At 46.6% G+C, this 144,179-nt stretch overlaps 1 protein-coding gene across 1 annotated transcript; it reads right to left on the bottom strand.

Moving 5' to 3' along the window:
- Nucleotides 1-25,975: 25,975 nt before the first annotated feature.
- Nucleotides 25,976-103,217, bottom strand: DPYSL2 (dihydropyrimidinase like 2). The gene is made up of 14 exons (XM_082616075.1): nt 102,872-103,217; nt 99,194-99,282; nt 97,312-97,496; nt 59,321-59,485; nt 57,059-57,120; nt 56,477-56,557; nt 55,649-55,717; nt 49,247-49,367; nt 39,193-39,349; nt 38,583-38,724; nt 36,386-36,556; nt 31,457-31,636; nt 30,471-30,636; nt 25,976-28,536 (listed from the first exon to the last, which is right to left on the bottom strand). Exons 1-14 carry the CDS (start codon nt 102,908-102,910, stop codon nt 28,445-28,447), a joined length of 1,719 nt encoding a protein of 572 aa, XP_082472201.1. The 5' UTR covers nt 102,911-103,217; the 3' UTR covers nt 25,976-28,444.
- Between the last annotated feature and the right edge of the window lie 40,962 nt (nt 103,218-144,179).

Here is a 144,179-nt window from a genome sequence, read left to right as displayed (position 1 = left end):
ACAGAATCAATGGGCAACCTACTAACAGAGATCTTGGTCCATATAAAAGGAAAAACTCCAGATCCCGTGATCAGAAACCTGACTTGATTCACTGCAATGAACAACCTTTACTTTAGTTTCTACACTCAAGCAATTTCACAAACCCTTGATTGAAGAGGAGACTAGGTCACCTTAAGGAAGGACCCTGCAACATGGTCACAGTTATATACTCCTCCAAGCCTCCTCCCAAAGGACATGTGACCCTAATAGATGGTGACTGTGCACTGGGAGAGGAGGATCCCTGGACTTCGGGGATTATAAGACGTGAGTTCAGAATAGGTGCTTATTTCTAAGGACTTAAAACCTCTCTGGGATCCACTAATCAAAGTGGAGGGGGAGGTTATTTATAAAAGTCAGTAGACAGGGGAAGTCTTAGCTCCAATCTACATCACAGTGGGCCCAGGAGGTCCAAGGACTATCCTTGGGGTTGTTTCTCCATTTCCTGACTGTATAATTAGAACAGCTCACTCAGCAACTGCAAGAATCCTTATATTGGCTCCTGACCCCTGGGATGAGAGCTACTGTGGTCAGAAGAGCCCCTGAAATCTCCCCTCTCTGTTAGGATACAAAACCTAAAGCTATACTCCATCCTGAGAGGAACGTGCAGAAACAAGGCCACGATCAGACTCAAAAGAAGGAGGAGTGGTGATGCTCATTCTTGTTTAACAGAACTGGTTGGTCTGTCGGGAGAAGGAGAGATCTCGGAGGATGTTGATTATTGTAAATTTAAGCAGGTGCTGGATTCTATCACAGCTGCTGCTCCAGGTGCAGAAACTTAATCTGGAGCAAATTGAATAATTCATAGCTTACATGGCAGATGTTTGGTTTTCTCTCCACCACGGACCATAGGAAGCAATCTGCTTTCACTGGCAGAGGCAACAGAACACCTTCAAATGTTGCCAGAGGGTAGAAATATTGATGGTCCTGATGCCCCATAGATATCATACTGGTCTACGATATTGACCTTATGCAGATCGGCCCTGATGCACAAGAAATAGCAACTAAGATGCCTTAATAAGAAAACAGACGCAAGCCAGAGGCTGAGAGATGAGCCCTGTGGTCTCAACAGAGCTGGGATGTCCCTTCCAAAGTGAAAACAAGATGCTGCTCCTCTCACCTCTTACCACAGAAAAAGACGTGATAATGCTTGGTGTGTCTTTTTTTATTTTAGAGGAAACATATTGCATTATATATGCTATTCTGATGCATCAGGCTTCGGATTTTGAGTGGGGCCCAGAGGCCAAAAGGCTACCTGTAGCAGGCCCAGTCCCCAGAGCTAGCTGCTCTGTCATTTGGGCCTTATGACCCAGAATATCCATGATGCATGAGGTTTCTATGGAAACTAACAATGCGGTATGAAGCCTCTGAGAAGCTTCAGTAGGGGAATCATAGAGCAGAGCCTTAAGGTTTAGGAGCAAAGCCTTGCCCTCATCCACAGACAATTATTCTCCTTTTGAGAAATGACTCCTGGCTTTCTACTGGGCCTGATAGGCACTGAATACTTAGCTATGGGATATCACAGGGTCATGGGACCTGAGTGTCCCGTTACAAACCGGTGTTACCTGATACCTTGCGTCATAATGTTAGGGATGCTCGAGATCAGAGATGCACATTTCCAGGTAGAAATGGTACAATCAGGCTCAAGCAGGTTCAGAAGGCACAGGTAAATTGCATAAGCAGGTGTCTCAGACTCCCTGACATCTCTTCTCATTCAGTCCACGTGTACAGTCTTGTGGGGAGTCGCTTAGGACTCACTGACTGAGGAGAGAAAAGCCCCCACCCTTGTCTCAGATGGTCCTGCAGGAGACATGAAGTGGAAATGGCCTACTGCTTACCAACCCAATCAGGAGTGCCCCTGAAAGGCAGCAGGAAGACCTCCAGTAAGAACTCTGTTGTTCTCTTTGGAGAGGGAACCAGAGGCACAGGTCTACACTGATTCCTGGGGAGGGGCTGATGGTTTGGCAGGTGGTCAGGGACGTAGAGAGAACAGGATTGGAAAACTGGTGATTAGAGTGGTCTGGTGCTAAAGAAGTATATGGATGGACCTCTGAGAATAAGCATGGGGTATGGAGATATATGTGCCTGGTATGAATGCTAAGCATAGGGTGTCACTGCAGTGGAGGCTCTTAATAACTGGGTGAGAGTGAGCCAGCCTCTCTCCCAGTGACCCAGCTCTCTCTCTCTATGTACCTGTGCAAGGGTTTCTGGTGCTCAGACTGGAAGCTTTCTTAGTGCAGTCTGCTATAACAAAATGCCATACATGGGGTGGCTTAAACAACAGACATTTATTTTTCACAGTTCTGGAGACTGGAAACTCCAAGATCAAGGTGCTGGCAGATTTTGTGTCTGGTGAGGGACCTCTTGCAAGTTGCAGATGTTCACCTTCTTGCTGTGTCCTCACATGGCAGAGAGAGTTATCTCTGTGGCCTTTTCTTAGAAAGGCACTAATCTCATTCAGGAGGGCTCCACCTTCATGACCTGATTATCTCCCAAAGGCCTCAACTCCCAATACAATCACATTGGAAATTAGATTTTTTTTTAATTTTTTAATCTTTTGGCCATGTTGCGCAGCATGTGGGATCTTAGTTCCCTGACCAGGGATCAAACCCTTGCCCCCTGCATTGGAAGCGCAGAGTCTTAACCACTGGACTGCCAGGGAAGTCCGAGAGGGGATTAGATTTTAAACATATGAATTTGGGGGGGAACACAAACATTCAGTCCATAATATGGACTATGCATGAACCCACTAACATGGGCTTCTCTCCACCAAGGCCAATCTAGGTATTGCCACCACCTCATCTGTCAATTATGAAGACGAACACTGGGCCCGCATTATGGCATCCTTGCCCTGGGAAGACGAAGCAGCTGGCTGGTAGTGGTTGAAGATACTTGACCCCTCCCATAAGGGGGAGGCACAAACTCATCCCCATTGAATGGACATGCATTTGCCTTCCTGCACAAAAATGTTTCTGCTGGTACAATTATCTGTGGATTCACAAAACACCGTATTCACCTTCATTTTACACAGTATTGCCTTGGACTAAGGAACTTATTTTACAGCAAAATGAGTAAAACAATGGGCTCACGGTCGTGATATTTACTTATCTTAACAAGTACCACATCCCTAGAATGGACAGGCCCGGCAGAATGTGGTGGCCCAGTGGAATGGTCTCCTGAAGGCTCGTTGGATGTCAGTTAAAAGACAATATCCTGGGCTTCCCTGGTGGCGCGGTGGTTGAGAGTCTGCCTGCCGATGCAGGGGACACGGGTTCATGCCCTGGTCCGGGAAGATCCCACATGCCGCAGAGCGGCTGGGCCCGTGAGCCATGGCCGCTGAGCCTGCGCGTCCGGAGCCTGTGCTCCGCAACAGGAGAGGCCACAACAGTGAGAGGCCCGTGTACCGCAAAAAAAAAAAAAAAAAAAAAAGACAACATCCTGAAAAACTGGGCTTGTACCTTAGAAGAAATAGTATGTATGTTGAATCTGCAACTCATATACTGATGCTTTTTTCCCTCATTATCAGAATACCTGAGTCCCAGAATCTATGGGTGAAAATGAGAGTAACTGTCTTTACTCACACCCAACAGTACCCTTGCAGAATTTCTGTTTTCCATCTTTGCCACTGTAAGCTTTGCTGGTTTGAAGGCATGGGTTCTCAGGAAAGGCACACTTCCTCCAGAGACATATACAATGGTCTCATTATGACTATGTTGGGATCTTCCTGCCTCTGAACCAACAGCAAAAAGGGCACTCCTGAACCAGCTAGGGTTGCTTCCAAGTAAGTGGTCCACCTCTACACAGCAGAGAAAAGAGGACATTTCTGGAACCCCGTGGTTCCAATGGATTCTCTAAGATTCTCTTCATATTTCCCTGCCCAACAATAATAGTTAATGGAAAACTATGGCAACTAAACCAAGACAAGACCACTGAGGATTCAGATCCTTCAGTGTAAATGGACTCATTTACACTTTGGGTTATAATTCAATACTACCTTATATTTTGTAGCTCCAATTGTTCCATTCTGGCTGTAGGGAACTCTTTCAGATTGGCTCCTATGTCCCTTTGACATACCCTCATCTTTGGGGGTTTTGATCACTTCCTTACTTTCTGGCACTACAAGATGCTCCAGGCTTACCTTATATTTTCCCTGACTTAGACCTAAAATCAGCCATTCCTTCAAAGAATTCTGCTTCTTTTTATTGGAGAATAGTATGTAGAAATCAAGATCTGGGTACTGGGTGTGCTCATTGCTACTGGGGTTTCACTGCTTCTAGGCACTCTCAGTGGACAAACCCTAGTGATGTGTATGTATACTAACCCATGTGTATACACACATCACAATCGTTTTAGTATCCATATGTCTGTTTACAAATATTTAGTGAACCTGAGTTCTTACTGATGTCCCCAATTCTAATCCAGTACAACAGAATTTATTCTAGCCTTTCATCCCTTTGCTTAACTGTAGCTTTGGGGAAAAAAAGGTTTAAACATTAACTACAGCTTTATAAACAAATGAAAACACAAATACTCTAGGAGCTTATGCACATTTTCCCTTTCTTGTGCTTTGTATGTGTGGTGTATATTGACTGGTTTTTCTTTCTCTCTTACTTTCCCCTTTATATTTCATATAAGGATTGTTGGTAGTGGTTAACCACTGGTGTGTCACTTAGGTGACCAAATATTCCAGGGGGCCTTTAACTGAACTTGGGAGTAATAAACATCACCCAGAGATGAATGCCATGACTGACTCCTAGAGAGAGCTACTTCTGAGGTTTTATGTCTCCTTTTCGAGGGGAGAGTCAGAGCCTCATCTATTTCATTTATGTGAAATATAGTCGCACCTGATCGGGTGGAAGCATAAAGTTGTTACGACTGTCCTTTAGCCGTTGGGATGTGTGTAGAAAGCTGTGTATGTGAAGGCTGAGTACCAAAGAGGTGAACTCTAATATTACGCTCTGATCTCTCAGCTCCGAATTCATACTTCTGTGCTCTGCTCTGTGAGGCTAGGACTGGAATTCTAGCCTCAGCAGGCTTCCTGTTAGGTTCTGCCAACAGGGGGCAGTAGCGGGAGATGAGAAGGCTGTAGGAGGAAGAGGGCCATACTCCCTCCTGTGTGCTGTCTGTTCCTTCCAGCAGCAGCAGTGGAAGCAGCAGAGGCTTTGTTTCCAGCCTCTCTCTGAGTTTCTAGAACCAGCCTCCTGGGCCACCTCAGAGCCTCGGAGATCTGAGTCCCAGCTCCCCAGAGACCTCCGCCCTCCAAGATGACCCTGTGTTCTGATCATCTCACCCCCTTCCCTTCCCTGCCCCACTCCCCTAAGGAGTGGTAGCTGTTCCCCACAGCTCCTGTCTCTGTGTTGCCTCAGTTTCCCCTTTTTGCTTTGTCAATTCTCCAACTCCTGTTTAGCCAATTCTCTATATTAAAGTTTCTCTGTGAAAACAATTTCGTTCCTGCTTTCCTGCCTGGATCCTCCCAGATATTGAACAAAATATATAAGCATGAGGCTGAGAAACCACAAGCCACAGGCAAGGTGAAAAGAGTTGTTTCCATGTGCTGAGCTCATGGGTGCTTCTGTATCTTTCTCCAAATATTTCTAAATTCCTGGTATGATTTGGTTTTGTAACTGTGCCCTTTCCAGAGGACAGCCTGTATCCTATGTACCAGGGCGAGCTACTCCTATGCATAATGATAGGTAAGGAAACCAATTTATGTAACTCACTGGTCATCGCCAGATAGGAGGGGACAGAAAGCAAGTGCTTGGAGAAAAAGCAAACAGAATACTGACAGGGATGCGACCTAACAGAGAAAAAGTGCTTTCCGGGAACAGGAAAACAACCCCAGAGTTCAAAAGGAGACCTTTGTTTTGTTACATTAAAAGTTGTCTCTCGGGCTTCCCTGGTGGCGCAGTGGTTGAGAGTCCGCCTGCCGATGCAGGGGACACGGGTTCGTGCCCCGGTCCGGGAAGATCCCACATGCCGTGGAGCGGCTGGGCCCGTGAGCCATGGCCGCTGAGCCTGCGCATCCGGAGCCTGTGCTCCGCAATGGGAGAGGCCACAACAGTGAGAGGTCTGCGTACTGAAAAAAAAAAAAAAAAAAGTTGTCTCTCTGCAAGAAGGAAGAGATATGGGAACATATGTATATGTATAACTGATTCACTTTGTTATAAAGCAAAAACTAACACACCCTTGTAAAGCAATTATATTCCAATAAAGATATTAAAAAAAAAAAGTTGTCTGTCTTTTTCTTTCCCCGCCATTTAGAAGGAGATGGGGTAACAAGTGAACTGGGGTACTCCCAGGAGAAACAAGCTGTGTTTCTGGAAGCATTCTTCAAGGGAGGCTGACCATCTGGCTGGCCCTATCCTGTGAGCTGGACTTCAAGCATTAGCACCCTCTGCTGGACAGGACTCTGGGGATGAGTGGATAGCACCCTGCATGTTAGGGACTGAATTGTGCCCCTCTCAAAATTCATAGGCTGAAGTCCTAACCCCAGTACCTCAGAATATGATTTTATTTGTAGATGGGACCTTTAAAGAGGTAATTACGGTTACATGAGGTTGTTAGGGTGGGTCCTCATCCAACCTGACCATTGTCCTAAGAGATTAGGACACAGACACATACAGAGGGAAGACCATGTGAGGACACAGGGAGAAGACAGCTTTCTACAAGCCAAGGAGAGAGAGACCTCGGGAGAAGCCTTGACACCTTGACCTTGGATTTCTTGTCTCCAGAACTGTGAAAAAATAAACATCTGTTGTGTAAGACACCAACCTGTGTGCTTTATTATGGCAGCCCTTAAACGAGTATACTGGGTCCTTTATTACCTTGGCCACAGCGCCTCTGCTTTGATCCCACTCCAGAAAAATGCATATTTTTTTCCTAGATAGGACTGTGGTCCCAAACCCTTATCAAGTCTCCTTCACTGGTGAATTGGGCTGGACAGTGAATGGCAAGGGCTCATCACTGTCTCAAGGCCAAGATGCACCACACTTCTATCCAAGAATAAGGAATATCAGGCCATGCGGCATAGTGGGAAGAGCCCCAGCTCTGGAGTCAGGTAGATCTGGTTTCAATCACGACACTCATTGCATGAAAAAGCAAATCAATTCCTTACAGATTCCTTCTCTGTAGAATAAGGATAAAGATTTTTACCCCATTGTTATGGACTGAATGTTGGTGTACTCCAGATTCATATGTTGAAGCCCTAACTTCCAGTGTGGCTGTATTTGGAGATGGGGCCACTAAAGAAGTAATTAAGGTGGGGCCCTGATCCACTGAATTAGCATCCTTGTAAGAAGAGACACTCTCCCTGTGCACACACGCTGAGAAAGGGCCATGTGAAGGCATAGCAAGAAGGCAGCCATCTAAAAGCCGGGAAGAGAACTCTCACCAGAAACCGAACTAGGCAGATCTTGACCTTGGACTTATAACCTCCTGAACTGCGAGAAGATAAATTTCTGTTTTTAAGTCACCCAGGCTATGACACTTCGTTATGGCAGCCGAGTTATCTAATACACCCATAGAGATGCTTTAGGGGATAAAATAAAAGAACACCTAACCAGCTCCCAGTGTTCAATAAATACTGGCAGTGATCATTAAAAATCTGAGACCAGTGGATAGAAATGAAAGGTGAGCACCCAACATGGAAGGGGATGCCTTGGCAGGTATAACAGCCACCATGAAGAAATTCAAGCATAGGCCAGAGTCCCTTTGGGGAGTGTTGTCACAGAGATAATTCACACATCAAAAAGTGGTTGGAGAACATGTCTTTTCAGGTCCTTTCCAATCCCAAGAGTTTTAGAAAGTTTGCACTAGGATTTTAAAGTCCCTGCAAGCTGCCTTAGTATTCACTTTCTCTGGGTAATATATTCCCAAACCTATAACGTGATGGTAAATGCCATAAAAAATAATCAGAAAAAGTGCCCCTGTTGAGCTGTACTCTTTTGTGTGTGTGCATGTGTACATGGTAGGTGCCATGTGTATACATGTGTGTGTGCTTGTAGTATTGAAAATTCCTGCTTTCATGCTTCTCTGACATCAGTGTAGCAGCTTTTTCACAGACCACCTGCCGGGTGACAATATAGTCATGTACACACACACAGAGAGGAAAAAGCCAACAGAACAGTTCATCTGTGGCTTCTTCAACTACGTGCAACACGGCAGGGCAGCCCTAACAAATCCCTCCCTGTTTGGCTTATCAAGGAAACGTCTTCCCCACCTGAGTCACTGCATGGGCAGTAAGAGCTGATTTTATTAATTGGCAACTCAGGGTTCTTAGTCAAAGGACCCACTCTTGGCTACAAATGTGTCCCAACATTTTCCTCCTGAAGAGAGATCACTCCCTGGTCTGCCAGCATCACATCACACCGGCCTGGTGTGTGCCTGTGAGGCGTCCAGCTTGGGCTCTGGTCCTGGGACCCCCCTCACAGGACCCCAGAGTCATCACGGTGGCTCAGACAACTCTGCCCTTCTCCACTGGTTTCCTCTCCTTGAGAAAAGCCACAAACAGGACACTACAACGAGCAGAACTCCATCTGTGTTAGTATTTGGAAGTAACAATTCCTTTGTCTGTGCTTTGAACACCTTTGAGTTTTGTCAAAGATGGACAGCTGGGTGAGGCTGGCTACTGTCATCGGTAGATGATGGCACAGACCCAATGTGTTAAAACCACGATGCTGAGAATCGTGAATTCGGGGATTGTGCTGGCAGCGCCCTCTGGTGGACAAAGAGAATGCTGCCGCTTGGTCTCCGCAAAACTACTAAAAAATTGTATTAAACTGTAAAATCCATCTGATAAAGTTAATAAAGTCAAGCATATTTTCCTGTTTTCCAAAATTAACTGGTAAGTTTATTTAATGTTATTGAAGTAGCACAGTGGCTAGGAGTGTAGGATTTTTTTTTTTTTTTTTTTTTTTTTTTGCGGTACGCGGGCCTCTCACTGCTGTGGCCTCTCCCGTTGCGGAGCACAGGCTCCGGACGCGCAGGCTCAGCGGCCATGGCTCACGGGCCCAGCCGCTCCGCGGCATGTGGGATCTTCCCGGACGGAGGCACGAACCTGTGTCTCTTACATCGGCAGGCGGACTCTCAACCACTGCGCCACTAGGGAAGCTCCAAGCCAGTGTTTCTTAAACATGCATATGCACACAAATCTCCTGGGAGCTTGTTTACATGCAGGGTCTGACTCAGTGGGTTGGGGGGATGGGGCAATGTGGCCTGAGATTCTGCATTTCTGCACACTCCTAAGGCTTACCCATATTTCTGGTCTGAAAACCATACTTTAGGTAGCAAGGTAGTGATTCTCAACCTTGACCATGTCAGAATCTGGGGAGCTTTTAAAACTTCCACGGTCCAGGCTATACCCTCAAACCAATTAAATCAGAATGCTGATTTCCAGGGCCCAGGCATCCGAATTTGTGTAGCTTCCCAGGTGATTCCAAGGTCCAGCCAAGATGGAGAACCACTTCTGTTGTTGAATTCCCACTACCCAAAGTGTGATGGAATTGGGGAAAAGACAATTCCTCCACCTGTACCTGCACCATGTCGCCCCTACCAGGCATCTTTGACACCAGGTGGCACTCAGAGTGGCAGCCAGTGACACTGCATTCATGTGGCAGTGCCAGAAACAAAGGCATGGGACCTCTACCAGAGACAGAGAGGATGTGGGGAAACACAGGGGACTCCCCGAAATAACTGGGGGAGAATTTAAGGAAGCTTAAGTTTCAGTCAGACCAGCACGTGGGAGATACGAAGTTAGAAAAGTCTGGTGTCCGTTTTAAAGTGACCACTTTCGGGCTTCCCTGGTGGCGCAGTGGTTGAGAGTCTGCCTGCTGATGCAGGGGATGTGGGTTCATGCCCCGGTCCGGGAAGATCCCACATGCCGCGGAGCGGCTGGGCCCGTGAGCCATGGCCGCTGAGCCTGCGCATCCGGAGCCTGTGCACCGCAACGGGAGAGGCCACAACAGTGAGAGGCCCGCGTACTGCAAAATAAATAAATAAAGTGACCACGTTCACACCACAAGTTTGGTGAAATGCAGGTATGAAATTCAGCTTACAGAGGTTCAAAGACCAGAGCAATCAACGAGGCGAGTGGAGCTATCATCAGAGGCAAAAAACAGCCTAAAAACCTGCACAGCATCAGGAGGCGGGAAACTGGTCACCAGGCACAGGCCTGCCTGTTATTCTGCAAAGTGACTTAAAGGTATGAAGCGGGCTTCCCTGGTGGCGCAATGGTTGGGAGTCCGCTTGCCGATGCAAGGGACACGGGTTCGTGCCCCGGTCCGGGAAGATCCCACATGCCGTGGAGCGGCTGGGCCCGTGAGCCATGGCCACTGAGCCTGCGCGTCCGGAGCCTGTGCTCCGCAAAGGGAGAGGCCACAGCAGTGAGAGGCCCGCGTACCACGAAAAAAAAAAAGGTACGAAGCAAGGCAGCCTGGTCTGGACTCACGCAAACACTGGCCTGACTGCACACAGCTATCTCCTGTGTCTAGGGAAAGCATTTCTTTTTCTTAGTGCATTTGGGCCAATGTACAGGACATCTGAACGCTCCCCATATGCATGTACTTTCAGAATAAAGAAGAGGCTTAATTTATAGCAAACAAAAGATCCTATACTAAGTTGACAGATTTTAGAGGGAAACCGAATTTTCTCCATATTCCAATGGTCTAAATACAACTGGGTCACCCTGGGGGCTGGAGGGATGAGGGTCTGCCTGTCTGAGGTGCTCCGCGTGGAACATCTTCAACCTGAACTAGGCCGCTCAATCCAGACTCCCTGGTCTCAGTCTGCCTTCCTCCTGTGCTGTGCTCCCTCCACCCTGGAATCTGCAGGATGCTAAGCAAGTAGGCGAAGCAGCACGAAGGAGGAGGAACTGCCCTGTACTTCTGCTACAATGATGGCCTTTAAAGTTTCCTTCTCTCTCCTTGTTCAAGTTTTGATATTGGAAGCCCTCTGCTCACCCTCAACGTGGGGGCCATGTAAAGAACATTCTACAGGGATCTGTGTTATTCTTCCTGTAAGTGGTCACTCTGTACTATAGGATGCACTGCATGATCGCTGATCATGGAGGACAGGACCAGGGTGGGCCCTGGAGCACCTTTACCATGCTAGGCCAGTTAAAGCCCTGACCTCCGTGTTTGGAATCCAGGACACGTAGAGTCAGACCCTTGATCTGCAGGGAATCAAACTGTCAGATCATGAAGGTTAGGTCTGTGTCAAGCCAAAGCCACCTGCAAAGCGAAGTGTACAGGGAAGTCAGCGAGGAAATTCGTCCCCATGGGCCGAAAGCAGCAGACGCAGAGACGTGGGATTGCTGAGAGCAGGAGGGTAGCCAAGTTCACATGAAGCCCAGCGGCATCTCATTTCCTCGCCTCAAAGTCCCATGAGAATAGGAGCTTTAAACTCGGCTTCCTTAGAGAAAGGGATTCCCAGGACTAGTGGAGCTGCTGGCCTGGAGGGCGGTGCTAGTGAATTTCTCCTCCCTCCAGGTTCATGGTTCAATTACCAAATACACAGAGCGGACCCTAAGAAAGAGGCAACGGGAATTGATTTGCCCATGAAGAAGAGCATTTTGACGTCGGGTGATGACACGGTACTACCTTGACATTGATAACTGGGAACTATAGGCACCTGGGCCTGGGCTGTACCTGCTCTGTACCTGCTGTCTCTGAGACGGTGAGACCCTTGCTTAGTGGAATGCTCTGTTCCCATCAACCCCTCTCAGGTTCACTCACTTTGGGCCAGTGTCAAGTTATCCAGTCCTGACTGAGAAGAGCTTAAACACCATCGTTTCTTCTGTTGCTGGTAAAGATATAGCCAGGGGCCTCTGTTCTAGTCAACATACAGTTTACACCTTTTATGTAAAGCCTTAGCTTCCTGAAAAAGGGAAACCCTAAGTCAAATAACACAGAGGGAGCCCATCTTTTCTTGGAATGGATGTCAAGGGGCTCTATTACTTTAAGGAGGCTTCTTCAATACATCAAGCATTTAATAATCCCCCAGTCTTTACGTACAAAAGGAAAAGCAAATCACATTCCCTTAATTGCGTACATTTATAACCTAGTTATAGGTTCTAAGCACAGACAGTTTTGGGTTTTTTTTTTTTGCGGTACGCGGGCCTCTCACTGTTGTGGCCTCTCCCACTGCGGAGCACAGGCTCTGGACGCGCAGGCTCAGCGGCCATGGCTCATGGGCCCAGCCGCTCCGCGGCATGTGGGATCCTCCCGGACCGGGGCACGAACCCGTGTCCCCTGCATCGGCAGGCGGACTCTCAACCACTGAGCCACCAGGGAAGTCCAGCACAGACAGTTTTATGGGCAAGTCTTCTTGAACTTTCAAAAAACAGACAATTCTTATGCTATGTAAACTATTCTGTAGCACAGAAACAAAAGGAAACAATCCCAATTAGTCGAAGAAGATATCATAGCCCTAAAGCCAAAATCTGACCAAATTAGCATATACATAAAAAATAGACCAATCTCAATTACAAAAATGTACCCAAAAAGTCTAAATAAAATTCTAACAAATCGATATCAGTTTTCTGATAAAAAATAATATGCCTGAGTTAATTTGATTTGTCACTTTAATAGATCAAAAAGGAAAAATCACATCATCATCCCAATAGTATTAGTTACAGTTTGGCATCTGTTCTTTATAAAAAAGAGAATTCTTTCTAAAATAGGCTTTAAAAAATACTTTCCTAACGTGATAAAGGATAACTATGTGAACACAATAGCCGTATTTGGTATTTCTTAAAATGTGTTCTAAATAATTTTAGTACTGAGGGATTTTATAAGTGTAGAAATGGTGCTGTGGTCAAATAAACTTGAGAAATGACTAACCAAATTAAACAGGCTTTTATGTGCTTATGTGTATTCTAACTGTCCAACTGTCCCATAACCTTTTGACCCTATAGGACATTGTTTGCACAGAGCATCTCATCAGACTAGTATTTTATAAGAAGTCACTTTGGAAAATGTTATAGTGATGGTTTCTCAATAATGTGGAAAACAAAATAAGAATGTTACTGGCTCCACTTTAATGTTGTTCTACAATTTCAGATCAAATTGTTCTCAGCTAACATACTGGGATGAGTTAATGTACGAAGTAGACAGATAATCACTGTGGACATTAGGAGATTTGAATGATTCTATCAGCCAACTTGACCTACTGACATTTACAGAACACTTCATCCCCCAACAGCAGAAAATCCATTCATCTCAAGTGTGCTTGGAACATTTTCCAAGATGGACCACATTTAGGCCCATAAAACAATTCTCAATAAATTTAAAGTTATTTAAGTCACATAAAATATGTTCTTTAACTACAATTAAGTTAACATAGAAATGAATAACAGAAAGATCTCTAGATAATCTCCAAATGTTTAGAAACTAACCTACATCTCAATAACTCATGGATAAAAGAAGAAAGTAAAACAGTAACTAGGGTTAAGATTTATGGCGCTAAATGCCTATATTAGAAAACAAGAAATAGTTCAGATCCACTGTGGGAAACTAGGAAAAGAAGGGCAAATTAAACCCAAAGCAAATAAAAGAAAGGAAATTATATGGGACTTCCCTCATGGCGCAGTGGTTAAGAATCTGCCTGCCGGGCTTCCCTGGTGGCGCAGTGGTTGAGAGTCCGCCTGCCGATGCAGGGAACGCGGGTTTGCGCCCCGGTCCGGGAAGATCCCACATGCCGCGGAGCAGCTGGGCCCGTGAGCTGTGGCCACTGAGCCTGCGCGTCCGGAGCCTGTGCTCTGCAACGGTAGAGGCCACAACAGTGAGAGGCCCGCATGCAGCAAAAAAAAGAAAAAAAAGAATCTGCCTGCCAATGCAGGGAACATGGGTTCGAGCCCTGGTCCGGGAAGATCCCACATGCGCAGAGCAACTAAGCCCGTGCGCCACAATTACTGAAGCCCGAGTGCCTAGATCCCGTGCTCCGCAACACGAGAAACCACCGCAATGAGAAGCTTGTGCACGGCAGTGAAGAGTAGCCCCTGCTCACCACAACTAGAGAAAGCCCACGCACAGCAACAAAGACCAAGGGCAGCCAAAAATTAACTAATTAATTTTAAAAAAATTTTTTTAAATAAGGCACCAAGATTAGAAAGAAAGAAGTAAAATTGTTTTTATTTGCAGACTACCTGATTGTCTAGGTAGAAAATCAAATAGGACCTACAAAAAGCTACTGGGACATATAAGCAAGATTATCAAGATTGCAAGATTGATATACAAAGATAATTGTATTTCTAAACACTAACAATGAAAAATTGGAATTTAGAATCTATGAAACAATCCCATATAAAATAACATCAAAAATACAAAGTACTTAGGGATAAATCTGACAAACATGAAAGATCTGTACACTAAAAATCTACATGCTCTGCCCTTAAAGAAGTGGAGCATAACTCTCCACTCCTTAAGTGCGAAATGTGTATACAGTTAAGTCCCTTCCATACTAACGAGTTCCGTTCGGAGAGCGTGTTTGTAAGTCTAATTTGTTCGTTAAATCCAATAAAGTTAGCACAGGTACCCAACTAACACAATCAGCTATATAGTACTGTAGTGTGATAGGTTTATAATACTTTTCACACAAATAATACATAAAAAGAAACAAAAAAATAAAGAAAACGTTTTTAATCTTACAGTACAGTACCGTGGAAAGTACAGTAGTACAGAACAACAGGTGGCATCCAGGGGCTGGCGTGGAGTGAACAGGCAAGAAGAGTTACTGACTGGAGGAGGGAGAGGAGGTGGGAGATGGTAGAGCTGAAGGATCATCAGCAATAGGAGACGGGAGGCCAGCTGCAATGTCACTCACACCTGAGATTGATGGCACAGGTTCTGGTTCCTTGTTGGATTTAATTCTATCTACCCTCTTGAAAAAACAATCCATTTTTTTCAAACGATCCAGTTTTGTATCTTTGAAAGTTCGCAACTTGAAGGTTCGTACGTAGGGAACTTACTGTCATGACTGCCTTCCAAAGGGGACAGTAAGTAATGAAAGGAAAAAAGGGTAACTTCACAGAAGAGAAACCTGAAAAACACTGCCTCAATCTGGAGACCAAGATTTACATCAGTAGTAATAAGTTATGTCGATAGTATATACCCTTGATATGATGTGATGAGAGACAATTTGACACTTTACCTTTGCGGTCATCCTCCAAAAACCAATAACCCCAGTCTAATCATGAGAAAAACATCAGACAAATCCCTATTGAGGGGCATTTTTCAAAACGCCTGGCCAGTACTCCTCAAAACTATCAAGATCAGCAAACACAAGGGAAATCTGAGAAACTGCACAGCCAAGAGGAGCCTGAGGAGACATGACGACAAATAATATGGTGTCCTGGGTGGGATCCTGGACCAGAAAGAGGACATCAGGTAGAAACTAAGGATACACGAGCAAAGTATGGACTTTAGTTATTAATAGCATATCAATATTGGTTCACTAAATTTGACAAATGTGCCACACTTACATAAGATGTTAATATTAGGGGAAATTGGGTGTGGAGTACATGGGAAATCTCTGTACTATCTTCACAATTTTTCTGTAACTCCAAAACTATTATAAAGAAAAACTATATATAATTTAAAAATATATATAATTAAAATAAAAATGTATATGCTGATAGAAATTCTATAAAGACCTTAATAAATGGAGAGATGTACCATGTTTACAGGTCAGAAAATTCAATATTGTTAAAATGTTAATTCTCCCCCAAATTGATCTATCCAGCCAACACAATTCCAATCAGGCTTTTTCTGTAAAAACTGACAAACTGATTCTAAAATTCATACAGAAGTTCCGGAATAGCCCAAACAACTTTGAAAAAGGAGAACTAAGTTTGAGAACTAAAACTAACTGATTTCAAGACTGGTTATCAAGACAGTGGGACACTGGTGTCAAGAGAGAAAAATGGGTCAACGCCACAGACTATAAAGTTCAGAAATAGGTCCACACAGAGACGGACATCTGTTTTTTAATATAAGTACAAAGGCAATGCAGTGGAGAATGAAAAGGCAATCCATAAATTGGGAAAGAATACCTAAGAACTTGAATCCAGAATATTTTTAAATGCTTAAATATCAATAATAGTAAGTGCCAGAGAAGATAGACAGACAGCAAATAAGCATATGCATCATTGAGGAAACGCAATTTAAATATTAAAAAGACAGACCATACTGTGTATTAGTTAGGGGAGGAAGCAACTGGAACTCTCATCTGCTGGTGGAAATGTAAAGTGGTGCAACCACTTGGAAGTAGCTGGGCAATTTCCTTTAAAAAGTCAAATGTGCCGTGTGACCTAGCCATTCCACGCCTAGGTATCTACATATGAACACATATGTCCAACTGTACAAGCAAGTCCATAACAGTTTTTATGTTATAGCCATAAACTGGAAATAATCCAAATGTCTATTAACAAGCGAATGAATAAACAACCCGTCTCTGTGATGTAATACTACCCAGTGATGAAAAAGAAATGAACTCTTGAGATACGCAACAACATGGATGAAAATAAAAGGAATTATACTGAGAGAATGAAGCCAGACAAAGAGAAAGAAGCCAGGTAAAATGAATCATCCTTACCACATGATTCCATTTACATAAAAATTCTAGAAAATCCAAATTAATTGATAGTGACAGAAAGCAGATTAATGGTTGCCTGGGGATAGGGATAGGAGGCAGAGAGGGGAGAGAGAGAAGAATTGCATGGGTTCAGTGAAACTTTCAGGGTAACTGAAATGTTCATTATCTTTTTGGTCATTACCTTTATCAGTATATGTCAATTATACTTCAATAAAGCTATTTTAAAATTAAAATTAACACTTATTTTGGGCTTCCCTGGTGGCACAGTGGTTAAGAATCCACCTGCCAATGCAGAGGACACAGGTTTGAGCCCTGGTCCGGGAAGAACCCACCTGCCACGGAGCAACTAAGTCCATGCGCCACAACTACTGAGACTGAGCTCTAGAGCCCATGTGCCACAAATACTGAAGCCCGCGCACCACAACTACTGAAGCCCATGTGCCTAGAGCCCATGCTCCACAACGAGAGAAGCCACCACAATGAGAAGCCCGTGCACCACAACAAAGAGTAGCCCTCACTCACCGCAACTAGAGAAAGCCCGCACGCAGCAACGAAGACCCAGTGCAGCCAAAATTAAAATAAAATAAATAAATAAATGTTTTAAAAATTAACACTTATTTTAACTTCAAAAAAGCAAGTGACGGGACTTCCCTGGTGGTCCAGTGGTTAAGACTCCACGCTTCCACTGCAGGAGGCACCAGTTCAATCCCTGGCTGGAGAACTAGGATCCCACGTGCCACTTGGTGCCACCAAAACAGAAAAAAAAAAAAAAAGTAAATATTGGAGAAAATATTTGTAAATACATTACAGGAAAAGGGTAAATATAATTCACATACAAAGAGTTTATACAAATCAATGAGAAAAAAATCACTATAAATTTTAAATGGACAAATGACATGAATATACAGTTCACAAAGAATAAGTATGAATGGTTAATAAAGATAAGAAACAGTAACAGAAACATAAATAACACAAAAAATAGAATACCCTCAACTATCAATTTGGCAATACTATTTTAAAAGTTATATTCAGTGTTAGAGAGGACATGAGGGCTCATATACACTTTCTCAAGGTCACTTTGATGATGCTTATCAACATCTCAAAATGGGCATACCTTTTGACTAAAGAATTCAGCTTCTAGCAATTTGTACTAAGGCTATAATCATGAATGAATACAAATATTTATCTGCAAGTATGTTCATGAAAGAATGAATTATAATAGAAAAAATGAAAACTAACATAACTACCCAAGAATAGGGGATTAAACACATTATACTTCCTTAGAATCGAGAACTAGTCAGTCATTGAAAATGTTATTACTAAAAACTATGTCTGTACAGTATACACAGAATGATATCAGTTTGGCAGTGGGGGGGAATATATGAATATACATACCAAAATGTATTTCCTCCTTTTTGTTTTTTTTTACATTTAACATGTATTACTATACTGTTTTTTAAAAGCTTACTTGTCATATTCCATTCATTTAGGGTGCTAAGCCTTAATTAGTACAGATAAATGAATTTGCATCAGTGGTATATAAGCAGCTAATATATTACCTATCCCAGTTTTCGTAACACCTTGACTCACTTAAAATATAAATGTAAAGAGAACACCTCTCCAACAAATGACTCTCTAATGGAAAGCCCATGTCTCCCAGGATATGCTAAATGGCAATGTGTACCTTCATACCCCTGTACATCAAGCAGTAGGACAGCCAAACATGGGCATGGGGAGTGGGAACCGGGATGGGAAGGAATAAGATGAAGTATGGAGAGAGAGAGAGAGAGAGAGAGAGAGAGAAACTGAGTCTGACTACAGGACATCAACATGAAACACCAAAACAGCCTACGAGAAGAAATGAAGAGCCCAATCCTATTGTATCTGGTTAGCTAGTTGACAACTTGGCTGTAAACTATTAGAAAACAGGCCACCTCTAACAGGAAGACCATCTTATTAATGGGGGACTTTGAGACTTTGACCCCTAGTAGTCAACTGTTTTAGTGATTCGTAAAATCTACACACCCACTTTGCATTAATACATAAAACTCTCCAAACTCGGAGCCATCCCTCGGTCTCTTCATGGACAGAACGTAGCCCATGCATCAGGGAGCTCGCTGGGTGCTTGTTTAAGAATGGGTCATTCACTGACTTTCTCTGTTCATGCTGTTTCAAGGGTTGGGGAACTGGTGTTTGCACAGCTCATGCACTGCTGCCATCTACTGGAAAACCTGTGCAACTGCCAGAGCTAAGTTTTTTTATTTGTTTATTTTGGGCTGCGTTGGGTCTTTGTTGCTGTGCGCGGGCTTTCTCTAGTTGTGGCGAGCAGGGGCTGCTCTTCATTGTGTTGTGTGGGCTTCTCATTGCAGTGGCTTCTCTTGTGGCGGAGCACGGGCTCTAGGCGAGTGGGCTCAGGAGTTGTGGCGCACAGGCTTAGTTGCTCCGGGGCATGTGGGATCTTCCCAGAGCAGGGCTCGAACCCATGTCCCCTACATTGGCAGATGGATTCTTTTTGTTTTGTTTTGTTTTGGGGTTTTTTTGTTTGTTTGCTTTGTTTTGTTTTGCGGTACGCAGGCCTCTCACTGTTGTGGCCTCTCCCGTTGTGGAGCACAGGCTCCGGACGTGCAGGCTCAGCGGCCATGGCTCACGGGCCCAGCCACTCCGCGGCATGTGGGATATTCCCGGACCGGGGCACGAACCCGCGTCCCCTGCATCGGCAGGAGGACTCTCAACCACTGCGCCACCAGGGAAGCCTGGCAGAAGGATTCTTAACCACTGTGCCACCAGAGAAGCCCCAGAGCTAAGTTTTTAATAGGCTTCCTTCCAAATTCCTCAACAAACGTTTTGTCAACCGAGCCTATCCTCTTGTCATAGCCCTGCCATCCAGGAGGGAAAGGACACAGCAGGAGCAGAGAGGACCCTTATTAAAGTGGAATTAAGCCTTTAAAGGCCATCAGGTGAAGGACCATTCTAAGTAAGAACCTGAAGAAGAGGATGCCCACTCAAATGGGTAGAAGTGGAGTGGCCAAGTGGGGTGTGGAGGAGAAGCTGAGAACTGGCAATGAGGAAGAGACAGAGACATAATAATCCCAGTGAAGTAACCCTTTATGAACATTACAGCATTTCAGTAAGTGGCCCAATATCAGATTTGCAAATGAGTCACTGAGAACGGATAGAAAATTCTTGAGGAATTAAAAACAGGACCAGAGAAACAGGACTTCTGGTCACCTTGGTCCTGAACTAAAACAGTTTACATAAAAAGAGAGATGTTGAAGAAGTCTCTACTTGCTGGGTTACACCTTCCTTGTGAAGTGAGAGGCAAGAACTCCTCCTGGGGAGGACATGGGGGAAAGAGGGACCGAGATTTGAGATACAGAATGTAGGGCAGCAGGATCGTAGGATTCCTGAGAAGTAGTCAGTGCTCAGTGTAAGCTGGGGTTAGGGCCACAATGTTCTCAGGATAGCCACCTGCCTAGTTGTGCAATTTCCTCTAATGTAACTCTGGGGTTCGTGCCCAAGCGAGAGAGGAGAATGGTTGGGTTCATTTAGGTTTAAATTTTGACAAAGAAGAAGCAATGAGAGGACAAAGGTCAAGGGATTTGGTTGTTGGCCAGAGAAGGAATGAAATGATGTATCTAAGTAGGATAGGGAGGGGAGGCAGGAGGAAGCCGGTGGAGGGAGAAGACAGATGGAATGATGGACAGGAGGGCCTGGTGCAGCCAGAAAACGGGAGCAGTGGTGGTATTTGACCAAGTCAACCAAAAGGACCAGAGGATTGGTCAGAGAAGGGATGCCATTGCATCAAGTAGAGCAATTCGGGGAAATGCAACGGCCTGGGGAGTAGATAGTAGCTAAGGCAGAGCGGGGAATGGATCACAAAATTGAAAGTCTAGGACACTGGATGGGTCATCTACATGGACGTTGAAGTAACTCCTTCTGTTTGGTGGGAGCAAAACTGTGACATGGTTTGACACCAAATGTCTCCAAATCTGGAGACAACAGCAAGAAGCACGGGCGGGGGCAGCGCAGCCAGATGGCCGAGCGTGGAAGAGGTATTGAGGCTCGAGCAGCAAGGTCATCCACCCCCCACCACCTGAAGAATATGGGGAGTTAGACGCAGAGGAAGCTCCACCTAAAAAGACTAAGGACAAAACATTGTCCTCAGAAAGGGGGACCAGGTTTTCTTCTAAGACAAAGATATAGGGAAGAATGTTCCGTGAAGATGGGTGTTTATGGAATCATGTCAGTAAGTTCGTTGATCATGAAGCATATAGAGAGAGAGAGCTTGGCAGTGGTCAAGCGGAAGACGCACAGAAGAGAACAGAGGCCCAGAAGGACAATATGTAGGTGAAAACGGAGAAAAGAAAGGAAGATGAGGTACGAGGAACTGGCTTTCCCTAGTCCTGTAAAAAATTAACAAATGGAAATCTCAATTAAATAGAGCTGTGCCACCAGAAGGGGGAGCTCTCACGTCCTGAGATGACCACAGGGCCCAACAGGAAGAAGAAAAGACTCTTCTTCCCTGGCAAGCGTTCAGCCAATGAAAGCCACCGACTGTTTGTTTACTAGATCCTCCCAACTTCATTTTCCTCTATTTAAATTTTTTTTAAAAAGTGTTCTCCTTCCCTTGCCCCACGGGAACTTGCACATGGCTCACCGTGGTCACAGACGGTTGAGGGCAATTCTCCGCAGATTCCAAAGAAACCCATCTTTGCTGGAGAAGTATCTGGCCGTCTGTGTCAGGTCAACAGTCCCGTGTTGCACAGTAGCACTTGGGCCTCCCAGAACTCAGCCGTGGCCTGGAAGGAGGCCAGGCAGTTGGGGGGTGGTCACGAATTCACATTCCTCAGGACCTGGCACACGGTGTGGATTGCCAGGGAGGAATTAAGCAACAGGCAGGGAGTCCGTCACCTCGGTGGGGCTGCGTCTGCCCTTTGAAGCTGGTGCGCTGCATCGACATAGCAGTGCAGGGGCTGCTGGCTGGCAGGGCTGCTATGCTTGGGGACCCAGAGCCAGAGTTTGTTCAACGGGAACAGTGGGAGGACATTAAGGGAGCTAGTAGGAGAGTGAAAACACCCACCACGGGGCACCAGTGGGATGCTAGGTGTAGGCTAACAGCTGGAGGACAACCAAGTCACAAGGCTGAAGGTGTATGACCTCAAAGAGTGGGTGGTCCGGGCTTCCCTGGTGGCGCAGTGGTTGAGAATCCGCCTGCCGATGCAGGGGACGCGGGTTCGTGCCCCGGTCCAGGAGGATCCCACATGCCGCGGAGCGGCTGGGCCCGTGAGCCATGGCCGCTGAGCCTGCGCGTCCGGAGCCTGTGCTCCGCAACGGGAGAGGCCACAACAGTGAGAGGCCCGCGTACCGCAAAAACAAAAAGTGGGTGGTCAAAAAGAGAGTGGAAGTTAAAGCTGGGAGCCCGCTTCCCTGCTGGCCCCCCAGAGTATCCCAGCAGGTGGCCGGCCCGTCTCCTTCTTGCTCCCTTGCGAGACAAAGCGGTCCCTGACCACATTCTGTGCTTTCTCACCTAACACTTAAACATGTAGGAAAAGATAAAAGATGTGTGTCTCCAGCTGCGGGAGAGCAACACCACAGTAAGCTGACCTCTTTTACTAGGCATATTCAGGAGGTCCCCAGAGGCCCCCTGAATTGCTGGGGGATGGAAACAGCAAATCTTTGGAGTGACAGAAACCCTCAAGGGGAATAACCATCAGACATGGAAGCTCTGTGAAGTCCCTGCACATCCGGTCTTTCCTGAGGAGGGATGGACCGTAAGGACCTGTGAACAGCCAGATGGGAAGTTCTCCCCTCCTGCTGCCTTATTCCCTGAGGGGTCCACCCTCGGGTGCTATCCAGGGTTCCTGGTGTCCCCAGATCCCAAGATGAAGCTGAAGGTCATCACTGGAGGAGGTCAGGACACTTCTCTCTGACACCCCCCTCCCCCCAGCCCCGTTCCCATCACACACACCAGGTTCTGGGCTGCAGGATGACGTTTATTAGGATGTGGACCATTTGTGTGACTACAGCACGGACAAGGCTTAGCTGCCAAAACTAATCACATAAATAATCTCAATGTAATAAACTATTTGAACCATACAACTTTATCTGGCATACTGCTTGACCTTCGACCCTCCCAGTGTTCCTTCCAAGGGCCCCTCAGCTCATGTCCAGCCCCGTAAAGCCCAAAGCCCTGAGCAGAGGTTACGCTCCTTGCTGCTAAGGGTGGGGGTGGTACCTGCCTGCCCCAGCCGACTGCAACATCCCTCTCCTGACATCAGTCTTCAGAAAACGACAATGCACTCCCACGTCTAGGTCCCTTTGCTCCTCTTCAAGTATTTTCTTTTTCTTTTTTTTTTTTTAAGATTTATTTTTATTTATTTATTTATTTTGGCTTTGTCAGGTCTTAGTTGAGACACATGGGATCTTTAGTTGCAGCATGCAGGTGGGATCTTGTTCCCCAACCAAGGATCGAACCCAGGCCCCCTGCGTTGGGAGCACAAGTCTCACCCACTGGACCGCCATGGAAGTCCCCAAAGTATTTTCAATAGACACTATTTTATTCATTCTTTTGAGATCCTTATAAAAATTATACACATATGTTCATCTCTGCATAAACACACATTTGTAATTTTTCACCAAATCAACACAATTTCCCCACATCTGGTATATAAAACATAATGCCCTCAAATTATTGTTTCCCCTTACCCTTTTTGCCCTTTTCTAAGCTCTTTTTTCCCTGGCTTTCTGTGTGTTTTCTAGGCCTCTCATTTCTTCTTACCTAAAGGCCACATAGCTCCAAATCTGTGTTGGGCTTCGTGAGATCATTGTTCTTTTCTGCAAACCTCGTGTTTGTCCACAATTCTCCTCCATGAGTCTCCCTCACTACCTGCACGGTCATATTCTCTGGCACTTTCCATCTCTCTTTTCCCACCCTCTTCTAAGCAGGAGATTTCTCGTAAGAGAGAGTGGAATCACCATGAGTCTAAACCTGGCCACTGGCCCCAGACTGAACGGGGGCCAAAGCCTGGTTCTGAGCAAGTCACTAACGCTCTGTGCTTCCGTACCCTCATCTGTGTGATGGCATAAGTCATAGTACCTTCTTCTGGGTTGCTGCAAAGACTGAGTTAATGTGTGAAACACCCTTTAGAGCAGGGCCTGGCACATAATAACCTCTGCTATTATCAGCGTGACTTCAACCAACAGATTTTTTAATTTAACGACTGACACCAGCTCTGATGTCTCCTCGTTCTGAGATCTCTGCAGTCAACTAAAGACCTCTGCAGTCATCAGTCTTCATCAGCTAATCTCTTCTCTTTCAGGAGAGACACTTAGGACACCCTTCCTGACAGCTTCCTGTTCCTATACTCTGCACCGTATCTGATTTATGGCTTGTCCATTATGGGAGTTAGGTTGGGTAGATAACATCACCTCTGTCTCACAGAGAGGGGAAATAAGGCCCATAGATGTGAAACAGCTTTCCCAAACATACATACCCTCAAAACTTAACCCCATCTCAGTTCATAGGAAAGGAGATCTGCCTTTTCTTGCCTTCCTTCTTTTTTCTTTTTGTTTTTGTTCGTTCAATACTGAATTTGATAATTTTCTTTTTAGATCTGCCTTTTCTTACAGGACGTGTACTGCAGAAACTTGCCAGACAGTATAACCTTCAACTCCCATCAATTCAACACAAAAACACTTCCTGAAGGATATGCGCTCCACTTAACTTATTCTAGATGCTCTAACATCTATCTTTGGATTAAATTATACCACCAGAGTTATATACCTGGCCCCATTGTTCAGCCACCTGGCACCCATGGGACTCCCCGCTTTAGAGTACCTGCTCTCTGGCCACCTGCCTTCAATTCCCTCCTCAGATGGACACAAGCCTCTTCCCAGCATCTTCATAGGCCTCTCCGTCAGAGGGCGAGCCTCACAGCACGTGTGGACGGCCCTTGGACTGGCTGCTTGCTAGAGGCTGGGCCAGACTTGGACACATGGGCGGAGCGTCCAGAGGCCTGAGCGCGAGGACTGTCTTGGAGTGGGGTGAAGCCAGGTGGGGACCAGGGGGAGGTTGGGCTCTGGGCCTGGGGTTTCCACCTCAACTCTTACCAGGGGTCCCATGTCAGGGGGAGCCTCTTTGCCCTTCTCTCCTGGACAGGCTCTATTTTCCTAGATCTCGGTGTTCTATCATCAGCCTACAGTGAAGGCAGGACGAGCTCCAGCCCTAGACACGAAACACTGTCATTCTTGGGGGGGGAACCAGGACCTGCCCTCAGGGCTGAGGACCAGGAATCTCTGTATTCTTTTGGAAGGACGAATTCCTCTTCGGGTCACTATAGAGGTTAGACAGTCTTCTGGCTATGTTTCTCTTTTTTTCTATTTGTTGCTAGAACACTCAGCGTTCCCTCACAAATTTACCACCTCATGGCAGTGTGTTGTACCAACCAAACGCAGACCTTATTTTTCCTGCTCTTATTTTTCCCTTAACTCAAACACCCTGTTCATCAAAGCTTGGTAGAGTGTGCATAGTTTTGTAAACCATCTTCTATCCTGTTTGCATAGGGCTGGATAGAAAACAAGAGAAAAGAGTAAAAGACTTCATCCACCATATGATGGGCCAGGGGAGCCCCCAAGCACACGCCCTCTTCATGTAGTGTTTTGTGAACCAATAATACCGATGCCAGTTAACAAGGTAACTATGGGAACCAAGCACCCGGTAGGCAGGGGTGGGCATGGTTCACTCTCCCCCCATGACGTGCATTCTTGGCACTTGCCTGGAGGGTAGAGGAACGTGTGCTTTACGTCCTGGTTTCTGGCAAGCTCCTTTTTTTTTTTTTTTTTTGCCCGCGACAGGGGTTGAACCAGGCCCCCAGCATTGAGAGCAGAGTCTTACCCACTGGACCATCAGGAAATTCCCTTCTGCAAGCCCCTTAACTGAACTCTGGATGCAGGCCCATATATCTCAGTCTCTTATCTTCCATGCCCCCCATGTGGCTTGAGGATTTTCCAGAGTGCACAAGCTCTAAGGATGCACAGATCCCGGGGGTCACTACACTAACTCACATGGTCCCACTGGATTTCTACTTCCCGACTTACATTTGCAGCTCGATTTGGGAGGCTCCCTTGGCCTGTCTTGGGGTAGAGTCTATGAATTTCTGAGACTCAGGGCTCTGCCCAGAATTAGACCTCCGTGGCCTGGACAAAACCACCCGCAACACTCAGTGAAAACACCTGAATTGACACAGTCATCAAAACGAGGCCAAAGGCATCCAGAATTTTCTAGAAAGGGAAGTTCTGATGGAGGCCCGGGCCGAGCAGCTACCTCCTTGAACATCTCAACACACACACACCCTGAAACAACCACATTTTGCTTTATTAGGCGTTCCATGGTAATATAACACAGAGTTCTTAAGCAATAATAAACACGAGACTTGTTTTTTTACCATAATTATTTTGCCATTAAGACAGTGGTAACAAAAAAAAAAAAAAAAAAAAAAAGGTACTCTTCTGGCTACACACATAATCAGCTTTAGCACTGAAAGTTCCTCCACTCGTGGGTCACAATCACAATTCCAAGGATTAAAAACCATCTATGATTAAATCCTACACTGGTTTAGAGCATCAGGTCACTGCAGTTATTCAGTTCTGAGACACTGTCAATTTATTTTAGCATTTACACATGACATTCATTTAACAGACACACAAAGCAAGCCAACAGGTAAACATGCTTACACAGCCTGCGGAAATCTTCAGGTTTTAAGTCGTTTGAAGGAAACAATCGAAACAACCAAAATGACCATCATGGAAAAACAGGAAGACTCAAGTGAATAGAAGAGAGCTGCAAGTGTTTCTCAGAATTGAAACAAAATTTTTTTCCGACTGGTTCAAATTCCCTCGAAGTGCAGATGAGAAAAAAAAAAAGCAAATATATTAAGTTAACCAATTATTCTTTAAAAGTGCAATTTACTTTTAAAATAACAAACAACAACAACAAAAAAAGAAACCCCAGCCATAACCCCAAAGGCAAAACATGTGGAGAGACGAGTGTCATGATGGGATGAGCTACTTCTTGATGTTACGCTTTACAAAAGCAGATTTGGTTTTATAAAAGCCTGCAAACATAACGTGGCTTGGGAGGACCTGTAAACACGCTTGGAAGGAGATGCAACAAAGCTCAGCTAAGACAGGGACAAGCACAAGGCAGCAAGTGGAAAGGGTCTCTGAGACCAGGAGAGGGCGGGGTGTGGACACAAGGTCGCCTGCGGTCTCTAAGGGGCCACTCGTCAAATTTACAAGGTTTTCTCCACACAAGAGCTCTGACTCACAGAACAGATTTTTCCTCTTGCAAACTAAAATGGTCTTTAAGTCAAATTTCCCATGGGTTTTCCGAGTTTAGCAGGCTTCCCTATGTTGCGTGATGGCTTTCTAAATAATTGGACAAGAAAACAAATTTCTTTTCCTCCAAAGTGAGAAGCCCAGTGTGCTCTGGCATCCCCCAAAATACCTAGTTGGTAAACAGCAGGCCCTCAGGGCCAGACCACCATCAGCTCAGCACCTCTGAGCTGGTGGTTGGCTTGAGGCTGATTGGCTCCCTTGGGTGTTGCGCTTGATTTACAGATTTGTGTCTTTAGCCACTTAGCATTGCACAGAGGAAAAACTCTCAGGTCCTAGAGCCTCAGACTTCTTCAACAGCTCAGCACTGTTTGAGGTCTATCCTGGGCCCGCAGTGACAGTGTGGATAACGTGGCCCTTTCCTGCACCTGGGAAGCATCTCAAACTCAATCGCACATCCTGGCGATGTGGGTGGGTAGCACTGGTCTCATATAGACTAGGATAGCACATTACGATGGTTGCGATGACAAAGCTCATATCTTTCCAGGCAGGTTCTTAGGGCCACAGGAAAATGGCAAACCTGGTCACTGGAAAAGACCATGCGGGAAAGAAGGCAAAAACAGCATGTCAGAGACAAGGGCTGGAAGAAACACAAAGAAAGAGCCAGACACGGGAAAATATCCATGAATGAAAAAGCAAGAGGGAGAGAGTGCGAGCAGAAAAGAGGTGAAGAGAGAAGAGAATCCTCAAAAGATTTCATCTGCAGCAAAATCTAGGCCAGAAAGAAAACCTGCCCTTTAGTAACAGTTGACCCAGAAGACGATGGAATGGTGGTGTGGACGCTGTACAGCCTCTCAGGAGGGACATGACAAGTCTGCCCACCACCCTGAATCAGCTTGAAGGTGACACAATTGCATCATTAGGATGTCCAGTTCAAACCCCTTGTATTAATATTGCATTAGGCTTTCCAATTTAGTCTTTAAAAAAAAACAAACCTCTCCCCCACTTCCCCTGCCCACCCCACCTGCAGCCCCACAAAGAAAACTTTTCTAAAAAATTTAAAAAGAAAAAGGCAGCTCTGGGCAATTCACTTTATCTTCCCCTCCCCCCGATGAAAAGGAAGATGATGCAAGCACAACAGAGGTTGGAGATGAGCAACACCCTCACTGTGATTTGCTTTGTTTCGCATGTCTGAGTGTTGGACGCAGTTCTGTGTACGGGCCTGGTGGAGAGACGCAGGTGTGATATTCGTAGATGTGTAGGGAGGTGGGTGACCAAAACTGGTGACTCCGGGTGAGGGACGGAGTGCGGGGTGCCCGAGAGGGAGCCCCAGGAACTGGCTGCCCCACAGTAACTATCACAGGCTCTTTAAAAAAAAAAAAAAAAAAGAAGAAGAAGAAGAAGAAGAAGGAAGGAAGGAAGGAAGGAAGTCTCCGAATGTCCTCAGGTGTCCCATCCCCCATCCCTAAGCCGACGGCGGCCCTGAACTCTAGCCCAGGCTGGTGATGTTAGCACGGCCACCAGGGGGAGCCACGATGCGCTGGGTGGTGCGGCGGGGAATGTTGTCATCAATCTGGGCGCCTGGAGACGAGAGAGGATGAGGGTCAGAGAGACAGCTACGCGGATCCCTGCTCTAAACCGAAATAACATAGCTTGGGTTTTTTAAATTAATTTTTACTGGAGTCTAGTTGATTTACACTGGTGTGTTAGGGTCTGCTGTACAGCATAGTGAGTCCGTTATCCATATACATCCATCCACTCTTTTTTAGATTCTATTTCCATCTAGGTCATTACAGCGTATTGACCTATACGGTAGGTCCTCGTTGATGATCTATTTTACATAGAGTCGCGTGTATATGTCCATCCCAATCTCCCAATTTATCCCTCCCCCCTCCCTTTCCCCCTTGGTAACCACAAGTTTGGTTTCTACATCTGTGACTCTATTTCTGTTTCGTAACGAAATAACATAGCCTGGGAGAAAAAGTGTCAGGCCCATTCTTTGTCCTTCTAAAACCTCACCAAAAGTATAAGTTACAAAAAAAGGATGGGCCTCACGTGGCCTAGGAATCACACACTGAATAAAGCCATCCTTGTAGAAGCTAGTTGGATCCCGTACCTAAAAAGTAAAACTATACGTAAAAGGACACTATATTTCAGGTTTTTGAGCAACTCAGACTACATCCTGTCCCTATTTCTCAGTGATCAAATCGAGTGTGGCTTTTCCAGAGGTGCATTCTGTTCCCCTAACACTATCCATCCTCTGTGTAATCAAAGATAGGAGTCATGATATTGAATATAGAATATAGTTCCCTGTGCTCTGCAGTAGGACCTTGTTGTTTATCCATCCTATATATAATAGTTTGCATCTGCTAACCCCAAACTCCCACTCCATCCCTCCCCCACCCCCCACCCCCCTGGCAACCACAAGTCTGTTCTCTATGTCTGTGAGTCTGTTTTTGTTTTGTAGATATTGCACAGGGAACTATATTCAATATCCTGTGATAAACCATAATGGAAAAGAATATGAAAAAGAATAGATATGTATAACAGAGTCGCTTTGCTGTACAGCAGAAATTAAGCTCAACATTGTAAATCAACTATACTTCAATAAAATTTTTTTAAAAACGACAGGTGTCATGATGGTCTTTATACTTCAATGGCCTGGTGAAAGACAGCACAGACTGTACCATGCCCATGTTACTTTACGGAAAAACTAATTTTCATTATTTTTAAATTTTTTGAAAATGGGTAATCTGCATACGGCAACTTTCTAAAAACCAGTATATCTGACAAGAAAAAAAATATGTATATGCTTTATTGTTTCTTTAACCCACCATAAAAATTTAGATATGTATCTGTGACTCAAGGAACTAGAAAAGTAGGTTTTTAATCATAGGCAAAATGAAATACTGAAGTTCAAGTAAGGAAGCTCTAAAATCTGGACTCCTTCCTCTCACCTCCCCTGATATCACATAGTTTATCCAGGCCAATAGCTAACAATTATCAAATGGCTTGATTCTAAGCGTTTTACATGTATATTAAGTCATTTAATCCTCAGAACAACCCCAGGAGGTAACCACTACCATTATACCCATCTTCAGATGAGGAGACGGAGGCACAGTTCAAATCTGGGCTACGAAGTTAAGCTGTTGAAACTCTAGATTCCACAAGCTGAACCACTACAGTGTATTGCATACATGGGGGAGAAGAGAGCCCTAAAACACCACAATATCCTTTTTCACAATGGACATGATGCACTGAAAAGCTGTCCTCTAATATACTGGGTATGACACATAGTGTACACATCATGACATTATATGTGATAGAGACTCGTGTCAAGGTTCTGAAACCCAACCCATCATCTGCTATGAATTATATCTCTAGTGAGTTAAATCTTTGGGAAGAATAGGTATATCATTCACTTCCACTTCTCCTTCTCAAAAGTGATGCCAGACCCACCAGCAACATGGAGCACAGCCCTGCAGAACTGGGCCCTGACCAAACCATAACCATACCAGACAAGCTGAATCCAGACTGATGCAGGTTCCGGACAGGTGGGGCCTGCTGCTTGGCCGGAGACGTCTTAGCTGAGGAGGCCGGAGTGACTGTCTTGGGTGTCACAGACACCTCACACACAGGTCCATCATACAGGCCACGAGGAACCCCTCTCAGCTCTGCCAGCTGCAAAAACACAAGAGCCCCTCGACTCAGGCCACATTCACAGAGGACGCCTCCCTGGCAACCCTCCCGATGGGGAAGGAACAGGTGCCAGGATGGGCTGGTGACATTTGGGGATGGAGGGTTTTCTATGGTCGGGTACAGCAGGGACAGATGTCAGCATGAAGCAGGGCCCCTGGCTCCAGGGCAAAGCTACCCCAACATGGGTCACATAAAAACTGATAAACAGTTCTTCCTATTTTCTCCCAAGACACTTCACCTTAAACCCTGCAGGAATTCCCAAACCTGCTGTGAAGAGGATCTGGTCTCACGTGCAAGACCTGGCCCCACACTTTCCAATCTTACTGCCCCTTTAATTCCTTTACAGCCCGACCCATTCCCTGCCTCACAGTCCCCAAGCACCAGCGCTGGAGACTGTTCACCACGTCCTGAATACTCTCTACATTTTCCATGCTCGTAACATTCTCTCTACTTAATTCCCTTGTCTCCCTTCTTTGACTTATCCAACTTCTACTTAACCTTCAAGATCCAACTCAAAATGCCCTCTCCCCATGACACTTTCCCTTAAGACTCCGCAGCAGCGGTTCCCTCCTCTGAGCCTCATCGCACATGCCTTATGACAGGAGTCTCACTTCAATCTGGCTGGCTGCGGACATGCCTGACTCCTCCGCTGGCGTTTGGAACTCCAGGAATAAAAAGACTATGTCTCCCGTACCCATGAATCCTCTGTATATACCTCGATAGTCTGACTCAAGGTGTGTAGTGATTTTGGACTTGAACTTAATCCACAATAGGAACCATTCATAAGATCAGAGGTACTCACCCTGCTCCTTGCCTTGATACGCTTATAAACAAAGTCAGGGAAGGGCTTCCGGGGGATGTAGCGCCCAGAGCCTTCGGTGACATGAAGGGTGCCGTCTTCCAGAACAATCTTCCCCTGGCTGATGACCACCAGCGGAGAGCCACGGCACTCCATGCCTTCGAAGATGTTGTATTCGAGAGACTAGAGGAAGGGAACACGGTAAACTTCAGAATCCACCCTCCATCCTGGCGAGATCTCCTCGATCTGGTGGCACCCATGACCCAACATCACTCGGACGAAAGAAAAGCCCAGAGATGAAGTCCCTCTCCTGAGTGGCCACCCCACAGGACTTAATCTCTATGTCTTAATTCTGTCTAGAACACGGAATAATCTTTCCTACCTCTCAGAAATTTGCGTTTGTTCATTCCTGGGTTTTGGCACCAAAAAAAAAAAAAAATTGGGGGGTAAAAATAATTGAACAGAAAAATCGTATGGAAGAGCGTAAGGGTTTGTAAACGCCACATGAATGTAAGAAAATGATTCCTCGTATTAGCAGTGACTTTGTTCTCACTAACTCAAGCTCCAATCAGGTTAAAATCTCAAGAAGCCTTCTCTGACCAAGTTCTAAATTTAATCTTGAAATGAGCCATCCATGAGTAGGTTTTCCCACTGGTTTTCCAATCTCTTAAGAGATGTGGTCAAGCTGAAGTTCCTAAATGAAAGGACTGTGGTAACTCCAGAGACAGGCCTTTGATAAAATGTTTGAGGTTTAATTTCCCAACAAGGCAGCCATCCTTTTAGTTTCCAGCTCTTCACGGTGAAAGGGGGACGTATCCACGTGCCCTCTTGGAAACTATGTGAGGTCTCTGAGTGAGTTTGTTGCTGTGACAACGGGAAATAGGGACACTACAGTCGATGGTAAAACCTCAGCTCCTCCACTGCTCCTTCCCCAGATTCCAGACGCCTGCCCTGCTCACAGGTACACGTGGCCGGACCTGGAGAATGAATAGGCAGCTCCATCCATAAAGAGCAGCTGGGCTTCTGGGGAGATTCAGACCAGGTTATCACACTAAAGAGTCCGTCTGTGACTAGAGCTGCTGCACTGCCATTCAGGGTAACAACCCCTGCCTAGTGCAGAGGCTGGTGAGTATGGAGAAGCCCCAGGCTGGCTCTACAGCTCACATTCGACCAGTGGTGTTGATAGAAAAGGGCAACAAGGGGCTGGCAGCCCTACTCAGAGACTCCAAGGAGTAACGTGGAAGCTACTGAAGGAATGAGGGAAAGAGGCACCTGGGGGACGGAAGGGGTCTCTACACGTGGATTCCCAGGACTATATTCCCGGGACCAAAGTGTATCCCCCACCCAAGCTTTTCATCGGTTCTAAGACACTCATCCCTGAAATGAGAATGTGTCTCACAACACATGGAGCCGCACAGTCAGTGTCAGCCTAGGCTGAACCGAGTCCTTCCAGGGAATTGGGGTCAGCTTTTCCCACTGGCCTGGGGAATGACCACACCGAGGCCATTTTATGAGAAAGTCTCAGCCTCTGGTTTTTCTGGACCATGGCTGGATGCAGGACTCAGACCACCAATTTGCCTGACTCAGTTCAGATTCTCAGAGGAGCCATTTTTGCCCTTTCTGCACCCAATGCCAAGGTCGAGGAAGGCAATATTCTTTGCCACCCTTTCTATCTGGCAGATCCACATCTCATTATCCCAAAGTCAGCACGAGCTAGCCCTCGGCAGCACAGCATATTTTTAAAGGAGTCTTGCATTAGACTCCTCCTCCTGGGTATGTTTTTTTTCACAGCAGTGCCGAAACTAATGAAATATCTTAAAATCGGTGGCATCTTAGATCTGGTGAAATTCAGGAGTTGTGTGACTCCAGGCAGATCAAATTACTCCTGCCTCAGACCTTCAGTTTTCTCACTTGCCTCCCGCGCAAGGCTTATGTGAAAATGACAACACAAGAAGCATCATATGGGTGTAGGTTACCAGCAGAGAATTCTGTCCGCTCTGAAATGACCTTTGAAAGGGTCATCCTTTAAGGGGTGAATCGAGCCCCATCTCTTCCATGTTCCTGCACAGCTGTCGATATACAAGCTCCTCTTGTGCCCTCCTGGAGTCATGGAGACAACTTTGGCCATGGTGCCATCGGCCTGGGGTCCACATCCCAGGTCTGCTATTTGCCAGCTGAGTGACTTTGGACAAATCCCTTGCACTGATCTGAGATCCAGCATCCTCATCTATAAGGGGACATGGCCCACCTTACAGAAATGATGCTAGGATCACAAGAAATAAAAGGAACTAAGGCATCTAGCCCACGACTCAGCACTAAGTAGGCATTCAGAAAATCCCTGATTGACTGTCTGGTTTTTGTTTTTTTTGTTGTTGTTTGTTTGTTTGTTTTTGTGCGGTACGCGGGCCTCTCACTGTTGTGGCCTCTCCCGTTGCGGAGCGCAGGCTCAGCGGCCATGGTTCACGGGCCCAGCCGCTCCGCGGAATGTGGGATCCTCCCGGACCGGGGCACGAACCCGTGTCCCCTGCATCGGCAGGCGGACTCTCAACCACTGCGCCACCAGGGAAGCCCTGACTGTCTGGTCTTTTATTGCACTTTCCCAACAAGATTGCAAGCCCTTTAGTGTCAAAGACATCCTAAGACGCATATATTGAGTTTAGTTGCCTATAAATGACGGATCACAGTGCCCAGAAGAGCTTTGGGCCACCTCCCATTTTTCAAAGATGGAGGAACCAGTCCCATGACTCTAAGTGACTTAAAATTAACAAGTTCAATGGTCAGATCACAGCTCGGGGCGTTCAGAGCCTACGCCGTCAAACTGTGAGGCACTGAGACTTCGTCGCTTACCAGGTATAGACATTTTTAACCTCTATACACATAGGTTTCCTAAAATGACTCCTCTGGCTGGATGCTTGGCAAATCCAGGCAGAGACTTAGCAACAGGGCTGTCAACAAGAGTAGGATAAATACTCCAAATTAAAGTTACTTAGCCCCATGATAGGAAACACTGTATTACACGGGGAAAGCCTCTTGCTTGCGTTCTCCCAGATAATTAAAGCTGCACAAGCATGCTTAGTGTGGGCTCTTTCAAACAGGTGAGGACGGGCAAGAGGCCCTTCTAGAAGTCATGATTTCCTACATGGGGTTGCCTGGAGGTAACGCCAGGGCAGTGCTACTGAATGTCCAGAGGGCAGAATCTGTCTTCTCAAGTCATCACCCCTTTACATCCTGTCTTGCGCTGGGTTAAGAACTCCAAACGCAGGCTCCCCAGCTTGGTCATCTGCAGCTTACATGAGGAGTCCAGTCTGCCCTTTCTGTTACCTCTGGGGAGGGGGACTCTGGAAGGGAGGAGAAGCATGTTCTCCCTCTAACCCTGACCAAGAGGCTGCACACACAGTCTGGCAGGGAAGGGCCCTGGACAATTTTGGGTTCTAATTCTGGCTCCACCGCAAAATAGCTATGTAATGTTAGACTGGTCACTTAAGCTCTCTAAGTCTCCGTTTATTTATCTTCCCGATTGGGATAATAATACCGTCCCTTTATTGAGAAGGCCAAATGAAAGGGTGAATGGAGCTGTGATGCTAAATGCATATGAAGAGATAGGTTCACCAGGCAGGACCCTAGGACCCCTGCCCATAAAGAAGCCAATTCTGTACCCCCGGGAGGTTATGATCTAAGTCACAAGTTGGTGCGGCTGTAAGGCTCGGCTGCATAACTAAGCCAACCGGTGGGGAAGAAGGGAAAAGCCAACTATTAATACTGAGAGCTGAGCAGCCTTCCCTAAAGGCACCCACCATCCTGGTAACCACGGGTGCCAGGGCAGCTCAAGCCCCTCTGCCCAAAGGAGAAAGGGGACTGGGATTGGACCAAGAGCCCAGTGCTGTCCTGGAGAAATGCCAGAAGCCCACCCGAGCTGGCCCTTGGAGGAGGTGTCGGGACTTGCTGGCCCAGGCCACCTAGGGTGGGCAATCTAGAATCAGATTCCCCATTGAGCCAGCTTTCAATTTAGACCTTGATCTTGAAGAGCCTCTTCATGCACTAAGAATTCACTTCAAGAGTCATACGGGTTTCTGACACAAGACACTCTGTCCTAGGCCCATTTCTTTTCCAAAGCTCTCCCTTTGTCCTTGGCCTCTCAATATTAAACACACACACACATTTTTTTCTATGAAGAACCAATGGTATCTACACCTCTACCTAATACCCACTGACCTCGCAGAATCACAGGACATTCAGGGGCCTCGTCTAAACTCCTCATTCTCAGCTGACGAGCCTGAGACATGACATGAAGTCACCTGCCCAGGGTCCCATTAACAAGACAGGGCATTCCCAAGCTCTGCAGTCTAGACTGAAAGGCAAGAGACACCCCAGAACTGCAGATCCTAAACTCCTAATCAGAACGGCTGCCAGGGTATTTCTTCTATTTCTTCAAAGTCAATTCATTCCTTTAGGACATAAGAGCATCTGTCTTTTAGGCTGTCAGACGACAACACTGAGAAAACAGTTGCTTCAAAGAATAAAAGTGCCCAGTGGGCACCTTGGGAGTGGACATTTGAATGTTTTATTGGATCCCTTGCACCAAGGGACGCCATGAGAGGTGCTGCACCAAACTATTAAAATGGAATGCTGCCTGACTTCTAGAACCTTCTGACGTCCAGGCATGACGCTGGAGGCTCTGAAGGTCCATAGATAGAGACTTCTATCCAGAGAGAGGCCATCGTACTCCAAAGTGATAAGATTAACAGTCTTACTGACCTCAGTAACAAAACGGAAAGAGGTATTTTTTTCTCAGTAAATTGCAAGTTATAACATATCCTGGGGAAGAGTTCTCTCCTATCACAGCGAGTTCTTTTTATAAATCCTGAGGACTCTCCCTGCCTCCATCCCTTTCTGTGACTGTAGTTCGTTTGGACTGGGTCCACGCGGCCTTACACTGTTGTGGGTCTTGGCAGAGATGGTTTTCACGCTGTCAGGGTCCCAGATGACCAGGTCCGCATCGGATCCCACAGCAATGCGGCCTTTCCGGGGGTAAAGGTTGAACACTTTGGCTGCATTGGTGCTGGTTACGGCCACAAACTGGTTCTCATCCATCTTCCCAGTGACCTGAGGAGGACAACACACACATGCACAACGTGCACGCACACGACAAAAGCAGACTAAAAAGTTGAAGGGTGGAATACTACTTAGCCATAAAAAGGAACACACTTTTGATACACACAACAACTTGGATACTAAAGGCATCATACTGAGTGAAAAAAACAACCACCAACGGTCACATACTGTATGATTTCATTTATATAACATTGGCAAAATAACCGAGTTATAGAGATGGACAGACCAGGGGTGAGACGGAGATACCTCCAAGGGTTAGGGGTGGGTGTGACTATAAAGGGGCAGTAGGAGAGGGTTCTCTGTGGTGACGGGGGACATCTCTGTCTTGATTGCGGTGATGGTTACATGGATCTACATACGACAAAATGGCACAGAACTATACACACACGTCGTACCACTGTCAATCTCTGGGTTTGGATATCACACTCTAATTATGTAAGATGTAACCATGGGGGAAACTGGGTGAAGGGTACACAGGACCTCTCTGTCCTATCTCTGCAAGTTCCTCTGGATCTATAATCATTTCAAAGTAAACAGTTTTTAAAAAAATTTGACGGGGCTACAGGGCCTCTTCAGGAAACATCACTTGGCTTATGTCCTCTTCAAAGATACAGGCACAGACCTTGGCTCTTAGGCCAGCCAACATGGGAGTCTCAGCCGCCCGTCCCGGCAGCAAACCCTGGGTGCCTATCACACTCCCCATGTCCTGCCCCCCACCTTCTCATCTCTACCACTTGCGCCTCATGTCCCTTTAAATGCAGAATTTGAGGAGATGGATGCAGTTAGGAAACCTGCTCTAAATGCAACAGAAAAATGGGCAAAGGAATTGAGCAGGTAGTAAGAGGGAGAGAAAAATACAAATGGCCAAAAGCATACAAAAGAAATATACACTTTAGTCGGTCATTGAAGAGACTGAATGTAAAACAATGAGACACAAAATTCACCATCAAATCGGTGATACTTTGGGATTTTTGATGATAACACCAATTCAGACCTGGTAGAAGTAACTGGGTCATGCCACATACTGCTGGCAGCATACAAACTGGTGTGATCTTTTTGGAAGGAATTTTCACAATATATATCAAAAGCCTTAAAACTATGCACATCCCTTGACCCAGCACTACCACTTCTAGAAATTTCTCCTACAAGCATCATTAAAGATGTATCCAAGGATGCAGCTATAAGGGTGCTCATCCCAGTAAGAAAATCAGAAACAACATAAGTGACCAACCAAAGAATTACAAATGAATTATAGTTCAGCATTAAGATGGAATGGTCTGCTCTTAAAAATCAAGTTGTTCAAGTATGTTTAAGGATGTGGAGACTTTTTCATGCTATAGGTTTTTTAAAAGATAGGCTGCAAAATAGTATTCCAGTCACACACTCACACACACACACACACACACACGTGCAATCTTTCACTGGCAAAAAATGAAAGACATTTGCTAAAACGTTCATTGCAGTTGTATCTGAAATAGGGTGTCATAAGTGATTTTTATTTTCTTTTTGGAATAACGATACATAGTTTACATAATTGAAAAAATTCATTAAGAAACAGAAAACCTATTGTTATTACGTTTTAAAATACTAAAAATAAAAAAAAAAACAAAGATCCCTTAAAGGTCAGGACATGTTCAAAGCAGGCTGAGCCCAGAGAGTCCAAAAGACCATTTTAAGGAAACTGAGCCCATTTCCACGAGTGGATTAACTAAGTCACCAGGTTGCTAAGGAAGCTTTTTCTGGACTGATCAAGAGTCATATTGTAAAGACTGGTTTTTTTCCAGTCTCTACTGGTCCACAGATGATAATGGTGACAAATACATATGGGATACTTAGGAGGAAATGACCTCTGAGGAGTGGTCTTAGATTTCCAAACCTAAGAAATATTACCACACAAGTTCCAGTTTCTAGAATTCTCTCAACTGCCGTTTCCAGGCCTGCATGAGGCCCGGGGCCCTCGGATGAGGAGGCAGGAGAAAGCTGAGCCCTCCCCCTGCGTGAGACCATTGCCCCTTACCACAGCCTTATCCCAGATGACGGACATCCGCTCCTCCGTGCCATTGGTGCCTTCAGGGATCAGGGTGAAGTTGTCCTTTCCTACGGCCTTCTGGGCAGTGTTGAAAGTACAGTGGGCACTGCCAGTGACCTGGAGATCTCCACTAGAAGGAAAACATACCACTGGCTTTTCACTAATCGTTGATCTCAGATCATTCTTGAACGTACTTTTTAATGGGCCAGGCCACTGAAAGTTTTTGACTTAACTGTCTTCCCCTCAGGAGACAGGAAATTTGGGGAGCTATGGCCTGACGTGGAAGCTTCATTCTAATGCTGTGTATCCACGTCTAGTTTGTGAGGTATCTTACGAGTGACACTGCACCACAGTAGAACCCTTTTGCTACCTCATTCATCCCCTTTGGTTGACTTTCAAGATGGCCCTGGTTTTTACCCAGAATTGCCCCCAGAAGCATCAGGGTGACAATCCCCTGCTGCCGTCCGGCAATCCGAGTTTGGAGAATGAGATCTCTGTTTGCCAAGTTTGCTTCTGCCCACCATGTTGGAACCCACCGGTCAGCTTGGTCTGAGGAAAGACCAAGAAGGGAAGGTGGGAACAAGTCGCCAACACTCACCATGACAGCAAGGAGTTCAGAAAGTCCGGAGTGGTCGGGTCGGGGCTCAGGGGCGGGGAGGTGACAAAAGCAGCAGCCTTAGCCCAGTTCTTGCTCCAGTACTGGGAGCCGTCAGTCCCCAAGCTGGCGGTGATGGGCTCGCCATACACCACGGTCCCTGACAAACAGAGGGCAGAGCTAAGCACTGTGCAAAGATGGGGGAGGAAACCACCACTGCTGGGACTCACTGCCTGCCCAGCAGCTTGCCCAGAGCTCTCAGCACCCCTTCAGAGAAGGGGCCCGCCTGCTCTCTCAGCTGAGGAAACTCACGTTTGGTGAAGTCAAATACCCCAGCCAGCCAGTCACCGATCCAACGAGTACTCCCTAAGACTTCACCTGTGACCCTTGCTCTTCTTTTTCTTTAATTTTTATTTTATATGGGAGTAGAACAATGTTGTGTTAGTTTCTGGTGTACAGCAAAGTGAATCAGTTATACATATATCGATTCTTCTTCAGATTCTTTTCCCATGCAGGTTATTACAGAGTATTGAGTAGAGTTCCCTGAGCTGTACAGTAGGTCCTTGCTGAGTATCTATTTTCTATATAGTAGTGTGTGTATGGTAATCCCAACCCCCTAATAATCCCTCCCCCTTACCCCTGGCTCTTCTAACTCAACCCTCTCCCCCTAGGGGATCCCAAACATTTCCACCTCCTATTCTGTTGATTCCCAAATCTATTCACAATCTCCAGCTCAGACTGTATTCAAGCACCCAATCCCGAGCGCCATCTAGACTCTTATTTTGGGTGATCCAGGGCACCTCACACTTGACCTCACTGCTCACCAAAACATGCCCCCTGCTCTCCCAGTGTCTCCCAGCCCTTCTCCCAGTATCCAGCTCTGGTTAATGAGCTGAGAGAGGAAACAATACGTGACCTCAGTGGGATGAAGCATTTGAGAGCAAGTACACAACCCTCGACATCTGCCCAAGAGACAGCCTGGATCCCTGAGTCACCACCCTGAGGGTCCCCAGATTCACAGCAGACTTTGTTAAGAGTGCAAAGTAAAGGACTTTGCACAGTTACGTTACTGAGATTTCAGAGCTTGCAGAAGCCTAGCCTAATTCAGTATATTGTCAAGAAAGAATGTTGATTTCCTGATGCTTAAATCACGTCCTCTTCTCTATCCACTCACGTCCAAGCCAGAAAATTGTGAATCATTTATATCCATCAAATGCCAATGCTTTAATGCCTTAAATGCATCCATTCCTTTCCACTCTGCATACCTTCCTTTAAAATCAGGACTTCAGCATTTCTCCCCAGCTCACCTCCTTCCCCACCTCTTCATCCATTCTCCATGGCACTTTCAGAGTGATCTTCCTAAAACATAATCTTTGTGTCACTCCCTTGCATAAAATCCTCCCAAGGAGCCCTTCTGACTTCAAGGATAGAAACAAACTTCTCACTGAAGCATCTCATGCCTTTCATTAGCCGGCCTCACATCAAAACTGGTCTCTTCTCTACCATCATCCAAAAACTCCATCCTGTCCTCCACTCTAATAATCCAATAATCATTCGGTTCTAAATTTTTTGATTTTTCAGATAGAGAAAGACAAATATCATATGATATCACTCATATGTGGAATCTAACTTTTTTAAATGATACAAATGAACTTATTTACAAAACAGAAACAGACTCACAGATTTCAAAAACAAACTTATGGTTACCAAAGGGGAAACGTGGAGGGGAGGGATAATTTAGGAGTTTGGGATTAACATATACAGACTACTATATATACAATAGATATGCAACAAGGACCTACTGTACAGCACAGGGAACTCTGCTCAGTATTCTGTAGGAACCTTTATGGGGAAAGAATCTGAAAAAAAATGAATATATGGGGCTTCCCTGGTGGCGCAGTGGTTGAGAGTCCGCCTGCCGATACAGGGGACACGGGTTCGTGCCCCGGTCTGGGAAGATCCCACATGCCACGGAGTGGCTGGGCCCGTGAGCCATGGCTGCTGAGCCTGCGCGTCCAGAGCCTGTGCTCCGCAACAGGAGAGGCCACAACAGTGAGAGGCCTGCGTACCGCAAAAAAAAAAAAAAAAAAAAGAATGAATATATGTATATGCATAACTGAATCACTTTGCTGCATACCTGAAACTAACACAACACTGTAAATCAACTACACACCAATACAATTTTTTTAAAAATAATAATCAATTTTTGATTTTTCCATTTGATGGAGATACCCTTAGGAAAGTGACTCAATAAATGTGTGTTGAACTGATTGAAGAGTGAGATATTTTATTAAGTAAAGGCATCAGAGCTGGAGTTTGATCCCAGGCCAGCCTCACCACCACCGGGAATTCACCTCTTCTACCTGCTCCCACCAAGGGCCCCCCTGCCCCCCACAGTGGTCCTGCCAAGTGGGCCCTTTTCTCCAAACCCAGGGCCCTCAAGGCCAAACACTCCTCAGTCTGGAATATGTCTCCTTTCCTCTCCGCGGCCTTTTCCAAGACTTTATCTCTTGGTAACACAGCACTACACCTACTCTGGGACAGCCGCTGCCCTGAGAGCTGGCTCCGGGAGCTGGCCCCCTACCCTGACCCCAGCCTCAGGAATCTCACAAAGGACGCTCTGTTCCGCCAAGGAGTGTTAGAGGCCCGGCAGGCAGCTCACTTGAGGAAATCGGTGACAATCCCCAAGCAGGAGGGAGGGCTCCAGAGCTCAGGGGAAGCCTCCCTCTGAAGGAAGCCCCAGGAAGAGAAGGGTAATGCTCAGAATCACCTGGAAGGTCCCCAGCGTTCCGGACCTCCTCAAAGCCTCCCAGGCAGGATTGGGTCAGGGAGCTGCTGGGCAGCTGCACAAACCACTCTAGCTCATCCCAAAGTAGTAAAACCCCGCAACAAGAAGGCCTTGGCTGCTCTCAGGTACATGTCTATGAAATGCAAATGGCTGAGCAGGCCCCAGCTCCCCCAAGGGCCACAGTTTTCGACTGGAGCATCGGCCAGAATTGGCTGAACTGAGGGTAGCTCTTCCAACCCAGCCAAGTCTGGAGGTCCCACTGGCTATCGACTGAACATGAAGATGAGGTCTGGGCGAGTCACTAGGAAAACAAAGGATCCTCAACCTTAAAGGTTTCCTGGCTTTGTCGACATGAAACCAATCAAGAGACAGAACTGCACGGAGAAAAAGAGTGGCTGCCAGTCTTTGAAAATCCTTGGACGAGCATCAGCAGCTTCCTGATCTTCCCGTAACTCCTCCCGTAACTCCGATATTCCTCATCCTCTGTCTGAATCTGCACTTCAGTCCTGCCTTTGGAAACTTGAGTGCAAGGAGGGGCTGGTTCCTGGGATGTGTCCTGAATCCTACAAGTGTGAGTGCCCTTGACCTTGGTCTTCATCTCACTCTGCAAAATACAACTCAGATTTGGGTGGAGGAGCCAGTAGAGGAGACGGGGCCCATCCCCTCCGTGCCCTGGCCCACGCACCTCACCGCAAGGGAATGAACTCGGCCTTCGGCCTATGCAAAACCCAGACATGGGTCAGAATTCAAGGCTACTGCTGACCAGACCCGCCTCCTTAGACCAAGGCTGAGCCAGGACTCCTGGGCCGGGGCCAAGCAAAGATGGGGGCACTTAGAGAAGGAGAAAGGCATCTTTCTTTTTTTTAGAATTTGGCTTTTCTTCTTTTCTTTTTTTTTAAATTTATTGATTTATTTTTGCTGTGTTGGGTCTTCGTTTCTGTGCGAGGGCTTTCTCTAGTTGTGGCAAGTGGGGGCCACTCTTCATCGCGGTGCGTGGGCCTTTCACTATCGCGGCCTCTCTTGTTGCAGAGCACAGGCTCCAGACGCGCAGGCTCAGTAGCTGTGGCTCAGGGGCCCAGTCACTCTGCGGCATGTGGGACCTTCCCAGACCAGGGCTCGAACCCGTGTCCCCTGCACTAGCAGGCAGATTCTCAACCACTGCGCCACCAGGGAGGCCCAGGCATCTTTCTTTTTTTAAAACTTGGAGTATAGCTGCTTTACAATGTTGTGTTAGTTTCTGCTGTACAACGAAGTGACTCAGCTCTATGTATACACATATCCCCTCCCTCCTGGACCTCCCTGTCACTCCCCGCCTCATCCCACCCCTCTAGGTCATCACAGAGCACCGAGCTGAGCTCCCTGTGCTATACAGCAGGTTCCCACTAGCCGTCTATTTTACACATGGTAGAGTATATATGTCAATCCTAATCTCCCAATTCGTCCCACCCTCCCCTTCCCCCTTGTGTCCACATGTCCATTCTCTACGTCTGCATCTCTATTCCTGCCCTGCAAATAGGTTCATCTGTATCAGTTTTCTAGATTCCACATAGATGTGTTAATATACGATATTTGTTTTTCTCTTTCTGACTTACTAGAGTCTGTCATACAGAGTGAAGTAAGTCAGGGAGAAAGCCATCTTTGCAGCTCATTCCTGCTTTGCCCTGTTCAGGGATTCAGACGTCCTTGCTGTCTTTTGGGTTTTCTTCTCTTCAGCCCCCAAAGGCAGGGCAGGAGTTACACCATCCTGAGGAGGCCTCCACCTCCACCCGTTTTATAAACACTGTACCTGAGACAGCCATGGATGGGCTTCTGGACCTCAGTCAGGCCGCAGACACCACCGCACTGCATGCTGGAAATAATTACCACTAATACTAATAAACCACCAAACAGGCTTCATTGGCCTTTCTGCCCTCCTGCAAACACACTGCTGATGTTTTCTTGGTGGCAGTTAGACCTTCATGCTCTCCTTCTGCGGGGAAAGTCTAAACTGAAGGATGTGATTCCAGGCCAGCCTTTGGCAGGCTCCCTAGGATGGCTGGGAACAGGAGGGCTGGGGGTGGTGTTTATTTACAACGGGCCTGAGTGCATTCATGAAGAAAGGAAGGCTGGGGGTTAGATATGTTTGACAGCTTCCGCCCGGCCGGTTAGTCATTTCCCATGAACGAGAAGCAAGAGGACAAATCCAGAACAGAAACAACGGAAAATTGTGTGTGTGTGTGTGTGTGTGTGTGTGTGTATTTCAAAACACAGCCACAAAAGCACAGTGAAAAACTACACAAACACTGGGAATTCCCTGGCGGTCCAGTGGTTAAGACTCTGCGCTTCCACTGCAGGGGGCGCTGGGTTCAATCCCTGGTCAGGGAACTAAGATCCCGCAGGCCCCTTGGCACAGCCAAAAAAAAAAACTACACAAATACACACACACACACACCACTCTCCCTCTCCTCTCAGAGACCCCAGGCCAGAACTCAACACCCTGGCACCTGTCCATGGATAACCCCGTCAGATTTTGGTATCAAGAGTGGATCTAAAGGAACAGAATCTTAAAGTTTTCTGAACTGGCTCTGGGGGTTCTGACATTGGCTCTCTAATCTGATGTGATTTAAAGCACGAATGACCCCACTCCCACTAGTTAAGAGAGCGTTGATAGTACATGGCTGACGGGGCAAAAGAAATGCACAGAACACCACACCCGGTACTTGAAACAGGCAAAGTTCTGGGTAACTGTGTATTTGACACCTTAGAACATTTTTGTCAAACCGAGTATAACACGATTAGCTGGTCGTTCCTAATTACACTGGACAAAGTGAGGAAAGACAAGGATGACTCAGGGATTCAAATTCCCAGCTCAAGGGTCCCATAAATGACCCCAAAGTTTCTACATCTGCTGCCAAAGAGATCCTCATCTCCAGTAGCCTCAGAGCTAAACCAGCTGAAAACTGAACCCAGAGTCTCACCCTGCAAGTGGCTGAACTGAATTCCCAACTTGCAAGCATCTGCCATCAAGGTGAGGGTATTCGGCTGCAATGTCAACTCTTCCGAGGCTCCAGCCTGCCAGCCCACCCTGCAGACTCCAGACTGTGTGTGTGTGTGCGTGTGTGTGTGTGTGTGTGTGTGTGAGAGAGAGAGAGAGAGAGAGAGAGTGGTTGTGTTTCTCCAGAGACCTGACCAACACAGATCTTGGTGAGATTTTATAACATTCACAACCCAACCCATGGGCCACTCTCTGGGTTCAACATTACTAGGTTGTACATTAACTTAACACAAAGGAATCGTCCCTCAGGTTGTGTCAGTCCTCACGGGGCCCGTGACCATGTGCTTCTCATTACACCGCCACCATTCCCACTGACCCGCAGGGCATAGGAAGTCTCATCTCAAGTTTGGGTTGTGAACGTTTCTGCATCTGGGTTCCGGGGGTGGGGAAGGGGGAAGTGGGAGGAGGGACAGGGCTGTGCACGGGATGAGGTCATCAGGCACTGCCTACGCGCCACCACTCACACACGGAAGGCATCAGCGCCACGCTCGACCCCTCACATGGACAAAATGCAGTCGGACTGAGGGTGCCTGTTCGCGAGAAATCCCGACGCTGGATCCTCAGTGGAAAGAGAGCCGGCCCGGAGTCTGGAACTAAGGTTTCTATTTCCCATGGGCTGGGTGACCTGGGGCAAGATAGTCAATCTCTGCATTGCAGTTTCCTTTTCGTGACATGAGCCTATTACATCGACCTGTGTCTAAGTTCTTTTGCAGAGTGAAAACTGCCCAAGGTATCGTGGTGCTGGCTGTGTCTTCATTTGCTTATCTGCAGAGTGGGCTTGGTGACACGCTGTCCTGTGGAAGGACACAGGATGAAGGAAGCAGCGCGGGCAACGCAGCCCCGTGGAAACAGTCCTCACTCACGCTCTATCTCACACCTTCACTTACCTAAACACCTCCTGTCTTGGATTGAGGACCTGCAGGTCTCTGGGTGGAACGCACATGGAGACCAGAGAGGGGAGATGCTACTGCTCCAGCCATTGATGGGATTCTGGTTTTTCAACAGCTCACATTCGCACAGAGATGTTGGGTCGTTTTACACAGCCTGACCCCTCTAAGACGGGGTAGGGGGCTGCAGTGCGTGTCTGTGAACAGTGGCACCTTCCTCTGTGCTCCAACCATACTTGGCTCGCACCTCTTTGATAAACTATTTCCCATGTGACCATGTGCTCCTGCACCCTGCCACTGCTAGTAAAGGAGCTAACAGGGCTGGGACCATTTCTCACCTCCAGCTCAAATGCCTTAAGGATCACAGAGTAAAAGTTCGTGGAATAAATAAGGGAACTCTCTATTTTACAGAGGAAGAAAAGGAGCCACAGCACGTTGGCAGTGTCCCATACCTGCCTCCAGGGTCCAGAAGAAGGCACCTGAAGCTGAAAAACAATCCTCAGCAGAAAATCCTTGCCCCAGGTCAGAGGCATCTTCACTCTGCTCTTCTAACCAGCCCAAAGTTAAACCAGTCCTTCACTCTTTAATCATCATAGTAGTAGGTACCGTTATTACATAGCCCTTACGTGCATTATCTCATTTAAGCATCATCCTTTTGCCTTGGTCACCACTACTATCCTCCCCTGCAGATGGAAAGTGAGACCTAGAGGTGGTAAGTCACCTGCCCACCATCACTTGCTAGTACCTCGTGGCGCTGGGATTTGATCCAGGACAGGATACTGATCCCAGAGCCCTAACACTCAGTACAGCTTTATGTTGTTTTTCTTCTTGGTCACCGGGGAAATCCTTGCTTTACTATTATCCATGACTCTGTTGGGTGTCCGACTCCAGTTTCTACCCAGTTTGTTGAGGAACTAAACCCCAACAGATACCGAGAAGGAGATGGTCACAGCATTTCCCATATTAAAATAATCTCAAAGCATGAAGGTGAGTCAAACATTAATGCAGACCTTCATGGCCCGAGGTCAGATGCCGACGATCAAAGCCCAGTTCCACCATTCACCAGCTCTGAGCTTCAGTTTACTCAGCTGCAAAGTAAAACAAAGTACAGAAATTCCTGCCCCGGCCACCTCCCAACGTTGTTATGAAGTTCCAACAAGGTGGAAAGAACCTAAGCGCCTACAAGCAGGCGAGGATTTCTCCTTCTTGCTCATGAGTACCAGGAATTCCTTTCTGGCAGCTAAGTTCATCTAAAGCAAAGGCTCTCAAGGGCTACAGGGCCACTGTCTGAATGCAAGAGCCGCCCTGGGAACCACAAAGCAGACCCAGTTGGACTCACACCCCGAAGGTTCTAAATGAATAGACTGAAGTGGTCCCTTCTTGGTGTTCGGCCCCCAATACACACACAGGGTCTAAGTCATAAAGGCAACAGAACGACATCCTGGGGGGCTGAGTCGCAGAGATCTGAGACGGCCTGGACTCCAGCTCTGCATCTTCAATTGGGAAAACTGAGACACAGAAAGGAGAAAGGAGCCGCAGCCGGCAGGGAGGCCTGGAGCCCAGAGCTCCCTCTGCAGCCCCAGAGCGGGGCCAGTGCCACCTGCCCCAGAACCGAGACACCTCCATCTTGAAATTCAGACAAGTGAGAATCCGAATTGGAAAACATGGCCTCGGTATTTAAGTTCTGCTAAATTGAATGTGTAATTATATTAAAACCATATTAAAATGTCCGCTTAACTTTCTGTCTCTTATTTTCATCTGGGTATGGTACGGTTACTAAAATAAGCTGCCCCCAACTTCCCCTTTGCACACGTCATGCCAGCTGTCCACCCCACCCCGCTACGTGGAAGCAGCGATTCTGTGATTAGTGTTGGGTGCTGAGGCTGATTCCCGTATTGCAAATGTGTGCCTGGGTGACAAAGGGCCCAGGTGAGGGAGGGTCACCGACAGTAATCATCCACATGTCTCCTAGAAACACCTCAGAGCTGATTCTAAGTGAATGTTCCATTTCAAAAAGGCAGTTCCTTCTAGCTGCCAGGAGAGGGCAGGTTTCCAAAAAACTGGTAACGCAGCAACCATTTCATGAAGGGCCTAAGGACAAAGGCCCCAGGGGAGCTGCAAAGAACTGGGACTAGGAATTCATTGCTGGGTCCATCCAGAGGCTAGCAGCTCCTGGGACAGGCTGACTCAGTGGTCATTGAGCAATTTGTTCTAAGTCTTGCACCAACTCACCCACCAGTGAAAAAATCCGGATCCACGTGGATCACATTCCACAGAGAACGAGAAACAAACCAGAGAGGTCAGACTGCTCCCTTGCTGACAGAGAAAGAAAGACACATGGGGAGAGATAAAGGAATCAAAAAAGAATGAGGGGTCAGGGGGAAGGAGAGAGAGACACCAAGAAAGTGGTACAGAGACCAGGAGAAAGCTAGAAGAAAGTCAAGAGAGAAATGGAGACACCGAGCTGGAGAAATGCAAAGAGGCGATTGGGGTGGGAAATAAAATGGTGAGAGAGGGAGGAAGGAAGAAAGAGGGAGGGAGGGAGGGAGGACTCTTCTGTGATACTCATGTTCTGATCCAGCCAAGATCCACCCCAAGTCCACTAAACAGGATCAGGCTTTCTTTCTGTAAGTGGAGCTACACTCCCAAGCACAGACCACGTGGTGTGATTACCCGTACTCACAGTCAAAGGCAGGTTCAGTAGGGCTATGCTGCATTCATAATGCATTAAGGTGCTCACAGCACATCTCCTGGAAGCAGCACTTAGTAAATTAGTTTCCAAGAACCTTCCCGCTGGAACAGAGGACCAGCCTCAGCCCAGAATATATCGCTATAATCGACAGAGAGCCACTCCAGCACGAGGAGGACAGGACATGGGGCGGCCAGGGCAAAATCTCCATCCTACGCCCCCATGAGACTCTCTCACACACCCCGGCGGAAATCACTACCAGCCACAGAGGGGAACGGTGCTTAGCAATCGAAGGTTCCCCAGGATTCTGTGGTGCATGGACTGACGTCATCTATGTATGTGCCTGGTCCATTTAGGCGGCGTCAAATTGACTCCAACTTTTCTACAGGAGTGGGGGCAGGAGGCCAGTGTGCCCGTCCACCCACCCTGCGCTGTGCGCGGCTTTAAATAGAGGCCAACGCGGCCGCGGCCCCGGAACACAGCAAGAAACTGGAGCTCCCCGCCGTGCCCAGCTGTAATTAGGTTAATGCTGGAACGTGAGGAGAGCAGAACGACCCACTTGGCAGGAGGGGTTGGAAAAGCAGCCTTCCCCCCCTCCCCCTCCCCCATCCCCCTCCCCTCTGGAACCTGCGCGCAGTCAGACCGCAGGCAGCACTTACCCTTTTTCCGGGCCTGGGCGATGACCTCCGCGGCGCTCTTGCTCATCACCTTGGTGATGTACAGGGGGCAGTTGGTCTGGTTGGCTATGGTGATGGAACGGTTCACGGCTTCAGCCTCGACCTGCAATAGAGCATCCAAGCGTGAGAACTGTCCCCACACTCAGTCTGTCCCCTGAGCCCGTCTCTACCCTCCTCCCACCGGGAGAGGCCACAGTGAACCAGAGACCACTGTGTCCTCAGGGCTCTACCCTGAGTGGCACTGCAGGCGGGGGATGTGACTTGCCCAGTGTCACTCAATATTGATTGGTTGAAAGGATGGGGCAATTCCTTCCTGGCCCTTGTGGACGGTTCTAAGCGTGGTCAGCACCAGCCGGGGTCTGTAAGACATGCAGATGCTCAGGTGCCTCGGGCCCTTCCCCAGACCCACAGGATCAGGAACTCTGGGGGTGGGACCCAGAAATGTGGCTCTTACGGACCCCAGGTGATATTTACACTTGCTAATGTTTGAGAACCACCATGCTTGGAAACGAATGGCTCCCAGTTTGGTGCATTCACTCCAGGGGCATGGTCTCCAGTCAAAATATTCAGTGATGAAGTTTTGAGTTTTGTCCCACGCCCACAAATGAAGCCAGCATCATCCAAGAAACAATGCGACCTCACAGGGCTCTGGGGACGGAGCAGGCAGATTTGTGTAAACCAAAGGCCCCTCTGTATAGGCAAACCGATCATCACCAGCCACAGACTGGTACACCCTTCAGCACGAGATGGGAGGGCTGCTCTAACCAGTAACCTGATTCTTTAAACCTGATGCTTCAGTGAATGATGTTCCAAAGACCCCAAGGGATTACTGCTAAATAACCCCAAGGGATTACTGATCAGGTGAGACTAGTTCTTAGACTGTTATATTGTACAGGGGAATCAGCAGTGTGTGCTTGGCATGAGCAGCTGAAGGGGCAAGTGAGACGATGTAACAGAGGACCTCAGAAAGCCTTTTGCTCTCCCCCGAATCCTGGCAAAAAGGCTGGCTTCAACTCTTCCAGGCAAGGGACTGGGTCTTCCTTGGTTTTTTGCATCCTCCAGGCAGTTCTCCCGGGGTAGCACCTGGTACCCAGCAGGTGCTCAAAAATGTTTACTGAGCAAATAAGCGACTTCATTTTGGGTTAATGGTTAAAGCTAGGCTGTTCCATAAAGAGCTGCTACTTTTCATAAGAAATGACCAAGCTCTGGACTGAATCATCTTAGCTAACCAGTCCCTACGGCAGCTCGGCCAAGAGCTGAAGCTCCGCAACTGCGCTAAGGGGTGATCTAATTTAATATACGAGGACATCCTTCACATTTGGTCTCTTGGGCTTCAACTATGTGAAGAGAGATGTCTCGAGACCCAAAGGCAAACCAAAGAGCTCTTGAAAAAGCTCATTAAACATCCAAGTGTTTTTAATTCCTGGCATAGCTGAACAATCGCCCTCCCCTCTCCTGGGCTCCAGTTGGCAACACAAGGGCCTCTAGCCCAGGCAGCACAGAGGAGGGACGTCTTGCATCTCCGTGGTCACCATAAAAGTCCACAGGGTGAAATGCAAACAGGACGCCACTAGAATCTGCATGGCTTCCAGGGGTGCAGGTCACTGCCCAAATTCACTGTCCCAACCCAGACTCTTCTGAAAGCCAACAGAGGCGCTATTCATAAGTTCACAGGACGACGGGTTTGGACCAGGACTGCCCCGGGTGAACCAGAATGCACAGTCATGCTGATTAGGGAGTAAATGGAGCAGAACTGCCAGTTCTAGGGGGCCCTACCCTGGAGCACTGGCTTCAGTGAAGACTGGTTTGCTGGGAGAATCTGGGTCCCAGGGCCCTGTCTGGATTGGCTCACATCCGCTGGAAGGTGAGCTCTGAGCCCTCCCCACCCCCTAGTCGGGCAACAGGCCTGCAGTGAGGGCAGAGGCTCTAAGGTCACCTTGCGGAGAGAGAAGGTCATGTAAACCCCACGTCTCCACGTTTCACCCAGAACCATGGGAGGATCCATGTGTACCGTTCTGGTGCACATGTCTATGCCTCTGACATTAAACATAAACTGTCTCACACACAGTGAACTCTGGCTTCAATATTATGACGACGGTATTACAGTTTAAACACAAAATTTTGTATTTGTCTCCTTACAGAGCTGTCAGGAATTTAGGGGGTCACCTAAGCCCTGGTTTCTGATTTTAGAGATGGGCCACCCCAAGGTCCAGGGAGCAAAGCAACCTATACAGGCACACACAGAAGTGTCAGTACACGACACTCCCCTTGCGGCCCAGGTCCCCAGCTGTCCGCATACCCCAGTCATCCCACGGCTCAAGGCCCAGTTAGGAGGTTCCCTCCTCCATCAAGAATTCTGTCTTTGTGTGTGTGTGTGTGTGTTCTGTTTGTCTGTTTGTTTTGTGCCACACCACACGGCTCATGGGATCTCAGTTCCCCGACCAGGGACTGAACCCAGGCCACAGCAGTGAAAGCCAGGAATCCTAACCACTAGCTCACCAGGGAACTCCCCAGACACCTGTCTTACAGCTGTAACCGGCTCAGAACTCCATCACTTGCCACGCCCCTACTTACTTTGCATTTCCCCCTTCCTCCCCGGCTTGTCTGGAATCCCTCTCAGAAGGGACCACTTTCTCATCCACTTCGATGTCCCCCACAGGCCTCCATCATAACACGTGCTTGGGTACCACGGACGGACACGAGGTTTCTAGATTTCCACATCCCCTATCGTCTCCCTTTCAATCTTCTCAGCTGAAAACTGGGGGAAAGCCGACTGGCAGTCTCGCACGGTTGGGTTGGAAAGGGTAGCAGAAAGAAGAACAGGTTTTGTGTGGTTCAAGCACAAGTTAACCATCATGATGCTGGCGATGGACCATAAAACCAGGAAGGAATTACATTTTTGTATGTTCTTAACTGTTTCTTGTGCATTGGCGACATCTCCTCACCGGACTCTAAAGCTCAGTTCCCTCAGAATGCGTCCATGTTTTAGCCTCTTTATCTCTTACAGAGGGTTTAACACACTGTTAACAGATCCCTGGCGATGAACTAAAAAACCACCCCCAGCAGCCAAGGGAGAAGGGGGCGGCTGGCGCCTGGCAGGTCACAGGGCTGACCTAGAAGCGCACCTGCTCAGGGGAAGCACTGCATGCTGTGCCCGGCCTAGAGTCGGTGCCTCTGAATCAGCCGAGAGGCAGGTGACCGTGGAAAGCAGACAGAAGAGAAAGTCCCCAAAGCAGCCTCTCGTGAGACCACAGGACCCTCCCAAGGAGCCAGAAGCTCCCTGTGTTGGAGCATTGCCACTCTGCCAGCCCCTAAAGGAGCCTTCCCAATCTACGGCTGGGGATTCTGAGGTTCGCAGTGTAACAGCGGCTACAAGAGAAGTCTCCCGGGCCTCAATGTGGAAAAGCAGGTTTGACGTTTGTGGTCAAAATAGCAACCAGGACCCCTCTCCTCTGATAGCTTTGGCCTGTTCAGTAAACCCAGGGCAGGCTTGCTTTCTATTTGGGGTTTACAGGGACCTGGGGATGCAAAGCAGACGGTGGGAGAGACGGAAGCAAGCCCCCAGGAAGGCTCTGAAATGGAAACAAGCGCGTGGCTCTCACGAGGAGCCCCGGGTATCAGGAAGAGGGGCGTTTGCTTTTCTCAGAGGACAATAGCCTCTTCCTCTTCCCAGCTGATCCAGCCCAGCCACCGGATGAGGTGAGAGTCCACTTTCCAATGAAGCCCAGCCCCAGGTGTCACCACCTGGTTACACAGGCCCGCTGGCTTCCCACTGAGCCTGGGCTCCAGGGTGTGTGTGTGTACACACTGAGGGGGTCGGGAGGGCAGGCAGGATACTGCTTGCACTTTCTAGCTCTCTGAGGCTAAACTTCACACCCCCGTGATTTCTTTACACGAGACACACTTCACCGCAGGACACCTCCGGGCAGCACCACACACAGGCAGCAGAATGAAATGGGTCCCCTGGATCCAGCGGTGCAATGCACTGAATGGCGCCCCCTGGAGGCTGTGTTGCGTTGCCCTCACAGGACGCTCTGAAGCTGAAATGTGGGCTGTTACGCAGTGTCTGGCACCTCTGGGTACTCAGGAAATGCTCGCTCCCAGCGGGGCTTTTACAAGGAAAAGGAGGGAGAGGCACCCCTCTGCCCGTCCTGGAGACCTTGCAGCTCCAAGGCCTGATCCCAAAACTGTTTCAAGGCTGAACGCAGGGCCAACCACCTCCGAGGAGGATGGGTCTGGGCACCGTCATGCCTGCGCCCCCCTTCCCACGCCTACAGCTTTATCCAGGGAGATGCGCTTAAAATGATCACCGAGGCCAGCCTTGAAGGGGAAACAAAGGCACAGAAAGGAATCTTCGGAGCATCTGTGCAAGTGAGATGGTGTCTGCACGTGTGCGTGTACATGTATGTGCATGTGTGCGAATGTGCACACACGTTTGTGTGTACACGTGTGCGTGAGTGTGCATGTGCATGTACATGTGTGCACTTGTGTGTGTGCACCCTTGCATATAAAACCAGCCTCAGGTATTTTTAGCGTCGGCTACTGGGACTGTCTGCCTCTCCCGCGACCTGCATCCCCAAATCACTGTCCACCAGCCACGGTCACAGCCTGGGGCTCCCCGCAGCCAACAACGCAGGGGCCTAAAGAGGTCACTTCAGCCTCCTGCACCTTCGCGCCAGCTCCGGTTCAGCTTTTCCGTGCGTGCGGGAAGGCTGGTGATTGTGAAAGGACCTGCATCCCAGGGCCTGGAGAGGGACCACACAATAGTGAAAATGTAACAGCTTCCATCCTTTCATCTGAGAGAAATGACCCCAGGGCCTCAGATGGTAATGAAGGTGCCCTGGTGTGCATGTGTATGTGACTGTGTCTGTGACTCTGTGTATGTATCTGTGTGCCTCTGTGTGTGTGTACCTGTAACGTGCATGTCTCTGTGTGTGTCTCTGCATGTCTGTGACTCTGTGTATCTCTGTGTGTATGTCTGTGTGTGTACCTGTAACGTGCATGTCTCTGTGTGTGTCTCTGTGTGTCTGTGACTGTGACTGTGTATCTGTGTGCCTCTGTGTGTATGTCTGTGTGTGTGTACCTGTAACGTGCATGTCTCTGTGTGTGTGTCTCTGTGTCTGTGACTCTGTGTATCTGTGTGCGTATCTGTGCATATGTCTGTGTCTGTGACTCTGTGTATCTGTGTGTGTGTCTACGTGCTCACACGCAGTAAAAGGGCAGAAAAAGGAACTGTAAGCCCTCAGTGTGTGCAAGGCATTCTAAGTGGCTTCTACCTTTGCTTTTTTCTGCCTCTTTCCTGCATCCTTTCTCCTTTCCAGCCTCACCCTCCCTCCCCCAAAGCCTAGGGAAAAGGCTGGGGAGACGAGACAACTCACCTGACCCAGGCAGCCCACTGATGGCGCCTTCAGTGCCACACCCTCAGAATCCATTTTCTGCTGGCAGGAGCAGAGTCCATGGGTCCTAACGTGACCCCTTCCCAGACTCAGAGGGGACGTCCTGGCCCTAAAGTTCTGCGATTTGGGGGCTCTGGTCCCATCCATACCCCTCTCACCCAGCATCTCCCTCCACCTGTTTCCAGGAGGAAAAATCCTAATTTTAAGCTACCATCCACTCCCGTGATGATTTTATCTGCCCTCTCTGCCTGTCTCTTTTCCTGGAAGGACAAAAATCTATTCATTTCCATGAGACCCCCAGCATCCTCCGCTCAGAGCTGTCAAGTCCTCCAACGCCTGACCTTGAGCCTTTCATTAAAGAGCCAACTCCTGAAAAGCATTCAGAGGCCACAGATTCTAATTTAGAAAAACAGGTTCTCTATCACATAAGATGTGAGCACCCACTTCTCACTCATAAGTCTCGCCACCCAGGACAGTGACTCTCAACCCCGAGGCCAGCAAGAACCCTGCTCTGAATTTTCCCTCCTCGATTTTGAAAGATTCTGTCTACCACACTCTGCTGATTATGTTATACCCTGTGCAGACTTATCACGGAAAAACTTACAGTCCCCCTTCTGCTTTCTAGACACTTAGAAGAGCTTTTATGGTAAGATTTTGGAGGCCCTGGCTTATGAACCACAAAACCCCAACTGCTGGATGCTAATAAAAAGCTGTTTGTGTCTGTCTACCCAAGAAAGGGCTTGAAGAATGAGAGACAGAAACAGGAGTCTTTAGGCTAAACAAGCCATACTGCTTTACCCCACAGCACAGTCTAACCCTTTACTTTGCCTGTGTAGACACTTCTCAGTGGGTGATGTGACTTCTCAGAGGGACCAAAATCAGCACCTGAGAAGCCCAATTCTCAACAGGCAGGAAGTGGGTTCTCTGTGGCTCTGGTGGCGCCCGCCCCAGAACACGGATTCATGCATTCCATTCAACAGACGCTCACCTCCTCGGGCCGGCTCAGCACATGTCCCTCAGGGCCCGTGATGCCCAGATCCAGGATCCTCTGCTGCTCCTGCAATGTTTAAAGAAAAGCAGGCTTTCAGGGAGAGCTGGACCCCAGATGGCTCTGACTGCTGAGACGTGGGTAAAAATTACTCGGGCAAGACATCAAAATGGCATGCTGGGGCTTCCCTGGTGGCGCAGTGGTTGAGAGTCCGCCTGCCGATGCAGGGGACACGGGTTCGTGCCCCAGTCCAGGAAGATCCCACATGCCACAGAGCGGCTGGGCCCGTGAGCCATGGCCGCTGAGCCTGTACGTCCAGAGCCTGTGCTCCGCAACGGGAGAGGCCACAACAGTGAGAGGCCCGCGTACCACACAAAAAAATTTTTTTTTAAATGGCATGCTGACCACTCAGCCCTCATCCCAAGACCCCACGAAGAGAGGGCACGGTACCCTGCTTCCAGTGCTGCCCGAGCTATGACAGATCAGTTACAGCCTCCCAAATATGTGCAGCTGTCCCCTGGGATGCCGAAAGCCAATGTGTCCCCAGCCCTGGGCTACAGTGTAAAATATCTATACGTGGACATCCACGGGCAGCCACATCACAGCGCTGAGAGGAAGGACTTCTCTGTGGAAAGGCTACATGTCCTACAGAAGATGCCGAGCGGCACGTGCACCCCCAACATCCGCGCTGTCAGTGAGGCTCTTTGCACAGTCCCACTGGGTCACTCCGCTTTTCCCCACCAGAGCTGAGCTATGAAAGCTGCTCCACTCTCGAGCCTGCCTCTCACCCCGTGGGTCACGTGGAGGTGATGAAGAGAAAGCACATACCTCTGCAATGATGTCGCCGTTTTCTGCGTGGACTTGAGCAATCGCTCCAATGTCCCGGATCACGCTCAGGACTTCATAGATCTGAGAGAGGGAGGGGGTGGGATCAGAGACGGGGACCTCTGTCTTCCTGGTCACAAGTACAGCACCTCCCTGACAGCCACAGGGACCAGCACAGGGACCCCTCGCTGCTTCTATTAAGGCCGGCTTTTCTGACACGCCCGAGGGCAGTGTTTCTGGCCACAAGTGGCAGAGGTATTTAACAGATAATTAACAGAGGCAGCGTAACCTAAAAGGGCTTGAATTAGGAGAAGCTCTTGGTGACACCTTCTCTGCACCAGGTTTGCTGAAGAGGGTCGGGGAACACCTCTCCATCACACTGGCCCACGGCAGGTGGCTGATTCCAGAGCTTAGTGGAACACCTGTCCTGGGGGACCAGGGCACTGGGTTCGTACCCTCCCTAAAGGGAGTTACATCAGGGGCTTCATCCACCAGCCATTTCCCGTGAGCATTCACTGGAGGCAGCTTTCAAGACAACAGCAGTGGTCCAAACATACCAAATGCCAGTGAGCAGGCTTTTCTTACCTGGGAATCCGTTAGCTGGAAGCGATCTTTGAAAGCCATGTACACGAGGAAGGAATTTACCCCTAGTGGACAGACAAAACAGAGAGGTGGAGACGTGACAAATAGATAAACCAATAATCTGGAAGGGAATAAGGAAGTAATAATATTATGCATATGTATGCAGAGAGACAGAAAGTCAGAGAGAGAAAAAGGGAGAGACAAAGAGAGACAGAGATGGAGACAGAGGGAGAATGATAAAGCGAATGTGGTAAAATATGAACAACTGGCGAATCTGGCAACAGGGTGCATAAGGATTCTTTTTAGTATTTTTACAATTTTCTCTAAAGTTAAAACTATATCAAAATTTTAAATTGCCCGTATTTGTACACCCATGTTCACAGCAGCATTACTCACAATAGCTAAAAGGTGGAAGCAAAATGTGTCTGTGGATGAATGGATAAACAAAATGGGGTCCAGCCACACAATGGGATATTATCCAGCCTTAAAAAGGAAGGGAATTCTGACACAGGCTACAATATGGAGATGAGCCTCGAGGACATTCTGCTAAGGGGAATACGCCAGTCACAAAAGGACAAATACTGTAGGATTCCACCTATAGGTCAAATTCATAGACACAGAAAGGAGAATGGGGGTTGCCAGGGGCTGGGAGGAGGGAGAAGGGGAAGTTATTGTTTAATGGGGACAGCGTTTCATTTTGGAACGATGAAGAAAGGTCTGCAGACGGATGGTGGTGATGGCTGCACAACAAGGTGAATGTTCTTCATGTCACTGAACTGCACACTTAAAGACGATGAAGATGGTAAAGTGTACACTATGTTGTATTTTACCACAATTAAAAGTGAAAAGTTAAAAATAAAAGTTGCTCTTAACCGTTGTGATTTTAACAAGAAGATGAATTAGAAGACCCTGCAGATGAAGATCTATAATAAATGTCGTTTCTCTGGTAAACCGATTGCCTTCCAGGCTGATTTTTAAGAAACGTTTTTAACAAGAAAAGGGCTGTGAGTGTGACAAGCAGACGTCACAGTTCTCACCCTGGCATTTTAGAGTTCTTGCTTCCAGAGGCACCAGACCAAACATCCCTGCTTAACATTCATCACAATGGTAAACAACTGTTCTGACAACCTGCTAGCCTTGGAGCTTAATTCAAGTTGTCGGGGGTGCTGGAAGCTGCCTGGGTTCAATGCCTCAGGACATCCCTGCCCTTGTCCCCTGCTAGGCAACAGTTGCTGTGGGAACCCTCCAGGCTGATGTGGAGTAAATTTATTATAAGTCTTGAATCCATTTGAGTCTCGGTACTCTCAAAAGTGAGAAAGGTCAAGGGTTACCTAGTTGCATTCACATGGGACCTTCATGCTGCAATGAATCTTAAGGTATCTAACCCAATACCCTCATGTGAGATTTTTTTTCCTCATTGAGACTCATAAAACTTAAGTGATTTGCCCAAGGTCATACAGCTAGCTTCTGGAAGAGCAGAGAGATAAACCCAAGACTCCAGATTTTTATTCTAGGCTTTTTCTACCAAATCTATGGATAGGTACCAGATCCATGCCTAGATTTTACTCATAGCTCATGGCATTTCTGAGCCTAGCAGTCCCAGAACCCTAAAGCATAGATGCTTCCTTGACAATTAGGATCCAAAGAGGTCAACAGGTGACCCCACGTGACCTCCAGTCTATAGCCAAGGTCAAGGAGACGCCCAAAGATGATGCAGTCTGGTAACACCACCCAAACCCCCAAGGTTCCTGTGGACAAGAGGGTCCCAGAGGCACCTTGAGGTAGTTAAGATTTCCCCCAGCTTCCCTGGGAATCTTTCAGAACCCAATCCTTAGAATCTTCCTCCCCAAAATGGTCTATGGACAAAGACAGACCCCACAGGTGGTCCCAGAGCCTCATCACCCTCAAATCTACCCTGATTTTTCTGGGTTTGCAGGAAGAGACTGCTCAAGTCCTGTACTCAGAGTCCCGGGCTCTCTCCTAAGACCACCCAGAATCCTCCCTGGGATATCCATGTAATCCTTTGAAGGTAAATCACTCACCAGCCTGGCTGGCGGACACAATTCGCTCACACCAGTAAGCTGTGACTAGCTGTCTGGCCACCTGCAATCAGCACGAGCTGCAGCCTAAGCCCTCCCTCCTGGCAGGCACGGGGGTGCATAAGGCACCAATCAGCACTCTTCCCAGAGCTCTCCTTCAGAGCTTAGCCAGCTCGTGGGCTGAGAAAGAAATATTCCCAGAAGGCGCTGGGGCAGGACAACCTACCGTGGTCCTTCACCAGGGCCTCCATCTCCTCCTGGATGCCCTTGTGCCACTCGGTGATGTCCACGTGCAGAGAGTAGTCGCAGCAGGACTTGCTGTCGGCCCATTCCCTCCACTGGTCGAAGGCAGCCAGCAGGCTGGTCCCAGGCTCGGGAACCACATGGTCAACTAGAAAGGAACAGATATGCGTCGTCACCAACAGGAGCTTCAAGGGTTGCGGGCCAGCAGCTGTTTCCCCATTTCGACCCTGAACCAGGGCTTCTTGGGTTCAAAATTGAGATGGTTATCTCTACAACCAGATTCTAAGAATCCACTTAAGCCAGCTGACTACCCAAGAAGGAGAAAGCAGAAACTTGGCACGGCACGACTCTTCCAGTGAAACCACGCACGACCTGCCCTGATCTGATTTCCCAGCTCAAAACCGCTGAAAGCACAGAGCTCGGGCACATTTCAAGGACAATGAGTCCTTACGGACAATGGCAGTGTCAGATGGCGGGCCAGAGCCAGCAAGCCCTTCCTTGTGTTGATAGCTGGCTTGTGAGACGCCCCCTACCAGACGGCAAGGAACTTGAGGATGCTGGACCGAAGCCACGCAGACGGGGCCTTTTAGAAGTTCCCCGGCATATCCACTCTCTCATCACCACTCGGATTTCTGTGGCATAATACCACTTTGTAATTTAAGGGAGATCTTTCATCCTACCAGTTCAAAGCATTTGAAAACTGCGGTTATTGTTATATTATTACTGAGGTAGGCTGATACAGAGGACAGAGGCCCCTGGAGTCAGGCTCACCTGAGTCTGTTTCTTGCCCCCACCCCCCACCAGCAAGGTGAGCTACTTAATCTCCACTACCCTGAGTTTCTGTGCCGGTTGAAAATAGGGATGTGACGTACCCCATACATTTGTTATGAGGACTCAATGAGACGGCATGTCAACCTCATGTCATGCCCCGATTTAAATCCTCCAACGGCTTCCCCTTACTCTTCAGATAAAAATTAAAGCTCCCACCAAGGTCTTCAAGATTGGCCCCTGCCTACCTCTACAAATGACCTTGGACCATCTACCCCTTGCACTCTGATCTCCAAACACACAGGCCCTCTTTCAGCCTCCTCCCTTCTGCCACAGGGCCTTTGCACATGTTGTCTCTCCTAGGTCCTGAAGAGCTCTCTCCCAGTTACCATGGTGATTATGACTCATCTCCTGCACAGAGACACTGAAATACATCCTGAAAGGACGTGTCCAAGGTTGAATCAAATTACGCAACCAAGAAGACAAAACCCAGGACTCTTGATGCCTAAAGCAATGAATCATTCCTCAAAATATTAGATTTTCTACACCCAGGTAAGCAGCTCTCAGCTAAGAAAATGCCAGCCCAGGCAATGCTAGTGAGCTCAGATTTCTGAAGTGGATCAAATCTTGCAGACGCTGCTCAACTGTAATCAACTGAGCTTGGCTTCATATGCTTGAAAATACGGACATCTAGGCTGAATTTTCTTTTGACAAAATTTACTTTTTATAAGTAGTAGTATATGTAATTAAATGGGTAAATACATTGCTGGTGTTGTAATACATATAACATATAATGTTACCTAACAAAACCAATGAGGATATACACTTCTAATACAAGTCTGCTCCATCTGTAAAATACCAACAGAGAAACTCTGACAAAGTGATCTCAAGTTTTCTTCTTAGATTGTGTCCCCCTGCCCCTGGCAAAAAGAAAGAAAAAGAAGAAGAAAAAAAGGACGAAAACCTGACTCTGTAGCAATCACAGTCTGGGCAGTATCTCCCTAGTCACGCCCCTGGCTTCATCACCTGCCCTCCTCCAAAAAGCCTTTGGTAGCTGTCCACCATCTCTAGAGTGAAATTCTAACTCCTTTTCTTGGTCCTGAAGACCGGTCCCTGCTCATCTCTCCAACATAATCTCTGCCACCTACCCCCTGCTCACCACCTTCAGGCCACCCCGGCCTTGCTTCACTCTTTGACCTGCCCAACTCCCCGACCTCCAGGCCTTTGTACAAGCACTGCTCTTTCTTTGGAAATCCATTCACCTTGCTCTTTCCTTGGGCATCTCGTTTCTCTCCCTCTGATTGGGTGAAATGTCACCATCCAGGGTCACATCCCTCTTCCTTCTGATTGGGTTAAATGTCACCATCCCAGGGTCGCACCCCCATGTGCAGTAGTTTCTGCATCATTTCCATACTTTACTCTCTGACTCTCCCCCTCCCATCCCCTGTCGCTGGGATGTAAACTCCCTCAGAGCAGGGGGTAGGTGCCTAGACATAGGAAGTGCTCAATACCTATTTTCAACAAATGAATGAATGCTCCCTTCCAGCTCCCACGCCACCCTGTAAGATCAGGACATGCCCTCCTGGGAACACAATCAGATTTTCCTGCTCAACTCCAAGCATAGGTAAGATCATCGGGTGCTATGTTCCTTGAAGTTCAGGGTGTATAAAAATTATCTTGAGAGCTTATTAAAACCCAGGCTCTGGGCTTCCCTGGTGGCGCAGTGGTTGAGAGTTTGCCTGCCGATGCAGGGGACACAGGTTCGTGCCCTGGTCCGGGAGGATCCCACATGCCGCGGAGCGGCTGGGCCCGTGAGCCATGGCCGCTGAGCCTGCATGTCCGGAGCCTGTGCTCCGCAACGGGAGAGGCCGCAACAGTGAGAGGCCCGCGTACCACAAAAAAAAAAAAAAAAAAAAAAACAGGTTCCTGGACATCACCCCCAGACTTTCGGATTCTGTAGGTCTGGGCTGGGACCTGAGAATCTGAACTTTTAATAAGCTCCCTGGGAGCTTCCACTCTGAGCATCACTACCTGAGGAAAAATCTTTTCCCACTGATTTCTTCTGCCAAACCACCATTGACTCCTGCCCACTTTACCATCAGGGTCCTGTTTACTACACAACAGCATTATCACTGACCAAAACTATCTGGTTCTCTCCATACCCAAAAGCAGCTCGTAGAGTTATGAACCCTTGAAAACTCAGGACACAGGCAAAGCTGAGGGCTTCAGGGAAATAAACACATTCCCCCCAAGAGCTAATGACGCTCAGAAACGTGTCCATGAAAAGCCTCCACGTGTTTTCCCACAGTTCTCTTTAAATAGAAGCTCTCCTGGGAAGAGCGGCTCCAGGGAACAGGGCAGAGTGTCAGACTCATTTCCGGAGGGAGGAGAGATTCTCCTCCGAGGACACAGCCTGGAAATGACTTGCATGGAACTCACAGGCCTTTCCCCTGGTGACTTTCCTAAGCCATCTGTCCCTGCGAGAGCCTGGCTTCTGCCTGACAGTTGACTTCTCTCCGCTCTTGTAAGACGTCGACGGACAGCTCATCAACCCAGCCTGGCATCGGACCAGGAAAGGATGGCCTTTGGGGTTGGTGAACCCCAAGTTCTGATTCTGACTCCTGCTGCCTACCCCGCCTGCTGTGTATATTCCTGGGGACCCCCCTCTCTTCACATATAAAACGTGGGCATGAAACAACCACCGTTGAGTGCAGGGCTGTAAGAAGTTCAAGAAAGCGTGTGATGGGCTTCCCTGGTGGCGCAGTGGTTGAGAGTCCGCCTGCCGATGCAGGGGACGCGGGTTCGTGCCCCGGTCCAGGAAGATCCCACGTGCCACGGAGCAGCTAGGCCCATGAGCCATGGCCACTGAGCCTGTGCGTCCGGAGCCTGTGCTCCGCAACGGGAGAGGCCACAACAGTGAGAGGCCCGCGTACCGCAAAAAAAAAAAAAGAAAGAAAGAAAGCGTGTGAAAGCACCTTCCAAAACATCTGGTACACGCTGCGGCTTCGTTCCCTCGGGATGAGCCATCGGAAACACCACTGTGGTTTCAGGAGGAGGCCTGTGAACCTGGTTTATGAGACAGCCAAGAAGATGTCCCAGGACAGCGGCCTGAATTGAGGGGTTCCAACCAGCGGCCGGAGGTGCTTGTATTTAGAAGACACCAGCTCTTTCCAAAGGACTGTTATTACTTCTCTTAAAACTGTCAAAGGACCTACTTTTTTTTTTTTTTTTTTTTTTTTTTTTTTTTTTTTTTTTTTTCTTTTTGCTGTATGCGGGCCTCTCACCGTTGTGGCCTCTCCCGTTGCGGAGCACAGGCTCCGGACGCGCAGGCCCAGCGGCCATGGCTCACGGGCCCAGCCGCTCCGCGGCATATGGGATCCTCCCAGACCGGGGCACGAACCCGTATCCCCTGCATCGGCAGGCGGACTCTCAACCACTGCGCCACCAGGGAGGCCCAGGACCTACTTTTTTTAACAGCTTTACTGAGATATAATTCACATACTAGCCAATTCACTCATTTAAACTGTTCAATTTTTAGTCTTGTCACAGAGTTACGCAGCCATCACCACAGTCTAATGGTAGAACATCACCCAAAAGAGAAACCCCATAGCCATCAACTGCCCCTCCCCACACCCTCCCATCTCTGCTACTCCCAGCCCAAAGCAACCGCTAATTGGCTATCCGTCTCTACGGATTTGCCTACTCTGGATATTTCATATAAAAAGAATCATACAATATGTGGTCTTTTGTGTCTGGCTTCTTTCACTTAGCATAGTGTTTTCAAGGTTCATCCACTATCGCATGTATCAGCACTTCATTCCTTTTTACTGCCTTGAGTGGTTTTGGTACCCTGTTGTTATGTTTATTGGATATCGGCAAAGTGTTAACACCACGTAAATATGCTGCTCCTGGAAAATTCAAATCTAGGACCTCTTTGGAGTCTGTAGTATTTAAAAGACCCTATTTTTTAAACTTCTTATAGTAATTGTAGATTCACATGCAATTGTAAGAAACGATACAGACAGGTGCTCAGACCCTCCACCCAGTGACACCCCCCCAGCCAGGGGTGATGTCTTGCTAACCTGAGTACAACATCACACCTAGGAAGTCAGCCCTGACATAATCCAAGACCCCAGATTTTTTAAAAGCCAGCGGTTAATGTTTCTGATCAATTTGCATGGGGCCCTTCGTATTCAGAACACATAGAGATGCTAGAAAATCACCACCGCAGTCCCGGTTCTGGAATTGAGGTGGCTGAACAAGAACAACATTCCAGGTCTGCTGGGGGGAGAAGCAGGTAAAGCAGGAGAAAGATGCGGGGATGGTCAGCCCTGCCGGGTCCCCCCTCGGGCCCTCCCCCTGCCTCTCCGAAGCCTCACAGACAGACCCTTGTAGGGGCAGGTCTAGAATCTCCTGCAGTCCGTACACACACCACCGGCGCTCCCTGGGGCCTCGAAACTGTCAGAACTGCCCATCCCCAGCCTCCCCTTCCTGAACCAGCACTGCCTCATTCTCCAGGCCCTGCACTTAACTGTGTGTGTGTGTGCGCGCGCGCGCGCGCGCGCGCGCGCGCGCGCTGGCCTCGCCCATTTCCATCTTAGATAAATTAATGGACTTGAATTAAAAGCAAACCATCAGGGAGATAACAACACAAACCACCGCTGGCTTATCTATGGAGTTTCGGGGCTGGCGTCTACTCAGCGAAATGCCAGGTGACCTAGTCAGCAGGGAATGGCTTTTGTTGGTAGAGAGATAAGAGCCTCTGGGGAGCCCAGCCTGACAGTTTTGTTCTGAAAAAAAGGCAGAAAGGGAAGAGAAAGCACCTGTGCCTGGGGATATGAGAGGGACACATAGGAGAGGCAGTGCTTGAGCTCCTGACCAGTTCTGCCACCTCCTCATCATGTGACTGTGGGCAAGATATTCAGCCTCCGTGGACTTGAGATTCCTCATCTGTAAAATGGGGTTAATACTAGTACCTAAGCCACAGAGTTCTAGTGAGGTGTAAATGAGTCAATATGGGAACTACTCCGAAGATGCCTGCTACACGAACACGCTGCAAAAGACCAGCAGGTAGACAAAGTTACATTCCTTCATAAGGAAAACTCCCACATAAATTCCCTTTGTGAAGTATTAAGATGCCTCTAAAGCACATGCTTCCAGGGCTAACTACTCGCCTTGCACAAATATACTGCTTCTCCCACAAAGCAAGGAAGCATTTTCCTAAGAGCTGGAACTACCTAGAACATTTTTTCTTATATAAATTTATTTATTTATCATTTACTTTTGGCTGCGTTGGGTCTTCGTTGCTGCGCGCGGGCTTTCTCTAGTGGCGGAAAGCGGGGGCTACTCTTCGTTGCAGTGCACGGGCTTCTCATTGCGGTGGCTTCTCTTGTTGTGGAGCATGGGCTCTAGGCACGCGGGCTTCAGTAGTTGCAGCACACGGGCTCAGTAGTTGTGGTGCACGGGCTTAGTTGCTCCATGGCATGTGGGATCTTCCCGGACCAGGGTTCGAACCTGTGTCCCCTGCGTTGGCAGGCAGACTCCTAACCACTGCGCCACCAGGGAAGCCCCTAGAACAATTTGTGCCTGGTTTTCTCATCTACAAACCGATGATAATAATGCACCTCACCGCATTGCTGTGAGCATTCAATACGATGTAGTCTACCAGGTGCTGGTCAGATATGACCAATTACCATTCATATTCTCTTCTCTGTGTCCCCCAAAGCATTAATTAAGCAGGAGGACTGGCACACAAAAGGCGCTCAATAAGCACAGGAGAGACCAAACGTCACACATGCCTCTAGAAAGCAAGGTCTCGGCCATCTCGAGGACTGGGCCACTCTTCCTCCCAGGGGCCCAGCCATGGGACTCTGCGAATGAACACACCCAGCTTAGGACCCCTACCCTCCACCACAGTCCTTGTCACACACAGCTATCCCATCCATCCCTCCAGTCACCACGGCGACTGGTACATCCCAGCCCTCCTGAATGAATGCCGGCAAGGGGCCCCCAGCCTTAGGCTAGCCCTGACTAAAGAAAGGAACAACAAACTCAAGTGTAATTCACAGACTCTGAAGATGGGAGGAATGACAAAAATAATGAATATTCGTCAAATACTTCCTACGTGTCCAGGACTAATCTATGCATCTTCCTTGGATGATCCGGCTCAATCCTCACACCAGACCCCTGCAGTAGGAGCCATGGTGGCCTGAGTCTTCCGTTAAAGGATCGGAGGGACAGGGAGGTTGAGTAAGCTGCTCACGTTACTTAGAGCGCACGGGGCAGAGGGCCTGGCCTGCGGGAGGTGAGCGACGTCCCAGCACCTGGGCTGCAGCCCTGCAAGGCCCTGGGCAGAACTCTGGAAGGTGGGCCATAACGTGGCCTCAGCTGGCAGAGGTGAACTGTGACCCCAGATGGGAGACTCCAGAGCCTCTATTCAGCCACTCCTGCTCAAAAGCAAGCCGGGAGGGGTGGCTCATCGAGAAGCAAAGTGCCGTCTCATCCCTTTACTTCTTGTAACGACAGCAAGTAGTTCAATAATCAATAAACAGAGAAGAGAACTGTGTCATTAGCCTAACGATCGCAGGCATACTAACTGCTCGAACCTTGAGGCACTGGGGTCATCCCCTGATTTCTCTCTTTCCCGAACTTCCTTTAATGTAATCTTGTTTTTAAAACTAAACGAGTATATTCATATGAAGTAATTTGAGCCATAGGAAACGGTTCAGTATCCAGTGATCGCTGGTAGAATCATTAAGCCAGATCTGGGGGGAATAAGGGCCGAGGCAGGAGCCAGTAAAATGTATTTATAAAACAAACAAACAACCTCTTAAGTGATCTTGTGATCAGCCAGCTTTGGAGGAAATGAACCATGCTCCTGAAATACTTAAAGTGTATTTGGGAAAAAAATACATTAAAAGGTACACATAAGGGTACTTCACTTCCCTGGCGGTCCAGTGGTTAAGACTCCATGCTTCCACTGCAGGGGGCATGGGTTCGATCCCTGGTCAGGGAACTGAGATCCCACATGCCATGCAGTGCGGCCAAAAATAGATAAATAAAAAATAAAAAGAAAGTCCATTAAAAAAATATTTTTTAAAATAAACATTAAATAAAAGGTATATATAGGAATGACGCTGCTCCATCCTTGGGCTGCTGCTCTCTTCCTGCCCTGTCCTCCCCGCCAAGCTCTGGAAAGGGCTGAATCGCTGTCAGCGCCCCATGTCCCAGCCTCCCTTTCACACCCACAGCACCCCTATCTATCCCCTGCCTGAACACGCTCCAGGTTCATCCCAACCCCGTCCCTACCACCTTGGTGTGACTACCCACAGCACCACGGACCCTGCTTCCAGACAGCACTCCGCAAGTTTCCTGTGTCTCGACTCTTCCTGTGTCTTGGGCTCAGCACTCACTGGTGGATGGATTTGGGGACCCGGGCCCTCTTCGGTCTCCGGCAAATCCCCGTGACCAGCAGCTGGAGAAACAGGTGGGACCCCCATGCTGCAGCACCTGTAAGGGTGGCTCCTGCTGCCCCAAAAGAGCTGCCCATCCAGAAGCTGCAAGTGGGCGCCTGGAGCTCCCCACACCTGCAGCCCATGCCCCCTGCCCACCAGATTTCCCTTTCCGTGGCCTGGGCCTGGTGGAATGAGGTTGCCCCTTGCTTCCAGGCTGCTGGAAGGTAGGTAACCCTGGGAGCCCAGGAATCAGAGCTGGAGACAGAGGGTGAGAAAGGAAAGCTGGGGATCAGGGCAGACAGAAGACCCAGATTCCAAACCCAGTGTTAGTTCTGGTTCTAACGATGATCTTGGAAAGGCCTCTTGGCTTTTCATCCCATTTTCACAATTTAGCACAAAGCATAACCAAAGCTTCCCGCTTTAGGGAAACATATCCACGCCTCCAGAAATTTTTTTTTAAATAAGAAAGGGACAGTTAAATCATTTTCTAATTTCATACCATTTTATAATTTCATACCACTGTTTGTATTTATTTGAGAGCCACAATATCAACCTCACCTCGGTATAGCTCTGTAGTGGTCCCCAAAGTGCTCTCACATGCCTTATCTTGTGTGATGCTCAAACCAGGCAGGCAGGGTAGGTTCACAATGCTTGCACCACAGATGAGGAAATGGGGGCCATGGGACGTGCCTGCAGAGCTCGAATCCCAACCCGCCTTGTTTGACAGCCTTTACTAACCATCACCTTCTTGGCATATCTACGAACAGCACGCACCTCAACTTTCCAAACCTAAACCCTTTTCTATCATCGAAAACATATGCAAGTTCACTTAAGTGGGCAGCTAATGAACTGAACCCGGTGGGCAGAGGGGATACAGCCAATGTGGGTCATTGAAATTCAATTTGGGGCGCCAGGTAAGAGCTTGTCAAAATGTCAGCACCTTGTAAAACCTTTTTCTTTGAGGCTTGGTATAGCTTGCCCACAGCCTCCCTGCATGTACGATCAAAGGCTGAGCTAATGAAATCTATGTGTGGCAATGAAGGGTCATTTATAATGTGTAAATCCTTTAAGAGGATTTATCAACCCAATGATGTGCAGAAATCCTCTCCTTGACTCATCAAAAGCAGACGTGGAGAGCCTGAGAGCCCATCTGTAGACAACGTGTGGGTCAACCTTCCAGGAAGGGGCCCACCAGAGTCGACCGGTGGACATGAGGAGGGAAGGAAGTGGAGTCACTTTGCCAGACAGGGCTTTACTCCAAAACCAGCCTCTGTGGACTTGATAGTTTGCTCTCCACTCACTTGAAATGCATGTGCGGGGTAGCGCCTGCAGGCAAGGCATCATCAAGCCGCGAAAGGTGACAATAAACCTGCAGCACTGCTTGACCACCAGGAATGCTTAAAGGACCCCATGGTTTGTGCACAAGGATGGTACTAATTGCCCACGAGTTTTTTTACTAATTGCTTATTGATAGACGCAAGGCCGGCACACTCCACTTAAAGAGACTGTTAATGGCTACAATAAGGTTCAGATCCAGAGACCCTTAGAAATGGTTCTATCTTTTTACTGATGAGAAATCTGAGTCCCAGGGAAGTTTCAAGAGTCACTAAAGACACATAAAGTGATGTACCAGTACCAGAATTAATCCCAGGTCTGAATCCAAAATCTGTACTGTTTCCTTTACTTTTTTTATAGCAGGATAAAATATTACCCATAATCCCACCATCTTAATCATAACTGTTCATCTTTTTCTATATCATCTTCCACAACTGTCATGTACATATGTTTTATGTGGGTGTACTCAAAAGGCCCACTTACTCTTAACTGTGGCTTTTTTCTTAATACCGTGCTGTCTCAGAGTCTTTGTAATTCCATTTTTTATGAGAACTCTTCTAAGGAGGATCTATCACAACTTTCTTCACCATTCTCCTACGTTGAACCTACAGACTGTTTCCAATTTTCCTCTACGATACATAATGTTTCTGTGGACATATTCACGCAAATAACTTGCACCTTATGTTAAATGGTTTTCTCTGGAGAGGGTCCTAGAGTCAGAGTTACTACAGCTCCTAATACAGACGACCCCGCTGCATTCCAAAGCATCACCACTTCATACCGCCTCTAGCCACGCATCAGAATGTCACCCCAGGCAGTGCTGGTATTTTCATTTTATTTGCTTGCTATTTAAGGGAGTAAAAAACAAAGCTCTTTTCACTATTCTAGGCCATCTCTGTTTCAGATAAATGGCCACCTTCCAAGACCTAAGTAGGGGACTAAGTAATACATAGAGAGCAGATCAACCAGCTGTACAAAGAGGTTACTGACAATTTAACCAGGATCTGATGAAATGGCTACGGCCACCATCTTAGTTCTCCTGTCCCCTTATCTCTGCTCTTAGCTTTGTCAATCTGAGCCCTAAAAGGATCCCCTGCTAAGGGCGCCTTGTTAGGCCCTCAAGACTGAGGCAAGGCAGCAGCCCAGGCCCCTGGGCCCCAAGTGCACAGACCGAAGCTGTGCTTTCTCTCAGCTCCATGTACGCTCACAGACAGACAGACTGACACTTAATAGGAAGTGCCAGCTCCGAAGCAGGATGATGAAATCGTGGCCCAGGGGGAAGGCAAGGAAAGCCAAAGGTGAAAATTCCAGCCAAACTCGTTAGAAATCAAAGCTTCCAACTCCAGGCTCATGTAGAATTTCTCCAAGAGATGTTGAAATCGTTGGCTAACTGCTGGAGAGGGCTCTGTTTCCTGTAATTAGACAGGCATTCTGAGTCTCCGCCTGGAGACAAGCCAACTTTATGGCACCTCACACCCACGTACCGGCGGGAGAAACACAACGTTTGCTTCAGGCACGTGTTTGGATCCTGGAATTCCTCTAAGCAGTCTGAAGTCCTGGGGATTCTCATGGACGGGGACTTCACGGGCCCTCGAGCTGGCTGCCTCTCAAATGCCCTGGTCGGACAACTGGGCCTCAACTCCACAGGCTAAATACACTCGTGTTCATGAAAAACATGTTAGAGCACCAGTAAGTTTTTGGAACCAGTAAGTTTTGGGTGAGAATGATCTCCAGGGCTATAACCGTCCACGCTGAATGTGCCAGAAACCCCACAGAGCGTGCACAGGTTCAGAGCCCGGGCTCCAAGCTCTCCTGTCTGGAGTTGAATCTTGGCTGTGCCACTAACTATCTCTAGGGCCTTAGGCGAGTTACTTAAACCACCCACCCCCCTACCTCAGTTTCCCCATCTGCAGAATAACTATAGCAACCATGGCTACCTCATAGCATAGGGGTCAAAAGCATGAACTCTGGGGTCAGACTGCCTACGTTGGCACCCGGGCTCTGCCACCCACTAGCTGTACAACTCAGGACCCTTCACCCTCTCTGGGCCTCAGTTTCCTTACCTGTGAGATGGAGATAACAGTACCTCCTCAAATGGTTGTTATGAAATGGTGTTTCCAAAAGGCTTATACCAGTGCCTGGCAGAGTAGGTCTTCTACAAACATTCATTAAATACATTGAAAGTAAAATAGGATCATCCTGAGCATATAAGGCTGCTTGGCCTAAATCCTGGCACAAAGTCAGTCTTCTCCAGATGCTCGATGGTGCTTCGAGGTAGAATGTGAGGGGGGTCAGGGCTCGGGCGTCGCAGGGGCACGGAATCTAGGAGGCTGAGGGCACCCTTCAGGGCTGCTGGCGCGCCAGGTGGCAGGGGCAGGGAAGGGGGGAGCGGGGGGGTCAGGGTCAGGTGGAGGACCCATGAGGGGTAACAGAGTGCGGGAAGGGAGCAGATAAAGGCATTATTGAGAGAAGGAGGTCCAAGGTTCCCAGTGCCACAAGAAAGGACTAGAACTTTGAAGTGTTCATCTAGCTGAACGGTCTTCTGCATAAAACGAAATAAGACTAAAACAAGCAAAACAAATCTGTCCTGTTTATACAGCAAGTAGGCATGGGTCGTAAAATAAAAGACAGTAAATGCTAGAGCAGGAAGAATCACAGAGACCCTCTGTCAAGAGATATAAATATAGACTTCTCACCTCCCAGGGAATCACCCTCCCCACCCGGCTCCCAACCCCAGGAACAGCATGATGGAAACAATCTTCCTATCAAATGGAATATCTTAGGCATGAAGACATGTATCCATTTGCATTATGAATCAAACGCAAGAAAAACGGCCAAGCAGAGCAGAAAACACAAACTAATCATCATTAACAGAGTCCATGTAATTCCAATCACAAGCAAAGAAACCTGATCTTATCCTGGAAACATCACTGCAGTGTGAATCTCGGCAGGCTTTTAGAATATTGAAACGATTTGTATTTTCAAAACCCTAAGGGCTGTGGTAACACCAGGCTGGGATGGATGACCCTGTTCTCCCGTTTCCCCTCCCACGCAGGGAGGTGCAGGAGGTGGGTTCCCTGAGAGGTGGAAGCACAGGCCCGGAGGATGGGCAGATTTCCTGAGCACACCCCCTTCCATTAGCATCCTTTACCAGACACAAGGCCCTGGGTACCAGGATGATGACCAGAGGGTATGCACATGCCTGTGTGTGTGTGCATGCGTGTGCATGCATGCGTGTGTGCTTGCATGCGTATGATTGGGGCAGAGGGGTAGGAGATGAGCTCCCTATCCTACTTCCTGTGGACTTTGGACCACACCGTGCAGTCAAAAACACAGACAGACCCAATCTTTGCACGTGCATGTGGGATCTTAGTTCCCCGACCAGGGATCGAACCTGCATCCCCCGCAGTGGAAGCATGGGTTCTTAACAGCTGAACCACCAGGGAAGTCCCACTCCAGGCTGCTTTAAAAAAATGGAAGAGACTTCCCAGTTTTCACCACAAGGTCTGCCATAAATAAATTCCAGACTAGAAACAAATTACGGAAAGCATGCAGGAAGGTAATGAGGGAGGGGGGACCCTAGGGGTTGGGGGGACAACCAAAAGGGACTCCGTCTGGGGCTAGGGCAGACTCGGCTCTGAACAGCTCCACCTCGAAGAGGGGTGGCAGCTGGCTGCGTCAGGCCAAGATGAGGTGGCTGGGGAAACATGTGAGTAATGACACTTCCTCTGTTTGTCTCAGCTTTTGGTTGCCTGGGACTACCAGACCACAGATTCTGAACTGGCCTGCCAAAAATAAGAGATTACAGGGCTGTTCGGAACATCATGAAAAAATAAAAGTCACGCCACAAGGCTTTCACGTGCAAAGATTGGGTCTGTCTGTTTTCCTTCCTGCTGATTCCTTGTTGGGAAGGGAACCCGACAAGAGACTCAAGGACTTGCAGCTTCCTAATTAGAGACCGACAGAAACATACATACTGACATACATAACGTGAAGAATTATGTCAAAATGCTCCAGCCCAAGGCCCAAGGTCATTGTCAATAACAGGAAAGGACAACGAGCAACTTCATCAAACAGGGTCAGGTTTGCGCTCCTAGTGAAGCAGATACACAAACAAACCCTATGATCTAATGACAATAATCTTTCCGTGAAAATACGGACTGAAGTAGTGTGAGGTTCACACCTACTCTAACGCACGACGTCACGTGTGGACACACACCAAATAACATAATAAAGGCGAGAGCACCTACTTCAAACAAGAACTGCCGTAAACACCGGGTTCTAATTAGCAACTGAACAATGATTCCTCCCTTGTACAAAGCTGCTGTGACACAGCCTCACTGTTTATGGTGAAGAAAACAGCAGCTATCAGACAGGAGTTCAACCCAGAAACAAAAGCACAAGGAATCTGGGCTCTATTCTGTTTATTCCAACGTTGCACAATTCTCCTTGCATCCCCTCCAAATAAAGGCGGGCAGGGAAATAAGAGCTGGTGATGTCATATGTTGACTGGGATCTATCTAGAGCCAACATAATTGATGGGTGTTTTCCTCCTAGGAACCTGGACTGAATTCAAAAACATAACATAACATCTCTGGAGTCTGAACCATGGCCCTTGTACCATGATGTGCGCCCCATTTTGGGCTGAGGGCTGGCTATTCAATGGGTCTTTTTTCCCCCGATTAATAAGACTCTGACTAACAGCCAATGTATCTGGACAACAAGGTTTAAGCTTGATAAGGGACCCAGTTGTTCAGGGAGCCTTAATTACACTTTATAACTGTGTCGATGGTGGAGAGTTCAGGTCCTACACAAAGACCACCCGCACGGCTGTACATAAATTCAAATACTTCCTCACATTATGTTCTCTTCCTTCCCAGGAATGACAGGGGTAAGAGACAGCAACCCAAATGAAAAGGACAGCTCCAAGGGAATTTTCTTTTGATAAAACTCCTTTAAGTGTGAAAGCACTTAAATGCCGACAACTTGGAAAACCAGAAAAAATTGAGGAAAAAAAATTTTATTATTCCATCACCCAAAATCACTATTAATATGTTGATGTGTGCCTATAAAATCTTTATTCCTACCCACTTATACACACACATATATATTCTTTATGAAAATAGTATCATAATTTTATAGTATAAATTGTACTTCACTAAACTCTTTTTTAAAAAAAAGTAGAATCAAATCGGACATAGTGATCAAGGCCTGCTTTTTTCTATCAATATATTGCGAACGTATCCATATTAACAAATATTTCCTACACTGGTTTTTAATGACTCCAAAATATTTTGTCCTAGAAGCGGCCATAATTTAACCAATCACTTATTTTGGTCACTTAGGTTGTTTCTAATTTTTTCTCATAGATAATGTTGCACTGAACATCCTTAGAACTAAATGCTTGGGCTTCCCTGGTGGCGCAGCGGTTAAGAATCCGCCTGCCAGTGCAGGGGTCACAGGTTTGATCCCTGGTCCGGGAAGATCCCGCATGCCGCGGAGCAAGCCTGTGCACCACAACTACTGAGCCTGCACTCTAGAGCCTGCGAGCAGCAACTACTGAGCCCGCGTGCCACAACTACTGAAGCCCATGCACCTAGAACCCATGCTCTACAAGAGAAGCCACCGCAATGAGAAGCCCGCGCACCACAACAAAGAGCAGCCCCCGCTCACCACAACTAGAGAAAGCCTACACGCAGCAACGAAGACCCAACGTAACCAAAAATAAATAAATAAATAAATAAATAAAATTTATTTTAAAAAAAAGAAACAAACAAACAAAGAACTAAATGCTTGCACATAGATTATTCTGGGTCAAGGGGTATGAATATCTTTTGCTCATAAGTTTTTAAAGCTCCTGTTAGATAGTGCCTTACTGTCCTCCAGAAAGGCCATACCAATGTAAACACCTGTCAGCAGTCTATGAGTGCCCATTTCACCACAACACTGGATGTTAGAACTCTCTTTAACATCTGAAAATTTAGTAGACAAAAACTTAGCTTATTGTTATTTTAACTTGTATTTCTTTTATTAATATCTCAGTTGAATATTTTTGCATAAATTTAGTGGTAGAATTATGTCTTCTTTCGTGAATACCTCATTCATACCCTTTACTTTTGCTATTAAAGCATTCATCTTTTTATTAAAATGTTAAGATTTCATATTTTAAATGTATCAACCCTAGGTCATATATACATTGCAAATAAAATTTCCTACTTCTTGTTTTTCTTTTAACTATTTTATTCTGATAATGGTTTTAGTTTCTATGTAGTCAAGTGTCTCCATCTTTTCTGATTTCTGCCTTTGATGAAATATCTCCTATGACTCTTTGGCTGTATTTTTTCCTGGTTCTCTTTTGACTTTGTTGTTTAAATTTAACTCTAACCCAAAATCTAGAAGGTATTCTGGCATATGATTTGAGGAGCTTACTTTTCTTTGTTTTTCAAATAGCTAACTATTCCAGCATAATACTGCAACTATATTATAGTTTCACCATGAGTTTGAAATGTTATCTTTTTCATACACTAAATACTTAAATACAGCTGGCACTTACGGATTTTCCTTTTTTTCCTATTGATATATATGTCTCTTCTGGAGCTAGTACCATACCACCTAAATTATTATATTTTTATAATTTTTTAATATCAAGCCAGTAGTGGTCTCCTCCCCTTCTTCATTATGCTTTTTAAAATTTTTTCTTAGTTCTCATTGCATATTACTTCTTCCACCAGAACTCCAGAATCATTCAGTCAGGTATCCAAAAAAAACAAAAACAAAAACAAAACACATTTTGAAGTTTTGGTTGGAATCACACTGAATTTATAAATTAACCTCTAAAGAATCTGCTTCTTTAAAGTATTAGGTCTTTCTATTCATTAACATAGCATTTTTTAAATTTATTAAAGTCTTCTCTTAGGTCCAAAACATAAAAATGTATTCTTGTGATTCCTAGTTACTTTATATTTTGTGTTGCTATTGTGAATGGGATTTTTAAATTATATTTTCCAATTGGTTATTTCTGGTATATGGGAAGGCTCTTAATTTTGAATACATATTTTTATACTGGGTCATCTTAATAAACTTTCTTCTTAGAGCCAATATCTTCTTCACTTAATTCCTGTGACTATTTAAGGTAAACCATCTAACAAATGCCAGTCATTTTGTTTTTCCTTTCCAACAGTTTTACTTCTTCTTATTTTTCTTGTCATATTACATTGGCTAAGACTTCCAGAACAATGTTAAATAACAGTGATAATAACTGGCATTCTGGCTCCTTACTCATCAGGAAGGGAGACTTTGAAGTATTTGCTGGGCCAGCCCAAGTGCTCCTGCTCAAATTCCACAGCCCAGAGACCTGACGCAAGATGCAGGTTCAAGGCAAAGAGAGAGCAGTTTCAACACATTTTCCACAACTGAACAAAATGCCTTTGGGAAACACATAAGATATCGGATACCAAAAGAGACCAAATGAAGACAACGCTAATATTTCCTATGGTAAATGCCAGACTTGCAAAGTGAGGGGATTAGGATGGAGATGGTCAGATGTCAGATGGTCAGTCCTACAGTGAATAAGTGTTCAAAGCCTGGTGGCCCTGGAGCCTGAGGGGCAGCCAGTGGCCCATTTCCTAGCTCTGTGCTTCCCTTGATTCTCAATAGGAGGGAGGCAGGTTCTCTCACACGTTTCTTCACCTCCTCTTTCCCCAACTAGGTCCATTTCACCCTCCTCCAGGAAGCCTTCTGAGACTGTCCAGATGGAAGCTGGCCACCTGCCCTTCAGTCCTGGCAGAGTACTCACCTGGCTTTCACCTCCTCCCTGGCGTGACTTTCCCAGAGGCAATGACATCTCACTATCTAAATCTGGCCATTGACCCCCTCACTCAAACTCCACCAAATGTCCATAAAGGACCTCCATGCAATCAAAATAAATTGCTCTTGGGAGAGGTGGTTATAGATTCTCATTCAGGGTCTGTATCTTCCTACTTTCATAGAATTATGAGGATCTCAATCATCTGGTCCCCAAGCAGAAGGAAGGCTTGAAATGTGAACTTAAATGAGGGAGGGTGACAACCACAGTCAGGTACACTAACAGCACCAGGAAGTGAGAGGGGACAGGAAGGGAGGAGGCAGAGAATGATGAAACAGAGACAAATATTTCCAACAGCTAGAGACCATTTGTGGGAGTTGTCAAAGGCCCACCACTTTGAAGGTGAGCACAGTGCTAAGACATGGACTCAAAATAATAACCCTGGGCCATAAAGAAAGGTTAAATTACGTTCTGTTTCCTCCACTTAGAAGGAAGTGTGCGCTAACTTTGGAGAGAAATTTTTCATCAAAATAGTTTCAATGGCTTTTGTTTTAAAGCGTAAACTTTTCAGGAAAGGACGGAAGGGGCCTTTCAGGAAGGAAGGGACTTAACATTTATTATGAGCCGGGCACATGCTCAGGACTTTGTACACTCTATCAAATTTAAGCCACCTCAGTAACCTTGAAACATCGTATTACAGATCAGAAAACTGTGGCTCAGAATTACCATATGATTCAGCAATTCCACTTCTGGGTACATGCCCAGAAGAATAGAAAGCAAGGACTCAAATAGATGTTTATATACCCATGTTCATAGCAGCATTATTCACAATAGCCAAAAGGTGGACACAATCCAAATGTCCACTGAGTAGATTTTAAAATGTAGGTATGCACATACAATGGAATATTATTCAAAAGGAATGAAATTCTGACACATGCTACAACATGGAGGGACCTTGAAGATATTATGCTAAGGGAAATGAGCCAGGCACAAAAGGACAAATACTGTATGATTCCACTTATATGAGGTAGGGGGAGTTCGTGTTTAATGGGTACAGAGTTTCAGTTTGAGAAGATGAAAAACCTCTGGAAATGGATGGGGATGATGGTTGCATAACAGTGTGAATATACTTAATGCCATTAAGCTGTACACTCAAAAATGGTTAAAGGGGAAAACTTTATGTTATGTATATGTTAACACAGTTTTTTAAAAAGGAAGGAAGGAAGGAAAGGGAAAAAAAACCTGTGACTCCTCTGAAAATGGAAACTACTGTCCAGCAGTGAAGGTAGAACTCAAACACCATAGGCCAGGGGGCTTCCCTGGTGGCACAGTGGTTGAGAATGTGGCTGCCAATGCAAGGGACACAGGTTCGAGCCCTGGTCCTGGAATATTCCACATGCCGCGGAGCAACTAAGCCCCTGCGCCACAACTACCGAGCCTACGCTCTAGAGCCAGCGAGCCACAACTACTGACTGAGCCCATGTGCTACTACTGAAGCCCCCAGCGAGCCACAACTACTGACTGAGCCCATGTGCTACTACTGAAGCCCGCACACCTAGAGCCCGTGCTCCGCAGCAAAAGTAGCCCCTGCTCGCCGCAATGAGAAGCCCGCGCACCACAACAGAGTAGCCCCCGCTCGCTGCAACTAGAGAAAGACTGCGTGCAGCAACAAAGACCCAACGCAGCCAAAAAATAAAATAAATAAATTTATTTTTAAAAATAAATTTAAAAATTATAAAAAAAAAAAAACACCATAGGCCAAATTCAGAGTCCAAGACCCCTTCCCTCCACGTACCTCACTAGAACTTCCCTGCCCCGAGACTCACACTCCATAAGACCTGCCCTTGCACAACAAAGGCTCTGTCACACCCTCCTCCAGCCTCCCAGGACCCGTCTCTCTAGCAAAGGACATTCCTCCGCCCTAAATCCTCCCTTGCATGCTGGGCCACATACTCTCACAGTCGGAGTCTCTTGCCACTCTCTGAACTTTGACGGTAAACAGAAGGGGCTAGAGACTGGAGAGGAGCTGAAAAAAAATAGGTAACTAGGGCTCACCTTCAACCTCAGGGAACAGGGAACACCACTCCCGCCCCACCCACAGGGTGACACACATGGGTATCAGGCCCTCACCACAACCCTCACCCTTCCCACTCACCTTCCCTCCAGACTCCCCCCTACACCCTTCCCTCCAAAACTCTTTTTTTTTATACCCAGCAAAACTAATGTACTCGTACATTCTAAATCATACCAGACTCTTATTTACCAAATTCCATATGCCTCAGTCCATTCACCCATGCCTCTCTTTTGCCTGGACACCCCCTCCTGCTGCCCACCCCACAGTCAGATTCCAGGGCAAAATCATGACGGTCCTTTAAGGCCCTCAAGTCTCAGACCTGTTCAGGGAAGCCACCCCCTGACCATCTCTGGCAGATTGTCAAGATTTCTTCTTCTCTATTGCCCCTGAGCCTTCATCTAGAAATGATCACATTTTATTATAATCTTTTCTTTGTGGGTCTCCCCAGTAGATGGCAACTTCTTTAAGAATAGAGCCCAGGGACTTCCCTGGTGATCCAGCAGGTCCTTTCTTTGTGGGTCTCCCCAGTAGATGGCAACTTCTTTAAGAATAGAGCCCAGGGACTTCCCTGGTGATCCAGTGGGTCCTTTCTTTGTGGGTCTCCCCAGTAGATGGCAACTTCTTTAAGAATAGAGCCCAGGGACTTCCCTGGTGATCCAGTGGGTAAGACTCCACACTCCCAACACAGGGGGGCTTGCTTCGAGCCCTGGTCAGGGAACTAGATCCCACATGCATACCGCAACTAAGAAACCCACATGCCACAACTAAAAAGCCCACATGCCGCAACTGAGTCCGCATGCTGCAGCTAAGAAGTCTACATGCCACAACTAAGAAGTCCATATGCCACAACTAAGAAGTCCACATGACGCAGAGAAGATCCTGCGTTCTGCAACTAAGACCCGGTGCAGTCTAAATCAATAAATAAATCTTAAAAAAAAAAAATAGAGCCCATATCTGCAGTTCTAATGGCTAGACCAGGACCTACCATGTGGCCTACTAAAAACCAGCAGAATGAGTGAATGACTGTATGGATGAATGAACAGGGTTTTGTAGTGGCGGAAACCACAGAGGTTACACAGAGCAATACTGTGACGGCACTGGGCAGGACCTCAGCCTTCCATTGTTATCTGCCTCCCCCCACCCACATCAGTGCAGCCCCAGGCACCCAGCACCATTCTCAGTTCACAGTTTTATTAGGTGTTCATCACTATGATGTCAGAAGCATCTGGAAAGCAAGGATGAAGTCGCCTGAGATCCAGTGCACATACTGAAACCATGCATCACACCTGAGGCCCCCAGCAACACGCCAAGCAGAACACCTGCTGTCCAGAGAGCCAGACGACCAGGGTCTGAGTCCTCATTCAGCCTTGTATGAGTTGGGTGGCCTTGGTCTAGTCACTTCACTTCTCTATTCTGCAATTTCCTCATGGGGAGTGGGGGATATTCCCCACCCTATCGATCTTACAGAGGGAGAGGGAGGGTCCCAGGAGACAGCAGCTGTGAGTAAAGCCTCTGCAAGCTATAAATGCAGGATGTGATTCGTTTTATTACCCTGGCCTATGGAGAGGGGGGATGCCCATCTGAGGCAGGAACAGACGGGCCTGGGAGATCCCCGGTCCTTGGCGGAGACTGCCCCAGCCTGGCAGGCTATAGAAGGTGTCAGAAGAAGGACATTGGAGCAAAGAGGCTACAAGGCCACCAGCAACTTCCTTCCATGGCACAAGACCATTTACCTGCCCACCCACCATAAAGCAGAATGAAGGGTGGTCATAAACAACAGCAAAACAGGGTTCACTCTGGGGCCCATTGTGAGTCAACAGTGCATCTGGAGGAGCAGGGGGAGCCCTGAAGGGAAAGGAGGCGGCCATTCCAGCCAGCCAGGGACAGGGACAGGGAACCCCAGAGACAGTGAATCCCAGAGTACCCTCTGTGGGAGGGCAGAGAGCCCCGTTCTTCTGGGGCATCCCTAATTTCAATGAATCTTTCTCATCTCTCTGAATATCCTTGTACCAAGTTCTCACATCATGGATCAAGAGAAGGGTGGCTAAGGGTCAGTGAACCAGTGGACTGGCCTTAAAATAAAGCCTAGAGTCAGAACCACAATGAGATACCACTCACACCCCTAGAGATGGCTATAATCCTAATGCAGAAAGCAACAAGCGTTGGCAAAAATGTGGAGAAACTCGCGCCCTCTGACACTGCTGGTGGAAATGTAAAATGGTGCAGCCGCTTTGAGCAACAGTTTGGCAGTTCCTCAAAAAGTTAAAGATAGAATTACCATCTGACCCAGCAATTCCACTCCTGGATACATACCCAAGGGAAATGAAAACATATGTCCACACAAAAACTTGTCCACAAGTGAGTATTATTCGTTCACAGAAGCCAAAAAGTGGAAACAAACCCTAATGTCATCAACTGATCAGTGGATAAGCAAAATACAGTATATCCTACAGCATAATATGATTTGGCCATAAAAAGGGAAAAAGTACTGATACAGGCTACAACATGCATGAGCCTTGAAGACATCATGCTAAGTGAAAGAAGCCAGTCACCAAAGGCCACATAGTGTATGATTCCATGTATATGAAATGTCCAGAGTAGCAAATCCATAGAGAACTTTCTGTTTTACTGTTTGCCATAGGCTGGGAAATGGCAAGCAGCTGCTAACTGATGTGGAATTTCTTTGGGGAGTAGTAAAAGTGTTCTGAAATTAGATAGGAGTGAAGGTTGCACAATTCTGTGAATACCCTAAAAAAAAAAAAAAAAGATTGTATGCTTTAAAAGAGTGAATTTTATGGTAAATAAATTATATATAATTTTTTTTAATTTTTAAAGAGTCAATATAGCTTGTGTAAGCCAACACATGTATTCATACATAAATAAATAATGAAAGAATAAATGAATGAAACCTAAACTTCTAAGACTCTGTTATTCGGCATCTTTTCTTGATGTAATTCCTAAGAACAAGCAAAAATAGACGGCTTTTTTGCAGATTGCCTTAAGGGCAATGAGAATGAAGAAGAAAGGGCCAAGCCAATCCACAAAGAGGGAAAATAATCAGGAAAATAACATTTTTCTGGCACAATCATGGATGGAAAAGCCATCAGTGGCTAGAGGTCACTTTTAACTGGCAGACAGTGGAAAGAGAGGATTTATGTCAGAGAGGCAGAAACGTCACACAGCACGTGACTTCCGGATCCCCGACTCTCTCAGAACTAAGATGGAAAAGTTTAAAAGGCCCTCTGCAAAAGCGGAAGGATCCAGAAAATACAGAGTGAGAACTTTCCAACCCCCGACATGAGCAGAACCTATTTCTTTTTTATGGATCAGCTTTTCCAGTTTGTGTTTCATTAAGAGGCTTTGCCATTTAATGAAAATTCACATTTCAAAGAGGGATGATAAGACCATCTTCAGTTATCCTCTGGAAAGTAAGCTCTTTCTTAGAGTTGAGTTTTTGTGCAGTGGGAAAGTTTCTCTCGCCACCACCAGCACTCGCTGTTGGTAGCGAACTAAAATGCACATAAGCAGCACCAGTCACAGATATAAGCATGCACTAGGGAGAAAGGGCACAGACATGGAGAAACCCCTGGGCCTCAGTTTCCCCACTGCAAAATGAGGAGACTGCAATAAACCACCTCTGTGTCCCAGACAGAGCCCGCACCCGGAGCCTGGGATCAGGTGTCGGACTCCCATCCATCCCCTAGTAACAAAGATTTGTGTGTTGAACCTTTACCTGTCCTTTGAGCCAACCATTCATTAAAAGCACCGTTTTCTACACTGTAAAGAGAGAACATGATCAGATATTTTGAACATCCCACTGAGCAGGATATAAAATTCAGCAAAGCGAACCCTCCTTTTCCAGAGTAAGATGGAAAATATGTTTTCCTTGGAGGGGAGTCCAGAGGGGAGGGGGGTGGTGGAACTCTCCAATAAACAGAGATGAATGCTTTCGGTCAGAAAAGAAATTCGGGCGTTGGTGAGGATGTATCTCTGTAAGGTCAAAGAAAATGCCATTTCAGAGCTATGCTGACCATTTTCATTGATTCCCAGTGGAAGAAGAAAAAGAGAAGAGGTGTATAATGAAATGAGAAATGATTGCTGAAACCAATGCCCACAAAACAAAGTTAGCCCTTCAAACATCTCAGGATCCAGGTGTCATGGTAAAAAGTTTTGGCCATCAGGAGCAAAACTGGGCTGCAGGGCCTACCTCTCCTCCCATGTAACCTGCCCAAGCCACGTCACACCTGCCATCTCACCAAATCCTTCCAGTGACCCTATTAGGCAAGAAAGGCCGATCCAGGCCCTTCTGACAATTGACAAAACCAAGACTGAGATGTGGGCAACTTGCCTGAGCTAATAAGCAGGAAGGTCAAGGTCAGAGTTAAGGTCTCCTGATTCCAGGCTCCGTGAAGATGTGTTGTCGAGAAGCTGAGGCCTCAAATTCTTTCCATTATACCTCATGCTTCTCCTTGGATGATCTCCATAAAGGAAAAAACAATGCACAGAGCAGCAACCCCGAGTCTGAACAACTGTTTGATCTGCCCTGTCCCTGCTCCTCCTCAAAAAGTGCCATCTGCCCGAGGTGTTTCCCAGCCAGACTTGTAAAGAGCTGAATCTAATGGACCTCATAGCAGGCCGTGCCAAAGCGATTCAGGGAAATGGGAAAAAACCAGATCCGGGCAAGGAGACCTTGGAAGCAGCTTGCATTGCACAATCTGGCCACGCATGGAAAGGGGCTCCTGGGCCTCCCAGAAGAGAGATTCAGTTCAGTTGATGAATGCACGGCATGAGTTACTCCTTTTGATTGCTCTCCAAATCCCCCCCTGGGATGCAGGGGGTCATCAGGGTCATCAATCCAGTGCTTCTGTTGGGAGAGCAGAGATACTCAGCACACCAGCATCTCAGTGAGCATCTTCCCCCACGGGACGCAGCCTCCTGCTCGGTGACAGACAGTCCCTAGCTGATCACTTTCTCCCTTCACAGTGCAGAAAAATTACTTTTAAATAAAAGTTGGGTTGAAGGACAAGATAAAGCTTGAACACCAAAATCTTTCTGTTTCTCGGGGATTGGATAGCCCAACGCCCCATCGCAAACTGCAGGTGGGCAACCGCATCTGGGATATTTGTAAGCATCTGGATGCTGGGCACCGAGCAGCGTTTGCGAGCACGTTCTTTTTTGTTTTTGTTTTTTGGCCGTGCCGCGAGGCTTGTGGGATCTTAGTTCCCCGACCAGGGATTGAACCCGCGCCCTCGGCAGTGAAAGCACAGAGTCCTAACCACTACACCGCCAGGGAATTCCCATGAGCACGCTCTTTGATTGTTCGAAAGCCAACAGTGCTCCTTCTTCTGTGGTCTGAGAGTGCCACGAGCCCAGAGCGTGGATCAGCCCTAACACAGGCAAGCTCTGTGGCTTTAGGCAAGTCAGCTGGCATCTCTGGGCTTCCCATTCTTCATTTATGGCATGAGGACAAGCCCAGCTGTCTTCAGGGTTGACGTAAGGATTAGAAATGGCGTGTACAGGGCTTGTATTGGGGCACAGACTCCAATCAATGGTATCCATTATCTGCTGCCTCCACATCATTTCACTTTCTACTACTGTTTCTTGTGCAAAGGACGGAATCAGGCAGCTCCCCACTATGACTCCCTGCAGGTCAGTGGAGGGGTCCGGAGAGCAGCCACTGGGTCATTCCCCTTCCGAGCTCATCGGAGAACAAGAGAACTCAACGCAAACCCCTTGGAAGAAGAGTGACATATACCTGGGTTTACCTGGTTTATGCTGTTGTCCTGGGATAACAATTAGCAGCGGTCCTTTCGCTCTCAAAATTGCATCCAGGGCTTCCCTGGTGGCGCAGTGGTTGAGAGTCCGCCGGTCGATGCAGAGGACACGGGTTCGTGCCCCGGTCCTGGAGGATCCCTCATGCCATGGAGCGGCTGGGCCCGTGAGCCATGGCCGCTGAGCCTGCGCGTCTGGAGCCTGTGCTCCGCAATGGGAGAGGCCACGGCAGTGAGAGGCCCGCGTACCGCAAAAAAAAAAAAAAAAAAGTGCATCCAGTTTGGACAATAACTTAAATGCCCATCGTACACGTAGGGCTAAAGCCCCCATCCAACTGTGTAAAATGACACGTAAAACACACCACCAATTCCGAGCCTGTTGCTGGGACACTCCATTGGGTTTGCATTTAAAACTGAAGCAAAGATTGCATTTCCTCCAAAATACTAAGTCCACCCGCCTCCACCGGGCTCAGAGGGGCCCCCAAATTATCTGTCAACCCCTCAGGACAGTTTTCTTACTAAACTCTCTCCTTGCCTTAACTATGGATCTGTTCTGCCTGCTTCTTCTACCCCCATGATTTGTGGAGCTAATGAACACAGGCAAAAAATAAATAAATAACAATAATAAAGACTCCCAGCTGGATGAAAGAAGTATGAGATGTGAATGTCGAAGCAAGAGCAGCTGCCTGTCTGCAACAACAGGGATGGACCTAGAGATTATCATACTAAGTGAACTAGGCCAGACAAAGACAAGTATTGTATGATATCACTTATATGTGGAATCTTAAAAAAAAAAAAAAAAAAAGATACCAATGAACCTACTTATAAAACAGAAATAGACCCACAGACATAGAAAGTAAATTTATGGTTATCAAAGGGGAAGGGGGGAGGGATAAATTAGGAGGTTGGGATTAACATATACATACTCCTATATATAAAATGGATAGCCAACAGGGACCTACTGTATAGCACAGGGAACTAAAATCAAAATTTTGTAGTGTCCCATAAGGGAAAGGAATATATATATATAGCTGAGACACTGTGCTGTACACCTGAAACTAACAGGACATTGAAAATCAACTATACCTCAATAAAATAAAATAAATCTTTGTAAAAAGCAGCTGTCTGTCTCTACCAGAACTGGCCACCGATGGTCAGGACCAGCGCTGTCATCTCTGAGGGGTCTGACACAGTCCCTTCATTTGATGCCACAAAACAGGAACGGGTCCCTGGCCGCGTCTGCCCAGAGAGGAGTGAGCTGAGTCCCACAGGACTCTCATGCCACATGTCTCTGAGTGTGAGGCCCTCTATGGCTAAAAGCTTTTTTTAGCCAAAACAGCCCCTGGGGAAGAATCTGTCACCAACACTGCCAGAGGAGTAACCCCAGGCCGTGCACTGGAAGCGCAGCAAGCCGCAGGGCTGTGGGAAGGGAGATGTTTGTACAGAGAATGCAAACCTCCATGCAGACACTGTCATGAATCCACCACGAGAAACGAGGGGCCCAGGCGTTCAACAGTACAGTAACGACTCATGATAAAGTTGGCCCTGTTTAAATTCCTTTTTTGGCTAAAAATTCAAATCTAGCAAGAGTTATTGACTAGATCAGCCACTTGTTGATGACACTGCTTTTGTGTTGTCAAGAAATTTAAGCCCCAAATTCTCTAGCGATTATTTGGAAGGGGAAGAAAAGTGAAAAGTTAAAAAAAAAAAAAAAAAAAAAAATTTTTTTTGTAAAGGAAGACATTTTAAAGGGCTTTTTATAGATGACTGTTTTTTCTGCTGCATTGGAAACATGAACTCCATTATGGGCTTGAAGATGAAAGAAGCTTGAATTTCTTCCTGATCCCCCCAAGTGGTAGTAAAGGGAGATATCCATCTGGAATCAGCTGGCATGTGACTGCATCCTTGGATCAGGAGTGATAAACAGCAGATAGGTAGATAGATAGATAGATGATAGATAGATAGATAGATAGATAGATAGATAGATAGATAGATGATAGATAGATGATAGATAGATAGATGATAGATAGCTATCAGATTAGATAGATGGATTAAAGAGATCATATTGATTTATATAGATAACAAACAGCAAGATATACAGACTAGATGTATAAGATAGATGATAGATGATGATAGCTTAGATAGGTAATTGAGATATTGATATGGAGAGAGTAGATGGCTAGATCATAGATTAGATAGGTAGACAGATCAACTGATCAACTGATTCACACATGTGCCAAAAGTGTCACAATAATCATTTTTAAATAAAATAGCACAGGGACTTCCTCGGTGGTCCAGTGGGTAAGACTCCACGCTCCCAGTGCAGGGGGCCTAGGTTCGATCCCTGGTTGCGAAACTATTAATAGATCCCACATGCATGTCACAACTAAGAGTCTGCATGCTGCAACTAAGAAGTCTACATGCTGCAACTAAAGATCATCCCGCATGCTGCAACTAAACATGCTGCAACGAAGATCCCGTGTGCTGCAACTAAGACCCAGCACAGCCAAAGTAAATAAATAAATAAATTTTTTTTAAAAATAACATAATTTAAAAAAATAAATAGTATAGCACAAAGTCTCACCTACTTTGCATATAACCCTAAGAAATAGGAATCTATTGTCTCCATTTTATAGACATGGAAATTGCCTCTAGAGATATATTAGATGATCACACTCAAACAGAAAGTATCAGAAAGGGAAATTAAACTTAGACCTTCTGATTGCTGGAGCTCTCCCATCCTCGTCCTGCCCTGTTCCTTGCAATCTCACCCTCTGAAACATGCTCCAGTAAATTTCACCCAGCTGAGAGAGGGAGAGAGCCTGGGACAGAAGATATGAATGGTTGCCTTAAAAGTCTATGATTCTATGTTATTACCAGGCCCTTTTGATTTTTCCCTCACAGTCTCCCCACAAGGAAGGATTCCAGTTCTGACCTATCATTAGGGGAGATTAGGTCATAAACACTATTGATTCAACCTAAAGACAGTAGGGTTTTCTCAGGGAAACCAGCACAGCAGGTGGCCCACAGGGCTGGGTCCACATCCCAGCTCCACTCTGCCTTCAGCACCCCCTGTCACCCCACTATCCGGCCCTGTCCTGTTCATCACCTCTCACCACCACCCCCACTCTAAGTCCTAACCAGTGCCCTGTTAGGCAATCAGCTAAGTAAAACCTTCCAGGACACCAAGGACAGCAACCGAAGGAGGAGGCCCTTTTCAGGGACCGGAGCTCAGCCCCACCCTGTTTTCTAAGCTTCTGGAGGGCACCTGGCTACAGAACTCACCCACCCCAGGTCACACCAGTGGAATCCCCATCCCTTTGCAAAGAGGACAGGATACAGCAGGGAACCAGGAGCAGAAGGCAGCTCTGGCTTTTAGGAAACCTTGGCAGACGTTCATTCAGTTTCAACAGAAGTCCAACTGTTGGACTAGGCACCTAGATCCACGGCTCCTAACCCTGGCCACCCCCTGGAAGCTTTAAAACTACCAACGCCCAGGGGACTTCCCTGGAGGTCTAGTGGTTAGGGCTCCACTCTTCTACTGCAGGGGCCACGGGTTCAATCCTCGGTCGAGGAACTAAGATCTCGCGTGCCACGCGGTGTGGCAAAAAAATAAATAAAATAGGTATTAAAAAACAAAAATCAAAAACCTACCAATACCCAGGCCCACCTAGAACAGTCAAGTCAGAAGTTCTGGTCTCTGTGCTCAGTGAAAACTCCCCAGGGGATTCCAGCGTGCAGTCGAGGTTTGTAACTGGCTCATCGCAAAATTCCTTTCACAGGATAGTCAGCCTTGGCCACAGAGACCCTACCCCGCTGCATCCTCCCTATCATTAGGGGCACATTTAGTCACATTCAAAGAGAGCCGGATCCCATATGGGTTAACCAGAAAGAACGCTAATTTCTACTCACTGTCATTCCCCTGGGTCATTCCCCTGGCAGTTAAGAAGACTAAAAGCAAGGAATCTGGGTAAATGGCTTCATCCAACAACGGCAGACAGTTGAAGGCAGAGCCCTCAAAGCCCAGGGAAATAAATAATCGCTTCCAGAGAAGCAACAGGGAGGTCTTTTCAAAGAGGAGAAAGGGGGAAAGCAGGGGAAAGGGCCCCACATGGAGTGATGGGGACCAGAGCTACGGACAGATCCCTAGGCCAACCCCTTCCTAAGATAGTCGTCTATCTCTAAAACATGGCACATCATTAACTGTCTAAAGGACAGAACGTCCACCTATTACAAAAAGGCACTCTTACGAGAAGCACAGCAGACGGACTCCAAGCTGGACAGGGAAATGAAATGGGGTGCTCCATCCCAGTTCCTGTCTTGAACAGAAATCACCTTCAACAAAACCACTGAAAACGTACAGTGTGGTTAGGAGTTCTCCTAAGTGACTAAGTGGGTACGTCCCTTCTTACTGAACACTTCTTTTTTTTTTCTTTTTTTTTTTTTTGCGGTACGCGGGCCTCTCACTGCTGTGGCCTCTCCCGTTGCGGAGCACAGGCTCCGGATGCGCAGGCTCAGCGGCCATGGCTCACGGGCCTAGCCGCTCCACGGCATGTGGGATCTTCCCGGACCGGGGCACGAACCCGTGTGCCCTGCATCGGCAGGCGGACTCTCAACCCCTGCGCCACCAGGGAAGCTCCTGAACACTTCTTACTTTTCCCCTACAACTCAGCACAGAAGCTCTGCAGGGACCAGTCGCGTTGCCAGGCTCTGGAGGGAAGGTGAGCGGGGGGTGGGGGGAGGCAGCGATGGAATGGGGGCTTTCCAACTGTGCTTCCCCAAGCCCTAGGGTTCCCCAGAGGCAGAGGGGCTGCCAACAGGGGAAGGACGGAGAGAAGAGGGAGAGGGTCTGGGCTCTCCCATGGCCCACCCTTCCAGCCAGAGCTGTCCTGCTTTCCCTAGTCTTACCTGCCAGGTACGGGGTCCCATGTAAGATTTTCATCACGTGAGAAGAGTGTGACCCCAGGACAACAATGCTAAAGATCCCAAGAGGAAGAGCAATGGGGTCCAGGTTTTGGTCCAGACTCATTCAGCTGCTTCTCAGGCAGCCAGCATGGGCGGCTTCCAGGTTTGCTGGGGGTCGCATAACAATGGATGGGGGGCTTCCCTGGTGGTGCAGTGGTTGGGAGTCCGCCTGCCGATGCAGGGGACGTGGGTTCGTGCCCCGGTCTGGGAGGATCCCACATGCCACAGAGCGGTTGGGCCCGTGAGCCATGGCCGCTGAGCCTGCACGTCCGGAGCCTGTGCTCCGCAATGGGAGAGGCCCGTGAGAGGCCCGCGTACCACAAAAAAAAAAACAAAACAATGGATAGGACAAGATCTGTGCGGTCTGTTAAGTCTTTGCCCAGCTCACTCAGCCGGGACAGGGAACAAGAGTATCCCTGGACATGTGTGTGTCACGCAGGCTCTTATCTACCCACGCGGAACCCCTGAGCCTGTGCGATGCTCACAGCTGAAAAGTCCGTCCCTCACGTCAAAGGCCAGGAAGACCTTGCTGGAGCCCATCACATCCACATCCCCCTGTCCACGAATGGCTGGACTGGAAGAATCCGGGCACTCCCTGGGATATTTTGGGCCGATCACCTAATACCTGGTACTGAGCAGAACAGAGGAAGAAACTGAAAAAGATGAAGCATCCTGGGAGGAAGCACCGCTCTTCCAGAAGGGCCAGCACACTCTTTACTAGACGCTCTTCTCAGGAAGAAGAGCAACTCTGGGCAACAGGATTGACAAGACATTCCCAACAGTCAGAATATCCCGCTCCACAGAAAGTCAGAGAACAGGCTCTGGGAACAGCCACTACTGACACTCTCCACGCTCTGCACACAGCACCCACGGGCCATGTCAGAACTAGATCATGGAGGATGCAGATGCCTCTTTTTATTTTTTACTTTTTGGCCACGCTGCACAGCACGTGGGATCTTAGCTCCCCGACCAGGAATCGAACCCGTGCCTCCTGCAGTGGAGTCTTAACTGCTAGACCGCCAGGGAAGTCCCCAGATGCCATCTTAAGAGATGAAGCCTACCCTTCTGTGGGCTGGGGTGATTTCCAAAGCTGTAACCACCAGCTCTCAGGGCCAGAAGCCAGGCAAGACACCCTGAGTAGATTAGGATATAACTGCCACAATGTCCATGAAATAGGGCCAGGGACCCAAACAGAAATGTCCCTGATTCTGGAAGGGCCAGTCGCATTGCCAGGCTCTGGAGGGAAGGCAGCGACTATGAGGCTGGCTGGAGCCCAACCCAACGGCCTCCTTCCTGAGAAGAGCGTCTAGTAAAGAGTGTGCTGGCCCTTCCGGAAGAACGGTGCTACTTCCCAGGATGCTTCATCTTTTTCAGTCTCTTCCTCTGTTCTGCTCGGTACCACGTATTAGGTGATCGGCCCAAAATATCCCAGGGAGTGCCCGGATTCTTCCAGTCCAGCCATTTGTGGCCAAGATTTGCACGGCGACACCTGAGCAGGCCCCGTCCTGTGGCGTCCGCTTGCAGAAGGCACTCGTGTCCGTAGTTAGAATGTGTGATCTGGCCCAAGTGGGGACTGGAGAGACGCGAGGCGGGACAGGGAGAAAGAGGCCACTCCCACAGCCCATCGGATAACGTCGCTTTCTAATCGCCAGCCCACAGGCAGATTTTGTGGCGACAACTTGGGTCCTGGACTTCGAGACTTTCGTCTGATGTGGTCAGGGTTTTTTGTAAACGCTTTCTAACCCGAGACAAATGAATGATGCCAAGGGAATAATCAAAGTTTCGATTACAGACACATTCATATTACAGTGTGTGTGTATTCACACGTGGACCCGTCAGGGGGGTGGAACAAACCCAAATGCCACATGGACAAAGAAATGACAAGCAGTGGATGTGCCCCAGGGACACTCCGAGGACAAGTCTCCCCAGGAAGGCCCGGCCACCGGGGCTGTGGGAAGTCACTTAGGCTTGATCTAGGCTTCCTGCCTCCGCAGGCATGGCTCTCTAGGAAGAGCTGGACAAGCCCGAGGGATTTCGGGGATGACTGCTGAGTCCACGGTGGCACTCAGGGCCCACCCTGTGCACACACAGAGAGAGAGCTCCCTCATGGGAGGACCAGCATCCCCACCACCTGCCAAAAAGACGGAGGGAGAAATACCCATTCCTGACCTCAGGCCAATGCTCGAGCTCTGGGCTTTCCCCTCCTGCCTCTCTCCCCCTCCAACTGTTGCAACAGCTGACTGGACCGCAGTGACCAGGGGGCTGGAGCAGCAGCAACAGGGCACTGCTGAAGAGACAGCTGTTTCGGTGGAAATGAACGCAATTAACACCAGATGTGTAAACCCTCCTCCCACCCCAGGATTTTCGGTCCCCTGGCATCACACTCAGATGAAGCAGGAAACCAAGTCCCATGAGCATATAATCTCATCCAATCATTCATTCATTCATTCATTTATTCATTCAACCGCAGGCATCAATGGAGTCAGTGCCTCAGGAGTGAGACACTGCTGGACGGGGAACGTTAACAGAAAAAGGCAGAGGAGCCTTGATCAAACTGTAACACAGGACGAATGTCCCGAGGGCCAGGCCATGAAGACCCACTGTTGGCCGAGGCGCACAGAATAAGTGGTAGATTACAGCAGAGGGGGCTGCATGGGGGCTTCGGGAGGGAGGTAACACCTAAGCTAGCCCTTGAAGGGTAACGAAGATTTCCAGAAGCAGAGGGAAGAAGCGAAGAGCATCCCTGGCTGGCGTAACTGACAATGTGAGTCTCGGCTGGGGCAGCAGGATTGGGTTCTGCCACTTGGGCTGCATCCTCAGAGCCAGAGGGGGTCGCTGAGGGCTTCAGAGGATGGAGGTAGCATGATCGGTCCACAAGAAGAGCCCAGGCTGCAAGGTGATGTATGGGCTGCAGAGGTAGGGATCAGGGCAGTGAGACCCTCAGAAGCTGGGGCCAAAATCCAGTAGAATCGACAAAGGTCTGGATCGGCAAAGGAAGAGATAACACGCCAAGAGATAATACAGAGACAGAATTAACTTGATTCAGCACAAGGTGCCCGTGGGTTTGAGCCAGCATGACCCTGAGGGCTGCCCTCTCCAGGGCTGGGCGCTAGGGTAGCAGCAGGAGATGGAGAAGAGGGTGAGTCTGACGGGGGGTGGCTGGGTGAGGGAATCGGGGTACCTCTGGGAGCCACATCCAGCAGGTAAGTGACAAGTCCAGAGTTCAGGAGACAGCCCCTTCCAGCCCTGAGGCATCTGGCTGTCCTCGCCTTGTCTGGGCTCAAGTCCCATCCTGGTCTCTGCTGTACAGCAGCTTCAGGGCAAGGACGAAGCCCCCTTGGGTGTGTTGTGCCGGGGGCTCCACACTCTTAGGGAAAGCCCTGAGTTCAGGTTTGCAGAAACATTCAGGCCCTCTTCGCTGAGCAACGGCTTCCGATCCTTAGCGATCTAGAGTCTGTAGATCTGGCACGGACCCCCGAGATCCAGACTTTCCAACAGCTCCCCAGGGGCACTTGACAATCACCAGATTCAAGTACAGATTCACAGGTCCCATCAGCAGACTCTCCACTTCAAGGGGTTGGGTGGGCCCAGGAAGCTGAATGTTTTAGGAGGCGTTACCCCAAGTAACACCAGGGTACCCAGTCTGCTGACCATGCTTGGAGGACCCCTGCTCCCAGCAAACGTTCGGGTCAGACCCTACAGCTGGAGCCTCTTTTTTCTGCCTCTGTTGAGAGTTGAGATCCAGAGGGGGCCTCAATGGAGATGGGCGGTTGCTGGTACCTGATGTGAGATGGAACGATAATAACCACCACGGCTGGGTGACAACTGCGGGCCAGGTACTATTCTGATGCCTCCACTGTCGATCTCTGTAACAACTTTCCCTGTTTTGCAGGTGAGGCGACCGAGGCTTAAAGCAAAGGTCACACTGCTGGCAGGTGGTGGAGTCACAGTTGCAGGTGTGCGCTCCATACCTGCCACCTGCGCTGATGCGCGGGGTGAGTGCCCTGCCCTCTGGCTTCCCCTCTATAAAATGGAAGTAACTGTTCCCGCCTGCTTCCTGGAGACGCTGGGGTCTCAACAATTCTGATGATCACAAAGTCCCCGGGACGCCAGCAGCGCCTTCTCCAAGCAGCACACCTGCTGCTTCCATGACCCCTCAGTTGGTCTGAATGCCGCCTACAGGGAGCATGTCTAGAGCCTCTGCCCATGCATCACTGGATGGGAAGGGCAAAGGACATTCCCTCTGCCCCACACGGATGGCCCCTTACAAAGATATCATTGTATATTTCTCAATGGGAGGCTCTGTTTGATGGCAATAATATTATTTTCTGCTGCTGACGTGTCACCTCCGTTTCCAAACTGGGAATATTCAGCTGCATTTTCCACCACAGGCTGTGCCATTTCAGACGGAAATGGAGCCTCCAGGTCCCGAGACCTGGGAAACACACAGCAAGCGGCAGGTGAAGACACATCAGGTGACATGGCTTGGAGCAATTCAGAAAGCTGGGAGGGAGTGGCTGCAGGTGGTATGGTGCCAATTTCCTTCAGTGGCTTTTGTTTCTGTAAGTTTTCACTTGAATTCCTTCAACGTGCCCGAAATACTTAGTTCTGGCCTCAATCCTCATTAAAGAAGCTATAATCTCACTGAAGGAGCAGGTCGCAGGTCCCGACCCACTAAGCTAGCTATGCCTCTTTGCAAGGCTCCCACTATAAAGCGGGCTCCAGCCGCGGACTCACTTAAAGCAATGCAGAATGCATGACTGTCAGGCAGGAAGAAGAACCCTGATTTCCTCGTCTGTATTACGGCCACGTTATCTCCTGAGAGAGGGGCAGGCAGTGGGAATTCTATAGAGGTCAGTAACCACAGGTGGGCATATGCAGGAGTAACTATTTTTCTCAGGATACACAAGCAGTGGAGTTTGGGGTGTGACAACTGTGACCACATCGCCACTACCTCTGATTACTTTCGTCCTTTGAGACCTCCTTAAATCGCCCTCCTCTTTGACTGCATCACCACCCCTGCATTAAAATACGCTTGCGGGGCTTCCCTGGTGGCGCAGTGGTTGAGAGTCCGCCTGCCGATGCAGGGGACAAGGGTTCGTGCCCTGGTCCAGGAGGATCCCACATGCCGCGGAGCGGCTGGGCCCGTGAGCCATGGCCGCTGAGCCTGCGCGTCCGGAGCCTGTGCTCCGCAACGGGAGAGGCCACAACAGTGAGAGGCCCGCGTACCGAAAAAAAAAAAAAAATACACTTGCATTCTGCTCAACCGAGAGGGGCAGGCAGCTTCGGAACCTTCGTTCCGAGCTGCCATAAGGTCATCCGCTGCCTATGCTGGGCCCCCGGTACAGGTGCAGGACTTGTGGAGACATCCCTGGTCCCTGCACACAAGGAACCCACCTGGCAGGAAGGGAAAGATGCCCGCAGCCGCTGAGAAAGGCCAAAGGGAACGTCAGGGTGTCAGCAGGAAGGGATGCGCCCACGTGTGACGGTGGTGGGGGGAGGGAAGGCAGAAAGGGACACGACGCAGGAGAGGGGCCAGAGAACCGGTCAAGGGTTGAGGAGCGAAAACGCACATTCGAGAATGCAGGATGGGGTCTTTCAAGTAAGTCGGAGAGAAAGCAGGGCTTTTTGATGCGTTGTGGCGCGAAGTGCATCTGATTAGAGGCAACCTCTGTCTGTGAGCTCAGTGAATCGCCAAACGTGGGCGCTGGAAAGGGCATCCAGGGTCATCTAGTGCACATCCTTCACTGTGCAGATGAGCAGCCCAAAAAAGCGAGGTGACGCGTCCAAGGTCACACCGCAAGTTAGTGCCCTGGTTGGCGGTATTTCGACCTCAGAGGGCTACCCCTCAGCCCAATGATAGATGTCACTGATCGCTCCCTTAGGAAATATTATTTGTGACTTATTCACACCCTGTGACCAAGGCACAGGCCTACAGGGCCCCTGCAGGGACTCCAAACTGAGGCAGATTATAACCTTGACTTGGTCTTCTAGGCTGACACCCAGGCCATCTGTGCTTCTCCAAGCTCCAGTGTGGCTCCACGGCTGGCCCTGGAGGAGGGGCGGAAATGCCCACTGGCACCAGTGAGTCCTGACAGATGCCACTGACAGAATAGCAGGCGTCAACACTAGGCCAGAGTCCCAAGGGGTGTGCCGATGCCAACACCGCCACCACCAAGAACGGCACCCTCTAGGTTAGAAGGTAATACGTGCAGCAAGAAAGAAGCAGCAACAGGAAGGCTTAAACTCGGATGCTTTCTGATCAGTGATGACACCCCGAAGACCAGAAAGGACACAGGAGGTGAGTGTGTGATTTAAAAAGTCGAAGAGCTCGAACTAGAATGGGATAGCAGTGTTCTTCTGGGTGGTAAGGCAGACAAGAGGAGGCTCAGAAACAGACCCTGAAGTTACACCTAAAGAGAGCATCATTCGGAAAAGTAACCAGCAAGATAGGTTTTTTTCTAAAGCAGAAAAGAGCTAAGTTCTTTCCACTTGGACCCTCTTCTGAGCTCAACTATAAGCTTTTAAGACAGACTGTATATTGACTTTCACTCTTGGATAAAATCTTTAAAAAACATTGAAGTAGCAACCATTGCAGCAAGATGGAGGGACCTAGAGATGATCATGCTGAGTGAAGTCGGACAGAGAAAGACAAATATCATATGATATCACTTGTATGTGGAACCAAAAAAAAATGATACGAATAAACTTATTTGCAAAACAGAAACAGACTCACAGACATAGCAACAAATTTATGGTTACCAAAGGGGAAAGGGGAAAAGGGATAAATTAGCAGTTTCGGATTAACAGATACGCACTACTATATATAAAATAGATAAACAACAAAGTCCTACTGTAGAACACAGGGACGTATATTCAATATCCCGTAATAAACCATAATGGAAAAGGATATGAAAAAGAATAGACACATATAGATATATAACTGAATCACTTTGCTGTACACCTGCAACGAACACAACATTGTAAATCGACGACACTTCAATAAAAAAATAAATACTAAAAAAAAAAATGTGTCTGGTGGGCCACTGTGCAACTTGCCTACCTCCTCAAACTCAAAATAATATTTGCCAAAGGGACAATCAACAGGTATGCTGGAAACTGACCATTCACAAGCAAACTCTTCACATTTGTTAGGAAATATACTTTAGGTTTAGCTGAATGAAAAGCATAAATCCAACTGAGCGATATTTACAGGGTACCCGGCTGTTCACAGCAGCAATTTTCATATCTAAACAACTGATATCTGCGGGTGCTTCTCCAAGCAGGACTGCCCAATTCCATGTATGTCAAACCCAGGCCAGGAAGTAATCACTCCGTTTGATTTTCATATCAGTGGAATTGACGTTCCTGGTTCAACAGTTTATTTGCTGTACCCCAGCCTCATTCCAAGAAGATACACACTCAGGAATTCGTAAGAGTTAGGAGCAAAGGCTCAAAACTAAGAGCTTTGAAGATTACTCCAAATGCTGTGTTTTCAAAGTGACCACAATCAAATCACATCTTCAGGTTAAGGAAGACAGAAGTTCTCAAGCAGAGAAAGCAAGAAGCCCCTCTTTTATCCTACCAAAATTCTCTAGAAGCGTATTCTCAAGTTCAACTGGAGAACCTTGGGGCTGGACAGAAAATGAGACTAAGGCTGGCCCACCCTCACCCCCTTACGTGGTAGATCCGTCCACTGCTTAGTTCCGCAACCTTTAGAAGGAAAGACTCAAACAACACAGACTCATTTTCAAACGACAATGGTTCCCAAGCCCTAAGATTATTCTTTGTAAGTGGTCTTACTGATCATGGTGGTTCCCCCAGCCAGGGCTGCCTTGGTGCCTTGAAAGAAGTCATCAGCAGAGGTCATCCCCTGATCAGGCATCTGGAAGCGGGTATGGACATCAATTCCTCCAGGGATCACCATTCTGGAATGGGCTTCAATGGTCTTCACCCCTCCTGGCACAATCAGGTTTTCTCCTATTTGCCTAAATAAACAGGGTGGGTGATAATGATTGTAAAGAAATGTCCTAAATCAAATGGGATCTGATAGACATTTTCACCACACCATAAACAACCCTTCCCTGTGCTCTAAAGACTCTTCAGATGATTGTTATCATTCATAATCTGTGCACCCCTCACTCCCTACCCTCAAGAGGCAACGCAGAGCATACTAGAAAACAAAATCTAAATAAGGTCTCAGAAGCCAATCAAAGAGGCTTAGCTACCAGAAAACCCATATGATCAAATGATAACAAAGCCCTGAGATATTTACATAAAATATCACTATACTTTCCTTACAACACACTCAGTTGAGTTAATTATCCTATAACAATTTTCTCCAGACCTGGTTGTACTTTACAAACATTTATTTTCACCATATCCTTTCCAACTAAGAGAAATGAGAAGTAGAAGGGTAGGGAATAGAACAAAAGAAAGCAAAGATAATAAGTAAATACTATGATTGCAACTATTTAAAAATTTGGAAGCATGTGATCAGCAACTCAGATGACAAAGACAGCAAAATTAATAGTCATTAAGTTGGGTAACAAGGATTCATTTCCAATTTTTAAAAAATATCTCTGCTACATCTTTATGCCAGTTTTTTGAAAAGGAAAAAATTATCAAGGGGGAGTTGGTAAAGTTCTAAAACAAATTAGTGATGACTAAAAATATCACACAGGCTTGTTCACTTCTAGGCCAGAGTCTTACAGACCAGATCATGCTGCTTTCCACTTGGGGGAAAATGGAACATGAAAGTCATGGTATTTTAGAGCCTGGAGCTGAGACTGTCACAAGCAAACACACATGGAGAAAACATTAAATGTGGAAATGTTAAAACCTCTTTTAGGATCATAAATCAGGGTGTGAGTTTCCAGGCAACAGACACGTCCACTACCATTTTCCACTCCTCTGGACTGGTTTGCTGCTAGCCCTTGATAAATGCTGCTTATTTAAAAGATGTCATTTGCGGCAATGTTTGTCTTTAAACAGATGTGCTATTTCTTCAGAGCCCTCTGAGCTGTCCCAGTCGGAAGGGCACGAGGATATTGAGATGTTCTCAGCTCACTTAACCCTCTAGGACCCAAAACTATCCTAATTCAGTAACTGCTGTGTTGTTTTCTCCTTTGAAACACAATACACAATAAACACAAGGGCAGTCCCATTTGTGTTAGTTGCCACTTAAACAATGAAACCTAAAATTCCCTTGGACTTAGGCAATAATTTGCCTCTGTGACTTCGTAATTAATTTGGTGTCCACTGCCCCCAACAACTTGGATTCTTGACGAAGAAGGCAGATGTGCTCTCGTGATAGAAGAGGCTGTACTTCACGTTTGTGTCCTTTGATTGTCCTATCCACCCCACACAAGTACATTCTAGTAAAACCTTTAATATAGTCAATGGATCATAACCTGAGTATGTGGCAACAAGATACTGTGTCACCTCGGTTAAAAATAGTCAATTACATAACACGTAAGGAAATGGGTGTGCATTTAACTGTGGTTTTGAATTCCCTAAATCTCAGTTTTCAAACTCACTAATTACCACCAATCAAACTAGGCTTGAACAGATACTGAGTTAGTCTCTAAATCACTACAGCTTGATACCACGGGTGTGAACTGTAGCTAATGCTTAGGAACACTGCAAGGTACCCAAATTTGTGGCAATAATGAGTTACACTTACTTGATCAACCCATCTTCCATGTATATGTCTGCATAGAATGACTGGTCGTCATTAACGATTTTACCTCCTTTGATCAGAAGACGATCACTCTGAAACAAAGAAGTAGTAAGGTCACAATTCGTAACTGATCCATGAGAAACAGTTGGTAGTAAGATAAATGAGCTAAGACCACATTTTCACGGGTCAAAATGAGCCAGTTTTGGGGCTTCCCTGGTGGCGCAGTGGTTGAGAGTCCGCCTGCCGATGCAGGGGACACGGGTTCGTGCCCCGGTCCGGGAAGATCCCACATGCCGCGGAGCGGCTGGGCCCGTGAGCCAGGGCCGCTGAGCCTGCGCGTCCGGAGCCTGTGCTCCGCAACGGGAGAGGCCACAACAGTGAGAGGCCCGCGTACCGCAAAGAAAAAAGAGCCAATTTTGGAAAGACTCAGTGACAAAGGTGAATCTGTATTTGGCAATCTACTCATCACTTGATGAGTCAGAACATACCGGCAAAGCTCAAAGCTTATCCTCGAGAAATAAAAGAAAAAGAAAAAAACACAACAGAGACAGCAACCATCTATTTCCACAGACGTACAAGCACAAAAGGGAAAGAATGAAAAAAAAAGCCAACAATCTTCCTTTAAAGATCAGTAAAAAGATTTCAGATAAAGAAGGCAATCACTTTAAATGGCTTTAGGCGAAACTTCCTTTGAAAAAAAAAGATACACCCACATGTAGCGGAAGTCGATTCTTGGTGAGATACGTGTCGGGAAAATTTAACCAAAAGTCTGTTGTCATGGGATACTATACACAAACACACTTGGTTCATCCATAGCAAGGTTTCAATTCAGTATGTTCTTTAGATTTGCATTTATCTTCGAGGTAAATCACAACAATTGTTATAAAGAGGAGGAAAAAACACTTCAAACATGCACCATTTTAACTATTAAGCTGTTAAGAAAAAGGTAAAATTTTATAATAAAGTAGGTGAGATGACAAGTTCTAAAATCTAACACCATTATTAACTGTACACATACTGATACTTTAATTGGTACCAAAAAATATATGACAAGCAGCATATAAGAGCCAAGAATGTAACAGAAATGTTACATCATGATTCATCTCTATCCCAAATGCTGTTGATGGAATGCTACGCTAAAATTCTGTGTTCAATGGACATGCACCTGTATTAGTCCCTGCTGGGTTTAAGTGACGGCTGTTTTTAATACGGAGAGCACTTCAAAGAACGGCGTTCATTTGACAATGGTTAACTCAAAATTCCGTTAAGAATAATATTCTCAGCAAGTGCTTTAAATTTAGCACCTACCAAGAAGAAATTACAGCAACTTCTTAAAAATATATATAAGCTACTAGAGACCTAGGAAAAAAGATACTTTTATACAGAAATGCACACACACCTGGGTTTAGAAAGTATTTATTGTTTTTCTAACATCATGAGAAACACTAAGATTATTTAAGTTGTTACACTGTAGGGGCCTTCATCCTTCTGTAGGGTTTGGAAAGTCAAAAGGGAATAGATAGCCAGCAACGATTCCTGCATTTATATAAGGTAAAGGTTAAGACCTTTACAAAATCCTGTCCTGTAAACCACGTCACGCCAGCCTCAAATCATATCTGTGAGGTGATGGGAGCTAGATTCTTGTCCCAAGGACACATAAAGAAACTGAGGCTCAGAGAGGCTAAGCCACTGGCCCAAGGTCACCTGATCCAGCGCACTTGTCTGTCTACAGTGATCTCCCCCTCTTCCCCAGAATCCAGCTCTGATGGGATAAACATCGCCTGGGAGGCAAAGAGAAGCCCTGTCCTTCACCACCTGTTCCCCTTAGTCACTGCAGTACCTGTTCCAGACATCATGCGAATCCCCGAGCCAACATCACGTTGAGAAAAAAAATGAAACATCACAGCCCCGCTCACTCGAGTGGCATCTTACATAACAGGCTGGCCGTGCTGACGGAGGAAGGGAAACCATGCTATAGGTCCTACGATAACGCCACCAGATTTTGTTAAAGGGCAGAGGGGGCGCTCTTCTAAAAATCAGTCTTGTTGATTGTTTGCTTTTTGAATTTTTTTCTCCCCACACTGTCAAAACGAAACTGCCTTTTTCATTCACGAAGACAGCAGAGTACTTGAGGCTTGCAGCAAATCTGCTCTCCACCCCACTCCCCAGATTCCTTCCTGCAGTGCAAGGAACACATAACGCTGGGTCCCCCGGCGCTCTGCCCTTTGGGATCTTGGGTCCTTGGCCCTCAAGAAAAAGCTAGTACCCACCCCCCGCTGTAGAACAGCTCATCCTATAAATCCTCCCGAGCACACGCCCCTTCCCCTGTGCATGTGCTCCCACATCTCTCTCCTGCGGATGGGTGTGCCCTTGTACATCCAGTGGAAGTCGGGGTACCCGTGGCTAAGGAGGAAACCAGAGCGAAAGCACGCCCTCAAACCCAGCCCTAAACACATCTAGACTTTTCAAAGATTCTTTCGGTCACCGCCTCAGCCCTGGGTTCTACCCAGCAATCAGCTGGCCCATTGCAATTGCACATCATTACATAACAATGAATTTCCCTCGCGTTCCTCCCTCCCCGGGATTTCATTCGGGGATGTAAGAGAAATAGGACTGGCGAGACTTTTCCGGGAAAAGATGGGGAGAAGATGGGGGCGGGGGAGCAGCGGGAACAAGAACCTGTGTTCATCGCCGAAGCATCGCAAAGTCATCGCTTGGAGCTTCTCGTGATTTACAAACTAACAACCCCAGGCCCCAGAGCTGCGCCGGCATCTCCGGCCTCTGCGATCATTGTCTGGCCGAGGCCGGGCCATCTGCTCCGCGCGTCGCGCAGCGCCATTACCTCCCAGAGCCCGGCTCGGCGCTGTCCCCAACGCCCACCCTCCCAGCCCGCTTTGTATGCGCCAACACGGACGCCTCCCCGGCTGCAGAAGGGGCAGAAAGACCCAAGAAAGCGCGCCCAGAGCCGCCAGGGTCCCAGCCCCAAACCACTGGGCGAGGAAGCCAAGAGGGCCACCGAAAACCGGTCCCGGTCAACAAAAAGCCCACGCCTACCTCCCCCCGCCTCCTCTGCTCATCACCGCGTCCCTGTTTTTCCTTCCCGTTTCCACAGGATCCCGGTACACCCAGCCCTTTTCAGCATCCCTCTGCTGTCATTACGCCTCCGGGGTAAAACCCGCTTCTTTTTCTGAGGAACCGGAGGAAGGCTCCAGAAAGCCCTTTACGGTGGGGGGGCGGGAGATACAGGGAGAATCCATTTCCCCATCTCCCCATCCAGCTCCTGGAGTCCAGCTCCTGGAGTCCAGCATCGCAGCACGCAGCCGGGAGAACAATATCCGAGCTTCAACCATGCATATTCAATCTGGCATCCATTTGCTTACACCCCGCAGGCCAGCACTACAGCATCTCGCTCTGACAATAAAAGGATACAGCGGATCTGGCGCGCTACCTAAAACGACCTTAATGCACTCACGCTCCTATTTTAATGCCTTAGAAACTATATGGCTTACAATTCTATAGGATTGCGTCTCCCATCACGATCGCCTTCTTTAGCAACAAGGGGAAAAAAGGGGAAAAAAGTTGGGTCTCTCTTCCTCCCCCTCCTTTAAAAAATATTCCTTGTATGTTCTGTGCCACAAAAGGTTGCTGGCCGATCGCAGATTTCACAAGTACCAAACTCACCGTGATGCGTGGAATATTTTTCTTCCCCTGATAAGACATCTCTCTCCTGGGAAAAAATTAATTTCAAGAGGGCAGCTTTAAAACAAAAATTGCCCGGAAAGAGACTTGGTGTTTTTTGCAGGATTGAAAAATGTGCAGCCGCTTAGCTGGTCTTGCTGATAGAAATTTTCAGGAATGTTAAGGGATAAATGCAATCCTCTGTCTCCCTTTCTTCCTCTCCTCCAACACTGCCTCAGCTAGGGTGGAAAAAAAGAAAGAGGGGGAGAGAGAGACAGAGAGACAGAAAGAGAGAGAGAGACAGAGCAGTAGGGAAGGGGGTGGAAATAAACTACAGCAATAAAAGCCTCGGTTCAAGTCGGTCACCGCGGCGCATGCGCCGCCAGCCACTCCCTTTCCTCTCAGGCCAAACCCGTCCGCTTCGAGATAGACGAGTCCTGATTGGCCACAATCGTGGGATATGCAAATGATGCAGCGGGGAGGGGTGCGGCGCGAGAGCGCGAATTGCTGCAGTGTGCGGCCGAGGGCGGCGGTCGGTGCGTGCGCCCGAGCGGGGAGCGCGCCTTTCGCGCCCTTTCTTTGCACTGGTGCATCGGCCACCCGGGCTGGCAGCGGCCCCAAATGCAGCATCAGCAACGCAGGGACAGCAGAGGGGTGGTCATTACGGGCAGGGAGAACGGCGCCCCCGCGACGGTGGGCCTCGCTGCGGCCTGGGCGGCGGGCTTCGGTGCGGCCTAGGCGGCACGCACCCGCTCGCGCGCGCCCCGCTGGATGCTCGCCCGCGCGCCAATCCGCGGAGGCCGCCGCTGCAGCCCGCGTGGGGTGACTGCGCCGAGCCAATAGCTTTGCTGGCGGCGAGCGCGCGACTGCACGGCCGGCCGGCGCCGCGCCGCCCGGGAGGGGCGCCCAAGTACTCCTCCCGCCGCCGTCGCCTTTCGCGAAGGCTCGCTCGGCCTCCGCCCAGGAGTCGAAGGGGGAATTTAGATGGCCGCGAGCGGAGGGAAGGGGAGCGGGGCGGGGAGTCTCCGCGCGGCGCCGCGCCGGCCGCGCCGGCCACGCCCAGCCCCGGAGAGGGGCCGCTGGCCGCGGGCCTGCGGGCGGCCGGCGCCGGGCTGGGCTCCCCTGGGATGGAGGAGCGCGGGCCCGAGGTGAGGCAGCAAACAGGAAGTGGAGCCGGAGGCCGGGCTTCGGGCATCAGTGGCCTGGCAGCTAGCTGGGAAGGAAAGTCCGAAGCCCTCACTGCTCTGAGTAAGGAAGGAAGGCAGCCGGGGAAGACTGTAGCCCACTGCTGGGGATGGAAACCCCGCCCTGAAACGTCCTTTTGTGCCTTGGGGTCGCAAGGAACTTGGGGGCAGGGGGGGAAGCAGCAGCCGCCTGTTGAGACCAAAAAAGGCCCAGTCTAGGGCTCGGGTCTCCACTTTAAGTCACGCTCACCTACACCCATTTGGGGGTATGGTGGAGAGAGTGCATTTCGCTGCTGCCTGCAGTTTTGTCGAGGAGAAACTGTTGGGATTGCAGCGCCCTAGGAACCCAAAGGATTTGCATTGCTATAGGCGGGCCCCTACTTCACATATTGAGGCCAAAAGCCGGGAGATGAACTGGAGAAGCAGGAGGAATGAAAAAAAGGCGAGCTTATATCCTAATAAGCAAAGGATCCTGAGTCATGGAGAGAACCTCCCAGAATCTGAGTTTAAAACACAGGGGGGACTTGACTCCCCAGCCAGAGATCCTATCACACAGCAGCTTTTAAGGCCTCTCGAGCTAGCAACTGAGCAGGCTGGGACCCCTTGGCTCTGTCCAAGTCCTGCTCTGATGCTCTTACTTCAGAATCCCTGTAGAAGGAAAAAGCTGGACCAGTTGAGCCCGAGCAATCTACCAAAGGTCATCTCTTTGGAAAGCTGCCCAGCCAGGTACAATGACAAACATCTGGGCTGGCCCACAGCTTTGGGCTTCTCTGTTTGAGATCAAACAATAGATAGAATCCCTACATAATCTAGGCTTTCAGGCAACCATGAAAAAAAGAAAATCTAATTGGCCCACACCTGATCAGCAAAGATTGGCCAGATAAATGCAAAATAATCCTGAGGCTACTATGGGCCCATGTTTCAAAGTCTTTGTGCATCTGGCCACTTTGGATGGTTATTTGTCCAGAAGGTGTAAAATGCACCCTTTCATTCCTATTCCTGTAAATTCTGAAGTCCCAGAAAGGGACTGTGAGGCATGCAGCAAGCTTCCCGGCTGGTTATTTCATTCCAGTTCCAATTAGCTATGCATCTTAAAAATTAAAAGGGAGCACTTCCCCCTCCAACTACGTGATGTGCTAAGAGCCAAGTGAGTTGAAGTCAGCAAGTATTGGTGTCACCCTAAAAGGGTCAAAGTCACAAGTCTGAGGAAGCATAGAATGTACCCTCCTACCTGAGAAAACCCACTGTAGGTTCCAACTAGCAGTGGCAGGGGAGAGGGCAGCAGGGGGACGAGTGTCCTATTAAATCATAAGGAAAATATACTACTTGGCAAACAAATAATGAGTCAAATTAATTTAAAACAAAATAACCTCTAATTACATTATTTGCTAATATTCTTGTTCTGTCTTCCTGCTCCTGAGTTGCTTGATCATAACAGCTTTAACTTTACCTTGTTATTTATCCGTTTGCCCTTGAATATTTTGCTCCCAGGAGCTTTTCTGTCCATCTTATTTGTATCAGTCTTATTTCTATACCCATTCATATGAGGTTCCTAGTCCATGATCACTGACATTACCACTCATAAATATCTAAAGATGTAAGGTGTAAATTGATTTGTCTGTTCTGAGTAGAGCCTAAGAGTATTTAGCACATAGAAGATTCCAAATAGTTTTAACTGACCAAGGAAGAGAACTGTCATCAATCTGCATTTTTTAGCATACTTATCAGTCAATGCAATGCAGAAAAGCAAAGGACGCGGGGGAGACTTTTCCACCCACTCTGCACTGATTGACTTGTTAATATACAGTATTTTCACACTGTCTTTAGACAAACACTCAATGACAATTGCCTGTAAAGTTAAAAATCATTGTCCCTGAACCATATATATGAACCGATTCTCAGGCATTGATTTTTCTGAATTTTTTAAAAATTAAAGCATCATAAGCTGGCCTAGTCCACATTCATGACCCCTTCCCAGAGCCCCTGCCTCTCCACTTCCCATACTCCTCCCCCAGCATCCAGAAAGAGCAAGAAGTGATGAACAGTGGGTTCATGAAATGGCTCTATCCCGGGCATCCTGGTGATCTGGAGGAAGGGAGAACTTGCCTCGTGATCCATGAGCAGCAGGGGTGAGTTCTACTCCGGTGCTGCACCAGACCCACCACAGTCTCTCTGGAGCCTCATCTCCCACCTCTCAGCACCCACGACCCCACACCCAGGCTCAGGGGGGTGCATGCAGACACACATGCACTGCCCTCCGGGCCGCGTGCCTTCTCAAATCCAGGCCCGGGGATGCTGCTCCCTTTTCCTGTGCCCTCAACACTTCCTTTAAGCGCAAGTTGAGGGACTTCCCTGTTGGTCCGGTGGTTAAGACTCTGTGCTTCCGTTGCAGGAGGCGTGGGTTCAATTCCTGGTCGGGGAACTAAGATCCCACAGGCTGCACGGCACGGCCAAAACAATAAATAAATAGATAAGAGTGAGCTTAAATGTCACCTCCTCACCGGCTGCATCTGCACCCATCCACCCCCCAAAGCATTGAGCACAGCCTCCTGTATTCACCTCTGCTGTAACACGCATCCTGTTGCATCGTAATTACTTGTCCATTTCTTCTATCAGAGCATGGCTCCCAGAAGCTAAGAGCCCTGTATTCCTCTTTTTCCAGTGACCAGCACACTGCCTGATCCGTGGCGGGACCCTCAACATTAGTACATAAACAAATGCTGTAACTGCTATTACAAGAAAAAAGACTCACATCCCTACGGAGGTGAGTTTGGTTGTCCGCAACATCCCCAGCTCAGGCCTTTCTGTTAGCCCTGCCACCTTGCTGGGGCTTCCTTCCTGGCCAGCCCACTCCTGTCCTCTGAAACTGCATGAGGACCTTGCTAGAATGCAGCTTATTATTCCTCGCACAGGTGTAGCTACCTGAATCTTAAGCTACGCCTCCGCTAAACAGAACTGCCACGTACCACCAAGACTGAGAAAGCACGGGGAGAGAGCATCGAATCCTAAAACAACTCCAGCATCAGACGAGGCGTCTCTAGTCATTTTTCCTCAGCATCAGTTTCTTCAATCATTCTTTTCTCCACCCTCCCGTTATTCCCTGCACGTGCCCATATTATGCCATCTTATCGTATTACTCCATCAACACACTACTACCCTCACCTATAGCCAGGTGAGCAGGGTTTTCCTTCCATGTAAAGTTTGAGTTCGTGGAGTCTAGGAACTCTCAAAAGTCTTATTCATCGGCCTTCCCTGGTGGCGCGGTGGTTGGGAGTCCGCCTGCCGATGCAGGGGACGCGGGTTCGTGCCCCGGTCCGGGAAGATCCCACGTGCTGCGGAGCGGCTGGCCCGTGAACCATGGCCGCTGAGCCTGCGCTCCGCAACGGGAGAGGCCACAGCAGTGAGAGGCCCGCGTACCGCAAAAAAAAAAAAAGTCTTACTCATCTCACGCTAATATGGGGCCCGACAGCGTAGGGGCTCAAGAAGGATGGGGTGCCTGGAGTGATGACGTCCAATCAGGATTTTTGAGGTGTTGCCGTGCTACAGCCTGCCAGGAACTGCGGGCGGGAGGTGAGGTACTGTCACTCAGGCGCTCCGGGGTGACCGGGCTGCTTTCGGTTCCTCAGCACCCTCAGCAGCAGTCCCGGACCAGCCCTTTCACTGCCCTCGGTTTCTTCTTCCTCCTTTGGGGAGCAGGGGTAACTGCGGGCGGGAGGTGAGGTACTGTCACTCAGGCGCTCCGGGGTGACCGGGCTGCTTTCGGTTCCTCAGCACCCTCAGCAGCAGTCCCGGACCAGCCCTTTCACTGCCCTCGGTTTCTTCTTCCTCCTTTGGGGAGCAGGGGTAACCATTTCTGCTTCTGTGGCCCCCTGGGCCTCTGTGGAAGTGGAACCTAGAGGATGTCACCGAGCAGGGAAAGTCCAAATTATAAATTGCTGGCAAAGAAGAGGAGATTTCAAGTCCCCACTTTGCTGCAGTACAGACGCCAAGGGCTGTGGCCTCAACTCCAGACTGCTGCAGAAGGTAAAATTAATGAGGTGGTAAAGAGAAAGGACTGGAATTCTGCTTTGCCAAAAACTAAGGGCATCGACTAGGACACCAAGCGGGAAGTGATGCCTGCTTCTCTGCAGCTGGAATCAGGCCATGACGGTCCTTTGTTTTGTGCATGGAACTCTGAAGGAGCAGTCTGCAGAAAGACAGCCGAGGACCAACAGATCCAAGCCTGCCCACTGCCTTTTCCAGGGGGTGCATCCTTTACCGGGGCGGGGACAGAGTGGGGGCAGATGAGCGTCGGGAGTGACTGGCCCTCTGAGCCAGACGCTGATTTTTTTTTTTTTTTTTTTTTTTTTTTTGCGGTACGCGGGCCTCTCACTGTGTGGCCCCTCCCGTTGCGGAGCAAAGGCTCCGGACGCGCAGGCTCAGCGGCCATGGCTCACGGGCCCAGCCACTCGTGGGCAATGTGGGATCCTCCCGGACCGGGGCACGAACCCGCGTCCCCTGCATCGGCAGGCGGACTCTCAACCACTGCGCCCCCAGGGAAGCCCCAGATGCTGATTTTGCTGTAACTGGAAGTTGGGGCTCTGAAGCGTCCTGATGAAGTCCTTACTGCACGAAGAAGCAAGTTTCATCGTCCAAATCTTGTCCGACATCAGGGCACAGAAGAAAGCGTACACTTCACAGAATCTAGTAGACGTTGGCTTTCTCCTCTTATCTCCAGTTGGCACACAATCCTCCCAAATGACCCCTGCCTTATCTGTCTCGCACGGCACCCTCTGTGGGACTACAGATTTTCCCTGGGCTCTTTCGGTCAGAGCCGAGACAGACAGCATCTCGCTCTGGCCATCGTGCCTCAACTCGCCCTCTGGTGGCAAATGAGGAGAGTGGTTCTGGTCCCCTTGGTCCTTGTCTGGTGTGATGGATGATGACTCAGGACTAGGAAAGGGTCTTGGAGACACTTATTCCAGTGTTCCTGGGTCTTAATCACCTGGAGTGATCTTGCCTCTGTATCAGAATCATCCAGGACCCCAGCTCAGACCTGCTGATTAGAATCTCCAGAGATAAGGCCCAAGAATGTTTTTATTTATTTACTTATTTTGGGCTGCATTGGGTCTTTGTTGTGGTGCACGGGCTTCTCATTGTGGTGGCTTCTCTTGTTGCAGAGCACAGGCTCTAGGTGCGCGGGCTTCAGCAGTTGTGGCGCACAGGCTTAGTTGCTCCGTGGCATGTGGTATCTTCCCAGACCAGGGATCGAACCCATGTCCCCTGCATTGGCAGGTGGATTCTTAACCACTGCACCACCAGGGAAGTCCCCCAAGAATGTTTTTAAACTAGTCTAACTCTGGCCTGTAGACCACCCCTACCCTCCTTTTACAGAAGAGGAAGCTGGGAGAATATGAACTAAAATGCCGGTCTCACTCCCTACCCGGGACTTCCCCCTCCTCAAAGTACATCGATGGTCCTGCTCTTTCCTCAGTGCGAGCATCTTATGAAAGAGTGATTAATATCATCATCACTATCTTTCTGCTTATCTGTCTTCACTGTTATGTAGTCAGCAAGGAGGAAATTGACATTCATTGAGCACCTACCATAGTCTAGGTACAGCACTGGTTGCTTTAAATACACCTTATTCAATCCTCCCCAAAATCTTACTAGATAAGTCTCCATATCCTTATTTTCTAGACAGGAGAGTAAAGCTCAAAGAAACCTCTCTTTCAAGAGCAAGAGCAGGATTCTAATCCAGGTCTGTGTGGTGAGCCCAAGCCCAAGGGGCTAGTTCTTTGAATGATTAAAATACTTGTTTAGCAGACACCAGGACCCGCCATGAAAGAGGTGGGTGTAGGTTGTCTGCAGTATCATTCTTTTTTATTATTATTATTTATTTATTTTCTTTCTTTCTTTTTTTTTTTTTTTTTTTTTGGCTGCATCGGGTCTTAGTTGCAGGATCTTCGTTGAGGCATGCGGGATCTTTCTTTGAGGCACAGGCTCTTCGTTGTGGCACACAGGCTTCTCTCTAGTTGTGGTGCCAGGGCTTCTCTCTAGTTGTGGTGTGCGGTTTTCCTCTCTCTAGTGGTGCGCAGGCTGCAGGGCGCGTGGGCTCTGTAGTTTGCGGTACGCGGGCTCTCGAGTTGAGGGACGCAGGCTCAGTAATTGTGGCGCGTGGGCTTAGTTGCCCTGTGGCACATGGGGTCTTAGTTCCCCGACCAGGGCTTGAACTCGCGTCCCCTGCATTGGAAGGCGGATTCTTTACCACTGGACCACCAGGGAAGTCCCTGTGGTCTCTTTTTTCACCCCTTTGCTGCCACTCGAGGCGCTGAGAAATCAGGACCCGTGTGCATTACTTAGACACTTCCCCGGTCCCCGGATTAATTCTCCATCTCTTTCTTTCCGCATCATTCAACGGGATTCAGTTTCTCTCAGTGGCCCAACTTTCCTCTCATTGGAAACATGATAGATTAACATGTGACTGACAGGGGAAGAGCTTGATTGGCTGCTTCCATAAATAAAATGCAAACTCTCACTGCCACCTTCTCCTCCCCAGACTCTTCCTGGGCTCCCTCCCCTGCCCCACTCTGCAGCCCCCTGGTTTCCTTCTGTTTCCTCTTCTCCTATTCGTGGCAGGGCCGGCTCCTCCTCACTCTTCAATACCCTCTTCAGGGTGCTCCTCGCTGCCCAGCCTGTCTGAAGTCAGCCCACATACTCGCCACTCTTCCCTGTCTCAGCAGCATCTCAGCAGCAGTGATCACACGTTGGAAGTATTTTGGTGTATTCGTTTACTTGGGGAATTTCGCTTCTCCCTCTCAACTGCAAACTCCCTAAGTGACCTTGCCCTGCACCCCCCCCCCCAGGACAGACCTCACGACACTCAATAAACACAAGGTGAATGAGCAAACCGATGGCGCGGCCTTCCTAACAACCCCATGCAGGCATCCTCCTGCCACCCGGCCCCGCTGAGCCAGCCCGCAGCCTAGGTGAGCACCTCTGCCTCCCTGCTGTAAACCCCAGGTTTTTTAAATGCCAGATATCAAGAATTCGCCTCATTGGGTTGAGTCCTGTGGGCTGGGTTCCAGTTATCCACGGCAGAGCGAGCAGATTCCCTTCCCACTAGGATCCCTCCTCCAAAAGCGTCCTAACGCTCAGCCCCACCTGCAGGCCAGTCTTGGGCACTGCAGTCAGGTTCCTCTTGCCAAGCCCACACCTCAGGCTTGGACTCGCCCACACCTCAGGCTTGGCCTCACCCACACCCAGAAAATACAGCGGATCCCCGTAGTCAGTCTGGGCCCTCGTTGATTCAGAAGCTGCGTCAGTTCCAAAAAGGGCCGAGAAAAAGGATGAACTCTGTTCCCAGGGAATGTAAATAATATTCCAGGAGTTTACGTCTCTTAAAAGAATCCAGCCATGTTCCAATACTGAGAACTACTCACTGATTCAAAAACACTCCATGCCTCTTGACTATTTTTTCAAGCAGGTTCCCTAGAGACCTCTTCGGGGCGATTTATGAGCTCAGTCTGTGAATTCTTGGAAGTAGTCCCGTTGGATATTGTAAAGGTTTCAAGAAACGCGGCATTTCCCCTTAATCAGATCGGTCTGCCATCCCCCCTTCTTCCTTCCTCTCTGTCCAGCCCACCCAATGTTTGTTTTCAAGTTAGCCAGACATTATTATCCACTGTGGACCAGCCCAAGGAGACCGAAGGGAAATTGGGAGGTGAGCTCACAAGCTCCCTACGCACGGCCCCTCCTTGCATTACGACGAAGTGCTGTGCACGGCGAGGCCATCGGGCAACGCACAGGTGCTTGACCGGCTCCAGAAAAGCGTGCCCCTCCGCCTTAGGCCTGGGCTGGGGGCTCTGTGCCCCCAGAGTGTCATCCATCCAAAGACTGAGCACCATCCAACTTCTGAGCACATCCAGCCTCCCTCCAGAAACAGAATGAGACCTCACTAGACACAAGCAGATAAGGAAGTCAGAGAAGGATAAACAGCCAATGGAAGCTGGGCTGTGAGCAGACTCTCCATTGAGGATGCGGGCCTTTAGAGCAGATTCTACACCCACGGGCAACACTGACTTCGTGTGGGCACCGCAGTGCAACTGTGGGAGGAACTGGAGTGCCTGCACTGGTCCACCCGGCTCAGGAGTTCCCCTCTGTTCCTCGGGAATTGAGAAATGGAGTTAAATTAGTAAAATGGCCACTTTAAAGTGACTGGGCTGAAAGAGGAAGAAAGTAATCCTGGTGGCCTAAGAGGCTAAGGGGGAGGCGGTGCCCTTCCTCCCCCCTTCTCTCTCCTCTCCATCCCAGGCCACTGCCTTCGTCTGAGGTGTCACCATCTCTCACAGGCCTAATTCACTGGGACCCTGCTTCTGGGTCTTATCCTGTCCTGAAGTCAGAGTACTTTTTCAAATGCGCACATCTGGCCATGTTACTCTTCTGCTTACAATGCTAGAATGGCTCCGCAATACCTGTGTGTTAAAGTCCAAAATCCTTGGCACCGTATCCGGGCTTTGTGAATAACCCAACCTCTGCCTGCTTCTCTTGCCTTCTCTTGCCTTCCTGAGCTCTCTCTGCTGTCCTAGCTCACACCCCGCGCTCTAACCACACCAAACTCTTTGCTTTCCGTGAAGGTGTTGCGCCATTTGTAGCCTCTGTGTCTGTACCCACATCTCTATCTCCCCCAACACACCCATCCCCTCTCTGACTCCTGTACCTCCTCTGTGCAGCCATTCCTGAGCCCTCCAGTAGAGCGGACCACTCTCTCTGTTATGCACCTTTGGGCCCTGTGCAGACTTCTAACAAAGCACCTGAAACAGTTTCCTGCACCTATTTCCTTATACCTTGTCTCCTTCTCCTAGAAAATAAGCTTTTTGAGGGCAGAGATGACACTTTCTTTTTTGCAGCACCCACTGTAGTGCCTTGCAGACGATAAGCACACAACAAATTCCGAAAGAATGGATGGGTGGGTAGATGGGTGGATGATGGATGGATGGATGGATGATGGATGATGGATGGATGGACTGGTGGGTAAAGGGTGGATAAATGAATAAATGAATAAGCTCCCTGAACAAATGTCCCAGTTATAAAATACAGTTACACTGGAACTTGAGTCTAAAATGACCTTCTAAGGCACAAAATTCATAACCAGGCTCTGTCCTAGGCCCCATCCATTTAGGGAAAGCTCCCAGGAGGACCGACAGGCACTCGGGACAACCGTTCTCTCCTAGTAGAAGAGGCTGTGGACCTGTCACTAAGGCCTGGGTGCCCTAACTTGCTACCAGTACCACCTTATATTCATAGATGGATTAGGTCTTCTCTGGGAGACACTCTCCATGTTGCAGAAACTTCTAGAATCTGTGGATGTATCTCCAGACACTTCTCCTTAATGGATATGGGATAGAATAGCTTGAACAAAGGATTTCTTTATAGCACTGGCATCCTCCAGTGTGACAAATATCCTTCTTGGTTGGCATGTGGGAAGTTCAGATAGGCAAAGGCAGGACAATCAAGGTCACCTTGTGAAATGTTCTTTCAATCCAGTATTGGGATATATGTTCTTTATCCTGCCTCCTCCCATTTTTTTTTTCTTTCCTCTTTTTCTCTTTTTTTTCTATATCAAATCATTTGGCCATTTTGCCTACAGAACCAAAAGTGGTCATGATCTGGTGGGCGATTGAGGTTATCATCAGAACTGCAGGGGTCTGAATCCTTAACTCATGACCCCTGGGGAGCCATTGGTTTGAGCCCTTCCCTTTCATCCCCCTTTGGGGTCAAGGCTAGAGCTGAGAGACACAGTGCAGATCAGGTCCTGAGTCCTCATCTGCTGGGGAGGCCAGATCTGGGCATTCATATGGTGACCTCAAAAGCAGAATGATGGAAAAGAGTACATCAAGGCCATTGTCATTTCTCCTAGCAAAGATGCAGCAAAATAAGGTTGCAAAGTCATAATGAAAAACACAGCATGCACTATCAGGACACATGGCCATTGCCAGCTTAAGCCACCCTCTCCGCCTATGCATATCCACAGCTGATTGGCCAAAATGCAGCTGGCTTACATCTCTATTTCAGCCTACCTAGGTTAATACTCAGCAGCGGTTCCTATCGGGACAACCCGGGAAGTGTTCCGCGCTTACTTGTGAAGGTTAATTTGTCCTCTGAATGACAGCGATGAGCCAGACAGCTGGCCACGATCCAACTCATCCTCTGCATCACCATGAACAATAGGGAAGTGACTTAGCCTCTCTGTGCCTTTGGACCTTCCACAACTCAGACAGCAACACCTGACTGAATGCCTGACTCTCCCTTCCCCGACCAGGGCAGGGTCCTTCTGACAGCTTCCTCCAGGCCTGTTTAAATTGCAACGTCATGCAGCTCTCCTGTGGCAATTGTGTCTGCCCACACCAGTCTGAGTCCAACCAGCGAATTCATGGCTGAGAGAGATGCTGCCATTTGGAACATGACAGGCTGTGGTTCCCATCAAAGCATGAAGATATAGTGGTTCCAGGTGATTTCAGGCTGCACCCCAGCCTGGTGAGGTCCAGGGGCTGGGATGATCAGTATGGGAGGACCTCCTGAAAAATGGCGGACCTCCCCTGGAATAGCTGCCTGCTACCTACCAGCTGGTACTCCTCAGAACCCTAGTCTCAGATCCCATCCCAGGGCTCTACTTAACGGATGAACCACTGGCCTTTGCATCCTAGAGATTCCCCTCCAAATGCCACCACTGCCACCCATTTTGCCTGAAAAGTGACTACAGGTAGCCTAGTCATTTGACGGATGGTACCTGCCCAACTAAGCACCAGTGCCAACCTCTGTTAAAGAGTCAACCTTCCATATTCATCCTGGTGCAGACCACAGCCCCTTCCCACTGGGGGAACCAAGAGTTCTGCCTCAAGGGTATTAAGATAAAACTCCTCCTCACGCAGGGGCTGGATCTCTTACACTCAGGGTAGAGTGGCTAGAAACGGGGTGGAGAGGTGGGATTTTCCATCCATCTGACACTGTCAAGTCCCCATAACTCACCAAAGTTACAGCCCTGAGAAGCGTGAGACAATATGAAACTGCATGAATCATTCCTCTGACCCACATCCTGGTAATATGACAACACCTAACAAATCAGCGCAGATAAAACATAGCCGTATGTCTATGTCTAAGAAAGGGAACCACTGCTGACACGACATCGCCTTTCATGCCCCTTCCATCTAGAGCACTGTGCTTTGTAAAAGAACTTTCTGTAATGAGAGAAGGTTCTATACCTGCTCTGTCCAACACAGCAGCCACTAGCCGCCGCCCATGCCTAAGGGAGCAGTAGGAATGTGGTTAGTGCGACTGAGAAACTGAATTTTAAATTTTACTTCATTTAAGTTAAATTTCAATTCAAATAGCCTCTTGTGCTTATGGCTATTGCACTGGGCGGCACAGATGTGGAGACCAGGGCTTATACCTGGCCTTAATTGACACAGAATACGCCACAAGTTGCAGAGTGGTGGCCCAAGGGCTAGATCAGCCCAGAGACACATCTCGTTGGACTACGCAGTGATTTTAATTGATTTTGAATTCGTAGCCAACATTTAAAAATTAGGACACTTTGTATGAAAAAGCCACACTTCTACCTTCAGAAGCTCTAGGCAACTCTAGTGTCTGTCCCCAGGTGACACAGGTGGCTGGAGCAGGGTAGCGGCTGCCCTGGAGGGGGCCCTGTGTTCTGTGCAATTCGCCATACCCCCTCCATTTCCCTCACACTGAGACTGAGTTCCAGCTACTGTCCCTCATGTACCGCGAGACCCCCCTCATTCACATTGCACATCTACCTACCTGGATCCAGGTAAATTTTGCTCTAGCCAGCCACAGACCTCTGGCAACTGTTTGAACAAAGTTTTCCCTCTGTCTGTGACTTTGATGAGCCTTTAATAAGTAGAAGGAGAAAAATAACTTATGAAACAGCTACTCATCACCAAGAAATTGTCACCTACATTATCCATTTACCACTGTGAAATCAGTGCTATTGCTCCCATTTTACAGATGAAGAGACCAAGGCTGGAAGAAGTTAAATATATAAGTTAAATGACTGGGTCAAGGTCAGACAGCTAGAAAGTAACATACCCAGCATTCAAATCCAGATAAATCTGACTCCTTTGAACACCATCTGTCCACCCCACAATGTCATTTCCAGGCCATCACTCTCCCATCACGTTGCAAAAGCCCCACCCCAGTGCACCCAGTGCCCTGTGCATCTCTGTTTCCAGACCTCTCTCCACATTCACTCAGGATGTAAGCCACTGGATCGGTCTTTCTCTCTGTGGCACTGCAATGTGTCAGAGGCTGCCAGCTGTTGAGGAAATCCATGTTCCTTCTCCTTCTAAGACAGTGGTCCCCAACTTTTTTGGCACCAGGGACCGGTTTCCTGGAAGACAATTTTTCCACGGAACAGGGGTGGCAGTGGGGGATGGCTTCGGGATGATTCAAGCACATTACATTTATTGTGCACTTTATTTCTATTATTATTACATTGTAATATATAATGAAATAATTATACAACTCACCATAATGCAGAATCAGTGGGAGCCCTGAGCTTGTTTTTACCTGCCACTCAGTGAGAGGGTGTTGATATGAGTCTGCAAGCAATTGATTTATTATGGTCTCTGTGCAGGCAAACCTCTCTGCTGATGGTAATCTGTATTTGCAGCCACTCCCCAGCTCTAGGATCACCGACTCGTCTCCATCTCAGATCATCAGGCATTAAAGTCTCATAAGGAGCGAGCAACCTAGATCCCTCGCATGTGCAGTTCATGATAGGGTTCGTGCTCCTGTGAGAATCTAATGCCGTTGCTGATCTGTTAGGAAGCGGAGCTCAGGCAGTAATGCGAGAGATGGGGAGTGGCTGTAAATACAGATGAAGCTTCGCTCGCTTGCCCACAGCTCACCTCCTGCTGTGTGGACCGGTACTGGTCCATGGCCTGGGGGTTGGGGACCCCTGTTCTAGGACACACACCTGGACTACATTTCCCAGCATCCTCAGCAACTAGATATGACAAGAGTTTCTAGCCAACTGAACGTGGTTGGCTGACAACTATGGTTGTCTCTTGGGGGCCCTGAGATACAGGGAACTCCCTCTATGCTCCTGCAAGCTCTTTCCTCCTAGCTGACTGGGATGGTGGTCCCCCAGACAACCTTGGGAGCTATGTGTTCTAGGTGGTAGAGCCATCAGCAGCCCAAGTCTCCAATTCACTGCACGCAGCAGGAACCCTGTGTCCATCCTTGCCTGCGGATCAAGAACACACACCTTGAACTATTACATGATACAGAAATAAACTCCTCTTGTGCCTGAGCCATTATACGTATTGGAGTCTATTTGTTATAGCAGCAATATTCTTTCTATCCCAACTCCTATCATAATCCTATTTGGATTTAAAATTTGTGCGAAACACACACACACACACATACATACCCCTCAGTTCATGCACCTTCTTGATCCCAGCAACCTTGGCTTGCCCTTATCTTTAGCCATTGCCTCTCAGGGCTACATGAGCCCTCATCCCCACCACAACATCAATAGCTGAATCACCTTCTTCCTTCCAAGCTGGACTCCATGGTCCGTCACCTGAACAGCTCTCGGCAGCAGCATCCTTTTATTCCTCTTACCCTGCAAACTTCCTGTCCTGGAGCAACCCTAAAAGTCACTATTCCTGCACCGATGCAGTGGAAGGAAGGCAGAGAAAACTCCCACTGCCTTAAAGATTGGGACAGATAATCCCAGAAGAGCCCTCACTTGCACCTGTCCTTGCCTTGGTCACCCCCTCACGTGTCTCAGCAGCTGTCATGACCTTTACCATCTTCTCGGGCCACACTCAAACCTGCCCTCATGGAACTCACCGTCCAGCTGGCAAGGCAGATGCTGAACAAAGAATTACAAATGGAATGAGTATTCCTAGGACAGAATCGTGCACGCCCATCTTTTCCACTTCGCCATGGTCTCACTGGAAGAGGTCAGCCTGTTCCAGGGTTTTTCCTGAATCCATGCTGTCTCCCTCCCTCCTGGATCTCAATCTCTTTCTCTCTACTGTTCACTCTCTTCAGGTTGGAAACATCTTGCATCCTTTCGTGACACCCCCCCCCACCCTTTGCTCTGTGTTCCTCATCAGCTATTGCCTTGGCATTGATCTCCCCTCACTGTTAAGGGGCATGGTCACCATTTCCTCAACTTCAACTCCCATTTGCTTCTCAGCCACTATAATGTGGCTTCTTCCCCTGATTCCATTGAAAGAGCTCTGGCAACAAGCCCCCTCCTTGATCAACCGAAGGAACATTTTGCAGTCTTCATCTAAATTAGCTTCCCTGTGGTACTTAATATTATTGCCTCTACCATTTTTCTTCAAATTCCCCTCCCTTGACATCTTTCTTCTGGCTCTCTTTATGGCCTTTCTTTCTAAATGTTCATTGTGGGTTCCTCTTACGCCATCCTAAATACCAATGAGCCTTGACGGTATCTCCTGAGCCTCTTTCTCTGCTATGGTTTCAATAACCACTTAAATGTTTGTGACTTCCAAATCTTCACTTCTGACCCCTCCCAGCCTTCATTCATTCATTCAACAAGGATATATTAAGTGCCTCCTGTGTGCCAAAAGATACAGTAATGAAAAAAACCTATTCCTCTACTTACGGAAGTTACATTCTATAAACAGGTAAAGAAACAAATACACAAGAAAACTACAGACTGTGGTAAGCGCTATCAATGAAGTAAACAGAGGGTAGAAAGATGGAGAGGCCCTTTACATACAGTGGTCTAGGAAGGTTTTTCTGGGGAGTTGACACCTGAGTGGAGATTTAGTCACAAAGGGAAAAATCAGGTCTTTGCCTCTGGAGGGAAAATTCTGGACTTAGCCTCAGGCAGCAGAGGCTGGAACAGACTCCACAGGCAGAAGTCAGAATGTGGTGCCTGGGAACTGAATTGAGGGCTTCAACTCTGGCAGCAAAGCTTCAAGCTCATTCTGTGAATTGACAGTGAAGACTTAGTCCATCTCTGGACTAAGATAAGAAGAGAGTTCACATCAGAGAGAACAAACAGATGGAAAAGCTCTGAGGTTAGGATTAGGCAGTATGTTTTTAGAACAGAAAGGAGTCTGGTCTGACTGGAGAACTGTGAGCAAGAAAGAGATGAGTGTGGCAGTATAAAAACAAACATTTCCACAATTCTTCAACATCCTCCTCTTATGGGTGGTGTCTGTGTGCCCTCCCCTTGAATTTGGGTGGGATTGTGACTGCTTTGACCAACAAGTATGTGAGAAGAGATGCTATTTGCCTTCCAAGTATAGCTCATCATATACCATGTCCTGAGTTCTGAGCCACCATGTAAGAAACCCACTACCCTGCGGCCACCATGATGTAAAGAAGCTCAAGCCATGGAGAAGCCAACACAGGAATTTCAATGGACAGTCCCTGCTGAGTGTGGCTTTTCTGACGTCATTGCCAAGGTGCCAGACACATGAATGCGGAAGTCTCCAGATGCTGCTATCCCCTTGTTCAAGTCACCCAAAGCCATTCAAGTTTCCCCAAATGGATCCCCAGACATTGTAGAGCAGAAACGATATATTCCTGCTCTACTGTATCCGAATTTCTGACCCACAGAATCCATGAGCATAATAAAACTAATGTTGGGGAATTCCCTGGAAGTCTAGTGGTTAGAACTCTGTGCTTTCACTGCCGAGGGCACAAGTTCAGTCCCTGGTTGGGGTACAAAGATCCCACAAGCTGTGCAGTGAAGCCAAAAACAAAAAACAAAACAAACAAAAACAATTGCTATTGTTGGTTTTTGCCACTCCATTTTGGGGTAGTTTGTTACACAGCAATATCTACCTTGTACAACTGAAGTTAAATCAATAGGTAGGGGCCACATATAGAGAACTTTCTAGACCATAGAAATAAATTTGGATTTTATTCTATGTTTGTAAGGAAACCACTGAAAGGTCTTAGGGAGCAACAAAATCTGATTCATACTTTCTGTATTATTCTAGCTTCAGAGATGAAAGCATTGCTGGGAGGCAATCCATAAGAAGGGGAGAGTTCATCACAGTTGAGCCTAGGGTGGGGCAGGTAGCACTGAGAGAAATGGACATATATGTCATTGACTTTGGAGGTAATATTAACAGTTACCACTTTTTCAGTAATTACTGAGCCAGGCATTGTTCTAAGTACTTTACATGTATTAGCTCAGGTTAATCCTCATAATACTTATATTTAGTACTCACAAAACCCCTGTGAAGTAGGATGGAAACAGAGAGAGATTAAGGAACTTTCTCCAGGACACAAAACCGGTAAATGGCAGAGCCAGGAATCTAGCATCTGCCGTCTGGCCAGAGTCTGACCACTTACCTCCTCTTACCCACTCTTGTTGCTACCGTCAGCAGGAATCACCCACAGATTGGAAAGGAGTTAAGGGCAAGGAAAATATTATGTGGGAATTCCCTAGTGGTCCGATGGTTAAGACTCTCTGCTTTCACTGCTGAGGGCCTGGGTTCGATCCCTGGTCAGGGAAATAAGATCCCACAAGCTGCACAGCCAAAAAAAGGGAGGAAAAAAAAAAATATATATATATATATCTCAAATGTGAACCCTAGATCTGAGGCCTGATTCTAGGTGAATGGTGGTCCTATTGATTGATATCAGGAAGACCACGGGAGAAGCAGGTGACATGGGGGTGTGAGAATGTGGGAGTTGGTCAAGATTTCTATTTTTGGCGGGGAGGAAGATTTCCATTTGAGGCATGGTCATTTGAGATGTGTTTAAGACACCCAAGTGAAAATAAAGCACTCAGGTGAGAAGTCAGGGCTTATGATTTTAATTTAAGAGCCATTAGTCATGGATGCTAATTGCTACATTTTGAATGTTTTGTCCTCTCAAAATTCATGTATTAAAACCTAATCCCTAAGGTGATGATATTAGGAGGTGAGGCCTTTGGGAGGTTATTACATCATGAGAGCCTCCCTGAATGGGATTAGTGCTCTTATAAAAGAGGCCTCAGATGGGCCTCCCTGGTGGCGCAGTGGTTGAGAGTCCGCCTGCCGATGCAGGGGATACGGGTTCATGCCCCGGTCTGGGAGGATCCCATATGCCGCGGAGCGGCTGGGCCCGTGAGCCATGGCCGCTGGGCCTGCGCATCCGGAGCCTGTGCTCCGCAACGGGAGAGGCCACAACAGTGAGAGGCCCGCATACCGCAAAAAGAAAAAAAAAAAAAAAAGAGGCCTCAGAGAGATCCCTCGTCCTTCTAGCCTGTGAGGACACAGCAAGAAGACGGCTGCCTATGAACCAGGAAGCAGGTTCTCACCAGACACCACATGGAACCTGCCGCATCTTGATCTTGGACTTCCCAGCCTCCAGGACTGTAAGAAATAAGTTTCGGTTGTTTATAAGCCACCCAGTCTATGGTATCCTGTCATAGCAGCCTGAATGGACCAAGACAGTAATTAAAGCCAGAGGACACCATGAGACCACCTGGGGAGAAGGTGAGGTTGATGGGAAGAAGAGGGGCCAGTTCTGCTATTTCTAATTCAATTAAAAAAAAAAATCTGCTGGTGAGAACGAAAAAGGAGTGGCCAGAGAGAATCAGAAGGATGTGGTGAAATGGGTACCAAGGAGGAAAGCCCTTCAGGAAAGCGGGAGTGGTGGATTAAGGCTGCGAGACAGTGACAGCCTACGGGCATGTCACCTCAGACACGCTTAGTGACAAACTCCTGGATGGGCCTTTCTCTTCTCATTTGCTTGCCTTGCTTCTTTGAAGGTTACCGTGGGCAGGCAGAGAGTTAAATAATTGATGCGACAGCTATGGGACTATATAAGGTGTGTTAATTACCACGGACAACTGCTCTCTCCTCTCCTCTGTGAGACCCTAGTTCAAATTCAAATTCCTCTTTAGACCTGGAGGCCCCATGAAAACTCATCATATAATTAATGGAATTTCTTTCCTTTCTGGTGAGAAATAAGTGCGATCAGCAGATTGTAAACTCTGTCAATTATACTTAGGTGGATCACCCTGAGGTCCACATGCGTATTTACGTATACAAAAATGAACGCAAAACAGATCAAAGACCTAAATGGAAGAGATAAAACTATAAAACTCTAAGAAGAAAACATAGGGGTAGATCTTTGTGCCCTCAGATTAGGAAATTGGTTTCTTAGACATGACACCAAAAGCTCAAGCAACAAAAGAAAAGATAGATAAATCGGACTTCATCAAAATTTAAAACTTTTATGCATCAAAGGACACCATCCAGAAAGTGAAAAGACAACCCACAGAATGGGAGAAAATATTTGCAAATCATGTATCTGATAAATAGCTAGTATCCAGAATATATAAAAAACTCCTAAACTCAACAACAAAAAGACAACCTGGTTAAAAAATGGACAAAGGACTTAAACAGATATTTCTCCAAAGAAGATATACCAATGGCCAATAAGCACATGGAAAGATGCTCAACATCATTAGTCATTAGGGAAACGCAAATCAAAAGCATGATGAGATACCACCTCGTATCCAGCAGGATAGCTATAATCAAAAGCACTAAAAAAAGTGTTATCAAGGATGTGTAAAAATTGGAACCCCTCATATACTGCTGGTGGGATTGTAAAATGGTGCAGTCACTGTGGAAAACAGTTTGGCAGGTCCTTAAAAAGTTAAATATAGAGTTACCATATGACCAGGAATTCAACTGTTAGATATATATTTAAGAGAACTGAAAACATATGTCCATACAAAAACTTATACATGAATATTCATAGCAGCATTTTTCATAATAGCCAAAAAATGAAAACAATCCAAATTCCTGTCAACTGATGAAAAAGTACTATATCCATATAATGAACTATCATTCAGCCCCCAAAAAAGGGAGTGAAGTACTAATACACATTACATGTGGATGAACTTTGAAAATATTATGCAAGTTCCGGCTGCTATATACCAAAATGCCATAGACTGGGTGGCTTAAGCATCATTCATTTCTCACAGTTCTGGAGCCCAAGATCAGGATGTCAGCATGGTCGGGTTTCGGTGAGAGTTCTCTTCCTGGTTTACAGATAGCAATCTACTCATCGTACCCTCACATGGCAAAGAGAGAGAGAGAGAGAGAAAGAGAGAGGACTAGCTCTCCTTCTCTTTTTAGAAGGGCACTAATCCCATCATGGGAGCTCCACCCTCATAACCTAATTACCTCTCAAAGGCTCCATCTCCTAATACCATTCCAGTAGGGATTAGGAATTCAACATATGAATTTTGAATGGACACAAACATGCAGTCCAGAAAACCAAGGGAAGGAAGCCAGTCACAAAGGGCCATACATTGTATGATTCCGTTTATATGAAAGGTCCAGAATAGGCAAATCAATAGAGACAGAAAGCAAATTCATGGTTTCCAGGGGCTGGGGGTGGAAGAAATAGAGAGTAACTACTTAATGGGTGTCTCTGGGGAATGATAAAAATGTTGTGAAGGTAGATGGTTGCACAATTTGTGAATAAACTTAAACCACTGAACTGCATTCTTTAAAGGGGTAAAACTTTTATGGTATGTGAATTATATCTCAATAAAAAATGCTTTTTCCAAAACTCACTCCTCTCCTGAAGTCCACTCTGACCCCATATGCCCTTGGAAGACATCTTTCCCTCCCCTTTTATCTAAAAATTGAGCCCACCAGGGACAAATTCCCTCAAGTGCCTCTCTTCACCTTCAGCCTTATCCCTGGGGGTTCACATAGTCTCTTCCCAGCTGCAAGAGAAAGCGCTGATCATCCCCAAGCGACGTGATCATCCCCACATTTACCTCTGCTTGAAGCCAGTCCCTCCCTCCTTATCAGAGAACCACTCCCCACTCTCTATCAGTCCTGCCCCCCTACTGGGGCCTTCCTCTCACTACACAAATACATACAATCAGGGTTCCCCATCTTACAAAAAGCAGATGAACTTACAAACACACAAGGATCCTCCCTGTGCCTGCCTCCCTAGCAAGCCTCCTGTCCTTCTTAAGGATACCCAAATGTGATCCCCTCACCTACCCCCACCACCTCACTCCCACTCTCCCCAACCTCACAGCACACAGTAGCTGCCACCCACCCTCCACCAAGACTGCTCCCACAAAGACTCAGCAACTAACAGACAACCAGTGGGCCCTTTCAGGCTTCATCCTACTTTATTTTATTCTGTATTAGACACTATTGACCATCCTGAACCTTCTGAAATTTCCTTCCCTCCCTTCTCTTTCTTAACTTTTTTGATATTAATTAACATAATAGGCCATCAATTAAGCATCTGCTAATACCAGGCGCTGTATGTCTACAATCCTCTTGGTTAATCCGAATGATGCTATGGAATGAGGGTTGTCTCTATTTTTCTTATTGGCTCCAGAGCTAGTAGATTCATTATACTGAGGCCCAGAATAAAATAATTGACTCACCTCCAGCTCTAGATGGCTCTATCAGTGCTCTATCTACCATGCTACCACTCTTGCTTGCAATTCATCCTATTCCTCTGGCTGCTGCTCCTTAATCCCTTTTAGTCATTTTGCCACCAGACTTATCCCACCTCTAATAAATTCTTCACCCTCCTGCTACGTCATTATATAATGATAAAGGGATCAATTCATCAAAATGATATAATTGTAAATATATGTGCAGCCAACATTGGAGCACCTAAATATATTAAAGCAAATACAATACTAACAAATCTGAAGGGAGAAATAGACAAGAATACAATAATATTAGGGGACTTCAAGATCTCACTTTCAACAATGGATAGATCATCCACTCAAAAGCAACAAGAAAATGTGGGATTTGAACTACACTTTAGACCAAATAGACCTAACAGACACATATAGAACATTCCATCCAGTGGCAGAAGAATACATATTTTTCTCAAGCAGATCTGGAACATTCTCCAAGATAGTTCATATGATAGGTTACAAAAAAGTCTTAACAAATTAAGAAGACTGAAATCATGCCAAGTATCTTCTCCAACCACAATGGTATGAAACTAGAAATCAATAACCCGAGGAAAACTGTAAACTTCATAAATATGTGAAATTAAACAACACACTCCTTGAACAACCAATGGCTCCAAGAAGAAATTAAAAGGGAAAATTTAAAATATCTTGAAACAAATGAAAATGGAAACACAGCATACCAAAACTTACAGGATGTAGAAAAGCAGTTCAAAAGGAAAGTTTATAGCAATAAACACCTACATTTAAAAAAATCATAAACAACCTAACTTTATACCTTCAGGAACTAAAAATAGAAGAACAAACTAAGCCCAAAGTTAGCAGAAGGAAGGAAATACAAATATCAGTGCAGAAATCAATGAAACAGAGACCAGAAAACCAATAGAAAAATCAACAAAACTAAGACCTGGTTTTTTGAAAAGATAAACAAAACTGACAAACCCTTAGCTCAGGAAACTCAGTGAAAAAGAGAGAGAATTCAAACAAATAAAATCATGAATAAAAGAGGAAACATTACAACTGACACCATATAGGCAAAAAAGATCATGAGAGGGACTTCCCTGGTGGTGCAGTGGTTAGGAACCCGCCTGCCAATGCAGGGGACACAGGTTTGAGCCCTGGTCCAGGAAGATCCCACATGCCATGGAGCAACTAAGCCTGTGCGCCACAACTACTGAACCTGCACTGTACAGCCCACGAGACACAACTACCGAGCCTGCGCTCTAGAGCCTGCGAGCCACAACTACTGAAGCCTGCGTGCCTAGAGCACGTGCTCCTCAACAAGAGAAGCCACCGCAATGAGAAACCTGTGCACCACAACGAAGAGTAGCCCCTGCTTGTGCCCGTGCACAGCAACGAAGACCCAATGCAGCCAAAAATAAATAAATAAATTTATTTAAAAAAAAAAAAGATCATGAGAGACTACTATGAACAATTGTAAGTCAATAAACTGAACAACCTAGAAAAAATGGATAAATTCCTAAAAACAAAGAACCTACCAAGACTGAATCATGAAGAAATATAAAATCTGAACAGACCAATGAGTGAGACAATTGAATCAGTAGTCAAAAACAACAACAAAAAGCCCAGGGCAGATGTTTTCCATGGTGAATTCTATTAAACATTTAAAGAAGAATTAACACCAGTTCTTCTCAAGCTCTTCCAAAAAACTGAAGAGGAAAGAACACTCCTAAATTTATTTTACAAGACCACCATTACCCTGATAACAAGCCATTTAAGCACACTATAAGAAAAGAAAACTACAGGCCAATATTCCTGATTAACATAGATGCAAAAGTTCTCAAAAAAATATTAACTGAATTCAACAACACATTAAAAGAATCTCACACCATGTTCGAGTGGGATTTATTTGAGGAATGCAAGGATGGTTTAACATCTGTAACTCAATCAATGTGATATATCACATTAACAAAATGAAAGGTTAAAAACCATACGATCATCTCAATATATGCAGAAAAAGCTTCTGACAAAATACAGCATCCTTTCATGATAAAAACTCTCAAATTAGATATAGAAGTATGCCATACCTCAACATAATAAAGGCCTTTTATGACAAGTCCACAACTAACATCATACTCAATACCTCCTAGCACTGGAAGACCTATACAGAGCAATTAGTCAAGAAAAAAAATAATGAAAGGCTCTAAATTGGAAAAGAACAAGTAAAACTGTCTCTGTTTGTAGATATGACCTTATATTAAAAAATCCTAAAGACTCCACCAAAAAACTATTATAACTTATAAAAGAATTCAGTAAAGTTGCAGGATACAACATCAACATACAAAAATTAGTTGCATTTCTATACACCAACAAAGAATTATCTGAAAAAGAAATAAAGAAAACAATTCCATTCAACAAAACATTTAGGAATAAATTTAACCAAGGAGGTGAAAGATCTGTACACTAAAAACTGTATGAATGGGCTTCCCTGGTGGCGCAGTGGTTGAGAGTCCGCCTGCTGATGCAGGGGACACGGGTTCGTGCCCCGGTCCGGGAGGATCCCGTATGCCGCGGAGCAGCTGGGCCCGTGAGCCATGGCCGCTGAGCCTGCGCGTCCAGAGCCTGTGCTCTGCAACGGGAGAGGCCACGGCAGTGAGAAGCCCGCGTACCGCAAAAAAAAAAAAAAAAAAAAAAAAAAAAAAAACTGTATGACTTTGGTGAAAGAAATTGGAGAAGATACAAATGGAAAGATATCCTGTGTTCACGGATTGGAAGAATTAATATTGTTAAAATGTCCATACTAAAAAAAATTTTTAATAAAAAATTAAAACAAATAAAATGTCCATACTACCCAAAGCCATCTACAGATTCAATGTAATACCTATGAAAATTCCAATAGCATTTTTCACATAAATAGAAAAAAATTTTCTAAAATTTGTATGGAATGACAAAAGACCCCAAATGTCCAAACCAATCCTGAGAAAGAAGAACAAAGCTGGAGGTATCACACTTCCTGACTTCAAACTACATTACAAAGTTATAGTAATCAAAACAGTATGGTACTGGCATTAAAAACAGACCAGTGGAACAGAATCTAGAGCCTGGAAATAAATCCTTAGATATATGATCAACTAATACTTGACAAGGGAGTCAAGAATACTCAATAGGGTAAGAATAATTTCTTCAAAAAATGGTGCAGGAAAAAACAGGATAATCACATGCAGAATTTTATATAGTAGTAGGTTTACATTATAAATTTGTGTGTTTTCAGAGATTAACTCTCTTCTCAGGGCTTCTGCTCCGAAGCTATAAGTTATGCATGCTGTAATCTCTGTAGTCTCATTATCATTCTATAAAGAGTTATTTTGAAATCCCAAAGTTTTCTTGAGCCTATGTGGAAACATAACTAGAACTAAGTACACTTCGTTGCTTGTTTTGCAATAATGTTTAAAAATTTTTTAACTATTTTCTAAATTTTAAATTTTGTCTCAAACTGGTATTATTTAGAATAATATTTTATTCTAAAATAAAAGAATGTTTATTTATAATACTTTTATTATATTTACAGGTAGGTTGTTAGCTCTAAAAAAAGATTAGAAGACTCAATTTCTAACCACATAGCCATATTGTCTACATTTAAAGATGATGAAGAAAATGAAACTGACATATCAGAAAGTTCTTTGAGTCACTTGTTTCAGGTAAAACATGTTATTTATGCTAACTGGTAATGAGTTTATTATTGCTATTTTTAAATGAATTAATAAATGTTTTTAAATTCCCAGCTTTAATTTCTAACATGGTAAATATAGAGAGCTACAATCTACATAAACAAACGTTCTTTGGGGTCATCAATAATTTTTAAGGGGACTTCCCTGGTGGCGCAATGGTTAAGAATCCGCCTGTCAATGCAGGAGACATGGGTTCTATCCCTGGTCTGGGAAGATCCCACATGCCACGGAGCAACTAAGCCTGTGCACCACAACTACTGAGCCCACGTGCTGCAACTACTGAAGCCCGCGCTCTGCAACAGGAGAAGCCACCACAATGAGAAGCCCACACACCCAATGAAGAGTAGCCCCTGCTCGCCGCAACTAGAGAAAGCCCACACACAGCAATGAAGACCCAACACAGCCAAAATAATAATAATAATAATTAATAATAAAAATAATAATAATTTTTAAGAATGTAAATGCACCTTTTAAGAATGTAAAATCATCAGTGCTTGAGAAGGGCTGATTTAGAGGACAGATAGAAGAGTGTGAGTCAGCAAAGAGGACTGAGAGGGAGGCTGGTGATTAGGAGGAAAACCAGGGGAGCGTAGCATCACAGAAATCAGAAGAGCGCTTCAAAAAAGAGAGTATTAAATAAATGGGTTCAAGGTGGTCCCTATACCTTGGCCCCTATATTCTTTATCTCTACACAGTACACTGGGAGGCTTGGCTCAAAGCCCACCAGCACCAAACTCAAATTCTCATACACCCAATTGCTTTAAATATAGCCCCAGTAAGCTTATTTTTAGCCACTTGAAGCCTGCCTGCTTTGCATATCCTGAAAAACTGCACCCAACATCTGCTAGCAATAGATTTTGAAAACCTTGTGGCTATAAAAGACTCCAAAGTGGTGCTGTCCTTCCGAGGCTTTGATGCAGACACACCCTGTGCTACTGAGCAACGTCACCTAGAATCATAAACTCCTACCCCCACCGTGTATGATGCCCCCCTCACCCTACGAGTTCCCTTGCCCTTTTTCCCTTCGGGTGGCAGCCCACACCTCTGTCCCGGGAAGGTCGCCTGCTGGGAGGGACGTCCCCTCTCTAGCAACTTGTCAAAGTTCCGCCCGAAAAAGCTCATTGTGTGCTATTGCCATCTACTGGTCACGTTTTTCCCTTTACTTGCCCAAATTGTCCCCAAACCCAATACGGTGGGCACCCTCATAAACCACTGGGTTAGAGGGTAAGATAATGACAGGAAAGGGTCCGCTGAATCTACTCCATGGAAAATGTTATGCTCTTGACGAGTTTCAGTAGGTGTAGAAGTCATATGGGAGTGGGTTGAAAGGTGAGTTGTGGTATCCCAGATACATGAACACCTCTTAGAAACCAAAAAGAAAAAGACACGTATTCCCACAGAAAAATGGGTAAAGATTATATCAAGGCAGTTCACAAAAGAAACTCTATACATGGCCAGTAACTATATGAAAATGTGCTCCATCCACTAGCACTCAGACAAAGGCAAGTGAAAATTATGAGATACAATTTTTAACCTATGTGACCGGCAAATTTTTAAAATTTGGTATCAGGGGTCGGTGAGATCATGGGGAAACAGGTATGCTCTTATATGGGTGATGGGAGTGTGAAAAGGACAGTCCCTTTCAAGGGTGATTTGACAGTCTCTATAATAATGTTAGATGTGCTTACCTGGGACCCAGAAGTGATACTATCCAGGGTTTACCACAGAGAAACACTCACAATCCCCCACAAACAAACAAGCACGTGCAGGATGCCCCTGAAGCATTGCTTATTATCAATAAAAACTGGAAACAACAGAAAAATGGCTAAATATGCCATGGTATATGCATACTCTAGAACAATGTCATGACTAGGAGCACAGACTCTGGAGCCAAATGCCTGATTTTATATCCTGACTTCATCACTTACTGAGCAAGCATAAACTTAAGCAAATTACTTAGTTGTTTTCTGCCACAATTTCCTCATTAAAATGGAGACAATAATACCTACTCCCCAGCGTCATTGAAAGCCCTAAATAGGCAACCCCATGTAAAACAATTAGAATAGTGCTTAGGACATGGTCAGCACAGAATAAATATTAGCAATCATTATTGGCATCAGCAGTTAAAAGAATGTGAGTTTATAGGAAATAACATAATTTATATACATTAACAAAGACCTCTGAAACACAGAGAGAAAAAAGGAACAGGCTGCCAATATAGAGTGATATCTTTTATGTAAAACACACACATGCATGCACACAAATAATACTACACATTTTCTCCAAGGATACATGCACATGTAAATATGTAGGAAAGGGGCTGGAAGGATACAAAGGAATGGATAAACCTTGGTTACTTCTGGTCAGGGGAGGGGACCAGGATGGGGAGAATGGTCAAAGTGGGTTTTAGCCTTATCTCTATGCTTAACAATATATTCCTGTTGGTATATATAAAGTTCATTTTTTAACAACAGTGAATGGGAGAGGAAGAAACAGAAACAGCAAATATAAATTAGACTTTAGAAAAGTTTGCTAAGAAAAGAGTAGAAAAATCGCAGGATCTGGAGAGGATTATGGGGTCAAGAGAGGATTTCAGGAGTTTTACTTCTGTTGTTTTACAATGGAGGTGTTAAAGGATGTTTGTGCTGACGGAAATGATCCAGTAGGTGGCAATAGGGGTAGACAGTTTCCAGAGTGGGTAAGCGATGGTATTCAGGGCATATGTGAGCAGATGGCCATGGGCAGAGTAGGGACCTTCCTTCTGCTGTGAGCTGAGAGGAAGGGAAGACAGCCCCAGTGATGGAAGGTGAGAAAATAAGTGGGTTCCTCCCCGAAGATCTGCTCCTCTCACTACCTCCCAGTAAATAAAGTGGAGTGGGCTTCCCTGGTGGCGCAGTGGTTGAGAGTCCGCCTGCCGATGCAGGGGACACGGGTTCGTGCCCCGGTCCGGGAAGATCCCACATGCCGCGGAGCGGCTGGGCCCGTGAGCCATGGCCGCTGAGCCTGCGCGTCCGGAGCCAGTGCTCCGCAACGGGAGAGGCCACAACAGTGAGAGGCCCGCGTACCGCAAAAAAAAAAAAAGTGGAGTCATCCACTGAGAGAAGGCAGAAGGAAAGAGTGTTGGAGTGGAGAGAAGGAGATGTAGAGCCTTTGTCTTTGTACTCAAAAGGGCTGAATGTCCATTTGCAGTTTGTGGCCATCAGTTAAATGAAAATAAACTCTTCCCACCATGGTGCTCCAAGTAACGCCTCCATACGTTTGCTATGGACCTCATCAAATGGTGCTCTAATTATTTATACACACATCCATCCCAGACTCATTTTACAATAACACGTAAGATTGCAGAGCCTCTACACAGGCCAAGCATTTTACATACAATAGTCCACTCAGTCATCCCAGTAACCCCATAGGGTCACTATTTTGATGTCCATTTTTCAAATGAGGAATCAGGTCTAAAGGAATAGGTGACTTGCTCAAAGCCATCATCTGGTATAATCAAAAACTCTCCATAACATGGAAAACTCTCCTAACCTTCTGCATACTACATTCTCCAGTGACATTCAAGGAAACCTTAAGAACTGAGTGTGAAACACAACACCAGACTGGTCTTCTCACAGAAGTACATCTTCTTACCTAACTAAATGGCCAAAAGGAAAGAAACAGAACCAGCTGGTGATAATGTCAAATTCTTAAGTGTTCTAAAAGCAATCTAGAGTCCTACTGGGCCCAAGAAGTTCATAAAATGTCTCTGCATTGCTTTATCTGGCTCCAAACTTAGATAATTCCCTGCAGGACTTAATTCCTGAATACTGCATGATCATTTCAGAGTCCTCACCTAATTAGGATATGACCAAAAATGCCGCAGATTGGTAGAAGGTTATATCAAGAATAACTTTTTTTTTTTTTTTTTTTGGCCATACCACGTGGCTTTCGGGATCTTAATTCTCCGACCAGGGCTCGAACCCAGGCCCTCAGCAGTGAAAGCGTGGAGTCCGAACCACTGGACAGCCTGGGAATTCCCTAACATTTTAAAGATATACTTCTGCTGGTGTATTATTATTAAGTTAAGGACCACAGTGCAGTGATTAGCATGCTCACTGAATGATTTATGGTCAGGAGGTAAAGCTGATCCTTCCCAGAAATCCTGTTTTTGCTAATTCTGTCACTGCAGTTGGAGGGTATTTAGTGAACAGAGCTGTAGATAATAGCTTTTTGCAGTTAATTTTTTTTTCTAGTCATCTTCACTACCAATTTTGGCATAATCATATGCCCTGTAAGAAATGTAGTTCATTTATATAAATAAATTAAAAGCCCAGCAATGTGATGGACAGGTTTTGGCTCTATTGTTTTTAGTGATGGTGTCTTATAACTCTGAACATGCATCAGGTTTTTAAAAGTCAGATTATGGAATATGAAAAAGAATGTATATATATATACACACACATATAATTGAATCACTTTGCTGTACAGGAGAAATTAACACAACATTGTAAATCAACTATACTTCACTAAAAAAAATTTTTTTTAAAGAATTAAAAGTCAGATTATGGATTTCTAGACTTAAAAAGGCATTAGGGGACTTCCCTGGTGGCACAGTGGTTAAGAATCCGCCTGCCAATGCAGGGGACACGGGTTCAATCCCTGGTCTGGGAAGATCCCACATGCCGAGGAGCAACTAAGCCCATGTGCCACAACTACTGAGTCCGTGAGCCACAACTACTGAAACCCACACACCTAGAGCCTGTGCTCCGCAACAAGAGACACCACCACAATGAGAAGGCTGCATGCAGCAACAAAGACCCAACGCAGGCCAGAAAAAGAAAAAAAAAAAAAAAAAAGGCATTAGGTCAGAAACCCCGGATAGAACATTCCAACTAAAATAGTGATGAAGATCATACAAATACAGAAGCACCCAATAATTCTATAAATCTAAGACCAACAGAGACATACACAAGGCCAGAATCTTGTAATAATCTTAGGTCTACTAGTGCCAGCTAGTATTATTATATTAATCATGCCTTTTTATGTTCTGTATTTCTAGTCCTTGGACATCTGGGGCCTAGTTGACCCTGATGAGACTGCTCCTCCCAGGGCTAGCCAGTTCCTAGATTCCTAGACTTTTCTGGGAGTGCACCTTTCATATGCAAACCAATCAATCCAGAATGCATAACCCCACCTGCCACCTTTTTGAAGCTTTTAAACTCAGGGCCACATCACCTTTCCTAATCAGGTATCAGACAACTAGAGACAGCCCCTATGTCCCAGGGCCCACTAAAGTTATCCAAACTAGCCAATCCTGTTTACCCTGCCTTGCCTGTTCCTTCCCAGAAATCAGAATAATGGCTCTGACCCCTGTCCTTCCCTCACTCCCACTGCCTCCTGACTGGCTCTGGTGCTTCTCCATGTAGCCCTGCATACCTACTCTGTCTCCTGCTTCTAAGAATCTGTGAGAATAAAGACTTCTTCCTTCATGGCAGTCATTTCCACGTCCGCATGACTTCCCATACATTATTGAAACAAATCCCAGGTGCATTTTAAAGCAATTGCCGATGCTGGCGTGGGAGAGGTCATGTCTCTTTTAACCCACAGAGGTGAAAACTTCTGGAAAGAGACTGTGCGGGAAAGGCCAGACAGGTAAGAGGGGTGCCCCCTTACCAAGGTGGGGGAGGGTTGGGGGGAGGGATAGATGGACAGTTTGGGAGTGACATGTACACACTGCTATATTTAAGATAGATAACCAACAAGGTCCTACTGTATAGCACAGGGATCTGCTCAATATACTATAATAACCTGCATGAGAAAAGAATTTGGAAAACAATAGATACATGTATATGTATAACTGAATCACTTTGCTGTACACCTGAAACTAACACAATGTTGTTAATCAACTCTATTCCCATATAAAATAAATATATTTTTTTAAAAAGAGAAATGCCACCTCAACCAGTGCTGGCCTGGCAGCCAATGCCAGGCTGCCTGGGGCCAGGTGTTCACAAATCTAAGTCAAAATGAGAAAAATAAGGACAATACATATAATTTTTCATAAAGCTCAATTTATGCATATGTTTAAATTCTAGAGTTATTTTTCTCTTTATTAGTTTTAGTGCAAAAATGTTCTTCATTTTGTAAGACGGTACTACAGAGTTATGCTGGGCTTTTTTTTTTTTTTGGTGTCCCTATTTTGGCAAGATAAAAATTTGGCATCCCTTAAGTTGTTCCCCAAAATTGTTTTTGAAATTTAACAGAAGAGTGAAAGCCAAAGTCTGCAACTTCGGCACCAGAAAATGGGAATTGGACAAGAAGTTAGTGTTTGAATCAATCTTCAAACTCTAAGCCTAATAAAGATTCAACTGGTACACACAGTCAGGGAATGAGGCCAAAGACTGTTCACACACTCATCTGCTAAAAACATGAATTCTGAAGGGACCTCACCTGAATTGAAGATAAATACAAAGGAAAAAATATCAAGCTTATGAAAAATTATTGCAGAACAAGGAATAAGAGATACTACCTCCTGGGGGCAGGGAGGGGGAGTTCAGGAAACTCTTTGGCATCTTCAGTGGAGGACAGGAAGATATCTCTCAAATATAAACAGACATGACACACTAAAGAATAGACTCTATCACACCAAGCCCTGATGTTAACAGTATGTTAAGAAACAGAAAATACTTGCCAAGAGATGGCCTGGCACTCACAGCAAGGCCTGAGCGATCTCTTGTCAAATGTAAATTTCACAGAGCATCAGTATCAGAGAAGGCCACTCGGTGACCACGATGGATCAAAATAAAGACGAGACCCCTCCAGAAAATCACATCTGATAAAATATGAACGTTGTCCAAGTTACAAAATACCAAACAAAGTCCCCCATCCGAATTAATATGAGTGCCCACTGCTTATTTACCAACCACAGCTTTAGCTTCAGTCTAATCTGCCCTTAGAGATAAGAGTTATTGAGATACCTAATCACAGAAGTGTCACCCCTTTATGACAGCACCCAGTCCAGAGGGAATGCTCGCTTCCTTGGGCCCTCACCAAAACACCACACCAAAGCCCAAATCTCTCTCTAATGCCCTCCTACAGATGCCCCATGGTTCCCTATGGTGTGTGGTCTCTCTCATTGCAGCAAGTAATAAACCCAACTCATTCAATTCTCATTAAAGTCAGAAATCAAACAGGGAACCCTAAAAAAACCGCCATTATTCAACATAGTTCTAGGAGTTCAAGCAATGTAATCAGACCAGGAAGAGAAATAATAAACAAAGGCATTAGAAAAAAGGTATAAAATTAATATTAGATAATTAAACTGTCCCAAAAGAATTAATTGAAAACTATTAGAACGCAAACTGAGTTCAATAAAGCAATCTATTATAAATTAATTTTAAACTCAAGAGTCATTCAGAATGTAAACTACAAAACATCTAGGAATAAATGTAACAAAAAATTTCAGAGGAATAAAGCAAAATATCAGGAAAAAATGGCAAAACAATATAAACTGAGGTAGAAAGACTTACCATCTTAAAAATAAATATTTCTTATAATTCAATATATAAATTTAATAAAATTGTGGTAAAAATCATATCAGGTTTCTGCAACTGAAAATATCTTTCATGGAAAATGCAGCTGAATGGTAGAAAAAATGAAGAAAATTAAGATATTAAAAAGTCACGGTACAGCACAGGGAAAAAAGCCAATATTTTATAATAATCATAAATGGAGTATAATCTATAAAAATTTTTAATCACTGTGTTGTACACCTGAAACTAATATAATATTGTAAATCAACTACACCTCAATTTAAAAAAAGTTATGGTAACTAAAGTGGTATTGAATCACTACGAAATTAGTAAGGCAAACCAATGAAACAGAGCAGGAAGACAAAAACCATGCAGACATATATAAGAAGTTGAGTATATAAAAAATAAGTGAAGAAATATTAATTATTCAATAAATGCCATTAGGAAAACTGGCTATTTGGAGAATTAAGTTATACCTTACTTCAAGTTATAGACAAAAATTAATTGCCAGATTTAAATGTAAAGAAACACAAAACCTAAAAAGGTTTTAAAAGAAAATACAAGTAAATAAATCTTGAAAGTTAAAAAAAAAAAACATGTCAGAAAAGATGAACTACGTAAAATTTAAGTTTGGATGTCAAAAAATAAAGGTCAAAAAAATTAGGTGCAAACTAGGAAAAAAAGTGGAACAAGTGATTTTAAAATGTATCCATTTTAATATATGATTTTTTACATCTCAGTGTTTAAAATATGAATACATGAATAGGAAAATCTGCAAAAAGCAGGATAACACTTGTCACCTATAAATTTGAGAAATATCTATAGGAACTATAATACCCAGTGATGTCAGGGATGCTGAAAAACAGTATTTCCCATTCACTTTTGGTAGGAGTATCAAGGCTGTATAATACACAAAATGCTATCAGTGGTTATTTCTAGCTAATAAGATTATCAATGATTTCTTTCTTTTTAAATTGCGTATCAGAATAATCACAATAAACATCATATTTTGTCATGTTATTTCTAAAAAATAGAACAAAATAAAAATTGAATTCAATTAGTTTCTCAAAGTTATTTTTCCTAAATTCAGCTTGTTAGTCACTGCCCCCCTAATACCATCCCTACCACTCCCACATCACTGGTTTGGAAAACAAATTTTCTACTTCATTAAAAAAATGTATTTATACATATAAACACATATATGTGCGAATACACACACACGAAAGCATTTTCTTTATATGAACAGGGTTGTGAGACAGAAAGATCAGACTTAGGCAGTACACAAAGCACTCAAGAATACGGTGCTGTTGCAAGTACGATTCTAAATGAATTTCAAAGCTCCCATAAAACAACAGACTTTAGTTACATGAATACGATTCTAGGAAACAAAGCCCTCGAACTTCTTTGCCAGGTTTCATTTGATCCAGCAGTTTTGAGAAGTGCCAGGGATAATATAACATCCAAAGCATGAGCAACAAAAGAAAAGACAGATAAATTGGACTTAAAATTAAAAGCTTCTGTGCATCAAAGGACACTATCAAAAATGAATAGACACCCACAGAATGAGAGAAAATATTTGCAAACCTTTTATCTGATAAGGGACTAGTATCTAGAGTATATAAAGTACTCCTAAAACTCAATAACAAAAAGACAAACAACTCAATTTAAAAATGGGCAAAGGATTTGAATAGACTTTTCTCCAAAGCTATACAAATGACCAATAAGCACATGAAAAGATGTTCAAAGTCATTATTCATTAGGGAAATGCAAATCAAAACCACAATGGCATACCATTTTATACCCACTAGGATGGCTATAATGAGCAAATAACAAGCGTTGTGCAGGACATGGAGAAACTGAAGCCCTTACATGCTTTTGGTGGGAATGTAAAATGGTGCAGCCATTGTGGAAAACAGTTTGGCAGTTCCTCAAAAGTTAGACATAGAATTACCATATGACTTAACTATCCCACTCCTAGGTATACACCCAAGAGAACCAACAGCATATGTTCAAACACAAGCTTAAAAGAATATTAATAACAGTATTATTCATAATAGCCAAAAAGTGGAAAAACCCAAGTATCAATCAACTTGTGAATGGATAAATAAAATTCGGTCTATACAAACAATGGAATATTGTTCAGAATGAAGCGCTGATCCATGCTACAATGTGGATGAACCTTGAAAACACTACACTAAGTGGAAGAAGCCAGACACAAAAGACCATACTGTATGATTCCATTTATGTGAAGTGTCCAGAACAGGTAAATCCATGGAGACAGAAAGTAGATGGTTGGTTGCCACAGGCTGGGATGACGGAGGATTGGGAAGTGACAGCTTAAGAGATACAGGATTTCTTTTTGGAGTGATGAAAATGTTCTGGAATTAGTAGTGATGATTGCATAAGATTGTGAATGTACTAAAAGCTACTGAATTATAGACTTTAAAATGGTGAAAATGAGAATTTTATTACATGAATTTTACCTCTATAAAAAAAAAACAAAAAACAAAGAACAGCCAGGGATAGCACAGCTTTCTTTCAGAGCCTTTAGTGGAAATAGGAGAAGGAGATTAAGGCCTGGCCCAATGACAGCCCCAGGTAGGTGACTGTGCAGATAGCATAGCTTGTGAAGACAAAGCCAGGACTATAAGCTGGGCTTCCTGACTCCTAGCCCAGAATTCTTTCCACAAGGGAGCTGCCTTGGAATCAGAGCCCAGGCAAGCTGTCTGTATGTCTCAAAAGCAAACCCCAAGCCACCTTCAAGACCAGGTGTTTTCCCTTCAAGGCACTATTTGTTTGCAGCTTTTGGCCTAAGTTACCAGCCTTGGCCATGGGCTGCAACCAACCCAACTCAGATGTCCCTCAAAACACCTGCCAGTGTTTTCACTGACTCCCTCATTATTTGCTTGTAGTTCATGATTTACATCAAGTGGGAAAATCACATTGTCATCACATTGCTTTCATCTTAGAGAAGCATGTCATTCATACTGTCAGGGTTGGCCTCTGTCCCAGTGATATTTGAAGCCATGTCTTGTGTTTAAAAAAATGATGGACAGAATATCAGCAGTGTAGGGCACATCCATAAAGACAGATCAAAGGTCTCTTTCATAAATGGCTTCAAAGAATACATTGCAAAACGGAAACAAAAAAAGTAGATTCTCAGAACTACTCAGAACTATTATTACAATAGTTAATTCTTCGGAGATAAAATGAGAAAGGAATAATTAATGCAGAAAGCAATTCAGTACATCACAATGATTAAGAGGCGCTTTAGTCACATAGACCTGGGTTTAGATACTGCCTCTGGCTTTTAGTTAGCAAGTTGCTTTGCAAGTTTCTTTTATCTTCAGATATTCCTTTTACAAAATATGGATAACAGTAGTACCCGCTTAATAGAGTTGTCTTAGCATAAATAAGATAAGATACCAAGGGGGAAAGGGGGGGGGGTGGGATGAATTGAGAGAGTGGGATTGACGTATACACACTATTGATACAATGTATAAAATGGATAACTAATGAGAACCTACCATATAGCACAGGTAACTCTACTCAATGCTCTGTGGTGACCTAAATGGGAAGGAAATCCAAAAAAGAGGGGATCTATGTATACGTACAGCTGATTCACTTTGCTGTACAGTAGAAACTAACACAACATTGTAAAGCACCTATACTCCGATACAAATTTTTTTAAAAAGAGAGGATATATGTATATGTATAAATGATTCACTTTGCTGTACACCTGAAACTAACACAACACTGTAAATCAACTATACTGCAATAAAAAAAAATTTTTAAAGATAATGCGTATAAAGCATTTAACACAGGGCATACCCCATAGAATATATAAAGTTTAATGGGATATGAAATATTTTGCCTACAAAACTAAATGGTACTTTTAAGTTCACTAACTATTTATGCAGTGGAACTGAGTCATAGAGTGGTGTCTTGCAAGAAGAAATAAGGGACTGAGTCAGGAAACCTTGGTTCAAATCCTACTTCCAGCACTTACTAAATAACAAGACCTTGGAATAGGTCAGGAAATGTCACTACCTCTCAGTGTCCTTATTTACAGAAAGGGAATAACGCCTGTATCAGAAGGTTTGGGGGCAAGTTTTAAAATAATATATTCTACACATTCTAAAATACAGGATCTAGAACGTAAATGTACATTCTAGGGAGCAATCAAGATGGTGGAGTAGTAGGACGTGAAGCTCACCTCTTCCCACAAATACATTCTAGGGTTATACAGTGCTACATAAATAACAAGGTTTTACTGGTGTAGGACTGCAGTGGGACTGGGCAGTGAGAGGGACAGTCCTAGTTGTGGGACTGTCACCCGAGTTCCACAGTCTTTCTGGGCATTGATTTCTCCACCGCTAAAGGGAGGTGATCATTAGGTTTCTTTCAAGCCCAGACATTCAACGGTAGTACACATGTGAATCCATGATCAATTTTGACTCTCCCTTCTTTCTCAAAGAAGTAGAGAGCAGCACTGTCACCAAAGGACCCATAAGAATACTTAGCTTGTCTTTACCAAGGGTGGGAAAATGCCCAGCCCGTGCCTGATTTCCATGGTCCACAAGTTCGTGAACCATGCAATGTTCAAGAGGTCATCACCAGATGTTGTCACTGGAGGTTCAGTAACAGCAATTCTCGTCTCCACCCTCAAGCTACAAGGGAAGGAAAATGGAAGAGGCTGTTTAGCTGGGAGGAGTTTTCTTCCACTCAGGCCTTGGGCCCCAGGCTGGGTGAGTCTATCTCATCCCAACTGTAATTCTTCTCACGTCCTCTCACAATGAGGTCATTGCAGATCAATTAATTGAGTTACAAATTTTCCAGTCATCAAGAACTTGTTAAAATTTAACTGATTTTAGGAATATTATTCAGCCATGAAAAAGAAAGAAATCTTGTCACAGGCTACCACGTGGGTGAACCCTGAGGACATGATGTTAAGTGAAATAAGCCAGTCACAAAAAGACAAACTCTATGATTCCACTTACGTGAAGTACCTGGAAGAGTCAAATTCATAGCGACAGAAAGTAGAAGGCTGGTTGCCAGGGGCTGGGGGGGATGGGAATAGGGAGTTAATGGTTTAATGGGCACAGAGTTTCAGTTTTGCAAGATTCAAAAGTTCTGGAGATTGGTTGCACGACAGTATGAATATATTTAACATGACTGAACTGTACTCTTTAAAATGGTTGAGAAGGTAAATATTATGCTATGTGTATTTCACCACAATTACCTTTTAAAATTTAACTAATTATATGATCATTTGGGAAATCAAGAGTAACTAATAATTATGGATCATCACGATTTCCTTCTCCTCCCCAAGTACCCTCCTCCTTCAAACCCAGATGGGTCCTAGGTATTTTGGAATCCAGGACACATGAATGTTCATATTTGTCTCCCCTTTTGAGATGATGTGGCCTCTAAAATATCAAATTAATGCCCTTGTTCTAGGCTCCTAGCCAAATCTCTACCACACATCCCACTAACGAGACATCTATTTTGTTGAACAGGCTAGTCTATTATCAAACAAGTATCTCTGGGGACAACCTGTGTATCAGTTACTCACATAAGAGATGGATGCCTTCAATCATTGGGATTTCTCTCTAGCTAAGATTAATATGAAGAAGAGATTTTTTTTAATGTGGACCATTTTTAAAGTCTTTATTGAATTTGTTACAATATTGCTTCTGTTTTATGTTTCGGTATTTTGGCCACGAGGCATGTGGGATCTTAGCTCCCTGACCAGGGATCGAACCCACACCCCCTGCATTGGAAAGCGAAGTCTTAACCACTGGACCACCAGGGAAGTCCCGAGAAGAGATTTTTGAATGGGAGAAGGTGGGGTGGGGGAGAGCGGGAAAGGAGAAGAGTGATTTCAGAACTCATTGCTTTTGGAGAAAGAAAGATCTAGAAAAAGCATCATCATCAGGATGGTGTAGGAGTGGCATTGAACAGTAAGAGGGCAGCAGAATCACTGGGCATCTAGGGCTGGGAAGATAATCGACCTGGGGAGAAGGGATGGGGGCATGGAATGGAAGGGACTATCAGAAAACATTTTACAGTCTTGGGGATTTTGTCAAGTTCAGCAGCCCTCTTGTATAGGTCACTCACTGGCACCTGCCCTAGGGAAGTGGAGAATCACTCCCCTGACACTCTAGTCTATGCAGGTTGTTTGCTGCTGGGAAAAGAGCCTGGGAGCCCCTTTGGAAGGGATGCTCATGATCCAGTATCCCTGGCTGAACAGTTGGTTCTGGCTAAACTGTGTCCGAGGTGGAATGGAGGGAATTCCTAGGAAGAAGAGGGGAGGCGGAGGGACCCCTGGGCACTAGCCAGGAGAATTAGGCCAACCATGCTGCTCTCTATTCTAAAAGGCTCAGAGTCCTTCACAGGTGGTGATCAACTTAATCTCACTGCAGCCCAAGGTGGACATCCCCAAGGACACAAAGGAAAAAGAGAGTAATGAGATAGCCTTCCTCATCCACATTCACTACACCGGCTCTTTCCTTTCACCACCATCTACCAACCCAGCCCAAGCCACACCCATTGCTTTCTGGTGCCAACTTGTTCACACCTGCAAATGCAAATGCAGGTGGTCCACCTCCCCTCATCTCCCACAAGCCATGTGGCGTCTGAGCTTAGGAAGCCTGTACCCTCCCTTCCCAAAGCCTTGCTAGAAGAACAGCAGGACCTCTAGAGCGACAGGTGGACAAAGCCACTTCTGACCATACAATAACGACACATGTAAGTACAGATTCAGGGGAGGAGGGAGGCATGAGTCAGGGAACCCAGGATCCACTCACTCTAGTTCTCCTCCACCTCTCTCTGTTCCAGGACTTCAGATAGGAATGCCCTGGAATGCTGGCAGTTACCCTGCTCGTTAGCTGAAAACTAAGTAATGGCTACTCAATTCAGTCAAAGTGGTGGGTTCAACCATGCTTTTGGAAATAAGCATTACTATATACATAGATAGAGATAGAGATAGATACACAACCCCAAATTCCTTTTCTCTCTTGTATAGACATGAAATCTTCAAACACTGATCCTGGTAAACAGACCAGTCCTGGTAAAAGCTCGTAGTCATGCATGAAAAAAATCCCACAGGAACAGCCGTTATGTGATAAGGCAACATTGAAAATGAAAATCCAGGGAAGGCTGCCGAAAGACCAAGCCAGAATCCCTCTGTTACTAGTAACTGGATACCTAAAGCAAATGTGTGTTTGCAGAGGCTAAAACTGCCTGGGGTATTGGTTGGGTATTTCCTCTTCCAATCTCCCCCTCCACGTGCCCTAGGTCTACAATTTAGAATTTCTACTAAATTCAGAGAGCGTGCAAACAAGCAGCTCTGATGATCAAACATCCAAGCTTCTACGTGGGCAGGAAAAGAGATGTGTTATTCAACCCAGTGAAACTTTGCCTCTCCAACTTGAGTTGTAATTCACTGCCAACATTATAAAGGCGGTCACTTTCAACCTCTGCCCTCTGATCTGCCATTTTTTAGATGATTTCTTCCTTATCTCAAGGCATTTTTCTGCTTCCTTTAGGACATTAGAATTACCATCACAACGAGTTGAAGATGAGGGTATTACACCAGTATGCTACACAATCACTCATTGGGTGTGGTCCTCACCCAGTGTATTTCACATCACTCAGCTTTCAGTATAAGTCAGATTATTAGGAACTTTTACTTTGATTGTCTGATCACTTGGAACAAAGTGACTTCTTGGATTAAGTTCTCCCAGTTGACTCATAGTGAAGTATGGGTAGCAGGTACCTCCTTCCCATGTGTATAAATCAGAGGACAGCGCTGGGGAAGGAGGAATCAATTAAGTAATTAGCTGTCATTTGAAAGTGACAGCAAATGGTTTGTCTCTCCTAGAATTGATCCTACAGAAGTCAAAAGCTGCAAAACTCTGTGCCACACCACGAAACAGTAACGTGTTCAGACCATTGTCATCAACCCTTAGTTGTTCTCTGATGATTTCACTGTATGCCTACAACCTAAATGCACTTATTATCACTCGGTGGATAGGTATAGACCACTCCCAACTACTCTGGAAGACCCTTAAGAAGAAATCACCTTGAACTTTTAATAGCTAACCTTCACCTGACCCAGAAAAGCAAGGCACACAATAGGTATTCAATAAATAATCAATCATTGATTTCTTGTCTTCCCCAACGGGCATGGGAGATAAACAGCAAACAAGTGCTGAAACCTTTCACACTGTAATTTATCACTTGAGAAATTAAGGCTGAGGGGAAAAGAATTGCACAAGTATGAAGGTCACCCTGATAAAGAAAAAAACACGTGGTATGAGAAGACTTAAAATGCACACTGTACATATTTGCCAGAGATAAACGTCTTCCGAAATTAGGTTTACCAAATTGGTCTTCTTTGTTTCCTCATTAACACAGTATAGGGGGGTCTAATCCATCTGTGACAGCCTATTCAAAATG

This window comes from Mesoplodon mirus (genome assembly GCF_964341445.2).
Source record: "Mesoplodon mirus genome assembly, chromosome: 1".
Taxonomy (NCBI): Eukaryota; Metazoa; Chordata; class Mammalia; order Artiodactyla; family Ziphiidae; genus Mesoplodon; species Mesoplodon mirus.
The sequence above is the reverse complement of the archived record's forward strand: the minus strand, read 5'-3'. Positions and strand labels throughout refer to the sequence as shown.

Excerpts from the sequence above, each read along its gene's own strand:
- DPYSL2 (XM_082616075.1), bottom strand. The coding sequence starts at position 102,910 with ATGTCTTATCAGGGGAAGAAAAATATTCCACGCATCACG. Across the intron at positions 39,350-49,246 it reads CGCCCAGGCCCGGAAAAAGG|GGACCGTGGTGTATGGCGAG; the intron begins GTAAGTGCTGCC and ends TCTGTTTGTCAG. Across the intron at positions 31,637-36,385 it reads CTGCCAAGACCCACAACAGT|TCTCTCGAATACAACATCTT; the intron begins GTAAGGCCGCGT and ends CCCTTCCTCTAG.